A 144,179-nucleotide genomic window follows, 5' to 3' on the forward strand; every position below is an offset into this window, starting at 1 on the left:
GAGCTTGCATGATCCCAGAACAAATGATATTTTTAAATGACACTGTTCAACAAACCACCTGTCTTGGCTTAGCCAAAATCAAAGATTTAAATAATCCGTCTATTCCAAAGCCAACAATGTTTAGCAATAACTCTGATACAGATGAAGAGATAGACGTAAACCATATATTAAACCAAAACAGAACACATCCTGATTGGAAACAATGGTTGATCTGGCCCACAGATACAAATAACTGTCAAGATAGATTCCTGAATAAAACACAGGGTTTCAAAATGACCAGGCCAGACCCTAGATATCCCCAAAGACATCACCCAGGGATAATAACAACCTACAGTGTGGGCAAATTATGCCTTCAATGGCTTCAAACTTCCACACTGGCTGAAATTAAGCAACACCTAACTTTACTTACTGATGGTGCTGACTTGCGTGATTTCATTCTGGGACCACGCAAACAGCGTCAAAAGCGTTTCATAGCAGCCTCTGTATATGCAGCATACAATGAGGCCTGGAAGGTTACTCAAATTGAGACAGCAGAAAGAATACGGGAAATTGACCGTATTAATTTGGAAAAATCACTTTCTGTAGTGGACAATGGGTTAATGACTCTTTCCTCCAGAATTTTTTCATTGGACAGCATTGTGTCTTCAGCAATCGATATATTATCGCAAGACTTACTGTTATTACAACATGGTCAGTCACAATTGCGTTCTATTGTACAGCTTGGCTGGACGTTACAAAATCTGCGTTCAGGCTATGTGCCTTGGCGTTTAATCAACACAACGTCACTATTCCAAATCTTTAACCTTACTGATAGACAAATCGGTATGGCGCAAAAGGGTGCTGATTATACAATCTTGAGCATTGAAAAACTAGAAAGATTACCAATGACAATGTCAGAACGACCTGTCAGTGAATGGATAATACACGGAATCATAAATATTCCAATCTCAACCTTCAGGTTTCAATACTGCCAAAAATATATACAGGCTGGCATGTACGAGAAATTGGGAAAGGGGTACCTTAAAACAACTTGGAACCTGCCCTATTCACATGCATGTGTCAGTAATAAAGGACAGAAAGTGTTTCTTAGTGGCAACAATTGTGCTATGTCACTAAGCGGCACGCTTCTGTGTAACGGTATTAGTTTGCACGGAGCCTGTGAAGGGAATTCATACAACCTTTCATGTCACCAGCAAGGCGCACCTGCAACTGAAATAGAACCATTCTTTCAAAGACTCTATAATGGGAGTTACATTCTTATTGTAGACCGCAGATGTTGTAGTCTTAGGCCCGGGACTCCTTATCTAGTCACTACGACGGCGAAGGTCAAGTGCTGTGGACGTTCTTTGTTCCCCAGCTCCTTTCCAGACAGGGAGGCAAGGGCATGGCCCAATTTGAAAATTACTTCTATTCGAATAGATACTTTAAGCAGAATGAAAACAGTCCTTCTTCAGACGCCTACAAGGCTCTCGTCATCAAAAGAAACGTATGATCTTCAAGTCGCAAGGACGACTGCAGAGATACATACATTATTATCAACTAATTCCCCCGTACATTTCGCGGAAATCCTGAGCGAAATCTTAAATATTTCTGATACCACTGGGGTCTCAAAGGTATTTAAGACAGTATTTTCGATGGCATTAACACCATTCAAAGCCATACTGGGTATTTTTCCAGATTTCGTCCATTCGATTTTTGGCGGACTTCCCCTGATCCTGGGACTAATTGCAGGAATCCTATTCTTAGTCCTTATTTTTCGTTATGGCAACCCATGTCACAGATCAAACTCTCGCGACAATGGAAGAGACGATCCTAGCCATTGGATACCGGGACCGGATATCAAAAATCCTGGGACTCTCCCGGCTTAGAGACCTGAACATGACTTGGTTTCTATCATTTCGACCAATGTGGCAAAGGTGTGTTTTACCTGTACTAAGGTGTCTGCTATGCGGAGAAGAATGCGTGTTAGACACCTGTCTGACGCTACAATCGGATGCGCCAGTGGATGCAGATACACTGTTGGTTCCTACCAAGGTTCACGCTTTGTGCTGCCCTCAAAGGCTGCCAATCCTGATGACGGCATTCCTGGAATCTTCACCACTACGATTGAAGGGTAGTGAAGTTCAAGATGAAAGCAGCATCGAACAGGTACGACCTTCTGTCAGTGATGCAAATCAGAATGTCAATGGAGACAATCATGCGCATGAATGCATGGTTACACCTATTTCCGACTTAGTGGAACTTTCCCATGAAGCTGTTGACAGTTTTTTCGAAAGCCTGAATGATATGATGTTCTCTCCAGAACAGAAATAGAGACTTTTGAGTAAACTCGCACACGGCGCTCCCTGAATTCGGCCTTCAACTTTAAAAATAAAGTCACATGAACAATTACAATCCAGTTCACGGACAGCCATTTTCAGCAACCCCCTAAACTATTTTCCCATATTTTTTTTCCGGGACACTGATCTTCTGCTTAAAGTAAGAAACTATTCCTAGAGAACTAAGATTTCTATTTTTAGATACTTTATAAACTTTAGTTGCCCGCTGGGATGTTCACAAATATTTTATTATGTGATGAAATGGTCTCGAACTTCCTTTCTGTATAGCCATATTAAGAGCCATTTCATGTGTATTTCTCATATACCAATAAGCAATAATGCATAAAAATGCGTGTTTACTTTTGCATTTAATTCATAGTTTAAGTGCATACAATATATATGACTGCAATTTTTCAGTATATTTGAAAATTTCAAAATGCATTTATGTATTTTGGGGTGGTAAGGTATACACTATACTCTATAGTATGTTGTACTATGTTATACTATGCATAGATTAGTAAATATGACCATAGTTAGCGTGGAGTGGGTGTCATGTATTCCTATAGGTTCTGAATCGATCCCCCTATTCCTGACCCTATTCTGGTTAAACTAACTATCAAGTTAACTAACAGTCAGCCCATGAGGCAAGAACAGCCCCCATGATGCAGATACCGTTATCTGACGCAGTCACACTACGGCACAGGAACGTGTTATCTGATTAGGTCATAACGCTTGAGATCTAATTAGACAAGCGACATTCCTCCAGCCCCTGATAAGGCATACGACGTTCTCATAACAAATCAAACCTATGACAACCTGGAAAAATCCGTGCGGCCATTGTTTTGATTTCACAGAGAACTTTAGTAAAGAATGTGCTAACGAGCAAGTCGTATGACATCTTTATTGACGTATCTATGTCCATCCTTACGTCAATCTCGGCACCTTTAAGGTATAAATATTGCCGATCTTGCCCTATGCAAACACACGCGTGGTGACAAGACGGAGCAGCCATACTTGCCGAAGCCGAGAGCAGAAGCAGACCCCGCTGGCAGCAGCCCCGCCTTCCTGACGCGCTGAGAGACGCGCTGCTATCTCAAGCCGAGAGACCCAGCACCGGCGCTTCTGGGCAGCCCTCGCAGGCAGCCTGGAATATCGAGAGCAGAGAAAGAGATACCATTCCTCATTCATCCTAAATTCCAGGTACAGAACTGAATAACCCCTCACAGAGAATTCTTTAGTTATTCACTTGGCAAAAACAAACTTAACTTAAACTGTAACTTTCTATTCCCGCCCACGCATTAGACTTAGGTCAGGTACACGGGGTAGGCGTATTTAGAAACACCAGTTGAGTACGTTTAGTCAAATGTATATGTGTATGTAAATATATTTTAATCATTTTAAACATCATATGGCTCAGAAACCATATCAATGTTTTTACAGTATTATTTTATACTATTGCTTTTAATGTATGCACTTTACTTAACTATAAGTATTGCAATAATATCGATCCATTTCTCTTGTACGAGAAAAGAGACTGATCAATAAATAACACCTTTTTATTGAACACGCCCGTCTCTCTTCCTTTTCTCTACAATCTGATGAGACTAAGAATGCACGTACTGACTGAGTAAAATAATTGCCTTGTGCTCACACGACTCTTGAGATTGACTCTTGATTAGGGGAGAGCAAAGTTGTCATGTTCTATGGTTGTCAGAAACTAAATCCCTTCTTGTCTAATCAGGGAAGTTAATTCCTCCTTGAACATTCGAGAAAGTTTCTAGCGAACTCTGAGCTACGCTGGCAACACCAAAAATTAAGTCTAGTATCGACAGTAGTAGACCTAGTTAACGTCTGGTCTAGGCCTTTACTGCTGTAGGTATTATTCCAATGCGCAGAGCCTATTGGGAAAATAGGAGCTACACTACACCACATGCTCCTACTTTTGTTTTACCATGCACCCACTGACTAACCCACTCATATACTCATGCACCCACTGACAGACCCACTCACACATTCATGCATCCATTCATAGTTCCACTTAGCGACTCCCATACCCACTGACAGACACACTAAAACACTCACACACCCACTCACAGATCCATTCAAGCACTCATTTACCCACTCACAGACCCACTAAGAGACTCAAATACACACTTACAGACCCGCTCAGTGACTCACACACTCACTCACAGGCCCACTGAGACACTCCCACACCTACTCATAGAGCTACTCAAATACTCACACACCCACTCACAGACCCACTCAGAAACTATCACACACTCTTAAAGACCCACCCAGACACTCATTCACCTACTCACAGACCCACTCAGGCACTCATGCTCCCCCATTCATAGACCCACTAACAAACTCATGCTCCCATTCATAGACCTACTAAGAAACTCATGCACCCACTCACAAATCTACTCAGAGACTCAGAGGGGGCGTATTTGCTAAAGAGGGGTACCTGCATTACTCGAGACCTACTGACACAGCTTCTGCACACTCCAGGACTGGGCACTCAACCCGGGGCTTGTGGCTCCCTCCTCCCGCCGCCGCCAACCACATCTTGCGGCCGCCGGGCGGAGGTGGGGAACTACGGCACCCAGAATCCCAAGCGGGGAAAGGAGACGGACTTCCGCCCGGAGGCGGATTTAAACATCAGAGCCCTCGGCAGAGCGGGAGTATTTGCTAAAGAGGGGTACCTGCGTTACTCGAGACCTACGGACACAGCTTCTGCACACTCCAGGACTGGGCACTCAACCCGGGGCTTGTGGCTCCCTCTTCCCGCCGCCGCCAACCACATCTTGCGGCCGCCGAGTGGAGGTGGGGAACTATGGCCCCCAGAATCCCAAGCGGGGAAAGGAGACGGACTTCCGCCCGGAGTCAGATTTAAACATCAGAGCCCTCGGCAGAGCGGGCGTATTTGCTAAAGAGGGGTACCTGCGTTACTCGAGACCTACGGACACAGCTTCTGCACACTCCAGGACTGGGCACTCAACCTGGGGCTTGTAGCTCCCTCCTCCCGCCGCCGCCAACCACATCTTGCGGCCGCCGAGCGGAGGTGGGGAACTACGGCCCCCGGAATCCCAAGCGGGGAAAGGAGACGGACTTCCGCCCGGAGGCGGATTTAGTCATCAGAGCTCTCGCGTCGCGGGAGCACCGGGTGAAGCCCGGGCCAAGGGCGGTTCCTTTTAAGCCCGTTAAAGACCGGGTAAGACTGGACTGGGCCACCCTATTTATCTCTTCAATTTTCAGACCCAGCCCTTTGTAATAACATTGTCTGGCTACGTGAATAATACATTTTTCCTACTTTTTGTTGGCAAGTGTGGTGCCCTTGTTTTGAGAAGGCTTTTTTTATTGATATACACCGTTGTCACCTTATTTTAAACACAGCATCTTACTAAAACACACGCTGACTTCCATCATTAACTATGACTACGAGAGGGAGTAGGAGCAAAACGGCACAGGATGCAGCCCAGATCACAGGCCCAATAGATCAGTTCATTACGAGGGCCAATGAAGCTAAAGATCAGGGCATCATCCTGTTGGAACGTAGGGTATCACAAGACCTAGCCTTAGCAAGAAGGTCCTCAATGGGCCCCTTGGCATTAGCTAGAACCCCAACCCAGTCTGGAGCAATCGGTCCATTGCTGTTGGAAACCCGAGCAGATATTCATAGTATGCCTAATATGGTAGACCTATCTGCATCCCAACTGTCGATGGACTCACAGATAAGGGAAGACCTAGAGAAAACCCCAGACCTAACTAGGAGTCCAACTCAAGTAGAACCCTCTAAAAAGCAGGAAATGGGAAGGAGGGAGGGAGCCATACCAAAACAAAGGAGTAATAAGAAAAAGAAACAGTCTAAACAACAAACTAACAAAGCCCTCTCAAAGAGCCAAACGCATCAAATCATTCCACCTACACAAAGAGACCCAAAGACTATACATATATCTACAATCAACTTCTCTTCAACGCCTGGAAACTTAGATGCTACGGGTGGGGGTAGGGGTGCATGCAAAGTATGTGAAACAAATAAACAGTTGCTAGCTAGCTTTGGGGAGCTTCTTAAGATCCATCTGTTACCAATGGAGCGAAGCTTAATGAATATTGAAAAGCAACTAGCTAAGCTGAACACATTGCCAAATAATCTGAAAGGTCCAGGACCCACTAATTTGGGGGGTACTAAAACCAACATTACACAGAAACACTCAGGGCCATTAGTAAAAACTAAAACATTACCAAAGGCGTCCAATGTGCAAGAAAAGTCAAATGTTGCTCAAGATAATATCCAGATAATATCCGATATTCCAAAAGGCCCTATTCAGGTAGAAAAACAGAAGCCTATGTTACCCAAGTCGCTAGTACCACAACTCGATGGAGATAAAAACAAGGGCGGGAGGGTAAGGTGTACCATTGATCTCCCACCTGAAGCCAGCCCATATCCTTACCGGGGTTCCAGAGCTCCCTGAAAACATGAAAGAACCCACCTGGTCCCTAAAAAATAAAGTACAGCAGTGGCTTAGTACGAATAGACCGCCCCCCCCCCCCCAACGCAGCAGCAGAATTTCTATGGTGCGTAGGGTACCCTGGATCGGAGAAGAAAAGAAAAGAATACAGGGGGATTGTGTTATCATAAACTTTGATGACCCAGGTATAGTTGATTATATCAGCTCGTGCCCAACTTTGGCAAAAAAAGAAGGAATTGACGCAAATCGTCTATCCTTCTTTTATCCTCCGAAACATGTTTATGACCAAGGACTATTGTATAATTGGAATCAAGGCTCTGATTGGAATTGGAGCCAAGTAGACCACTGGAACAGGAGAAGGGATTGGGAGGCTCGGTCATGGAGAGATCAATTCTACATGGAGGGATGGAGGGGCATACCAACCAGCAACCGATTTAATTGCCTAGAAATGGTGGACTGACCATTACCAAGCTTAGTATTAGATGATACAGATGCCATAAACTTCAGGACGCTTGTAGTCCAAGGGGGAATCTATAGGCAAACTAATGAGAGGATCCACCACTCATCTAAACATATACTATGAAATAATATCTTTGATCCGCTTATTGATCAAGCACCCCCCAGCACACCCCCATTAGTATTAAGCAACGTACCTGGGGGGACTGATGTTCTAACTTCGGACAGGGGAGACGAGGAAGCCTTACCGGATGATAACTCTCACTATTCTGCAGTCCTAGGGGCTAGTGCAGGAAATGATGGGAGTGTAACCCTGCCAAGAATCAAGTTAATTCAAACAGATTCAAGGGCTAGTGTGGCTATTGTAACTTGGAATATCGCGGGACTTTCTAAGAAAGCTGCAGACCCAACCTTTTTGACCTTTGCTAATAATTTCGATCTAATATGCCTTCAAGAGTGTTGGGATCAGGAGGCCACCAATTTAGATGGTTTTAGTACTAACTTCACCCCGGCTTTACAGACTAGTAGAGGCAGGGGCTCAGGTGGTCTCTGCATGTATGTTTCAAATACGACAAATCTGACAGTAGAGAGATTAGATCTTGAGCGGGATAAGAATAAAAATAAAAACAATAAAATTAGGCAATCAATCCAGGTATTCACCGTGAAAGGGATAGGGACCCAGAGCTTCCTGCTGATTAATTTATATAACAATATTGTTAGGGATGATCAAATAGAATATATAGATGAGCTATCACATGCCCTGAGCTGGGGAGCTGGAAGCGACAAAGTGGAAAGATGTGCTATATTGGTGGGTGATTTTAATTGCCATCTATGCCCCCATAGCGGACTGGATGTTTTTGGCATAACAAGCCTTAAAGGCGAACCAAGCACACATTTTGAACACACTCACTTTGGAAACTTAATGAACAAATTAATGCATGATTGGGACTTAGGTTTTGTCAACGAGCTCACTGAGCCAATGGTTAATTTTCAATCCACTTATCACGGACGGGGGACAAGTTCCCTAATCGACTTTATGTTGATGTCCAACAGCCTCCACCGAAGTGCTCTGGCTTTTAAAACTGAGGACATCGCTATGAGCGATCATTACCCGATCAGTGCAAGATTTGATGCAGGCCCTAGGGTCAGTCAGACATCGAATTTGAATTTGACGGAAACTTTATACTGTCACTCTATTTCTCTGGCACGTACAAACGGATATTCTATAAAGTGGTCTAAGGTAAACCCAGAAAATTTTTTGAAAGATCTGATTATGGAGGATCTTGACCAATTTATGATATGCCTCGAAGAACCCCTCAACCCACGTATAGTAAAAACGGCCTTTGGCAAATTAGCATCCACAATTAAGAAAAATCTGACAGGAAAGCAAAGAGATGACGATAGGGATAAGACGCTGGGCTGGTTTAACTCTGAATGTTCTAAAGCTCATAATTTCCTTAAAGATATATTAAAAAGGGTACCCAAAGACTTAATAGAAATCAGAGCAGCCCGAGTGGCATATAAACATTCAATTAAGAAGCGAAAAAGGGAATTGAAAGATGCTGCCTGGGAGGCGTTATTAAAAGCCAGCACCTTGCGGGATAATACGGCCTTTTGGAGGGAAGTGAACGCTCCCTTCTTCATAGAGAGGAAGACAGACCTTCTAGAGGTTGCCATAACAGAGGATGTCTGGGTTAGTCACTTTACAGATTTATATAAAAAGACGATTTGGACGAACCAAATAATCCTGACCCTTGGCTGTTAAATGAGACTGACTTGCAGAGATCCCCGGTAGATACATTTCCGCTACAGATAGCTTTCTCACTTCTAGAAGTAGCACAAGCTATACAAGAAAGTGCAAATTGTAAAGCCCCTGGGCCGGATGGCATCCCGATTGACATATTTAAAGATAATATCTCTTTGTGGGCCCCGCTCCTTACAAATGTTCTTAATTGTTACGGCCTAGAAGGTTTTCCAACAACATGGCAAGAAGCTATTGTAATTCCTATTTTTAAAAAAGGAGATAGAACGGACCCAAAATGTTACAGGCCAATCTCCCTACTTGATTCTATGATGAAGGTAGCTGGAAGAGTTTTGTTGAACAAATTACAAACCTGGGCAAAAGAAAAGGGGGTCCTTTCTAAATTTCAATATGGATTTATAGCGGGGCTAGGTACAGTAGAGCAATGTCTTAACTTGGCCTTGATCACAAGTAAATATACGGTGGCAAAAAAAGGCAATTTATACAGGACTTTTGTTGACCTAAGCTCAGCATTTGATTGCCTAAGCCACAACGTGTTATGGAGTACCCTTAAAGACTTGGGAATTGACCCGATCATTCTTGACTTTATAAAAGAATTATATAGAGGGGCGTGGGCAATGGTCCGTCATGGGAAAAATGGAAAATGCACTAAGAAATTTCCAATAAAAAAAGGTGTTTGCCAAGGATGCATCCTTGCACCATTCCTTTTTAATTTATATATAAATGGAGGGGCAGATCACTTGATTAAGTTGGATGTAGACTATCCCAAGATCAATGGTATGGCAGTACCCATCCTACTTTATGCAGACGACGCGGTCATAATGTCAAGAACTCAGCTAGGTCTGCAGAAAGCTCTAACTGGTTTTTCCTCATTTATGGGCTCAAGAGGACTTAGGATAAATGTGGGAAAAACCTTTACTATGTGCTGTACGTCGAAAAACAAAGTAGATTGTAACACTTTTTTAAACCAAACAAAGATAAGCTTGACAAAGACCTTTACCTATTTGGGCATTATTTTTAATAGTAGGGAAACATGGAGCACAGCCATTAACATACGCAATCTGGCTTTCTCTCGAGAAATAGGCGCGGTAAAGAAATTTGCGAAGAAACTGGGCGGAAAGCCGGTCCACATTTTGCTCAACATCTATGCAGCGAAATGCGTTTCTACCGCGACCTATGGTGCAGGAATCTGGGGAATGGCAGATTGTCGAGAGATCCAAATCAACGAGAACGCTTTTCTGAGATATTTATTAGCAGTGCCTAGATCCATTTCCACCACCATCTGCCACAAGGAACTTGCTCGGGTCCATATCACTGATGTAATTTATTTATTTATTTATTTTTTATTTTTATTTTTTTGGTGTAAGACATTTATTCTGCAATAAAGAGACAGAAGATTAACACTGCGTCACGCCAACAACCCGGAGGCAGGCCGCTATCAGGTGTACAAGGCACAAAAGTCAGGAAAATAGGCCGGGGGCCAGGACCCGACCGGGTTTAACACTCCCAAAGATATACACAATACAGTAAAAACATGAATGTGAGCAGTGCAACTTCAGCTCTTAAGTGGTCTTACTTTTCTTCCAGTGATGTAGACACGCAGATGAATTAGAAAGCAACTAAGCCGCCTCGGAGCGAGCAGCGGTCTGCAACCTGCTGCAGCGGCAGGTGGAAAGGAAACGTCTAACAGCACTGTTTTCTCCCAACGCATCCCACTAACAAACAGAAAACGAAAACAACAAACTTCGGTGCAAGTACATAAAGACAACTACCCAACATACCATCCATCCATGGGGCTGCGCGGACTTGCGCTGGATCACCATGAGCACAAGACAAGCCATGGTTAGAGTGGGGGTGCGGAGGCTTCCACACTGTGACGTGTAGGCGGTGGGGGTGGGGGAAGGGGGATGGGGGGGGAGGGGGAGGATGCTGAGTGGGGCTATCCACCGAGTTCTGAAGCCGAAGTAGGGTCAGCGGGGACAGGGCCAGTGGTATAAGCAGGATCAGTGGGGCAGCAGGTGCGTAGCGTGTGTCAGTGCAGGGCAGGTCCGCATCAGCGCAGGTGCCCTGAGCAGCAATCACTCAACCTCACAAGGAATACATTCAGCCCATATCATCCGAAACACCCGCATCAGGTCACCCCCCCGAGGTGTCTGAGCCCGCCCGCTCTCTAGCCCATTGTATGAACGGGTCCCAAATATCAGTAGGTCTGGAAGCGGTGGGCATTGTCTCCCAATAGTGCGTCAGTTGAGCATGGCCATATGTTACATCCCCAATCCACCCCGCGAACGTGGGAAGAGCCCTCCTGCCCCAATGCAGTGCAATCTGTCTTTTGGCATAGAGAAGGAGTAGCGCATGCAGTTTTCTGTCGCAGGGTTCAGTATCCTTAACATAGCCCAGCAATCCCAGGAGCGGTGTCGGTGTATCATTTCTATGTATGATGTGATTAATGGCTGTAAAGACCTCCGACCAGTATGCGTCCAGTTTGGGGCAGCTCCATGCTACGTGGAGAAAGGACGCATCTTCCCCTCCACATTTCCAGCATGAGGCATCCGCGCGGATGCCCATGCGGTGTAACAGTGTCGGCGTGCGATAATATCTGTGCAGAAATTTGAAGTGGATGAGCCGCAGCCGATAGTTCGGAGACAGTGCCGTGAGTTGCCTACAGCAGTACTCCCATACGTCATCTGTTAAAGGGTCCGCCAGGTCTGCAGCCCAAGCCTGCTTGGCCGTGGCCACTGTTAGCGGGGCCTGCTCCTGCATGCAGTTATATAGTCTTGATACCAGTTTTTAGGGGGAGGGCCGCGAAAGCAAATTTTGAAGGGCGTCCAGAGTGCATGGCTCCTCCGGGAAATGGGGCCCCATCTTTTTGCAGGATTCCCGAAGGGAATGGTGTAATAGCGCGTCTGCAAAAGATTCAGGTTGGACATCATCGCTCGCGCTCATCTCGCCAAATGTACCACCAGGATATATATCAGCAAAGGTGTGCAGTCTCTTCCCTCTGATCATGAGAACGTCTCCTCTGGCGGCCAAGCAAGGCAGCATCGGGTTTTCCCGTAGGGGGATGGCCGGTGCGTAAAGCAAGGAGAGTCCCGCTCTCTTCTGAAGTTCGCGCCAGGCCCAGCGAATCATCTCCACGGTATCCACCTCCCTCGACGGGCATGAAACCTTCCCGTATAGCGCCACACGCAGCGGCAATGGGGCTACCACAGCCAGTTCCACCGCCACATGCGGCTGATAGGGAGTAGGGAAGGCCCAGAAGTGTAGAAATTGCGCTTGTGCACATAGGGAGTAAAGCTTTAAATCCGGAGCCCCGAGGCCCCCCTGACGGAGCGGTAGAGTGAGCAGGTCCCAGGACACTCTCGCCTGTCCTCCAGCCCACACCAATTTCAACAATAGCGAGTGGACCCGAGCGTGAAAGTGCGCTGTCATCGGCAGCGGAACGTTCACAAACAAATACAAGAATTTGGGGAGAACCACCATTTTCGCCAGGGCGATCCTTGCAACCAGAGATAGTGGCAGTTTGTTCCAAACCTCGATTTTCCCTTCCAGCCAGTCCACCGCCCTTCCGAAATTGAGCGACCACAGCTCCTGTACATCACGACTGACCCAAACTCCCAAATATTTAACAGCGTCCGTCTCCCACCTAAGTGGGTAGTCCATAGCCGGGCGGCAAGTCTCCTCCGTCAATGGGAAGGCAACAGACTTAGACCAGTTGATTGACACCCCTGCCAGGTCCTCAAACCTCACAAATTCCCGGAGCAGCGGATTCATGTTGTCTTTGGGATTGATGATATATAAGGTGACATCGTCCGCATACAACGAGATCAGCAAGCTCCGAGAGCTGAAACCGATGCCCCGTGCAGTGTGATGCTGCCGTATCCGAGCAGCAAGCGGCTCCATTGCAATGGCAAAAAGGAGAGGGGACAAAGGACACCCTTGTCTCGTCCCTCTGGAAATACTAAAGGGCTTGGAAACGAGTCCATTTACACTCACCCTAGCTCTAGGTTCAGTGTACAGCAGTTTTATCAAGGCCATGAAATTTTGGCTGAATCCCATCCGTTCTAAAATCCTAAACAGGTAAGGCCACTCTAAGGAGTCAAAAGCCTTGGTGGCGTCTAGAAACACCACCGCCGCCTGCACAGACGGGTGTAAGTAGTGAAGGACAGAGAAAATGGTCCGGAGGTTATGTGACGTTGCACGGCCGGGGATAAACCCCGATTGGTCAGGGAGTGCAATCATAGGTAACATTGGCTGTAATCTATCTGCAATTATCTTTGCATAAATTTTAGCATCTACATTTATCAGAGAGAGGGGCCTATAGGAATCCAGGCGCACCTCATCTTTATCGGGTTTTAAGAGTGTAATTATTAAGGCCTCATGCATGGAGTCTGGCAGGGAGTTCAATTCAAGGGCCTCGACAAACACAGAGTGTAGTTTCGGCGCCAGCTCATCAACATAAGTTTTATAGAAGGATGTTGTCAGGCCGTCAGGGCCAGGGGCTTTGTTGGCCGGCATGCTCTTAATCACCTGAGTGATATCTTGGACAGTTACAGTAAGGTCCATGTATTGTCTGTGGTTGTCATTAAACCAGACAAGGGCAATAGAATCGAGAAAGCCCTGCAAGGAGGCTGGGGCCGTGGGTTGCTTGGAGGTGTAGAGGGATGCGTAGAAGTCAGCGAAAGCGCCTAGCACTGCCTCCTGACCCACTGCCAGGGTTCCCTCCTTGTCATATATGGTGTGAATGTAGTTGGACTGTGTACGAGGAGCTATCAGTCTAGCAAGGGTCCTGCTTGGCCTGTCCCCCTCCCCATACCTGCGAGCCTCCGCCTGTTTCCCCAGGAATCGCACCTCTCATTCCGCCTCCTCAGTAAAGGCCAGCAGCTTGGTCTTTAGAGCCCCAGCCGTCTCCAATGACGGGTCAGTGCTAAAAGCAGTATCCAGGTCTCTCAACTCTCCCTCCAGTCTAGCTAACGTGTCCCTGATGGCTCGCAGGACGCCCGCCTTTCGTGCAATGCACTGGCCTCTGATCACAGCCTTAAAGGCGTCCCATTCGATGGCCTTAGAGGAGACTGACCCAGCATTTTCAGCAAAATATTTAATGATGTCCTCTCTGATCTCCTCTACAAACACTGGGTCCGTGAGCGCGTGTGGCGGAAGGCGCCATGTGAACGCCCTGTGAATAGTGTCTGGGGGGCGCAACTCCAACATACATGGGGCATGATCCGACAGAGACCTAGCCAGGATTTCAACACTCGACACCCACGTTGCAACCTCAGGAGACACTAGCCAGAAGTCCAACCTAGACCAAGCAGCTTTGTGGCAAGTATAGCAGGTCCCCACTTTGACATCCGGATGCCTAGCTCTCCACACATCCGAAAGCATTCCCTCACTCATTACATCCAAGACTGCTTGACGTGCTTTGGCATGCGGTGGTCTGCTCACACCCCTTCGATCCATGTCATCATTAAGCACAATATTGAAGTCACCACCCAACACAACCGACTGGCAATCCATCAACGCAATCTCCGCCCAAACACCACGAAAGAATTCAGGATCGTCCACATTTGGACCATAAATGGCAGCCAACACAATAGGCCGCCCCAGCAAAGAACCATGTAGGATAACATATCTCCCCTCCACATCCTGCACATGAGCGCGTTCCCGCCAATCCAGCCCTCTACGGATTAGTATAGCCACACCTCTCGCATAGTTAGAATAAATGGCAGAGTAAACATGCGCCCATCGGGAGTTTTTCAATCTGGGTGAGGGGGTCGTGTTAAGATGAGTTTCTTGCAAGAAGCAAATGTCTACATTGTGCCTTGACAGTATACCATGCATCAGGCGGGCTTTCTTGTAATCACCAAGGCCTCTAATGTTCCAAGTCCATAGCTTAATCCCCCCCATCTAGCAGGTGGTGTAGAGTCAGATCCATGCCCAATTGCCCCCATCCCACAGAACCACAAGGCCGCCCACTCATCGTGACCATCAATCCAATGCGCAAACAGGTAGTCCGAGGTAAAAGTACAGTGCACCTTATTAGAACTAGAACTTGCAACTTCATAAACACCCCCCTCCACCCCCCACCCTCAGCAACCCCCCAATCAGGTCGTGACATATCCCAAAAGCAGGCACGCAGAGCGTGCAAAAACCCCAACATCAGGAACAATGGGAAGCACCCCATGAGGCGTGGCGCGCCCAGCGTACACCCCCTTGTGACCGGGGTGGCTACACACAAAGTGGAAATCTCCTGGGTTTTAACGGTGCCCCCACCCCAGGGTCTGCAAAACCCATACGTAACCATAACCTTATAGAGAACATGGAGTCAGCAGCCTCAGCTTGGCACACATGGTTACGCCAGTGTCTCACCCCCACTTACTTAGTTCAGATGCAACAGCCATGGGCACAAGGAGAACCCAGATGCCCACTTGAGGCACGAGTGGGGTGGAGGTGCAGTTACATAGATTCACAGCGGCAGCCCCCTCAGTCATTGTCACTAAGGTGGTCCGAAGCCTCCTCCAGTCGTGGTGATTTCCTTCTGGCCCCAGCGCAGATATGCTTGGCGAACTTGAGCGCAGACTTGGCGTCAGTGAAGAAGTGCGAAGTGTTGTCATGCTGTACCTTCAATTTCGCCGGATATAGCAGAGAGTAGGGCACACCAGCCTGCAGCAGCACCCTCTTCGCCGGCAGAAACTCCTTACGGGCCGCTTGTACCAGGGGGGTAAAGTCCGGGTAGAAGGAGATGTTGTTCCCTTGATGCGTGATCCTACCCTTCTCTCTCGCCAAGCGCAGGATGAGGTCCCTATCTTGGTAATTGAGCAATTTAGCAAGGATCGGGCGGGGTGTGGCACCCGGCGGAGGTCTCTTTCCAAGGGACCTGTGCGCCCTCTCAACTGTGAAGACCGGGGACAAATTCGGGTCAAATTTTTCATGCAGGAGGTCTGCCACAAACGCCTCCATCTTACTAATGTTGGTTGTCTCCGGAATACCCGTAATGCGGATGTTGGACCTCCTGGAACGCGCTTCCAAATCATCAGCCTTGGTACGTAGGATATCGATTTCTCGCTCCAGGGATGTAATGTGTGTCTTGGCTTGCTGTTGGAATTCGCAGCATTCAGTTTGCCTATTTTCTAGGCAATCCAGTCTGGTTTCGTGGGCGTCCACTTTATTTTTCACAGATTCCAGCTGCGAGGACATGGTATCCAGTTTGGCGTCGATACTCTTTAAGCTGGACCTCACCTCCATGATAAGCGCCCCAAAGTCTATGTCTGAAGGTGTACCATGCGAGGACGACTCGCCGCCATCCATCTCCACCGCTTTGTTTTTCGGGGGCTTCTTGTTGTCAAAGCTGATTTTAGGCTGCCTGGCTTCGTTCTTCCCCATCGCTGAAGCCTGGAGTGTGCCGCTAGCGCCACGCACGAGCAGCGCCTCTGTGCGCCGCCCTGCGGTCCCGCCGTGCAATGGCTCGTGAAACGGCAAATTGAGCCGGTCTTTTCCGAGGGAGAGCTATGTATCGGTCAATTATGCAGTACTGATGGCGAGGCTGCCCAGTTACACTCAGGAGCTGCAGCGCGCAGATCAGGGCAGCACCCAGTCACAAAATGGCGGGCACCGGAATCCTTCCAGCAAGACCTCAAGGTGTCCAAGCAGTCACTGGCAACGGAGGCTCGACCTAGACCCCGGAGATCCAGCCAGCCAGGCAATTATAAATGCAAGTGGCTCTCTGTAGTCAGCTACTGACAGCAGTCGACGTGGTGTGGCATACAGGCGCAGCGGGTAGGTAATCGAACGGTCCCCGCCTCGCCGCAGCTCCGCTCTGTGCTGTCCCCAAGCCGCATGGAATTAGTGCAATTACAGACACCACCTCGCAGCCGAGTTCCGGGGGGCCTCCCACAGTCCACCGCCCCTCCGGGTGAACGGCCGAGCTATGTGCGGCGTCACGACAGGGTCCCCAGCCAGGGTAGGAGCGTTGGCCTTCCTCCGCAAGTCACAGTGCCACAGCGGCCAGATCTCCCCTTAAGCACAGCCGGGACTCACCGGTATCAGAGACGGCGGCAGCCCCCCTTGCAGGCTATGTCCCACGGTACAGCTCGCCGGACCACCCGAGGCCCCCGAAGCCGCGGTCTGCGGTGCCACGCAGTGCCCAGAGTCAGGCACTTCCGGCGAGGAGCAGAGCGGGCGCACAGGTCGGCAAATGTCCAGATGGCTGCCGTTCCGCAGGATCGTCAGCTAGGCGCCCCAAACTGAAGCCGAAGGATCTCCTGGGTTTTCGACGGCGACCCTCGGGGTATCTTGGGTCCGCAAGCACCAGGAGCAGGATAAAAGCAGGATCAATTATCGTAGCCGGCGGAGCTCACTCACAGAGCGGCCATTTCGCTGCTCGGCTAGCCACGCCCCCCATATCACTGATGTAATTAAGATAAGTCCAATAATGCTTTGGCACAAGATATGGACCTCAAGTGAAACAGTGTTTAGCAGGGACGTCATTAGAGACTGCATGAATCAGGCAGCCTCTAGAAATATTATGTGGCTTTCCTATGTTGGTAAATTCTTAATTTCTATAGGTCATCCAGAACTGTTTGATAATCCTATATCCTGTTCTTCAATCTCAAAAAAAGCTCTTAAGGAATGTTGTTTAGGTTTGCTGGAAGATAGGCGATCTTATTTAGAGGGAAATAAGATAAGTATTTCCCACCATCGCCTATTGTTGCATGGACTAGGTTTCCATCCATACCTTTCACCACTACATTCTAGTTACACGAGATTATTATTAACTAGGATGAGAACTGACTGCTTTTTCAGGTTGATATCATTTCCTACTGTAAATGATTGGTCTGCCAAATTAATCAACTGCCCTTGTGACGACATTTCAAATCAGTCAAATATTCATTGTATTCTATTTTGCAAATATTTTGAATGGGGAAGAAAGAGACACCTGGTCCCGTTGTTAAAAATGTGGGGACTGAGGCAATGCAGACCAGCCCTGATTAAATTGTACATGCTACAAGATGAAGTCACTGTGGTAGCAGTATCTAAGTTCCTGAAGTACGTAGTAAAATGTAGAGCCTCGATGGATTGAATATTTTAACTCATTATATATTATGTATCTTTTTCTGGATTTTACCTTTTTATAGTCTTTTATCAAACTATATAAGTTTAATTTTAAATGTATGCATAATGTACAAATGTAAGGAAATGTTTTGTTTTTTTAAATTGTATTTAAAATGTGCTTTTATGGTTTTTTTATATCAAAAATCGAATAAAGCTATCTTTGAATTGAATTGAATTGACTCAGAGACTCATGAACCCACTGACTAACCCACTCAGTCACTCGCTTACCCACTCACAGACTCACATAACCACCCAGAGTCACTCAGACACTCATATACCCACTCACTCACCCACTCTAAGACTCATTCATCTACTCACAGACCTTCAAAGACAGTCATGTACTCACTCACAGACCCTTGCAGGGACTCATGCATTGACTCAAAGACCTTCTCAACACTCATGCACCCACTCAATAACCCACTCAGACACTCACACATCCTGTCACGGAGCCACTCAGACACTCACGCACCCACTCACAGATCTACTCAGACACTCATAAATCTACTCACAGATCCACACAGGCACTGCTACACCAACTTACACAGCAATATACACACTCCTACAGTCACACACCAACTGAGAGACCCATACAGCCACTCACACACCAACTCACCTACCAATATAGGCATTCACACACCCACTCTTAAAGGTTACAAGTTAGGAAATACAATTATACATTTTTTTTTAAATTCACTTAAAAAACAATGGTTACAGGGACGTTATAGTTTGGAATTAGAATGCAAAAAACATGGAAATTTACTGCAAAAAACAAAGGTTACAGGGATGTCATAGTTAGGATCAGTACTTTGTTTGTATAAAACCATTGAAATGTAGCAGTTATAGTTACCTCCGCTTACTTATGCCACTGTGTAATGCACTGCTTATGGCCTCAGATGTTACATCACACATGACATGGCCAGTGACATCACTGATGAGATCTCAAATGATATCACTGATGCCATCACTTATGAAATCATTCACCAAACCACTCACACACCCACTCACACCCCATACCACCTCTCATACATCAACTTACACACCCACACAACCACTCAGATACCCATTCACAGACCCATACAACTACTGACACGCACTCACTCACTCATATAGCCACTCACACAGCCACTCACAGACCCATACAGCCACTTACACACCCAGTTTCCAGACCCAGACAAAAAAAGTGGCAGCCAGCTGTGTGGACCTGCTAAGGAGCCTCAATCCAATAATGGGATTCTTCGAATCCAAGGTTCATCAACTAATCGTCCAAGCCACAATTCTCTCCCGCCTGGACTACGCCAATGTCCTACTACTGGGTGCCAACAAAGCGGAGATAGCACGACTGCAGCGCGTGCAGAACACCGCCGCAAGAGCCTTGGTCGGCCTCCCCCGCAGGTGTTCGGCCAGAGCTACAATTCGAAAACTGCATTGGCTACCTATTGAAGCATGAATTCAGTTCAAAACACTCATCTTGACATTTAAAATCCTTAAAACTGGACGCCCAGATCTACTCTGCCCACTCCTAACGCCATATGTGCCACAACGCAACCTCCGCTCACTAGGTCAACACCTACTGACGGTACCCCGGATAAAGCTTGCCCGCACTGGTGGACGCTCCTTTAAGGTGCTGGGAGCTAAACTATGGAACTCTCTCCCACTGAACATTCGCTCACTAGAAAATTTGTCTGCCTTCCGGAAAGCCGTTAAAACCCACCTTTTCCCCACTCCCTAGGTCTCTTAGCAGGTCTCCTCTCTCCTCTGTTAGAGCTCTATGTGGTTCTCAGCGCCGGGACGCCTCTTTGCTGGGGCAGCTGTTGCGCTTTACCAATTGATAACATAGCATTAACCATCCCACACACCCACTCCCCGACCCATACAGCCGCACACACACTCACTCACACACCCATACAACCACTAACACACCCATTCACACTCCCACACAGCAATTTACTCACACATTCATCCACTCACACACCCATTCACTCATCCACAAAACCACATACATACCCATTCACACATTAATAGAATAATTACTGTGCCCACTCATTCATCTATATAGCTACTCACACAAATAACTTCTGTGTGAAACAGCCACTCACACACCGACTCACGCATCCATAAACCCAGTCAAACAACATCTCACTTACCAATACATCTACTTATACACCCAGTCACTCACCCATAGAGCCATTCACACAGCCATTAAGTACCCCATACGACCTCTTGCACACACACACCTCATCCACCCATAATGCCACTCATACATCCACCACAGTCACTGATAGAGCCACTCACTCAGTCAATCACTCACTTTCCAGCTACTCATATACCCACTCATTCATCCATACAGCCACTCACGCACCCACTCACATACCCATACACCCACTCAGACACCTACTCCCACACTGATCCAGACAATGACAATGCCACTCAGTTTACATATATTAGAAACAGTATAACTCATTAGCAGTAGAAAAAGAATAGTAATTTAATGTATGCAGTAGCTTAGTATAGATCTTCAACTCCAAAACTTTTAAGATACACTTAAACTCACTGGAGGATGTATGTAATCAGTGCTGTCATCAGTGATGTCATTTAAGATGGCATCAATGATGTCATCAGTGATGTCACTGACCATGTCATGAGTGAAGAAATATGTGAGTTCATATGCAGTGCATTGCGATGGCACACATTATATTTAGCTGTGGTAACTATAACTGCTGAATTTCAATGGTTTTGTATGAGTGAAATCTCAGTCTAACTATAACATTCCTGTAATCATTGTATTTTTCAGTTATCATTTGTTGTGTTGCTTAATATGCACAATGAGTCAAGTATATTACCTGCGGAGTTGGGGTCTTAGGTCCAACATTTATACCTGGTGCCTACTTTGAAGGGGAAGAAAATTCTATAGATTTTCACTCCACCCCCCTGAGATGTCAGGCATCCCCTTCCACCCTGTCTTGACCCTAGCTTATCTGGGGTCACAGTAGACCAGTGTCAAAACCCTTGTTAGAGTTCTCAAGAAGAGCCTTTGTGATGTGCAAGTGTGGTAGGTGACAGCTCCTCTTCCTTATTAACTCAGAGCGGCCCATCCTGTCATTAGTGATGTTATAGTTTGTTATGGTAATAACATTTTACCACATGTTATAGAAAAATTCAGATAGTCACAAAAAAACAAAGGTCAAAGCAATTTTTTAATTAGGTATGCTAATAACATTTTTGTTTATGTTAAAAAACTCAGAATTCACAAAAAACAACTAAGGTTAAAGTGATGTTATAAGTAGGTGTTGAAATAACACAAAATCCAAAGTAAAAAATAATAAATCTGAAGATCATCATTTATATTTTACTCCACTAACTACAACTTGTGACCCCACCATTCACAGCTTATAACCTCAAACATTACATCACGCATGACATGTTAAATGGCACAACTGATGATAACTGATGATTAAATGGATTTATAAGAAATGGAAAATAACAAATCAAAGATAGAGTAAGAAGTCAAGCTTGCACCATCAGATAGAAGATGCTAAAAAAAACTCACCCATCTGTAAATGCGGAAGGGAGCCTAATCTTACAGATTCATATATTCTCATCACATTTCCGAAAGAATGAGAGGTCCCTCCTTTAAAAAGTTGTCCTACCATTTGTAGTTTGGAATTTGCCTATTTGCGAGCGTACATATTGTGAACAGAGCTGGGAAGCGTAGTAGTAAGCCACAAACTTGGATATTTTTGATGTAAGGGATTTTAAATCTACTGCTTAGAACCTGCCATCACTGTCCATATAACATCAAAGTCCTGAATTTAGGTTTTTTTAAAAACATGTTGGAGTATAATTTCCTATTGGCCAAATAGTTCTGTTCATACCCAGGACCTAAGTGAGCATGGAAGCAAAGGCAGCCAAGGAATAATTTTTGAGACATGGAAAGGACAAGCCTCCTTTACTGTGAAATAACTGTAGAAGCCCTTTGTGGACTTTTGTACAGACAAATAAAACACATCTATAATAATTCATTGTGTTTACAAATTGTGGCAGGTACAATTATGGGTAGATATAGAACAATTTAGTAGCAGCACCATAAGATAGCAATATTAAACCTGTCACCAATTATGCATACATGAGATGGAAGATTGAATAAATAGTGAAGTTTGCATTTCTTCCACAATTGATGGAATAATTACTCTTAGAAGGGTAGGCTGCGAAACATAAAGAGAGTCTGAACGTTTCTATTGCCCTTGTGTAAGATTTTTCTTTTTGCTGGTTCGTGTAATATATCCAGATCTTTCCACAAATTTGATGACTTTGATGACTTCTTACTGTGGGTAGGATAGCAGTGCCATGTTTAGCTGTAAAAATGGTGACATCATCCACATGGGCTGAGATTTCCTACCTCTATAGCATTCAGGATTAAAAGGGGTATCTGGGGGAGCTTTGGTAGGCCTCAACAATAGCTACAAATAAAGAACAAATAGCTGTCCCCTTATAATTGGAACTTAGTCAGCCATATCCCCAATACAAACAATACATGTAGAGGAGAGCCCCTGATAGGGGACTTGCACCTGAGTTGTTCATTTTGTGTGAAGACCAAAGCTAGCCAGCACCAGTCACAAACATTGCCAGGATACCCTGTTGAATTCGTTTTCAGTGTCCAAAACTATTATCCCTACTGTCACCCCACTATGGACTGCCAGAATGAAATCTGCCTTTTCCGTGTCTGTATGTGTCGTCATATCTCTTCCAAGTATAAAACTATTTTGCATATTATCAATCAATATTGCTATTCCATATGTTAACATTTTGGCCAAAATGTTAGAATATCTTCGAATACTGTTGTTTATAAGTGGGATAGACCTGTAAAAGACTCAAAGTTTTGAATCACTGTCTTTAATAATATATATATATTACTGTATATGTCTCTTACTATGACTGTAGTAAACTTCCCTCATTATCAAATAAGTTGAAGATTTCGAGCAAAATTGTGGTGACGATATGTGTAAATATTTATCTGAAATTCAGATGATGTGGAATCTGGCTCAGATTTCTTACCCTGAGGTAGCCTAGAGATAACCTTTACCAATTCATCCTGCATAATTGAGGATCCTAATTGTTGGACTGGGCTTGCAAGATTTAATAGGTACATACTAGCATCTGATCTCCTCTGTGGACGCTATACAACCTTCTTTACATAAATGTGCATAATATGATTGGAAAACATCCAAAATGTGTTTGGGACCACAGCTTCCTCCGCCAATGAATCTCTTATTCCATGTATCACACTTTGCTTTGTCTTTTCCCGGACAGGTAAAGCCAATATTGGTCCCATATTCTCATTGTCTTACCTTGACACTGCTTACAAGATGCTCTGTTTTCCTTATCATACATTTTTTCTTAAGTAACATTTGAATCATTATCAATTGTTAGAATATAGACTCTTCATGATTTGGAGACCCCCCTCCTACTAAGGTGGAAGGTGCCATTTCTAAATATATTAAAGATTCACAAAGTTGTTCAGTCTCCTCCTGACTATGTTCATCACTATTTATTGTGTAGCTAAGTAAAGCACCCTCCATCACTGCCTTTGGTGAATCCCACCCAATACTAATTAATGCAGTACCCCCTTTCTCTCTAATGAAACCTGTGAGTACTTTTGTGATGTACATTACAAACTCTTCAAAATTGAGAAGTGGCCGATCATGTGTCTACCACCTTGGATCGCTTTATAGAAGAAAACATTCTTACAATATAATAGCAGGGGTTTATGGTCTGAGGCATGATGTGGCTGGGTTTTGGCAGCAATAAGAGGAGTATTTCTTGCGAAATTATAATACCATTAATTCCTAGAATGAGTATTAAGTGGGACGAGTATTATGTAAAACACAGTTACAGTATCGCCCTCCATCAATGAGCCTATGGACATTCATAATGTGCATCACAGCTTTTCTACAGTGTTTCATAAGCGTAAGTCTCGAGCCTTCCAACAGATCAATCCAGAGTACTAAGGTAATGCTAATGCCACCCAAAAAGTATAATCGGCCCTCCCCACCCAACAAGTTCAATGAAAAGCTGATCATACACTAAGGGCCTCATCACAATGTCGGTCGCGGTGTCGGAATGGTTTCCGTCCAAATCGGATTAGGGGAATACGACCAACCGATTTCAATGTTTCCAAACACTGTTCGGACAGACTCGCTTTGACTTCAATGGGAGCCTGTGTTCCGACCGACTACACAGGCTCCCATTGAAGAAAGGGGTGGGTGTGTAAACCCTTCCTCCCTTTGGCGGTCACCCCATGGTGCCTGCCACACTGTGCATGGTTGGAAAGAGGGCATCAATTGGTACCCGCACAGGACCCAATTGAAGGCCTCAGGGTGAAGGGCGGCCTGATACGGGCCCCTGAAGTCAGTTTCAAACACCCGATCAGTGTCGGAGAAGCCGATTTGGAAAGGCTGTCCGAATCAGACATTGTGTAATGAGTCGGTTGGAAACACTGTCCGTAGAGCTGAACAAGTTGGCTACGACCGACTCGGTTTCTCCAAATGCCCTTCGGTCGAGACTCGGAACTTAGTCAAAAAGACCTGAATGGTTTCGGGCCATCGTAATTGGTCAGTCGGAAATGTTTCAGAGTCGGTCTGAAACAAGGCTTCCGACATGGATTCGGACGAACCAATTTCCGTTCGGAGCCTTTCTGGCCAACATCGTAATGAGGCCCTAAGAGATAATCTTAATTAGGCCTGTATATGTTACATATAGTGATATGATGATTACAATTGTAAATCTGAAGCAAGAGCAGTCAACCCATCTTATCATTTTTAATATGTTGGCATAATCAAGATTGAGAGTTGACTTAAACAGAAACTCCTCTATCCAGCCATTCCTGTTCCATTGCCCCTAAATCTCTAAAGACCAGCCATGCAGTTTATGCAGTCTCCTTTTGTGAGATGAGTTTGTTGTAGGCAAACTATTTCAGATTCCAAGTAGTGTAGCTCTTCCCTGACATTCGGTGCTTTATTTAACTAATTTACTTTCCATGTCATAATACTAATGTCCCCTTTCTCCCTCTGTTTATCTTCCTTCACCAGCCTGATCACTATTAACCCCCCTGATACAACTTAAGCCACTCATATATGAACATCCCCTCTTCTTTCTTCTTCTCCCCTCAAAATGACATTTCCCTGCTTATTGCTCAATTTGGATGTGGTAAATCTTACGGGTAGTCCTAAAAGTAACACTGAACTTTCGGCACATTGGTTGGCCTCGGAGGACCAAGAAAATATTCAATATCCCAAATGTACTCATTTTGAAATAACTGCATCACTGCTTCCACCATGTTTCATCAGCTGCACTTGGATTACAAATTTGTTTTTGACATTTTGCAGAACACCATGTAATGTCCTGATGTTGAAATAAATGAAGTTGAAATGTTCAATTTTCCAATATCCTGTGGCTGCACTTGAATCTACCTGTGTGAGTGACTTGAACACAACGTACTGCGTCCTACCATGGAGAGACTTCACAACATAAGCACAGCTCTGTGTGAGACGAGAAATTTGTGCTGGCCCATTTGATTAGAAAAAATATATATTATTAATGTCAATCAATGGGCACCACTGAAGTCTTATAAAGAAGTATTTTGTTCAGAGAAAAGGTGTTGAGAGGTTTGAGGAAAACTGTTTCTGAATACCGAAAGGCCTTGATCAGACACAGAGTGCCAACGTAAATAAGACATGAAGGATGCACCAATGCTTATATCCCTGACTTTCCCCGAGTTTCACTTGGTGGTTTCGTACCTGCCTGTTCCAGAATGTGAAAAGACAGAATGCAAGCAGAATCCCCTGAGGCAGAAGAAAAACTCATCCTGCTAAATGAAGACTGCTGTGAATTTGGAAGTATTGGGCATATTTATGAAATATGTCGGAGCGTGGCGTTAACCAACCAATCTTAACACCAAACTTCGACAATTCTGAAACGCAGGTTTGGACCGTATTTAAAAGAATATGGTGCAGCCCTGCGTTTTCCCCTGTGCCGGCGCCAATTTAGCTGCCTAGCGCAAATTAGCCACGGCCGGCAGTGAGAGTACCTGCAGGGCGGTGACGTGGGGAGGGAGAGTGGCAGGGTGGGGGATAGCAATGTACGGATTACAGAGTTTTACAGGTAAGTAAACATTTAAATAAATAAAACGAATTTTGTTGCGCGCACTGCATCGCATTAGGGAATGCAGTGCACTCAATGAAATTAGTTTTATTTATTTAAATGTTTACTTACCTGGGAAGCTCCGTAATCCATACATTACTACCCCCCACCCTACCCCTCCCCCTCCCCTCGTCACCGCCCTGCAGGTACTCCCATTGCCGGCCGCGACTGGCGCCAATGCAGGCACCCTTGCACCATAGAGGAAGGATTGTTTATGTGCAGGAAGGTGTCACTTCTGGGACATAAACAATCAATGGCATTTTTCTGTTGCTATGTGTGCTGTACTACGCAGCACACATGAAAACAGCAAAAACAAGGAGAAATAAAGCATTTCTCCGTGTTTCACCTGTTTAAGACCAGGTTTTCCAAGGTCTTAATTATGGCGCTGCCTCCTATTTACTTCACCGTTGTAAGTAGGTGGCAGTGTCAAAATCAATGGGTGTTGCAGTGGAACGCCCACCACAAAACCCATTGCCCTCCCCTTTCACGTTAAATGTAGCATGAATGGATGCCTTATTTACAAGGAAGCATTAAGCCACGCTAAGTGGCTTAGCGCTGCCTTGCAAATACGGCAAAGCTCCTATTGCCACTTCAACATCTGAATAAGTGACGTTGTGGTGGCGATAGGGGCTGGTAAATATACCCCCTTGTGTCTTCCAGCACTATCAGGCAATGTTGAACTGGCATTTTTCTGTCTGGCAATTTGGTACTGTCTGTCGGATAGACCAGCTTGAAAGGGCCAGTGTCTGGGACATTGTTTTGGTCCACTGGGCCGTGACAGGACCCAAAAAAAACCAACAGACTACAATAGACACTGTTCTTTTCAAGCTGGAATATCTTGCAGTCCCAGATTGCCCAAAAGGCCATCCCAATACTGCTGACAGGGGCCAGATAATGCAATCAACTTAATATACTTGCATTAAGTTAATTACACTGCCCAGTCTCTGACAGTGCATGAACAAGCAAGGTTCCCATTAAGCCTGGGCGGGCAACTTTGCTACGCCCACGAAGTGGTCGTAGTGTTGCCTACTTCGCCCTTTGCAAAGTAGGCAGGCAGGCAACACTACGCCCACTCCTTGGGCGTAGCGAAGTTGCCCGCCACCCGCCTCCCTCCCGCTCTCACTAAATGCTTAAATTAGCTTAAAAATGAATTATAAAACCACTTACCTTGTCCGCTGCGTCCCCTGGGCTCCCTCTCATCATCGCGCCGCCGGTGCCGCCGTCTTGGATACTAATGCGCATGCGCGGGCGGCCGCGCATGCGCATTAGTATCCAAGACGGAGGCGCCGGCGGCGCGATGACGAGAGGCAGCCCCGGGGACGCAGCGGACAAGGTAAGGGGTTTCATATAATTCATTTTTAAGCTAATTTAAGCATTTAGGGAGGGCGGGAGGGAGGCGGGTGGCGCGTAGTGGGGCTAAGCGAAGAGCGTGGGTGGGCGTAGTTTTTTGCCCACTTCGGGTAGCTTCACGAAGCCCCACTACGCCCACTATGCCCACCCCTAGTTCCCATGAACAGAGGTATGTTTGTGGTGACTTTAAATAAGTAAGTAATGTATTGTTTCAATTCATAAAAATTGTTATAGAAGCCCGTGTGTGGTGTGTCCTTCCATACAACTTCTTCAATTGTTAATAAAAACAGCGTTGTAGCATTTCATTTAGTACATTTCGAATGGTTTCAAAGAACATAAAAGAGAGGTCTATAAATACTTGATATATGCTCACAGATTTGGGCCTGATGTCTTACTTTGGACCGAGGCTCGGTCTTTACTTATGAGATCTTTGAGTTGTCGTGCAAATCTCGGTAATCTAGCCAGTTCTATGGGAAACTCTAAGGTAAAAAGAAGCTTTATTGCATCCAGGCAGGTACGGATGCTATATTTTAAAAACAAGGGTTTTAATAAAGTGCAACAAGCAAGTCTCAGTTCAGGGCAAATACAAACTAGGTGGGCCAGGGACTCCTCAAACTGATGACAGAGTCTGCAGGACGCAACAACTTCTAGGGATTTCCTTTGAGTGTTTATGTCTTTTATTGGCATAACCATGAGTCTGACTGATAGGATTTGCTTTAATATTGATTTGTTCAGAGCTGAATCAAGGTACGGCTGCCTCACTTTGTCCTTGTAAGAATTTGCTAAAATCCCAATGTTGCTGCTAGAGTACTCTATAGTGCCCATGTCGTCCTGCTTTAATATTGTTCTTACTTGTTTCCTTAAAATTGTTTGAAGCCGACCCGGTGGTTGAATAAAGTAACCCCAGTTTGACAAATCAAGGTACAGCTCAATGAGGGCAGTTGATAGAGTGTCTGCCCAAGGATTTTCCCTTTCATGAAAGTTTCTTTCGGGGTTGCTTTCATTGTATGCGGAAGGGCAGCGCATATCCCTCAATAATAATGGATGATCGATGTCCAGTGTTCATAAGATTGTTTACTTAGTCCAAAAATCCAGCCATGCAAGAGCATTCCTGGTGTGAGCTGAAATCTGGAAAATCAGTTTAAATGCTCAGCCGTTGGCAGACTCAATGATGTTGATTAGGGCCTCCGGAAAAACTAGTTGCTCATAGGAGATTGAAGGAATTAGCTTGGCTTTTATAACCTTTCTAATAGGATCAGTTGTCAGACTACACAACTTTAAATTGAGCTTGCAGAGGGCGTATATCACCGTCTTGGCTTTGGATTCTATAGATGCAATGTGTGCTGTCGGCTTGTTGTTGCTCATGATCCATACCCTCAGTTAGTTATACTTGTTTGTTGTAGTTATTTTCCGGTTGCCCATTTCCCACAGATGTTTAATTTTATTAACATGTTTTCCAAAGATGAGTACCTTTGTTTTACTAGTGTTTGCTGTAATTTTAAATGCTTAGTGCATCCAGTGTTCTTTGCAGGCCGGTCTTTGTGTGGTCCATTAAGAACACGTCATCAGTGTATAACAAGAAACACTGTCTGGTCGTCCCAATTTTAGGTGCTAGCAGGTTGGCTTTTGATATTGTTTTGCCAATATCTTCAGTATAAAAATTAAAGAGTAATGGTGCATAGGCAGCCTTGTTTCAACTCTCGGTCCTTGTATAATTTCTTGGTGGCTCTATTCCGAGTGAGTTTGACATGGACCCAGGTTCTGGTGTGGAGGGTGATAATGGCGTTCAGAAGGCTGGTTGGGATCCCCCAGTTTTGTTTTTTTGCCAAAGTAAGTTTCTGTTGACACAGTTGAAAGCCGCAGAGTAGTCAAGAAAGCATCCAAAGAGGGGGTGCTGTTTTACCCGGGTGGACTGTTCTACCAGGTAAGTAGGGCTAGAATATTATCCAGTGTTGATGCTCCAGCCCTAAAGCCAGATTGGTAGACTGGTAGTATTCCATCTTCATTAGCCCAGTTTGGTAGATCTTGTAGAAGCAGACTTGTGCCTTTGCCTCGATAGCCAAGAGGGCTATCATCCTGTAGTTGGTTGGATCTCCGTTGTCACCATTTTTATGGATTGGTTGCAATAGGGATCCTTTCCAGGCTGCAGGGACTGTTGAGTTAGTTATACAAAACTTGTATAATGGGGTGAGTATTCTTGCTCAGAATACGCAGTACTCTTTGAAAAGTTGTCCAGGGAGGATGTTGGACCCCGGGCTCCGTTGGTTCTGATGTACTTTAATATTATTAGCATCCGGTTGTATAACTCAAGAGGTTCGCTTACTTCTTTATGTGGTTGTTTGGTTTACCAGGTTATTGTTACCAGTGACATTGTGTGGGCTGGTGGTCGTTGATGGTCTAGAGGGATGTTGTGAAAAGACTTGCAGTAGAGTGTTTTCACATGGTTAATCCATGTGTGACTTGGAACTCCATTTCGCCGGTCGTGACAGTGCCCAAACAGCCTGTTGATGTATTGCCAAAATTCTGCTTGTCTGCTTGGGATTAAAAGGCTGTAGATGTGCAGCTATTGGGAGTCTTTTTGTTGCCTTTTGAAGTTCCATATGTTTCTCCCATACGTGTCCCTGGCTGTCAGCCAATTTTGGCATCCTATTTTGTCTCTCGCTCGCTTGTAGTTGTGGTTCGCTTGTCTCAGTGCCTTCATGTTTAATTGGATTATTTTACACCATGGCTTGGGTTGGCAGCACACCTTTTCTTTGGATTCTGGCTGATGATGTGGTTTTGTGCCTAGCAGTAGGGAGTACAGCTCAGGGACCAGTTTTAACCATTTTGCGGGTGTGCTTCCTTCAGCGTAGTCGCTGTTGAGGGTAGGCCAATTGTTTTTCCAGACTGTGAGTTCAGATGTGTTGATTTTATTCCAATTTAGTCAGCTTAGTAGCCTATGTATTTCATTCCTGTTAGGTGCATTCAGGGGGGTGGTCTGCATAAGAGGAACCGTTTGCAGTGAAATAGCTGTGAACAATGGGAGGTGGTCGCTGGTCTGCTGTTCTGGTTTTTAGAAATTCCTCCACTTGTTCATGGATGCAATGGCTCATAAACATATGATCTATAGTTGATTTGGGTTTTCCCTGGCAGTCTCTAGATGTGGCATGATTTGTGACTTGTGCCTCTTGTGTGGACCTTAGACTGTAGATGTTTAGAAATGTGTTGAGCAAGTTGCCTAGATCGAGAGGCATCTGTTTCTGATCCCGACTACTATTATCCCACATTTTGGGTAATTGCTGAGCAGTTCTTGCAATGTGCCAACCAGTTCCCTCATCTTGCCATATCTCAGGCTGTCTTTGCAATTGAAGTAAATGTTCAAGAGTAGGATCATAATGGGGGACACGTTCAGTTTCAGGCATTGCAAGTGTAATGCTTGGACCATGTCCGTACATAATGGGGATTTAACTGATGTTATAGGGACTACCCAAGCTTAAATATGTAGGTAGGCCCCCTGATGGTCGTCCAAATGCATTGTGTTTTTTCTGGGTGTTGGAATTCCTTGCATCCTGGTATGGCTAGGGGGGCAAGTAGCCAGGTTTCCTAGGGACACAACAGGTCACCATTCTGTAAACATTCGAAGGCATCCCTGTTCTGTAGCGTGGTTTTCAGCCCGAAGATGATCCATGAGATTCTTTTTCTGATCTTGTTAACTCTACTTGCAGGCCAGTTGAGTCTCCTTAAGCTAGGAGCAATTTGATCTCTGAACTGGCAGGGCTGTTGCTGTTCCATTCTGATCGTAGGTGTATAACTCTGCTTTTCCAATTTCTGTGATTTTACGCCCTGTTGCAGCAAGGGTAGATGAAAAAAGTATTCTCAAGTTGGAGAATGATGTAGGATAGGCGACTTGGGTAGTGCATCTTAGAAAGGACTTTCGCTGTGGCTGTGTTTTGCTGTTGCTGAATCTGCCCCTTGGCATGTGTGGGTATTTTTCCTCTTCGGGTTCATATACGTTAATCCCCTATGTCATGAATTGAGCCTTCTCTGTCATGATCATTTGGGCTATTGTGCTGGTTTTCTAATTTGTTATTGTCGATTCTCTTGTTGTGTTGCCATTCAGAGCCTTGAATTGAACTCAGGTTAGATCTTCAGTTGTAAGAACTGTTAACTCTGGAATGTATTGAAGGATTTGTCAAATATTTGCTCTGTTTAGTGTGTGTGGGCCTCCCGGGATGTATATTCTGGTGTGAGCACTATGAGTGTGTTTTCAGATTCACTTCGAGCGAGGGCCCTTGGTCTTGTGATAGGGGGTTTTGTTTCCGGGCCGAGATTATTTGTTGTATTTGCTCTGGTGTCTATTTGATCTGCGGTGGTCTCCCATGCCCCTGTATTGTTTGTTAGGGGGAGAGGCGTTCTTGTGTTGTCCATTTTAGGTGAGGGCCCATCTTGCTCCTGTCTGTTTAGGTGTCATGCTTTATCGTTATCCCTCTGCTGTCCGTTTGTGAGGAGGGGACAATCTCCTGTGAGGTTTGCTTTCGCCCTTCATCAGCCAGGCCGAACCCACAGGGCAAATTTATGAGTGAGTGTGCTGCCGGTGCTTTGGTCAACTGAGCATTCCTTGCACTGGCATTGGACCTCCCCTTTTAGAAGATTGGATAGAGGTTCTGAAGCCTGAGTGGTTTTGCTTGTTGGTCGGTCTCTGGGTCCATTATGCAGCCTGGGTTGCCGTCTGATGCTGCCAGGCGCAATTGTAGCTCCATTCGCAGGAACGGAGTTATGTTTGTGAAGACTGTCTGCTACAGTGCAGGGGGACACTGTAAGCAGGTGCTTTACACTGGCTTTCTAGCTATGGTGGTTGATTTGAAGAACTTAGTCAAGGTCTGAGTAATGTATTTACCTTAAAGCAGGTATCATTAAGATAAAAACATTGCCCAGCTCCTCAGAATGCCCATAAGAGCAACTGTTTTGGGATTTATGGCTTTCCACTCATAGCACACCAGATCTGACCAAAAGCCACACCTTAGATGATAAAACAGGGCATGTTAGAACTGAGGTTTCTGGTTGGCAAAGGTATGTACCTTGTCCAAGCAGGAACCACCACTCTAGTTAGGGTAAACTAGACACACACTAAAATATAACCTGTGCTCACCCTCTGGTAGCTTGGCACGGATCAGGCAGGCTTATCTAAAGAGGCAATATATAAAGTATTTGTGCAACACACACAGTAACATAATGAAAACACCACAAAACAACTCCACACAGGTTTAGAAAAATGTAAAGTATTTTTATGAGAAAATCAAAACCAAAACGACAACAATCCAATAAGTAGAGCCAGAGTTATGAATTTTTGAAAAAAGAAAAATAAATTGTGCTTAGAAGTCAATAGTGTTAAAAGTTTACTTAAGGTCAGGATACACCAGGGTAAACCCCAAGTTCAGGCTGCCCACGATGAAGGGCAGGCCTGCTACAGGACTCAGACAGTTCCCACTGACAAATCACCTTGGATGAAGCAAAGTGTTGTTATTGAGGACTCAAGGTGAGGAGGCACTACGTCGTCAATTTCATGGAAGGAGGCGAGTGTCGGCATCAGTCCAAGCCATCGATAGATGCTTCGTTGATGAACCCCTGTACCATTCAGGCTCTGTGTCATCATTGAGCAGTGCTGTCTGTCATTGTCAAGCCGCTCTAGATGTGGAATAGCTGCATCGGTGTCAAAGGGCACTGTGTCAGTTCTGTTCGCCGCAAAGTCACTGCTGCATCAACATCGATGTAGAAGAAGCTGCAGAAACTTACTTCAAAGGCCCAGGACTGTCTGTTAGGCTATTGGGGAGAGGTGATCAGCCCTTTGGCGGGACACAGAACACTGCCTATTCAGATGTAAGTTTCAGCTCCCTCTCCCCTTTCCTGCCCTGGAAGGCTATCAGAATGCAGATAAATGCAGATGTGTTCTTTGTCACACCAACCCTCCCTGTGTTTGTGGCTGTCTAGAGGGACTGTACAAAGTGTAGGTGTCACCCAGCCATACGTCTACTGGAGACAGGATGCAGGGCACACAGAGCTGTAAGAACAGATAAATGTCTACTTTCTAAAAGTGCTACACAGACAAATAATGGAGGGAATATTGAATATTTCATACATTCACCCCCAGTCAAGGTATCTGGGTTAAATCCATCATTCTTTTGCTCTTCTGTGTGAGGGTGAATGTTTGACAATGTTCAGCATTCCGTCCATCATCTTTTTGTGTTGCTCTAGTCACCCTAAGTGGAATGGCTATGGGCAGACGTTGGTCCCTTGCTCACTGTGCCAATGGATTCATGCTAGCCTGGCTGATGAGGGGTAGTGCCAGAAATTGGTCCCATGATGCTTGTTTCTGGTCCAAGGAAGACCTGGCTTGGCAGTTCAGGCTGGACTGTTCCCATGAGGAGCAGGGTCAAGACTAATGTGCAAATGGTGTGGTCAATACTGGGGTGGCATGGTGAGCAAAGGAACAATGGGTTAAACCCAAATCTCTTGACTGGGAGTGAATGTATGATCTATTCAGCATTCCGCCCATCAATTGTTTGCATAGCAGTTTTTTCCCTAAGTGGAATGGGTATGCCCACATGTGGGTCCCTTGCTCACTGTGCCATTGGATTCAAGCTAGACTGACTACCCTGAAACCAGTCCCAGGTCGCTTGTTTCCGGTCCAGGGAGGACCTGGCTTGGCAGTTCATGCTGGACTGTTCCCATGAGGAGCACCAGGTAAATACTGATTTGCATATTGCTGTGTCTAAACTGAGGTGGCTTGGTGAGCAAAAGAACAATGTATTTATTAACCCAGATCTCTTAACTGGAGGTGAATGTATGATTTATTCAGCATTATTCCATCCATCATTTGTTTGCATAGCACTTTTCTCCCTAAGTGGAATGGGTATGTCCAAACATGGGTCCCTTGCTCACTGTGCCACTGGATTCAAGCTAGCCTGGCTGATGAGGGGTAATACCCCGAAACCGGTCTCAGGATGTTTGTTTCCTGTCCAGGGAAGACCTTGCTTAGTAGTTCAGGCTGGACTGTTCCCATGGCGAGCAAAGTCAAGACTGATTTGCATATGGCGGGGTCAAAACTGGGGTGGCATGGTGAGCAAAAAACAATGGATGTAACCCAGATTGGGGGTCAATGTATGATTTATTCAGCATTCCATCCATCATTTGTTTGGGTAGCACTTTCTAAAAGTGGCATTTCCAAAAAAGTAATGTTAAATCCAACTTTACCAGTAAAGAGGGTTTATCATGCCTATTCCAAAGCTATGAAACATGATGCAGCTATTACTATTTACAGGGACGGCTTTAGGGCAGTGCAATTGGTGCTGCCGCACTGGGCACTGGACTGTGGAGAGGGTGCTGATCTCAAGTGAGGGCGCTATGTTTAGCAATAACTTTTGATTTGAGAGATGAGGGGCACTTTTGCCCGGTGGAAGTGAGAGAATGCCAGGAGGGCGTCATAGGGTGTGGGGGCGCCACAAATTATAGTTGCACTGGGCGTCACCTTCTCTAAAGCCGGCCCTGACTATCTAATTAGAAATTATAGCATAAAAGTGTTTTTAGGATTTCCCATTGCTAGCCTGTAAGAGGAATAGGCCTAACAGTAGTGAAATGCAAATGTTGCTGTTTGTCACTAAAAGGACATGTAAAACTTAAAAATACATGTCCTACCTCTTACCTACCCAGCACCCTGCCCTTATGGCTACCTGGGGCCTACCTTATGGGTGACTTATGTGTAATCAAAGGGAAGTTTTAGGGCTTGGCAAATGGTTTTAAATGTCAAGTTGAAGTGGCAGTAAACTGCAGACACATGTCCTGCAATGGCAGGGCTGAGACGAATTTGAAAGGCTACTTGCGTGGATGGCACAATCAGTGCTGCTGGCCCACTAATAGCCCTAAGAATACAGGCCCTGGGTATACAGTATACCACTTTGCAAGGGACCTACAGGTAACCTAAATATGCCAAGCAGCTATGCATCAATGTTACCATGTTTAGGGGAGAAGCAAATGCACTTTAACACTGGTTAGCAGTGGACTTTGCTCCAATTCCCAAGGCCAACATGAAAGTACAGCACAAAGTGGAGGCAAGCAGGAAAAAAGTTGGGGGGAGACCACCCCTAGTAATGACATGTTTAATAGGGTGTATATTGACTATTCTAACATTCTCCTAAACATTTTGTACACCCATATACACAACCTGCTCCACCATTCACAAGATTTCCACAACCCTAAAATGTTACCAATTTCTCAAGTTCAGTAGATGGACATTTTTAGAAATTGGGTTTCTGGTGGGCAAAAGTATTCACCCTGTCCAGGCAGAAGCCACAGTCCTAGTCAGGGTAACCTAGGTAAACACAAAAAGTTAACCTGTGCTCATCCTCTGGTAGTTTGGCACAAGGCAGTCAGGCTTATCTAAAGAGACTATGTGTAAAGTAATTGTGCAACACACAAACACACAGTAACACAGTGAATTCACCACAAATAGACTTCACACAGGTTTTGAAAAATAGAGTTTTATATTATAAATAAGTAGGCCTGGGTGGAGTTTGCGGTGTGCTATATGGAACTCCCCACAGTTCCCCAAAATCTTTGCAGCACTAAACAGAGTTCAATGAGTGGGCGGAACTACTCGCCCCACTGTTTACATGGCATATTACATTTTCTTTAACACAAAGTGCATTCTCGTGCATGAATGGCACCACAGCATGGTGCGTCCATCCGGTTTTTTGCTCTGTTTATGGTACTGGGAATATTTTCTCAATCTTTATTTACTCTATTTAATCATCCCCCATCTAACTTATCTGCCTCTCTTTTTTATTATATTATGTATGTGTCTCTTTGTGTTTGTGTAATTTACATTTTTTGTAATTTTTTGGGTGTTATTGTGACTTTTGTCCTTTTCTAAATTTTCGCATTACTTCCTCTATTTTTTTCCTTCCTTTTTTCTGTTTCTATTTCCTTTCCACCCAGCACCATGGTAGAGAAGGGGAACGGCAGTGCCTGGCCACCCCAAACTACCCGCAGCACCAGCCACCTACCTTGCGGTTGGTGGTGAACTGAAGGGATGCATCCCGGTGCCATTTTGTCAGTGAAGGAGGTGGCTTTTTTTTAAAAGTGGTGTCCTGACAATTCCACCTTAATTCCTTTCAGACATAATTTGCAATTTCCTGTTAGCTTTATGTGAAGCATGTGTGGGTAATGGCTGTGACTCTAATCACATCAAATCAAATCGCCCTAGGGGACCAGCAATGTACTGCTACTGAGCTACTACATAATTCTAAACAAGTGTTTTGCACAGAGCACTGTTTACAATTTGTCTTTTTTCTTTCTTGATATAGCTACTCCTGCTGGTCATCCATCAGAGCTGAATGTAACAGTCCAGCAGTGGCAACAGAACCTGAAGGCCATGTGGCCAGAGTACCAGCAGCTGGTGGCCAAGGGGGAGGAGAAGGAGGAGGAAGAAGCTGGCCAGGTCCCCAGTTAGGTGCTAGCACCTCCAACCTCTCAGCAACAACACCGGTGCTGTAGTCCACTGGCAGCTGCCCACCATCATTCCATCACTGCTGCACCCCTTCAACTGAATATAGCAACTTCAAACATCACATCCTTCTGAGCCTGATGCTCATTGAAACCAGGAAGACACAGATAGAGGGACACCTCAGAAAAATCCTGACCCGCTTTGTCTAGTGCCCTTTTCTTTACCCCCTTTTTAGGTCGAGCCTAGAGCAGCGTGTAGGCGCTGCTCTAGACGAGCCTAGAGCAGCGTGTAGGCGCTGCTCTAGAAGATGACCTCTTGGAATCGTTCTGCACTTTTCTGAAACACGTGTGTGGCTTTTTTTTGCAGTAATTCTATTGGCCTTTGTGTTTGTCTTTCAAAAAGAAAGCACACAATTGGCCAAGGTATATGTCCCACCTTTTTCACAAAATGTTGACTCCCACTGCATCCATCTTGCGGGAGCGAGCAGCAGAGGGCAGGGGCCATCTGTTTCTAATTAGTTTGGCTGCGCTTGTGTACATTTGCATGTCTCGCAGTCGCTTTCACTTTTATGCTGTGCTTGTTTCTTTCAGTCGCTCCACTTCGAGCTCCATTTCGGTATGTTATTTGTCTTTGCGTGTTGTGCAAACTTTACCAAGCCTCGGCAATGCTTTTCTTTAAAGCCGAGTTGTAAAGGAGGTAGGTTACACTGTTGCGATGGCGCATCATTCGGCTGCCCCTTTTCTTATGCTCAAAAGAGTGAATTTGAATGGCAGAGGGCAAAAAAAAGTACAAGCCAATGCAGCCCAAAGTCCTGTCTACACCCATCAATGTACTATCATCCAGACATCTTTGCCTGCTGTGCGTGTATTCTGTGTGTCGGTTCCACAGCAGCCCTTTCTTGTTTTGCAGAAGAATAATAAATCTTTTGCAATTGACCACGCACTGTTAAAATCAGACGAGTTCTGTGTAGACTCAATCAATCAATCAATCAATCATTTGTAAAGCGCACCACATACCCGCGAGGGTCTCAAGGCGCTGGGGGGGGGGGGTGCTACTGGTCGAACAGCCAGGTCTTGAGTATCCTCCAGAAGGTTAGCAGGTCTTGGGTCTGTCGTAGGCTCAGTGGGAGAGTGTTCCATGTCTTGGCGGTGAGGTGGGAGAAGGATCTCCCACCGGTGGTTGTTCTTTGGATGCGCGGGATGGTGGCGAGTGAGAGGTCGGTGGAGCATAGCTAGCTGTTGGGGATGAAGAAGGAGAGCCGTCTGTTGAGGTAGGCTGTGCCGGTCCTGTGGAGTGCCTTGTGTGCGTGGGTGAGGAACTTTAAGAATATCCTCTTATTGACGGGGAGCCAGTGCAGGTTTCTCAGGTGGGGGGTGATGTGGCCGTGGCGTGGTACGTCGAGGATCAGTGGTGCCGAGGCATTTTGGATGTGTTGTAATCGTTTGATGAGCTTGGTCGGGCTCCCGCACAGAGGGCGTTTCCGTAGTCGAGTCTGCTACTGACTAGGGCCTGGGTGACTGTCTTTCTTGTATCTGTCGGGATCCATCTGTAGATCTTGCGGAGCATGCGGAGGGTGTTGAAGCAGGAGGAGGAGACGGCATTGACTTGCTGGGTCATTGAGAGCGTTGAGTCGAGGATGATTCCCAGGTTGCGTGCGTGGTCGCTGGGTGTCGGGGCTGCCCCCAGTGCCGTCGGCCACCAGGAGTCGTCCCATGCTGAAGGGTTGAAGCTGAGGATGAGGACCTCCATCTCGTCCGAGTTCAGCTTCAGACAGCTGGTCTTCATGCAGTCGACGACAGCCTTCATTTCTTCATGGAGGTTGGCTTTGACGCTGATGGGGTCCTTGGTTGGTGAGGGAGAGGATCAGCCGAGTGTTGTCGGCGTAGGAGATTATGTTGAGGTTGTGCTGTCGGGCTACGTGTGCGAGCGGACCATGTAAATGTTGAACAGCAACGGGCTGAGGGGGGTTCCCTGGGGTACGCCGCAGATGATCTTGGAGGCTTTGGAACGGAATGGGGGGAGGCGGGCACTCTGGGTTCTGCCAGAGAGGAAGAAGGTGGTCCAATCCAGAGCCTTGTCGCGGATCCCTGCAGCATGGAGGCGTGCCTGTAGTGTGTGGTGGCAGATGGTGTCGAAGGCGGCAGAGAGGCCTAGGAGGATGAGTGCTGCGGTCTCGCCGTTGTCCAGCAGGTTCCTGATGTCATCGGTGGCGGCGATGAGGGCAGTCTCTGTGCTGTGGTTGCTGTGGAACCCTGACTGGGAAGGGTCCATGATTGTGTTTTCTTCGAGGTATCTGGTTAGCTGTCTGTTGACAGTTTTCTCGATGACCCTGGCCAGGAAGGGTAGCAGAGAGATGGGCCGGAAGTTCTTGAGGTCTCTTGGGTCTGCCTCAGGTTTTTTGAGTAGGGCGTTGATCTCGGCGGGTTTCCAGATCTCCGGGAAGGTCGCGGTCTTGAGTGAGAGATTGATGACGTTGCGCAGGTGGGGTGCGATGGAGCTGCAAGTTCAAGTTCAGTAATTTGTATAGCGCACTACTCACCCAGAGGGTCTCAAGTTTTTAGTTGCTGTCTGAAGGAGAGGTGGTTTTGGGTAAGGCGGAGGTGGGTGGGGAGAGAGTTCCAGGTTTTAGCCGCTAAGTAAGAGAAGGATCTTTCCCCCATGGTGGATCTATGGAAGCGCGGAATTGCGGCGTAGGCTTGATTGGACGATCGAAGTTGGCGGGTGGGGGTGTAAAAGGACAGGCGCGTGTTAAGGCATTCGGGTCCTAGCTCGTAGAGGGCTTTGTGTGCGTGGCTGAGGAGACGGAACGTTATTCTCTTGTTGATGGGAAGCCAGTGGAGGTCTTTCAGGTGGTTGGAGATGTGATCTTGGCGGGGGATGTCAAGTATGATTCTGGCTGAGGCGTTTTGGATGCGTTGGAGTTTTTTCTGTAGTTTGGCTGTAGTTCCGGCGTACAGGGTGTTTCCGTAATCCAGTCGGCTTGTGATTAGTGCGTGGGTGACCGTTTTTCTTGTCTCGGTGGGGATCCAACTGAAGATTTTTTTGAGCATGCATAGGATGTTGAAGCATGATGATGAGACGGCGTTGACTTGTCTGGTCATCGAGAGGGAGGAGTCCAGGATGAATCCCAGGTTACGTGCATGGTCCATAGGTGTGGGTGCGGTTCCCAGGGCCAGGGGCCACCATGAGTCGTCCCAGGCAGAGGGGGAAGATCCTAAGATGAGGACTTCCGTTTTGTCCGAGTTTAGTTTTAAACGGCTGTTCTTTATCCACTCGGCTACTTCTTTCATTCCTTCGTGTAAGTTGGTTTTGGCGGTGTTTGGGTCTTTGGTGAGGGAGAGGATCAGCTGGGTGTCGTCTGCGTAGGAGATGATGTTGAGGTTGTGTTGGCGAGCGATGGATGCGAGGGGACTCATGTATACCTTGAAGAGGGTGGGACTGAGTGATGATCCTTGTGGTACGCCGCAGATGACTTCAGTGGCCTCTGATCTAAAAGGGGGGAGGCGAACTCTCTGGGTTCTTCCTGCGAGGAACGAGATGATCCAGTCCAGTGCTTTTCCTTGTATTCCGACGTTGTTGAGGCGTTGTATAAGGGTGCTATGACATACTGTGTCGAATGCTGCGGAGAGGTCAAGTAGGATGAGGGCAACTGTTTCTCCGTTGTCCAGTAGGGTTCGAATGTTGTCTGTTGCTGCGATGAGGGCGGTCTCGGTGCTGTGTTTGGCTCGGAAGCCGTTCTGTGAGGGGTCGAGGGATTTGTTGGATTCGAGGAAGGTGGCGAGCTGATTGTTTTTTTTTTTTTTTATTATTTTTTTTTTTAAAAACCTTTATTGATGAACAATAAATTGTACACAGCCAGTGGCCTACAACCTGTCACGCGCAGGCCGGCAGCAATACATATGCACTGTGACTCAGAAGCGAATGGGGTCATGAAAACAGAAATGACGAAGCAAGGCAGAGTATATTCACAGCAAACCCCCACCCACCCGTCATGCCGGCCTCCATGGGAGGAGCAGTCAAACCATGTCTCAGTGGGAATGCAAGTTGACACACTGGCAATGCACAAAAATCAGCAATTCGGCATGAGGTTTCATTTTGCAGATAAAGCATTCAAACTAACAACAAAAAGAACAGTCCCAACTGTGATGTTCTAATCAGTGCGAAAAGGTGCACGTGTATCGAGGTGTAGGGCCTCCGGTAAGGCGGAGCAAGGGGGGGGGGGGGAAGGGGGGGAGCAAGCCAAGCCCTGTACCGGATATATAGGTCTCGACCTTGGTGACTTCGCCCGCGTCGCGGGTAGTGCGGTATGGCAGCAGCTGTAAGAGGGGTTAACTACCGCAAGGCAGCTTTGTGGGGGATGGGGGGCACTGGGAGAGGCTGGGTGTCACTTTTGAAGTCATGACCTGTACGTGTGTGTTTAGTTCCTAAATGTCATTCCACCCCATGTGAGAAGCGCTGCTACTTGCGTGGATAAGGACAATGTCTGTAGGGCAAAGAAGGGAGGAGGAGACTAGAGGGGCCAAGGTAGCGGGGGGGGGGGGGAAGGGCTGGTCTTGAGATAGAGGTACTCCTAGTCAACAGGGTCGCCACCGGTCACTCGGGGTTCGTCCGCCTCTGGAAGTGAAAGGAGATACGAGGTCAGTGGGGCCCAGAGGTCTTTAGGGCGCGACTTCGGGGGGAGCAGTTCAGCATATGCATGCAGGTGTTCCTGCCATGTTGTCATCGTGGAAAGCCATATCTTAAATTTGGGTGCTCGGCCCCTGCCCCAACGACATGCTACATGTCTTTTAGCCAGCAGAAAGCCCAGTGCAAGGAATTTACGGTGTTTCTTAACTAAAGGGGGTAGGAGACCTAGTAATGCAATCCTAGGGCATGGCGTGAGGTCCACTCCCGCCATGTCACCCAGTGCCTTGAATATATCTGTCCAGTACGAGGCCACGGCAGGACACAACCAGGCCAGGTGGAAAAAATCCGCCCCTCCGGTGCCACAGTGCAGGCATCTATCGTTATCTCGTAACCCGAAGCGAAAGAGTTTAGCAGGGGTATGGTAGAGTCGGTGCAGAAATGTATAGTGCGCTAGTCTGAGTCGCGCATTGCCTGTGACCGCGGAAGTGTGCGAGCAACTCTCTTCCCACAACTCGTCCGACAGCGGTTCTCCGAGGTCTCTGTCCCAGCCGTCACGCGCTCTGAGCGTCGGAGGGGATGGGGGGGCCCGGGAGCTGGTATAGAGCATAGAAACCACATGTTTCGGGGGTTCGGACTGCAGGAGAGCATGTAAAGGGGCCACCGTGTCCGGCTCCGCGGGAAAGTCAGGCGTGGCCGTCCGTACATTCTGGCGTAGGCGGGTGTACAGGAAGGAGTCCATAACCGAGGGTGCTGTGTCTCCAAAAAATTGGGGCGAGGTCCGAAATTGGCCCTCGAGATACAGGTCTCCCCAGGTGTGCATCGCATATTTCTTCAAAAGCTGACGTCCAATTTCTTCGCAGGCTACGCTCAGTCTGGGATCGTGCGCTAAGAGCATGCGCGGCGAGTAGAGAAATGTGACCTCCATCCGGGCCGCAATGCGGTTCCAGGCTCGTACAGTACACTCAACCGTGGTAGGGTCGCGCTCACCAACGCGGGCGGGAGTGTAGAGGTACCCTGACGGTTTAGCTGGCCTCATATAGCCATCTTCCACCGCTAGGTGAGCCATGAAGGGAGGGGGGTGTAGCCAGTAGGTGGCGAAGTGCCCCTGGGCACAGTCGTAATAGAGTTGGAAATTCGGGACATCAAACCCGCCTTGGTGGAATGGTAACATCAGTGTCCTGAGATTGAGCCGCGCCTGCTTACCACCCCAAATTAGGCGGGTCAGCTGGGAATTCAGCATACGAAAGAAGTTGGCACCTGGGGAATACGGGATGTTGGTGAAGAGGTAAAGAAGCTTGGGGAGAACGACCATCTTTATAAGGGAGATGCGCCCCGCCATTGAAAGGGGGAGGTGAATCCACCTAGTAATGGTGTCAGTTATCTTGTCGAGTGCAGTGCCATAATTGGCTCTGATAAGGGCATCACGGTCCCTGGTCACAACGATGCCCAGGTATTTTATTTCGTCGGCCTCCCACATTAGGGGGTAATCCAACGGGAAGGGGACGGTTTTGTCAGTCAGAGGAAAGAGGGCTGATTTAGACCAGTTGATCTGAATCCCTGATATGGTTCCAAACTTGGTCACCTCTCGCAGTAAAGGGTTAAGGTTCTCCCTCGGTCTGTCAATGTAGAGGGTCATATCGTCAGCATACAAAGCGATCAGCAACTGCCGGTCCGGGTAAATCAGGGACCGATGATTATGGTGCTGCCGGAGTTTGGCCGCCAGTGGCTCAATGGCTATCGCGAAAAGGACCGGAGAGAGCGGGCAGCCCTGTCTGGTACCCCTGTGGATCTCAAATGGGGCCGAGCGAGAGCCATTCAACAACACAGAGGCCTGGGGTCTGGAATAAAGCAGTCTAACCCACCCCAGGAAGGAGAAGGGAATCCCCATCCTTTCCAGAAGGGCAAACAGGTAGTCCCACTCAAGGGAATCAAAAGCTTTCGTTGCGTCTAAGAAGACAGCCGCCGCCTCACACCTAGGGTTAATATCCTGTAGGACCGCTTGCAGAGTCCGTAAATTATGGGATGTCGCCCTGTTGGGGACGAATCCAGCCTGGTCCGGTAGGACCAGGCGTTCCATCAGTAAATTCAGACGTGTCGCAAGCACTTTAGCCAGAATTTTCACGTCCGTATTGAGCAGCGACAGAGGTCTGTAGGAATCGCAGTGCTCTGGTGGCTTCCCAGGTTTCAATAAGGAAGCTATGAGGGCCTCCCGCATCGTGAGTGGCAACTCGCCCTCTTCCAGGGCGGAATAATAGACTCGCTTCAGAATAGGGGCAAGTACGTGAATGTACGACTTATAGAAGTCTATTGGAAGCCCGTCCGAACCCGGCGATTTGCCAGATTTCATAGACATGATGGCGTCCTTGATTTCGTCAAGCTCAAGCTCGTGATGGAGAAACTTTTGCTGGGAGGTGCCAAGCCACGCGACCGCCGTGTCTTCAAGATAAGACTGCAAGTCGAGGGTCGACTGCCGGTGAGAAGCGTACAGTGCCGAGTAGTGCTGCGTGAGAATTCGCATTTGCTCCGTCGGCTCGCTTTGAGGAGTCTGCCGTTCGTCCAGAAGGGACAAGACATAGTTTCGGTACTTAATAGGTTTGACCGCAGAGGCCAACGCCCTGCCGGGCCTGTCCCCTTCTCCATAGAGGCGGGCCGTATATGGCTTACCTAGAAAGTTGCATTCTTTTTCGGCCGCTTCAGCGTAGTCGTTAAGTTTGTCCCTGAGCAGGGCCTTGGCCCGGGGGTCACGTGGGTCTCTAGTCATGTCGCGTTCGAGTAGCTGGAGTTCAGCTTCCAATTTACGCAAGTCCTCTCTTAGAGATTTCAGGACTCCCCCACCCTTCGCAATACACCAGCCTCTAATCGTGACTTTGAAGGCCTCCCACACAGTGGTGAAAGACGAAACAGATTCCGTGTTGCGTTCGAAGAAGTCTAGAATGTCCTGTTCTAATTCCATCTTGAACGCAGAGTCTGTAAGATGGGCAGGATTAAGGCGCCAACTCAGATAGGGGGAGACAGTGACAGGTATGCGCATGGTAAGGAGTACAGGCGAGTGGTCAGAGAAAGTTTTGGCCAGGTGAAGCACATCCGCCAGCCAAGGTAGAAGGCCAGCCGAGAGGAACACATAATCTAGACGGGCCCATGTAGAGTGGATCGCCGAGTGGTGGGTGCCCTGAGTGAGAGTGGGGTGGAGGTGCCTCCAGGCGTCTATATAGTGATGGTCCCGGATAAGTCCGGACAGTGTGCGTTGGGAATGGGTGTAGTGTAGAGCCTGGGGGTGGGACCTGTCGAGGTTAGGCGTCAAGGACGTGTTGAAGTCCCCTCCTAATATGACATGGTTAATACCTAGGGTTTGGATCCTGCCCCACAAGGTAAGGAGCGACGAGGTATCGTCTGTGTTAGGGCCGTAATAACATGCAAGAAGGATTGAATGGGAGTAAAGCATCCCCCACACCATGCAGTATCGCCCACCCGAGTCCGATTCGGTGCCAGCAGGTATGAAGCGAATCCCCCGCCTAACCAGGATAGTAACCCCTCTGGCATAGTTAGAGTAGGAGGAGAAAACTCTGCTGGAGGCCCACCTAGAAGCAAACAAAGGGGAGCCGTCTGGCCGTAAATGCGTTTCCTGCAGCATGGCGATGGATACCCCATGTCGATCTAGGTAACCTAATATTTGCCGCTTCTTGCGCGGGTCGTTGAGCCCCCTGACATTCCATGTCATGAGGCAAAATTGTTGCATCGAGCTCGGTTGCCTCACGTCACCCATACTGCCAAGTGTAACCGTGTACAGCTAAGTATGACACGAAGGCGGGCAGCCACAGTGTAAAAGATAGTGAGTAGGCATTCCCGCTCACCCACCCCTCCCGCCAGTCCACCCCCATTACAGCCCCAAATGTGCACATCAGTAACAGTGTAAATCAAGAGCATCATCCCACCCACAACGGCCACCCCAACTTGCCGTGTAGTACTGTCCCTCCCTCCCACCCAAAAACATACCCAACCTTTAACTAAGGCCGAACAGTCGGCTTCAGAAACCTCAGCCCGCAATAGGGGAGAGGTACCATGGGGAATACCCATTGGGGGGTCCGAGCTAGGGGCTACAGACCTGCCAACCACCTCCCTACTCTCACCCGCTTACAACCAGGTCTCCCTAGTTAGCTCAACGGGACGGAGGTGGTCTAGTGAGCACACAGAGTTCATTCAGTCCAGCCATAAATGTAGTAAAGCATAGATCTCACCACAGTTCTTTAGTGTCCAGTGCAGCGGGATCCTATCAAGGTGATACAAGCGACTTGTGGGCCACCATGCATTGTCAGTCCTGCTGTGACAGCGGGGAGGGCGATCTAGAACGCCTGCGGGTGAATTCCTCTCTGTGTTGGGTCTTCTTGCAGTGTTTAAGGTAGTCCTCGGCCTGCTGCGGGTTCTGAAAGAAGTGGTGTTTACCTTGATGAAAGATATTTAGTTTCGCCGGGTACAGCATGGCGTAAGAGATATCTTGTGACTGCAGTTTCTTCTTCACTCCCGCAAATTTGCGCCTGGCTTCCTGGACAGTCGGAGTGAAATCCGGGAAGAAGGAGAGCGTCGTGTTTTCATAAGGCACAGTTTTCATTTCCCTCGCCCGGCGCAGGACCGCATCCCGGTCTCTATAGTTGAGAAAGCGTGCTATTATGGGCCGGGGCGGGAGGCCCGGGGGAGGAGGGGCAGCCAGGGAGCGATGGGCACGCTCTACTATGAGATGAGGGGAGAAGGATTCCTTACCAAACAGGTCTGTGACGAGGTTTTCGACAAACACCTCCATCTTCCCGGTGTTGGTGGACTCCGCAAGGCCCAAAATTCGGACGTTGTTCCGGCGCGATCTCGCTTCTAAGTCCTCGTTCTTGTCCGCTATCAGTTTGAGCAGTTTGTCCATGTGTGTGAGTTGGCGATGCGAGGAAGTGGCATTGTCCTCCAAACCTGAGATCCTTTCCTCAGCCTCCTGAAGCCGTGTATCGTGGAGTTCGAGTTTCGTTACTACGCTGTCCATTCGGGCATTGATGGTATCGATCTTGGAGTCAATGGACGAGAGGCTTTGCCTCATACCCAGCAGGAGAGTCTTCCAGTCCTCCTCAGGGGGGGCCGATGCAGAGGGGCTCCCCTCCACCCCCAGCGTCGCCTTGGGAGTCTTTTTCGATTCGAATGGGATTTTCGATTGCCTGGTATCGTTGCGACCCATGGTCCGAAGAGGCGAAGAGCAGCAGAGATGGCCGCCAGCCCTCCAAGGAGAGGGGTTGCAGACGTGGCTGAGCCGAGCCCCGCAAAACCAGCACAGATAGTGACGGGTATGGACAGCAGGCGTGAGGGAGTGAAGAAGATTGCCACCCTTAGACTGCCAGGGCGAGCGTAAGAGATGGGAAGCTGGTACTTAAAGGCGCCTCTGCCCGTCTGAGAATCCGCGCCTGAAATAAGTTCACCCAAGCTGGCTGCGCTCGGCTGAAGAGGCGGGAAGATGGCAGGTGAGGAGAGAAACCCCGCAGAGCCAGCACCGGCCCGCCAGGATGAGCAGGAGACTCCCACGACGTGCAGATGAGGAACGTAGGGGACAGGCTTGGCAGCCGATGGGGCGTCTTCTCAGGGAAGCGACTCAGCAAAGCGCGTCTTGTCACCCCACGCAGGGCCGGCAGGGACCAGCAGCTGTGTCTCCCTCGCACCTCGCCTGTGGCTCCACTTGCAGGCAGCAGGACGTCAGGGGGCACGGGAGTCCGGCAGGATCCTGGACATATATGGACAGCAAGCGTCGAGGGAGTGAAGAAGAGAGCTTCCCGTTTAGTGCTAGGGCGAGCACAAGAGACGGGAATCCGGTACTGAAAGGCGTCTCTGCCCGTCAGAAAATCCGCGCCAGAAACAAGTCCGCCCCAAGATGTCTGCGCCTAGCTGAAGAGGCGGGAAGATGGCGGGTGAGGAGGGAAGCCACGCAAAGCCAGTACCGGCTCGCCAGGTTCAGCAGGGGATTCCCACGACGTGCAAAGGAGGTGCGCAGGGGACAGGCTTAGCAGCCGATAGAGCGTCTTCCCAGGCGGACGGCTCCGCAAGGCGAGTCTCGTCCCCCCACGCTGGGCCGGCAGGGATCAGCGGCTGTGTGTCCCCCGTACCTCGCTTGTGGCTCCACCTGCAGGCAGCAGGACGTCGGGAGGCACAGGAGTCCGGCAGGGTCCGGCGTACCGCCCGGGCAGTGTACGCTCGCACTGACAGCTCCGAGGCAGAAGGCTGGCTCTCAGTCCGCAGCGGGAATAGGGGGAGGGGCCCGCCCGACCAGGCCGCGAAGCCCCGGACTGCCGCAGCTGGAATACCCCGAGCAGGCACGGGGTCGGGTGAGCATGAGGAGCCGCAGACACCTTCTAGGCCGGGTAGAGCCGGCTCCGGGAGCTTGGCGCGTATGTCACAGATACCGGAGCAGTCCCCGCAATGAGGGGGTGAAGATGCCGGTGAGCAGGAGAAGCTAGGGCTGGTCAGGATGGCGTGAAGGATGGCAATGTGGCTCGACTGGGCAAGAGCCTCACGTCAGTGCGGCCATCTTGGTCCGGCGCCACCTAGCGCCCCCGGCGAGCTGATTGTTGACGGCTTTCTCAATGACTTTGGCAGGGAATGGGAGGAGCGAGATGGGGCGGTAGTTCTTAAGTTCGGTGGGGTCTGCTGTGGGTTTCTTCAGGAGGGCGCTGAGTTCGGCATGTTTCCAGCTTTCCGGGAAGGTCGCGGAGTTGAAGGAGCAGTTGATGACGTCTCGGAGATGGGGTGCGATAATGGAGTCTGCTTTGTTGAAAATGTGGTGGGGACATGGGTCGGTTGGCGATCCTGAGTGGATGGAGTTCATCAGGTGGATGGTGTCTTCGGTGGTGATTGGGTTCCAGGCGCAAAGGTTGTTAGGGGGGGTTTTGGTTCGGAGGTGAGAGGGTTGGGCTGGTCTCCGGGCTGGTTTTCAAAGCTGTAATGTATGTCGGCGATTTTCTTGTGGAAGAATGTGGCTAGTGAGTCGCAGAGGGCTTGAGATGGAGTGATTTCGTTGGTGCCGGCGGTGGGGTTGGTAAATTCTCTGACGATGTTGAATAGTTCTTTGCTGCTATGGGCGCTGTTGTCAAGTCGATCCTTGAATGCTGATTTCTTGGTGGATCGAATCAGTTGGTGGTGTTGGCGGGTGGCGTTCTTGAAGGTGGCCAGGTTATCAGTGGTTGGATTTTTTCTCCAGACTTTCTCGAGGGTGCGACAGGACTTCTTGGATTTCTTAAGGTCATCGTTAAACCAGGGGGCTTTTTTGCTACCTTGCTTGATTTGATGGATTTTCAAGGGAGCTAGTTCGTCGGCGCTGTGGGTGATCCATTGTGTGAGGTTGATGGCTGCTTGGTTTGGGTCCGATGGTTTGGCAGGAGGGTTTTTGTGAAGCAATGTGAAGAGCTGGACGGTGGTAATTTTGTTCCAGTTTCTTCAGGGAATTGGTTGAGGGACGTTGTGGGTCGTGGTCTTTTTGTAGTTGAGGTGAACACAGCTGTGGTCCGTCCAATGGAGAGTTGTGTTGTGGTTGAAGGAGATGTGTTTGCTGGAGGTGAAGATTGGGTCAAGCGTGTGTCCGGCAGAGTGGGTGGGGGTATCGACAAGTTGTTTGAGTCCAAGATTGGCGAGGTTGTCCAGAAGGGTGGTGGTGTTGCTGTTGTTGTTCTTTTCTAGGTGGAAGTTGAGGTCTCCCAGTAGAATGTAGTCCTCGGATGGGAGGGCGTGTGGGCTGATGAAGTCAGTGATGTCTTCGCTGAATTGTGTGCGGGGTCCTGGTGGTCTGTAGATCAGAGTGCCTCTGAGTGTAGTCTTGGGGTCGGTGTGGATCTGGAAGTGAAGGTGTTCGGCGGATGTGAGGTTGTCATCGGAGTTGGTTGAGATGCGGATAGTGTTCTTGTGGACGATGGCGATGCCTCCTCCAGTTTGGTTGATACGGTCTTTTCGAATGATCTTGTATCCTTCCGGGATGGCTCTGGTGATGTTGGGCGTTGAAGAGGCGTTCATCCATGTTTCGGTAAGAAAGGCGACGTCCGGTGATGTGGTGTCGAGTTGGTCCCAAAGTTCAATGGCGTGTCTGTGGACCGAGCGGGTGTTGAGCAGGATGCACTTCAGGTGGTTAGTGTTGGAGCTCTGTTTGGAATCTGTAGATTTGGTGTGGGTTTTGGTGCAATCGAATTTGCAGGCGTGTCAGGTGAATGGTCCATGGGTGTGTCCTGGAGCGGCTTGGTAGCAGTCTGGGGGACGGCCGGGGTTGAGTGCTGAGAGGGTGGCTGCGTCGTACGTTATGCGGGCGGAGTGGATTTTGCGGGGACCTGGGGGTCTGGCGCTGGGCGCGGTCCAGGCGCGGACGGGCGTAGACGGGCTTACCTTTGGCGCGCCTTCGGCGCGCATAGGGAACAATCGCTGCGCGTGATTGCTGCGCGTAAAGGCATCTGTCATATGTGGATAGTGGAGGGGGAGGGGCGTGGGAGGAGCAGCTGGGAGGCGGGAGCGGGGTGGAGAGCCGGACTGGGAGGCACACCAACAAATAACAAAATGGCAGCAAGCCAAAATCGCAACAGGACGAGATTGGGGCACGACCGCTATGAACTGGGCAGCACAGACGGGCTACAATTATCACAACAATGGCACAGTAAGTAGCAAAGCGCGGTCTGATAGTAAAGCGCTACGATGACTTGATATTCAGAAGTGCGACTAAGTCTGGCAATAAGCGCTACGATCACAAACAAAGTTTTAGCAGTTCGAGCAATGCGTGGCAGTCCAAGCGCTACCATACTAGGTGGATGAGCAAAGTGCTACGATTACTTATTATTCAGCAGTGCGAGCAAGTAATAAATTCTAGCATTGTGAGCAATGCGTGGCAAACAGAGCGCTACGATACCAGGTGGGTGAGCAGGGAGCTGTGAGGGGAGGGACCGCTTCTGAGTAGCTCAGGACGGTCACAACACTATGCTGGAAGGGGTCGAGCTTACACTCTCTGTGGGTGGGAGGAGCAGCTGGGAGGCGGGAGCGGGGTGGAGAGCCGGACTGGGAGGCACAACAACAAATAACAAAATGGCAGCAAGCCAAAATCGCAACAGGACGAGATTGGGGCACGACCGCTATGAACTGGGCAGCACAGACGGGCTACAATTATCACAACAATGGCACAGTAAATAGCAAAGCGCGGTCTGATAGTAAAGCACTACGATGACTTGATATTCAGCAGTGCGACTAAGTCTGGCAATAAGCGCTACGATCACAAACAAAGTTTTAGCACTTCGAGCAATGCGTGGCAGCCCAAGCGCTACGATACTAGGTGGATGAGCAAAGCGCTACGATGACTTATTATTCAGCAGTGCGAGCAAGTAATACATTCTAGCAGTGTGAGCAATGCGTGGCAAACAGAGCGCTACGATACCAGGTGGGTGAGCAGGGAGCTGCGAGGGGAGCGACCGCTTCTGAGTAGCTCAGGACGGTCACAACACTATGCTGGAAGGGGTCGAGCTTACACTCTCTGTGGGTGGGAGGAGCAGCTGGGAGGCGGGAGTGGGGTGGAGAGCCGGACTGGGAGGCACACCAACAAATAACAAAATGGCAGAAAGCCAAAATCGCAACAGGACGAGATTGGGGCACGACCGCTATGAACTGGGCAGCACAGACGGGCTACAATTATCACAACAATGGCACAGTAAATAGCAAAGTGCAGTCTGATAGTAAAGCGCTACGATGACTTGATATTCAGCAGTGCGACTAAGTCTGGCAATAAGCGCTACGATCACAAACAAAGTTTTAGCAGTTCGAGCAATGCGTGGCAGTCCAAGCGATACGATACTAGGTGGATGAGCAAAGCGCTACGATGACTTATTATTCAGCAGTGCGAGCAAGTAATAAATTCTAGCAGTGTGAGCAATGCGTGGCAAACAGAGCGCTCCGATACCAGGTGGGTGAGCAGGGAGCTGCGAGGGGAGTGACCGCTTCTGAGTAGCTCAGGACGGTCACAACACTATGCTGGAAGGGGTCGAGCTTACACTCTCTGTGGGTGGGAGGAGCAGCGGGGAGGCGGGAGTGGGGTGGAGAGCCGGACTGGGAGGCACACCAACAAATAACAAAATGGCAGCAAGCCAAAATCGCAAAAGAACGAGATTGGGGCACGACCGCTATGAACTGGGCAGCACAGACGGGCTACAATTATCACAACAATGGCACAGTAAATAGCAAAGCGCGGTCTGATAGTAAAGCGCTACGATGACTTGATATTCAGCAGTGCGACTAAGTCTGGCAATAAGCGCTACGATCACAAACAAAGTTTTAGCAGTTCGAGCAATGCATGGCAGTCCAAGCGCTACGATATTAGGTGGATGAGCAAAGCACTACGATGACTTATTATTCAGCAGTGCGAGCAAGTAATACATTCTAGCAGTGTGAGCAATGCGTGGCAAACAGAGCGCTACGATACCAGGTGGGTGAGCAGGGAGCTGCGAGGGGAGCGACCGCTTCTGAGTAGCTCAGGACGGTCGCTCTGTTGAAGACGCGCTGCTAAGCCCCGTGTGTTGCGGACTGCAATCACTCAGTGCCAGGTATGCAATTCCTCAGGTGCGCCAACAGTGACTGCTAAATCATTGTGCATGTAACGCAATTCTCTACATGAGTGTAGAAATGCGGGGCATCCTTGATTAAAATATGTTTTCAGCAATCATGTATTCACATGCCCTAAAAGGGATCCTGATCGATGAAAAGTTGAGTGATTGTCATGATCAAGTTCGTACTTCAGAATGTTATTTTCGGTGTCATTTGCCTCTGCTGATTATTATAAATTCTTGCAAGTTCTAGAATTCTCTATTGAAGCTAATTATAGTTTTTCACTCCCTCTCTTTCAATGGCATGTCCCTTCCTCTTTCTGCCTCTTCCTCATTCAGAAAACAAGTTCAAAATCTGGGGGGCCGTCTCCATCTTTCATATTTCTCAGGTTAATAAATTGTGTACTGTTAAACAGGGTAATAATCACACTTGTGTATTAGCGCATTATTAGCGCAAAGATGGCCGCCGGGTAGGGAGCTCCTGTGAGGAGCTCCCTGTGCTGGGGATCCCATTCGGGCGTTATCCCTGTTAGCACCTACCAGCATGATGGAACGAAAGGAGAAAGAAGAACGGAACGAAAGAGTAACTGGATCGAGTAACTGGATTGATTAATGACCCCTGAAATGCCCCGAGCGGACTCTCGATCTGACACCCTCATCGCTGACTGATCGACACCGCGGACCACCCTGCCACCAGCTCTGCACTGGACCCAAGGCGGCATAAGAGATGAGCATCAATAGGGGCGGCTGAAACTACAGGAGCCTAGTCCAGACAGCTCAATGACTTCGGAGAGTTGGAAGTGGTCCCCCGCTACAAGGTGGAGGAAGGCACTGGAGCTCAGTTGGAACTCCAGGAGCCTGTTCCAGACAGCTGACGACGTCGGAGAGTTGGAAGTGGTCCCCCGCTACAAGGCGGAGGAGGGCACTGGAGCTCGGTCGCTGACCCATCCCTAGAAGCTCAAAGGCACACACGGATGAATTGGCGGGCACCCTTGGCAGCACAGGAACGGTGACGCTGAGGAAGGGGGTCTGCGCCGGCTGACCCGGTGCGGGTGAACAAGCGCCCCCCACTCCAAGGAAGGTTTCAAAACGGAGCGGTCGGCGCCTGGAGCGGCTCCGGTGCGCCCTGTGGTGTGTCTTCAGCAGTGATCCGACGGGAGACCCCCCCCCCCCCTCCCCCGCCGTCCAGTGGTTCGGTGAGTACGGAACGTGGATGTTTGGGGCAGCTTTTTGGGCGGGAGGCTTCCCCCCCTCCCCCCTCACACTGCCGGTATGCCCTCTTTACCGGTGTGCTGGGGGCAACCTCTGCGCAACTTGGGAGAAGCCTGATGTGAGCAGCAGCGTCAGTGGTGACTTCTAAGGTAACTGCACGCAGAGCTATCCACCAAAATTCCCATGCAGATCCTTTCACTCTCTGCCTGGAATACAGCACACAAAACTATTTGAACAGCTTCAGGGGCGACCCGAAGGGCAACTACCCGCATTCCCATCATCTTAAACATTCATGTAGGCTTTTTACGCTTTGCCCGGACTTCTATACTGATTTCTTTATGTGACTGGTATTTTTCGCGGGCTTTTTCACTCTCCATTGCTAATCTGGCTGGAGCCATAAAGCTGGAACCATAAATCGCCCCCCTGCCCACCATGAAGCTACATACCAACGCGGTCAGGGAGCAGCAAAACAGAGATAAGCCACCATCTTGCAGCATAGAAGCTGAACTCTGCTCCCCCCCTCAATCAACATGGAAGATGGACTAATTCGACATCCCCAGAGTAGAAAGAGAAAGCAAACTCTGGGATCCTGCATTTTGGCTGCCATCTTAGACTGGTCTCTCTCTCTCTCTCGCTCTTTGTCGGCCATCCTGGACTAGTCTTCCTCACCACTTGAACACACCCTAGGGAAACCTTCATTAGGCTAATATTAATTAGCGAATGTCTGCCACCTTTGCAGTATCATAACTCCAATCATTTTTAATGCACCGATAGTTAGCTTATATAGCAGCCTAAGAAATGGCCTTTTTAGACTACTATTAATTAACGAGTGAATGCCTTTTATTGCAGTACTATACTTCTACTTGTTTATAATGCACCGATCGTTAGCTCATATAGCACCCTAAGAAATGGCCTATTTAGATTATTATTAACTAGCGAATGTATGCCTTTTATTGCAGTATTATACCCCTACTTGTTTTAAATGCACAGATCGTTAGATCATATTGCACCCTATGCATGATTTACCTGATTGTACTGATTGCTTCTTCTGACTTATTTGTTTGACGATGTATTGTTTTCACATCTGATTTACCCCTCTGAACTATGATCCCTCATGTACTCCTATGTAAAGCGCTCTGATATCCGCAAGGATCTTGTCCGCGCTATATAAAACTTTCAAAATAAATAAATAAATATATGTTTGAATGAGGCAGCAAGTGCACTGGCACCGGGCCAAAAAGTTGTCAGAACTCCTTTAAACACCTAATATTGCTATATTTTACTACTGAACGGGCAGTCAAATTGCAGTTACCTTGCAGTTGAAAGAGGCTTTATTTAAAGGGTGCAGCAAGTGTAGTGATACTGGGGCCCAAAGCTGTAGGAGCCCCTCTAACCACCAACTATTGCAATATTGTATTACTACACAGACAGTCACAAGTGCTATACAACATTGCTTAAACACAATAACAAAGCCTATAGCTTCTGCAAAACACTTATAAGGTCCCAAAGGCGAGACCTATTGGCTATGCCAAAGCATGTTTAACATTTGTTTTGGTGGTTGGGACTTATTGTGGGTGGAGAGGGTGGGAATTATGGGAGTTGGGCGTAGGACAGTTTTATTGTTATTAAACATTTTGGATATTGGATGGGGACGGGGAGATTTGTTTGGGGAAAGGAGTTGGTGAAAAATGGGGGAAAGTGGTGGGTTTTATCGTATTGTTCAAGTGGGTAATGTATATTAATTTTACTTTATTTATGCTCAAATCTTTTTCTGGGTGTTTTATTTGCACTGCTGACTTTTTGCCCAGACTGTTTTAAAAATCTGCTTATAGTGTACAATAATTAGTTATGCGGTATCCTTTGTAATACTGCATAGTCTCTTAGTCCATGCAGGCTGCAACTATATTGACTACTAAGGGGTAGTGGGAACTGCCATTGCCTACATTGCTTACAACAATGTTCCATAGTTCTCTTACCTGAATATATGAAGCGAGGGGTACATGGTTTCCCAAGGTGCCATCTTATGGTGTTGGTAGTAGTAGTGAGCTAGCACACTTACAGTGAAGGATCGGAAGCGAGGTTCCACTCCAACTTAGGTGAACTCCGACTACAAGATTCATCTGAAGGATTATTCTTCACAGGCAACTACATTTAAATAAAAACACTGAAATAGTGGGTTATATATTATTATACAATAGCTTTACAAACAATTTACACCAGACTACGACAAAACCGAAAATACCTGATACTGAAAATATAACAAAGAATACCAATAATAACTTCTTCTGAGCAATGGTGAGCTAGTATTTCATTAAAACTCAAATTGAGAAGTGGACTCAAAGTCTGAAGTGGACATGGTTAAGTGGTTATGCAATACAATGTCTGAGTGACAACGCCAATGATGATATTTTTCTATATGTAAAATGCCAATCACTTTTTATGCATGTGTGGGTAAATGGGGACAGTATGGGCTATTGTTTAGGGAATAGAACTGAAGATCCTGTAGTGAGTTGATGTTGCTTTCATCATATCCACCCACAATGTGTGTGATCAATTAATGGTGTAAATTAAGTCAAACCTCAATAAATCATACAGCCCGGGGGAAGAGGGTTAGGTATTTGATGAAAGAATAGGAAAGGGGATTTGGGGGAAGATGTGTTAAACACTACACAAAGACAATATTCATGCTGGCGATGAGCAGTCAACCATCATCAATCTCTTGTGGAAGGAAATGAAGGAATGAGTGTGACACAGTTCAATTAAATGCATTACGAACAGTCCCTCAGCCCCAGAGACCCATGTTAATATATTATTATATATCTAAATGTTCTGTTACCTAGGTTTCTAAAGCAAAATACACAAATTATGGAGGAGTGAAGAGGACCCATACAGTCCTTTAAAAGAAAAATGATACTGTATTGCCAAATTGGGCAGTGCATCTGCATTCTCCTTGGATTGTCTGTCAATCTTGTGTGCCTGGCAAAAATGGTTCAGGTAAGGTACGCATAAATGTTATGGTGCTTTTGCCTTTGTGCAGGAGAAAAGAAGGCCTGCGGATTGTAAAAAAAAATGATATTGTAGAGTCATGGGCAGAAGGAAAGCTTCATGAGGAGTGTGCCAAGTTCAGAGGCAAAACAAGAGCATAGTCCTTTGTAATCATTCATTTTATGATTCATGTGTGATCAATTAAGTGAGAGCAATTACAACAACCAAATATCACTGGCATGTGGCTGAATGGATTGGGCCGATCAAACACACAGCTGTCTTGATCATCATAATATCATTTACCCTAATGCGTGCATAATATGATGATGTGACATCATGTTGATCTCCAGTTACCTACAACATCAGATCCCCCACCCAACCACATAGTTTAAAAGTTGAGCCAGCCAGCACACACACTCAGGAGCATTGCATTTCCCAAATCAAGTAATCAACGCACATCTCACCAGTCCACAGAGCTGAGTAGGTCTCTTAGAGTCATCACCATGTTGGTTTCAATGAAGTTGATAACATCCTTCTTCCAGCAGTTGTTTAGGTAGTCATGCCCTGAGTCCTTCCATCCTCCTCCTGACTTAGAGTGATGAATATGATCAACTCTGTTCTGACTACCGACCTAAATGAAAAAGATAGACCTGTAGTGCAATGATGTTGATGAACAACGAGAGAAACATTGGTTACTTTTTTTGTGTATACTAGATTTGTGTTTGTTAGCTAAATGGACAAGTTGGGTCTTTGAGGAGTGTGAACCAGAAAACAAAGCAGTGTGGATCCGGGCAAAATAATCTCATCAAAGTGTCAAAGGGGAAGGAAAAAATCATCTTGGGTAAAAAAGGATCACTCATTAGGTCACCAACATTGTATACATCACAAACACAATCAAGCTTACAAATTATAGTTGAACACCCACCCTCACTCTCTGCCACTACATGAATCATCTCAACACTCACAAACTATCACTCATATATCACTGATTGGTGCATTACTTACCTGTTCCAATTCAAGCACGGTGGTACATTGTCAATCCTCATTGATTCACAAAACCCACATTGGCCAGTCATGTAAATCAAATATTCTGGGGAAGTCCTGCTGGTGGATGAAAGTAAGGATAAGCACGGGATAGAGGCAGGCACTTCCTTGAAGAGAATGGGGGGGGGGGGGGGTAGGCTTCTTAACTGCACACTGATCCAACTCGAATCCAGCCATACCTGTGTCTAAAATGGTGGGGCTGCATTAGTCAGTCAGACACAAACAAACAAAATAATATAATCTTTTCCTAGCTACATTGCTTTTTTTAATAAAACAGTTTGGCGATAGAAAATTCTGTGGTGGCCCAGACCTACTCAGTAGACAGGGAAGTAGAGTTTGTCCACAAACTCAGGTGGTTTGCCCATAAGTCGGTCAGCGTACACACTACCATGACCTGAGTCTGACCAATAACCCTCATCCTTCACCTGTCATACTTCAGATATGGTGCATTTTGGTGGTATAACGCCCTGCTTCATTTTGATCATAGTTAATCTCATCAAGTTTTGTGGCAAGAGACTGGTCCTTCTCACTATGACAACTGTACAAGCTGCACTGAACACATGCTCAGCAGACACACTGGCTACTGGACAAGCCAGATTCTTTATTGCCAGCCTTCTGAGCACTGGCCATTGGTGCCTCGTCCCATACCAATACATCCAGACAGATCTCTGTTGGGTCATAGAGATAAGACTGGACCATCCTCCTAATATTCATTGGTGCTCAGACTTGATCGATCTCTTTTGCCTTTGCCAAAGCACTGGGCTGAAACCCTGCCTTTTGAAACCAATCAAATACATATTTTGGGGCAGATGCTCCTATTCCTGTTGTTGTTCCTGGTGTTCTTGTTGTTGGCTTTGGCTGCTGTGAGAAACAGCACTGCCCTCAGGCTCAATGGAAGTTAAAGGCTGCACCCCAGAACTTCTGCAAGGGAGTGGGCCTTTAATTCCCAGCCATTCGTTTTCTAGGTTGCAGCCTTGCTCAGCAGTCCACATCTAGTTATTTGTGTCTCTTTGCAGCCTTGTATTAACAGCCAAGCGAAGGATTAAGCTCTTTACCAACTCATGCACATCTTTTTTGTGTCCACACCTGTGTATATTTCAGACACCTTTTTTAGCTATTCGTGTAGCATATGCAACAATCAGAGAGCTTGGACAACTGTACTGTCCTCCTTGCTGACCTCCCATGTCAAAACCTCAAAAGGAAGCAGTATCTCTGTCAGGCATTTGACTAGGCCCCATTGGTCCATCTCAATGATCATGCCTTTCACAGTCTTTGCGTGACATATTCTTTGAACAGTCTGTACTGCTCAAATAAACGTTGCAATGTGTAATAAGTCAAGTTCCAATGTGTTGGCACCTCCTGTATAAGTGCTTTAACTGGTCTTCTATTATATCGCCAAATAATCCTCAACTGCTTCCGGGTGTTAAAAGAATGACTGAAATGTGTGCAGATTTTTCTGCTGGTGGACAGTAAGTTGTTAACTCTGTCCTCTTTTTTGAGAAAGTCCTGTATAATGATGTTAATGTAATGTGCCAAACACAGGACCCTGAAATAGCCACCATCTGACATGGCCTCAACTACATTACTGCCATTGTCTGTGCCAACAAATCCAATGATAAGCCCTCTAGATCCTAGCTATTCAGAGACCTTGTGGCATATTAGCAAGAACCTCTTTAAAATTATCGCCGTTTTAGCGGCAGGAAACTGGTGCTAAAACTGCAATAATGTACTTGCTAATATTCCAATAGAAGCCAATGTTAGATGTCCTACACATCTAACCTGGGCTTCTATTGGAATTCCATAACGCATATTAGCAAGCCCATTATCGCCGTTTTAGCAGCAGTTTCCTGCGGCTAAAACGTCGATAATTATAGCGAGGTTCTTGCTAATATGCCCCTTGTTGTTAAAGTCAGTCAAGATGTTTGCAGCTGTATGCAATTTCTCCATGGCAAACATGGCTACTGGTGCATGCTTCTGAACTCCATTAAACATTTCAGCAATGTTAATACCTGCAGATATAATTTCTCTAACCCCCAAAAAAGAGATCCAGATGTAATAAGTGGCTTGGCAACTGATCCACATGTCTGTCATCAGGTGGATAGTGTGAACAGCAACCAATTCCAGCATATTTTGATGTAGCGCTGGAACAGCAACTCTGGCAAACTAGCTCCAGTTGAGAACCTTCCACTTTGGACAGATGGCCACCACACATTCTAGAAAACTACTGCATCCACAAAAGAAAAAGGGAGGAGGTTCAGCGCTAACATTCTAATCAGCTTTCCACTGTACAAACGTGCGACTGGGTGGTTGTATTTGTACTGCCCCTCCTGCATAAACATGGCAGAAATAGTAGCCTGGATTTATCTATTTTCTTCTGCCACTGCTGCAGGCGACTTCTTGAGAGGAGAAGGTGGTAGACTCAAAGTGCATCTCAGCACTTTCTGCTCTTGCCTCAGTGTCTCGTCCTGACTCTGAGTCTTGTGCCATTATGAAGTTGCTGATGTGGGCGACACTACTGGGATGCTGGGCACAGGGTTGATTTGTGTAATGAAAATGTGACCCTCTTCTTCACCTTCCACCATGATCTGAGCCGATTCCCGCTTTCACCATCTTCACTAATACCACTTGCAGTTTTTTTGCTAAGGTCTGCCTCTCAGCAGATTGTGTGGTGTTTTCTCAAATGGGTTGTTGGGCCTCCGGTACCGAAGTTTGTACCAGGATTAACTCGACCAACACTTGCGTGGTAAATGGAGCATATGGCAATGTTTACCTCCTGCTTGCTAACCATAAAGAAGTCCCAAACTGGGATGGTCAACTTTCTGATACTGGTGTCACTGGCCTTGTCCGAAGAAGTGGTGGCGGTATGTGGGTGCTTTGATGTTTGTTTCAAGACCGCACAAGTCTTACCTTCTGCTTGCGGAGTATTCTTGCAGGGAAGACATGAACAACCTCCACTGTCCCCCACCTTTCCCTAGATAAGGTGTGTATACTGAACAGAATGAAGATGGGGACCGGAGTAAGAAATCCAAGAGGTGTACAGTGGTGTCCTACTGAAGACCTGGTTGGCTACTCCCACCGATGATGAAGGGACCCCTCTAGGAAACACTGTCTGTAAGGATAAACCATATGGGTAAGAACATATCACCACTGGATTGCGCTCATACAATGTACGCACAGTCAATATATATGCCCTAATGAACTGTATGGTCACTTGGGATGTGGTACCCCGGCAGGCAGGAACGCGAAGTCTTCACACACCAAGATAGGATCAGAACGAAAACCATAGCATTCCTGCACGTGCCGCAAAGGAAATGAAAGAATAGTGCTCCTGCATGTGCTGTCAAACAAAAAGGGACAAGGCGCTCTTGCGTTAGCTGCCAAGGAAATTAAAGCATAGCAATCCTGTACGTGCTGTCAAAACAAAGGGGACAAGGCGCTCCTGCGCTAGCTGGCAAGGAAATTAAAGAATAGCGCTCCTGCGCGTGCTGTCAAAAGAAAGGGGACAAGACGCTCCTGCGCTAGCTGCCAAGGAAATTATAGAATAGCGCTCCTGTGCATGCTGCCAAAAGAAAGGGAACAAGGCGCTCCTGTGCGAACCCTTCCAAGCAATGTAGACTAAGCGCTTCTACACTTGACCACAAGGCACACGTTTTGTGGCTATGCGCTCCTGGTCGAGCCACAAGGTATAAATATTTCAAGCGCTTCTGCATGTGACCACAAAGCACCCGTATTGTGACTACACGCTCCGGAACGAGCCACAAGGTATAAGTAGTTCAATCGCTCCTGCGCTTGATCGCTAGGTACAAGTTTAGTGGCTACATGCTCCTGCACGAGCCGCAAAGTATCACTTGATCACAAAGATTACCTGGTCGACGATCAAGGAAAGCTGTAAGGCATGGAAAGCAACAAGGCAAACGAGGCACAATCAGGAATCTGAAGCATTGCCGGAACGAGCACCGCAGGCTATTATGCGTCTCACCCGGAAGTGCAATTCAGGCTCCTCTCGAGGTTGCTTCTGGCATTGGAGGCTGGAAGCAAACCGGTCCGCTTACTTCCTGGTTTGCTGAAAGGCTACAATGATGTAACCCATGGACACGCACAGCACACAGACCCCGCCGAACATGCAAAAAGGACCGAATACATGACAGTTTCCCTCTCTGCAGTGCCTATTTCAACTGAGGTGGTTGTGGATGTAGGCTGCCAGGGACTTGCAAATATGGAAGCTGGTGGTGGTGGTATCTGCGCCATGTCCCTCAGAGCAGATTGAGATGGAGAAACGTCAGTCTCTTCTGGGTCTGGGCTAACATCCATGATGACTGGGTCGTTGTCATCCTCCTCTTCTTCTTCCATAACTCTTAGGCTTTTAGGAAACTTCCATTTTCTTAGTCTCTCCTGGCATATCTCAGACTGAGGGGGATCCAAGTGGAATCTATATCATCAGAAGGGGGGCTTAGAGAAGAAGATGGTGGAGTACCGTTCATTTTTCTTGCTGAAGATCTGGAAGACAATGGATCTTCATAAGAGGGGCTTCTTCTACTTACCCAGCATGAAGCGCAATATACAGAAGTGCTCCTACTTAAGGAGGAACTACTATTGCTGGCTCCGGCTGTTGTTGCCCATTTAGCTGAGTATTCGGCAAAGATTGGGTACTGCTTTGCGAAAGAGATTACTCCAATTCAACATCACTGCTCATCAGCTTTTCCAAGATTACAATGGCCACCTCTTTGACAGACATGGGCTTGGGCCTAGGTTGGGTTAGGGCCGTTGATACAGGAGTGCTGCTCCCAGTGTGCTCCCTGGAGGCCGGTGCAGTAGGCACAAAAAATTGCCTGAAAAAGGTCTGGGGCAACAGACCAGTGGTGGTAAACTCCTTCTTATCACTGACCACTTTCCTGGTAGCACCTTACATTGGTGTCATCTTGAATCTGTCAGTTGGCAGTGTCACGTAGCTTCATAACATGAAGAGATGTGGGTGATGTTTCATCTCTTGTGAACCTAAAAGCAAACCAGCAGAGAGACATCAGTGAAAAGTGTCATTGTTGAAGTTTGAATTAGTAGTACACACAATATCATTTAGTGTGGTTACTTAAGTTATAAACAACTAACAACAACCCAGTGTATCCATTCAAAAGAAAAACCTCACCAACTTAAAATGTCATTTAAAATCTGGAAGGATAAGAAAGAACAACAACTTACAGATGTAACAGATTGCTTTATGTGCATCAATTTGAGATGTGGCACTAAGGGAGGTGCAGGTAAGAATGGAATAATACTTTGAAAATGAATGCTGTTGTGCGGCTGTGGGCCTAAGGCAAATGGGTTTGATGGATGTTGGGAAAATGTAAAAAAAAATTACAAAAGAAGAACATTAAAATGTGTTTTATAAAAATAATAAAAAACATAGCTACAAAATATTACATACAAAAAAGTGGAATTGTATTAGGGGACTACCATGAAAAACCCATTAGGATTTGGAAGGCAAGGAGTGGTGCAGGTGAAAAATGCTAAAATGTATATAATAATATAAAACATTGTTCATACAGTACAGTTAGTATGAACATTGAGCTACTAGGCCTCAAGCATACTATTTAACTGATATCACAGAAAAGTAAAAACGAATAAAAAGGCTTTAGCCTCTACATACAAAATGGATTTGAAAACTGAAAAACGGATGGTTGCACAAAATGGCCACATGGTCAAACAGCAAGCAAGATGGCAAGGCCACAACAAAGACCACATGCAGGTCTATGTCAAAAGTAAATGGCTGGCTGCACAAAAGGGCCGCCAGCCACATGGTCAAAGAACTAAAACCAGCAAGGAGGCATGGCCACAACAAGGAACACATGCAGGCCTATGGCAAAAGCACACTGGCTGGCTACAAAAAATAGCAGCCAGCCACGTGATCAAACAACAACAACCAGCAAGGAAGCATGGCACAACAAAGAAGAGATGCAGGCCTATGGCAAAGGCACACTTGCTGGCTACACAAAATGGCAGCCAGCCACATGGTCAAACAACAACAACCAACAAGGAGGCATGGACACAACAAGGAACACGTGAAGGCCAATGTCAGAAGTACACTGGATGGCTACACAAAATGGGTGCTAGGCACATGTTCAAACAACAACAACCAGCAAGGAGGCATGACCAAAACAAAGAACATATGCAGGCTAATAGTAAAAGAGCACACTGGTTGCCTACAAAAAATGGCCACAAGCCATATGGTTTAAAAACAAGAAGGAGGCATGGAAAATAAAGAACACATGCAGGCCTTTGGACACTGACAATACAAAATGGCCCCATGCCATATGGCATGGGGAACAAAAACAAATGGTGGCCTACCGCAAACACACTCATACACTGGCAAGACACAGGACGCATGGTAACACAGGAGAAAGCAAACTTAATTCAACAATGCCAAAAACGAAAATAAACTGGGCTTAATATTTTTACAACAACACACATCCTCCAATAGCATCAAACATATTACCCACCTATACAATGTTTGCTAAAAGTGAAATACCCTAAAAAACATATTTTGTAATGTAATCCAATGCCATCCATGGCATAAATAACGTTTCAATTCAACTTGCAGCACATGAACAGTTGTTTCAGGCACCCATGACTAGTACTGGGCCTACTGGCTGGAAAAAGAAGAAACACTACATGCAAATAAATATTAAGGCCCTTACTGATACTGCAGGCCATCCACCTCAATAAATTAAAAAAAAACTAAATGAAGTACAAATACATCCTGGTACATGCCCTCTACCAAACAAATAACACCCTCATACAACAGTTTTTGGTCTATGGTATATATATACAGCAGACAAACAGAGTGATCCTGCCAGCTCCAAATCCAAATGAAAAGTGACCAGGAGGTTGGCAAAGCACTCAGAGAAGCATGCTGCACAGGAACAGGAAGTTGGAGTCTCTAGGTCACTTCCTCTGTGCTGAAATATTTTTTTAAAGGGCTCCTCGCACAAAAAAACGTAGCGAACGGTCCATTTGAGAAGTTTGTTAACTCCAAATTGCCTTTTTGAGGAGATTTAGCTGCTTCTTGAGAAGAGAATCTTCTCAAGGTTGCAGCCACGGTCACTGGCGCTTGACTGCACTCACCTACGTCACAAATGAAGTGCTGGAAGTCGCTGGCACAGTGTCAGGATCGCCAGCAGCGCAAGAATAAGCAATCGCCACTAACCTCTTTTCTTGTGACCAGCAGAGACGATGCCTGTTGTAAGTCCCCCCAATTCCCCGTAACACAACCCCCTACAGAGGAAAGATACTCCTACTGCGTGAAATTGTGCCCCAGGGGAAAAGGGAAGTGGATAAAATAATAAACCAGCCGTAGGGTCTGTATGCCCTGTAAAGTCTGGTATGGTAGCTGCAAAGCTTCAGGAGGGATGCTCTCACACTGCAGAATAGGGAGACAAGACAATAGACTGTAATATCCTTAAGGAAATAATGTCTGTAAACATATAAATACATCCTTCTATGCACTCACCAGAAACACAGACGGCAGAGAACTGAAATCTAGTTATGCAAACTTTCTCATTCCAAGTGAAGAACCGGGTTCTAGAACCCAGCGGCGCCAGGGGCACGCCCAAAGTCTTCGGGTTCACCTGTCTTAGAATACAGAGACACGGGATACTTCTGAGTGGCGTCAAAGATCAAATTTATTGGCTGCAGCCAGTTACAGAAGTCCTAGAAATCATCACGGTATGAATTCTCAGGAGACTGCTCAATTTTACAAAGCAAGTCATCCCTTTTTATACCAAAAATCACATTCCAGACAAATACCTAACATTTACAAACTGTCCAATCACATGTATCTACACCAGAGGTATCGCATGACGGTAAAACCCACTTTTCAGTTGCCCAGCCCATGATCAATCATCGGTCAAACCCAACATTCTTCTTTAGACAGGTCAAACGAACCCATAATAAAAAAGGCCACAACCCAATCATAAATAGACCATAAAGAAAGGAGCAGAAACAGGTGAGAGTAGGATAAGGCATATTTGTGTGCAGTAAAACTTTATGATGTCCTGTGCTCTGATCCTTAATCTTTTTTTTTTTTTTTTTTATTGTGATGAAAGCAAGTTATTCTGTACAGTGGCTCATCTGAGGGATAACAAGACCAAGCATCAATTAACCAGGCAGTGCCTCACACAGCCATTCAGCCCACATCCCGGGGGCCGGGCGGCGTTTCACATCCATATCGTCGGATCACTACTGCCCGGAGAACAAATCGAGGAAAACTGCACGTACTATCAAATCAAAAATGGCCATCACTTTTACATTCCCCCCTCCCCCCTCAAAACTCTTGTTTCATGAAAATATATACATTACATTGTCTTATAGCAACTTAACTATTTGGTCATTTCTTGCAGCAACTATAATTCTATATCCCTCCCCACCTCCTTCAGTGTCCAAAGATCAATCCCTAAATGATGCATCTCACAGTCAGTGCCTCAGGGCACCCCTTACGTAGAAAACTTAGAACCCCTCGGGCCCTCCCCCTTCTCTGCCCTTAGGGAATGAAAGCACCTAGACCTCTCTTTCCTCCCCTCCCAACCCCCCGTCTACGCCATGGTAGTACCGCCATTTTGCCCAAACCCTGCGGAATTTCTTCGGGCATCCCCTGGCCTTGTAGGTCACTCTTTCAGCTGCCATATAGAGGTCTAGCCCTCTCCTCCATTCCTCTATGTCGGGCAACTCCTGTGCTCCCCAGTGTTTTGCAATGTCCCGTTTAGCAACCACCAGTGCCAGCACTAGGAATGTAATGAGTGGTCGCGGGAGGTCAACCTCAGTAGTCAGACCCAGCAACGCCAGCTTAGGCTCCTGTTGGAGTTGAATCCCCAGAACCTCCCCCAGTTCAGTGAAGATGTGTGTCCAGTAGATCTGTATCCTATTACATGCCCATATAGTGTGGAAGAAGTCTCCCTCCTGCTGCAGGCACCTGAGGCAACGGGCGTCTGCCACTCTCCCCATACGTAGGAGACGTTGTCGGTCATAGTACGTTCTGTGCAACACATTAGGCTGTATGAGGCGTAATCTCGATTTGATGGCCACCTCCCTGGGGTGCATCAGGGCCATCTCCCAATCCAGGTCTTCCATCTCTCCCACCTCTGCCTCCCATACTCCTCTAAGCTTTGCCAAATCCCCCAACATGTTGTTAGTTAGAGTCTTGTAGGTAAGGGAAACCGCCTGTCCCACCATCTGTTCTTGGAGTAGGCGCCCCTCTAGCGGCGCGTATTCCGTGATGTCCTGTAGCGGTATTTTCTGAGCCCTCCACGCATTGCGGAACTGTAGGTATTTAAAGAGCTGCGATTCGTGGAGGCCGAAGTCACCCTGGAGGGCCCCGAAGGACTTCAGTTCCCCCTTAACAATCACATCTCCCATATTGGAGATGCCTATATCGTCCCATCGTTGGAATCCGCTTAGTTTGCTGAGTTCCGTCAGCCAGTGACAGTGCCACAGCGGGGTGTGCCGTGTAAGCTTCTTCTCCCACCCCATACGTTTCGTGGCCCTGGTCCAGGCTGTGAGGGTCTGAATCGTTGCCGGGAGGAGCCGCGCCCGTCCGGTGCCACCATATAGGTAGCTTAGTAGATTCTTAGGTGACATTTTATGCCTCTCCAAGGCATACGTCGGGTGGTCCGCAGGGGTATGCAGCCAGGCATTGATCGGCGTCAGATGCTCCGCCCAGTAATAGGCCTCCAGGTTAGGCAGCGAAATGCCTCCACTGTATTGGTGCCTCTGGAGTGTAGTTAGGGCCACCCGTGGTTGCTTACCCAGCCACAGAAAAGTGGGCAAGTCCGAATGGATTCTATTGAACACCGCAACCGGTATCGGATAATACTCGTTTTGCAGCGCATAAAGAAATTTTGGCAGGATGATCATTTTGTACATGGCCGCTCTACCCAAGAGTGTGAGTAGGAGCTGTCTCCAACGGTCCGTGTCCGCCGCTGCGTTCATTATGATACGCTCCAGATTCCTCCGGAACGATAGAGCCACATTCGAGGTGATGTAGACTCCGAGGTATTGAAAGCCTTCAGTGGTAGTCAGGAGTCGCTCCGGCAGCCATCCCCATCGGTCCTGTCCCCCAGGATCGTACAGGATAGACTTGTGCCAATTTATGGTAAGGCCCGCTCTCCCGCCATATAGCGCTAATTCTCGAAATAGCACCGGGACTGTGGACTCTGGTCTTGTAATGTAGAGGAAGACATCGTCCGCATATAGCGAAATCTTTTCTTGGCCTAGATCGGTGCCTGGCTTCACAAAGCCCGTTATGTCCTCATTCTGACAGATCCTAGCTGCCAGTATCTCAATGGTGAGAGTAAAAAGCAGAGGAGAAAGGGGGCACCCCTGCCGGGTACCCCTCCGTATCGGGAATTCTCGGGACAGTCTGCCATTCACCCGCACCCTCGCTCTAGGGGTAGTATAGAGGAGCTGAACCCACCTCTGGAATTTTGGGCCGAAGCCAAACTTCTGGAGCACCGCCGTAAGAAAAGGCCAGTGTACGGCGTCAAAGGCCTTTTCCGCGTCAAGGGAGAGGAACCAGTGGGGTTCAATTCGTCCCTTCACCTCCTGTAGCCAATTGTGTGTCCTCCTCAGGTTCAATTTAGTCGCTCTATCCGTCAGGAAGCCGGACTGGTCCTGGTGTATGAGATCAGGTATGGCCAACCTCAGACGGCCTGCCAGGATTGTCGCTAGGATCTTCACCTCCATATTTAGGAGAGATATCGGGCGGTAGGATGCACAGTTCTCCCGAGGCTTACCTTCTTTATAAATCGGCACTATCGTGGCCATAGAGAGATCCGGTGGTAGCTCCCCTTCCTGATATGCGTTAAAGTAGAGACTCTTGAGGTGTCGGGACAGGAGGTCCGCCGCACGCTTAAAAAATTCTGCGGGAAAGCCATTAGGCCCCGGTGTTTTCCCCGGTTTCAATTTAGTAATTGCTTCAGTTATGTCCTCTGTCGAGATGTCCGCCTCTAGACCTACTACGGCTTCCGGAGTCAGCACCGGAATTTCTGTCCGAGACATGTAGGCCAATGCCTCGTCGCTTGTGCCCAAGTCTTGCGCGGCATAGAAGCCTTCATAGTGAGCGGCGAAAACATTGGTTTTCTCCCCGTCTGCACACACTAGTACCCCCTCCCTGTTCCTAATAGTGTCCACCGATCTAGCCGCTCTCTCCTTCTTACTGAGCCATGCCAGTAGCTTGCCGGACTTGTCTCCCACGTCATATAGGCGGTGGAGGGTGGCCAGGGATTGCGTCTTCGCCTCATTAGTTACCAACTCTCTATAGCGCCTCTGCTCGTCCAACAGCCGTCTAAGGGTGTCCGAGTTCCTCTCGCGTTGGTACTCCCTTTCCAGGTCCAGCACCGTTCGTTCCACCGCAACAACTTCGGCATGGCCCTTACGCCTTTCCTCCCTCAGCCTGCCTCCTATTCTGTCTCTCAAGACCGGTTTTAGGGCTTCCCAGAATGTGACCCCGGAGTCCACCGAGCCCTCGTTCTCGGCCACGTAGACCTTGATGTCTGCTCTAAGACCCCTGACTATAGATGCGTTTTGCAGGTCCCATGCCGCAAGGAGCCAGGAGGAATCCACCGCGCCCGACCTCCTCCCACTCTTACGAACAGAGGCGAGGGATCGGACACACCTCTGGCGTTATATTCCGCAGTATCCGTACCTCTCAAGTGTTGTCTGGACATGAAGACATAATCTAGTCTCGAGAACACCTTATGTGCCCCGGAGTAATACGAGTAAGCTGATTGGGAATGGTGGAGCCACCGCCACACATCCAACAGTCCCAAGTTGTGCATCGTGCGTGAAAGCGCTGTCTGTGCCTCCCCTCTAGCCGTACCCCCAGATCGGTCTCGTTGTATTTCCATGACGTCATTGAAGTTTCCCCCCACCACTTGGATCGTGTCCGCCGTGTCTAGCAGAATAGTGGTTATAGCCTTGAGCGTTCGTGCCTGCAGTTTGGGCGGGGCATACACTGAGATTATTGTGTATATGTTCCTATTCCATGAGCCCTGCACCCCTACATATGTTCCCAGTGGGTCCGCCCAAGTTCAAGTTATGTGAAAAGGGGAGGTCTTTTTGATGAAGACCGCAACCCCCCTAGAATCGGACGTGTACCCAGCATGAGCCAGAACTCTGTATCGACCCCTTGCAATGAAAGCACACTGTGTTCCCTTGAGGTGAGTTTCCTGTAAGAGAGTGATGTCAGGGTCTACTCTTTTGATGTAGGCATTTACTAGTCCTCTCTTGATCTTAGCTCCTAGCCCATTGGCGTTCCAAGACAGGATGCTAATCCCCCTCTCCCCCAAGCTTGCTGTTTCTAGTGTATGCGTCATTTGAGCCCCAGATATTGTCTCCAGTGCGGATACTCCATTATTTGTACGATGGCAATCCCCTTTGTACGAGGGTCATGGTAATTCTCAGCATGTTGCCCTACCACTTCCCGACTACTATGCTGCATCTGTACAGGGTTGCTCTCTGGTCTACCTTTGTGGTGAACGTGTTCAAAGTATGCTGCCGCCCCGTCCCCCCCTTTTCCCCCCTTCCCCAACAGTCCCCCCTCGAACCCCAACCTGAGTCAACTTGAAAGCCCCCCTTCCCCCCCACACCCCGCCTCCCTCCCCATCCAGTCGCACCCTGACACAGGACGAGACTATCCGCAGGAGTAGGCCTGTCGCCCACCCACACATCCCACCCTTCAAAAAAACCAAAAACAGTAAAAAATGAAAAGAACAGAAAGGGGGTGCCAATTTGCGTGCTTCCCTAAGATGTGCTGCCATCTCCACTGTCCAGGTGCACCATTCAAGAACGGGAGTCTTGCGAGTCCATTACTGAAGCGCTGATCTGCCCCGAAGAATCATGTTCCAGATGGTGGATCGCCTCCACCAGCGGGTGTACCGAGCCCGGCCCCCCTCCCTCATCTTCTCCTCCTGATGCATGGTTCCCCAAGTCTTCCTCCTCGTCCCCTTCTGAACGGACATCATTCCGGAGACAACTGAATCTGGAGCCCGGCACGGGTTCGTCTCCTGCCGACGACGCCCTCCCGCGCCGCGTATCTCCTGATCCCTGGTCCCGGTATGGAGTGGCCGGGGTCTGTTTCTTCACCCTCCGTGACTTACGCCTCTGAGGCTTTGGCAGTTCCCAATGAGATCTTTGCCTTACTGATCTGTCCAGTTCTTCTCTTCCGGCGGTCTCCCTACTGTTGAGGATGGGACGCTCTTCAAGCCACTGCCACGCATCATCCGGGTTGTGAAGAATATCGACTTGTCCATGTAGAGTACCTTAAGTTTAGCGGAGAAGAGGAGCATGTATGAGATATTCAGGGTTCTTAGTTTCGCCTTTACTGCGTCGAATGAGCGGCGTTGCTTCTGCACCTCTTGACTATAATCAGGGAAAATCATTATCGTTGTGTTTTCCAGTCGGATCTCGCCCATTTTCCTTGCCTCTCTCAGTATCAAGTCTCTGTCAGCGAAGTTTAGGAAGCGGGCGATGACCGGCCTCGGTCTTGCCCCTTCAGGCGGTTTTGCCAGGAGGGCCCTATGCGCTCGCTCGATAATAAAGCATGGGGAGAACTGCGCATCAGGGAAAGTCTCTGTCAGCCACGTGCGGAGGAACGACGTCATACTCGTCCCCTCGATTCCTTCTCTGAATCCCACGAAGCGCAGGTTGTTGCGCCTTGCCCTGTTTTCGGCGTCGTCCACCTTCCACATCAACTGACGGTGGGAGGCTTGCAATTCCGCCATGTCTCTCTTCAGGGTGGAGACCGAATCCTCGGTCTCGCCGATCCTCGTTTCAGTCGCCGTCACCCTGTCGGACAACTTGCGGAAATCTTGCTGGAGCAATGTCACTTCAGAGCCCACTTCCCCGATTTTGACCTCCAGTGCCGCTCGTGACTCCTGGATATCTGTCCTGGAAGCCTGGATGGCCTCCATCAGCATTGCCGTGTCGGACCGCGCCCCAGGCGTCGGCGGTAGCGACTCCATCTGGTGTCTCAGTGCCGCGAAGTTATCCATAGGCCCCAGTTTCTGAGTTTTGGGAAGCGTATCTCTCTTGCCCATGGCTGTCTGTGTCTTCGGGGTTATCCCCCCCTCCGCCAAGGATACCCAATGCCCTGGGGGGTCTCACGTCGCGCCTACCCTTCCTTTGATTGCCGGTATCTGAGAGTACGAAGTCCTGGGCCCCTCCAGCCTCCACAGCCCACTGCTGCCTCCGTCCAGGGACGAACACTGCTTCCCCCAGGGACGACCAGATCGAGCGGACACCAATGCCGGCCTCCCAGCCCAGGCCGATCTCCCCCAATGGGCAGGGCAGGTCTCAGATATAGCGCCAACTGCTACTTCCCAGGTCGGAGGCCCCGGAACAGGCCCCGGTGCGCCAGAGGGTCCTCCCCAGAGGGGGGAAAGTCCACCACCAGGGTGTGTGCGGCCGCGGCTGGGTGAGGCGAGCCCCCCACCAGCTCCACCCGTGTAAGTGCTTCCCGCCAGCCGTCTACTCCTCACCACCCTCGGCGCTCTGCAGCAGTCACTCTCCAATGTTCAGGGCTCGGGCTCCCGGGCCGCCATCTTGGTGAAGGGTAACCGGTCCCAAGGTGACATGAACACTCTCACCGGGTCCTCAGCCTCACTGCCTCGCCCCCTTCACCTGCGCCTCCAGTACTTCGCAGCTTCCTACCAGCCTCCGGAGCACTCCGGCGTCCTCCCGCCCGCTGATCAGGGTTCAGGCTCGGCGTCCGCCATATTTGTAAAGGGCGGCCGGTCCCGCATTGCCGCGGTCGCCTCCACCGGGTCTCTGAATTCACCTCCTCGCCCCAGTCACGGGCGCCGGCCGCCGCCTGCAGGCTCTCCTCGTCCCCCGGTGCTCATCAGCTGCCCTCCTCCCGTTGATCAGGGCTCGGTCGCCGCGGGCGCCATCTTGCCTCCGGACGAGAGCTCCACGAGCCTTCCGCCAAAGTCAGAATATCGGAGGAATTCGATCACGCCTCCGCCGGGCGAACAGTCCCGCTGGCTCCGGGGGAGTTTCTGCTCCCGATTTATGTGTTAGGTGCCCTGGGGCAGTATTGTGATGCCGGATTCTGTGACAGCACGGCGGGAGCTCCGGCGCGGCACTTCCTACCCGGCCATGCTGTTAGCCACGCCCCTCTCTGATCCTTAATCTTGATCAGCTAAAGGGCAGGAACTGGTTTTACAAGGTCAGCTTCAGGCAACAGGGTCAGTTCACTCAGGTCAAACAGGAGTCAGCACAAACTCGAGCTAAGGTCTACATGTCCTTAAAAAGACTAGTTCAGCCACAGTCATCGGCCTATGTGAGGGCAACCACAAAATGGCTACCATACACAAAATGGAACCCAAGGGTTCAGAACGAAATCCCTAAATACGTAGTGAATCCATCGGTCTAACATGATGAAAACACTCATACTTTCCGCACTAACTAGTTACGGTTCGCTAATATCAAATTCGTAACGAAACCATGACCTTTATGAAACGGGTTCAGAATTCACGGAACCTCAGACCCTCCTTTTGCCCTTACATAGGCAATAACCTAAACTCATGTCAATCTGAGTCCAGGTCTATATTCATCAGATCATCAAGATGTTGCTGGAGCATAATCCTATTACTTAGTACCTCTCTTGGGACAGGTCTCCTTGCACACGTAGTAGCACATAGGCCACATATAGCAGGAGCGCACTGCACACAAAGACAGAACAGGAAAAGAATCGCTAAAGCCATCCCAATGATCATCAGAATCTTCCATCCCCAAGTGGATAACAATCCCCAGAACCATCCAATCAACGACCAATCTCCTTCGTCCATGTGTACAGACTCGGAGATCTTATGTAGCTTGGAAATGGCCTGGTACACTATAGGAGCATTGTCTGGAATGAAAATGCAGCAGCTCGATTGAATCAATTTACATACCCCTCCTCTGTCTGCAAGTATGAAGTCTAACGCAACTCGATTCTGCAACGTCATAAGACGATCCGATTGGAGCTCAGCAGTCAAATTACTAAGGGGACCGGCAGTCTCAACTATGGTGGACTCAACCACTCTCGTCAATTGCCGTATGTTCCTACTATTAACCATAGGTCCCCAAAACGGCAGGAAACCCTTAAGAAAATCTCCCAATTCTTGTCCGGAAGTATCTTCCTTACTGAAGACACCTCTAACTACTCTAGTTCTGTGGTAATCTGCTGCTGCAGTATACGTAGGGGGCAACAGATACGAAACATGACATGTTTCCGAAAAATCAGGGGGCAACCATGTATATGCTCTATCATAGCACACAAAATACGTACCCTTAGCTGCTAAAAACGGTGGGGAAGTCTGGGACGCAAAAACATACGTCTCAGTACAAATACTCTTCCCTAACTGAGCTCTCGGATTCTTGCCATTACCTTGCAGACAAAAATGACCACGATGGGGCACGATCCAAATCGGGGATGATTTTTCCCTTCGCTGCTTTTCACTCAGACTAACACCATATCCAGTCACGTTCCAACCAATATAAGCTTGTGTCTCATCTTTAGGGATAGTCTCATAGGAATCGATTCCTCTAATCATATCTACTATTCCTTTCACTAGAGCACTATTACTTGGATTATCTTTCATAGAACGCAGGGGGTAAACATCATGGGCATAAATAAACATCGTCCTATATGCCCATACAGATCCATTATAGCTGAATGGCAGAACCAGGTAAGGAATACCCTTATCCGTGGTATGAGGCATAAGACCACACACCCAGCAATTAGTGGTGTTCACTACTAACTGATGCTGATGCAGAAGCTGCACAAAGGAATTATTAACAAATTCCAATCTTCTGATAGATTCATGTTCAGGCAAAGGATGAAAAGAATGTGAAGAAGTAGTAGTAGGAAAAGACATAGGTTGTATGGTGGGTGCAAAAGTCACTTGGAAAGAAAAAACAAGATATCCCACTAAAAACATTGTTATGCTAAGTACCATTAAAAGACATGTTATCAAAAAACATTTGCTACTCATTAGTCTACACAGTCTCGTCTTAAAGTTCATTTTTACAACAGCTCTCTCAATCTAAAAAAACTACATCCTGCTGTTCGCGGCAGGTGGTTCTCTTAGGCTCAAAGGTACGTCTGTAAGTCCAGGGAACGCCCTACAACAAACCAGAACAGTCGACCTTATGTCTACACGGCTGTACACTCCAAGGCTTCATACCGCGACCCTACAGCTGAACCCGGAAGGCGGTTTGAAAAAAGAAAAATAGATCAAAACAGCTTTTCGGATGAGAGAGCGTTTTTTTTTTAAAAGCAAAAAGGAAATAATTGTTTATTAGTCCATCAGCTCTCGGTCGTAGATTATAGCGGCCTTTACCAGGCACTGTCTGATCTCGGAACAACAACTCAGGCTCAGAAGTGTCCAATCGTGCAGGTGGAGACACAGCTTCTTGCAAAATATCGTTATCCTCGCGCTCTGAACTTGTCCCAACCAAACGTGCGTCACTGAATGGAACGTAACGTGGCACTGTATCAGTCTCTGAATCACCAACACCCTCCTGGACCCACTGGTTGTACGGCAGAGACAATGATACCCTCTTACAATGTACGCCGTGGATCCAGTTCTTCTTGCCCTGAACTCTCACTGCGGTACGCGTCGATAAAAGTATTTGAAATGGTCCAATCCAGCGGGGCTGATCATTCTTTGTCCGCTGAAAGTTGCGCACCAACACCCAGGAACCAGGGTCAATGGCGTGTCCTGAATCTTCAGATGCTTGAGGAAGTGTATCGTAAACCTGTTGGTGTAAGACACGCAATTTAGCCGTAAAATCATACAGGTAGTCAACCAGCACGGGATGTTCAATCTCGCCAAACTTTGTTGGCCTCGGCACTCCCCATACATTTGCTGGGTGGCCAAACACGATCTCATAGGGACTAAGACCAATTCGGGAATGCACTGTAGTCCTTGTTGACAAAAGTGCCAACGGCAAAGCATCGGGCCATTGAAGACCAGAGCTCGCCTGAATCTTGGCTAGTTTCAGCTTCAGAGTGCCATTATAGCACTCGACTAGGCCAGCTGATTGGGGGTGATTTGCAGCATGAAATTTTTGCCTAGTGCCCAAACCTTCACACACTCTCTTCATGACTTGACCCACAAATTCACTTCCATTATCACTCCATACCATCCTTGGCAATCCGAATCTGGGGAACAATTCCTTGAGTAGGGCTTTAGCTGTGGACAAGGCAGTATTATCTTTCAGGGCGTATGCCTCTACCCATCTCGAAAAGGCACAAACAACTACAAGGACGTATTTTAGATTATTACACCTTTCCATGTGTATGAAATCCAATTGTAGCACCTCGAACGGATACGTTGGAGGCGCAAAGTGACCAGCTGGATTTGGAGTTCCCTTGCCAGGATTTTACATCAGACAAACCATGCAGTTCTTGACCAGATTCTCCGCACACTTAGGAATTCCAGCATTCTGCTATACTGGAGCCAACAACTTACAAATCCCTTTCGCACTAATGTGAGCCATTCCATGCGCCATCGTAACCACTGCAAGCACATACACATCAGGTAACAACCATCGCTGATGTTCTGACAACTCAGTCCAACAACCAGTCGAATCCAATTTTCCCTTACTCTCTCTCCACACTCTCAATTCTTTCTCCGTAGCTTCAGCCTGAATTGACTTCACACTCTCTATCGTATCTTCACACATTCCTCTATCCAGAACCCATCTTGCTGGGCCCGCAACATACATTCGACTCGTCACATCTTTCGCCGCTTCTTTCGCAACTTCATCCGCAAACGCATTACCACGAGAAACATCATAGGTAACCTTCTTATGTGCACTGCATTTCACGATCGCAACTTGCATCGGCAACGTAAGTGACTCGAGAAGCTCATTCACCAACTGACCATGCTGAATCTTTGTACCATGCGAAGTAAGAAATCCACGTTCTTTCCACAAACGCCCAAAACTATGAGCAACACCAAACGCATACTGGCTATCGGTATACACAGTCACTCTCTTTCCTTTCGACAACACACACGCTCTCGTCAGTGCAATCAACTCTGCTGCTTGGGCTGAATTTTGTGGGATACGTGCAGCTTCAACAATCGTACACAATGTCGTCACTGCATATGCTGCAGTCGTATCACCATTCGGGAGCTTGTAGCATGACCCATCAACCCATAGCGTACCATCAGGATCCGAAAGAGAAGTGTCTTTCAGGTCGACTCTACCCTTCGTCTCCTCTTCCGTCCTCAAAAAACAATCATGCTGTTCCTGACCATCTGTATCCACAGAACTCGGCAACAATGTTGCTGGATTCAATACATTACACCGCTTGATGTGCACATGACTAGCCAAAAGCGTCAACTCATAACCTGACAACCTCGCACTAGTAAGGTGCTGAGTCTTTGTTCTATTTAACAGAGTATCCACTGCATGTGGAACCATCACGACCAATGTATTATCCATCACCAATCCAGCAGACTGTCGGATGGAAACAGCCGCTGCCGCTGTAGCTCTTAAGCAACTTGGCAACGCTCTAGCTACCGGATCTAAAGTCGATGAGAAATACGCACATGGACGTTGCTTATCACCAAATTGTTGAGTCAAAACTGACAATGCACAACCCTCTCTCTCGTGGACATAGAGTGTAAAAGGCTTACTGTAGTCAGGAGTACCCAACACTGGAGCAGAACACAACGCATCTCGCAATTCAGAAAAACTTTTCTGACAATCGTCGGACCAAGGAAGAGGGTTCGGTATATCCTTACAAGTCAATGCCAATAGAGGTTTTGCCAATAAAGAAAAGTTCGGAATCCACTGTCTACAATACGACATGATACCCAAGAAAGCACGCACTTCTCTCTATGTACTTGGCACAGTCATTCGAGCAATCGCTTGAATTCGTTCTGGGGTCAACCTTCTTCCCTCCTTCGACAAGAGATGACCTAAGTAGGTCACTTCTTGGCGACAATACTGCAACTTAGAAGGTGACACTTTATGATGCAAGTCCGACAAATGTCGCAACAAAGAAATAGTAGCTTCTTTACAAGTTTCCTCATCATCAGCAGCCACTAATCAATCGTCAACATACTGAATAAGAGCAGTACCAGCAGGCAACGCAAGAGTATCAAGCTGAGTCTTCAAAGCCTGGCTATAAATAGAAGGACTTTCGCAATAGCCTTGGGGATCTATCTTAAACCGGAAGCTTCGGCCTCCTAAAGAGAAGCCAAAAATATCTCTACTTTCCTCGGCAATTGGAATGCTGAAGAAAGCATTCTTCAGATCTATAACCGAAAACCAGGCAGCTGAAGCAGGAATCAAAGTCAACAAAGCAGTAATATCCGGAACAACTGGAAACTGTGGCACGACAATCTTGTTAACCTCTCTAAGATCGATCACAAACCTATAAACAGGTGGCTGAGTAGAGTCAGTGCGCTTCAGGACAGGCAAAACGAGACTGTTACACACATTACCTCTCGTTTCTTCAATCACATCTTTCTCAATCAAATCATAGATGATCGCTAAAAGCGCTCTTTCACCATCGCTAGAAATCCTATATTGGGGGATGCGTGGCAATTTAACATTCTCTTTAAGCGTTACAACGTAAGGTGGAATCTCCAAAAGACCCACATCATTAGGACCAGTCGCCCAAAGAGTATCAGGGAGAGAACGCAATTCCGGTGGAAGCCGATCTTTAGACAAATACATCGGAGAGATCACTTTCTTACCCAATGTAAGCTGTACTCCGGAAGGAGAACAACGTAATGTTGCATGCAACCTTTTCAACAAATCCAAACCCAACAAATTCTCACCACAACCTGTCGTTAAAATGAGAGGTTCTTCCAACTCACAAGGCCCTATAGAAAGGGACAAGGAGCTAGAAACTGGGTTACGCACTGGGGTGCCTGAGAAGCCTACCAAGACATTCGTTAAGCCAGACAAAGGTGCGCCAGGGAGTTTAGAGTGCATGATAGAACTCTTCGCTGCACCAGTATCCAAAAGAAAAGGCTCTACCACACCCGATGTGGCTACTGCAACATAAGGCCCACTCTGATCTACTGGAACCGACACTACTCGCTCTCTTTGTCCATGGCTGTCCTAGCAATCATTATAATCAGCATTCTCACTCTCAACATAATAGTCATCAGCATAGTACTGAGTCGACTGACCAGATGCAATTTTCTGTTGATCAAAGTAATTCATAGAATTCTGTGGGGGAAAGGAACGTTCGTTATGAGGAAACGCACCACGTCCTCTACCCCTAGACACTTGCTGAAAACCACCACGGCCTCTCGGGGCCAGCATACCACTCGCGTGTTGTCGTAAAACAGGGCACTCATTTTTATAATGACGTTCCTCCCTACAGTACGCACACTGATTCAAACCCAAGGGGGGTCTTGGAGGAAAATACCCAGCGTTCTGTTGTGGTCTCTGAAACTGTGGAGGTTGCTGAAACTGTGGGCGTTGCTGTGACTCTTGCTGATTCGAGCGAGGCGGATACGCCTGCTGCAAAAGAACCTTTGTCTTTAAGTCTTTTGTCTTTTTCTCTGCTTTTTCTTTCTCGTCCTTATCCCTATTCTTATAGTACTGTGCAGTCGCCAATATCTGGGCCGATGATGAAACAGCCCAAGAACTTTCAGAATCTTTCAACTTATTAGAAAGTTCAGGGAGCAAAGTAAAGACAAATTTGTCCACAAATAATCTTTGCCCACCTTCCGTACTCATGTCCTGACCACTATGATCTATAAATGTTTCTTCAAACCTAGTGAAGAAATCAGATACACTTTCATCTTTCTTCTGCTTACATGCTGTTAACTTGTCCCAATTCACTCGTAAAGCAGGCATCATCATCTTCATTAAATTAATATTTCTACCTGGCAATCCTGTAACCAAAGATTCAGGTTTAGCACCTCCCTGTTGTCTACCATCTGCAGCAATAATATTCGCCCAAGTATCTCCTAATTCTGCCGCATGATTCTCATGACGAATCTTCGCCCACAAAGGTTGTGGAACTACATTACCCATCAACATGTCGAAGCCGGCTAAATTCATAATACACGCATCGACTGTCTGAGACAATTCTTTGTAATAACCAGCAGGATTCTTACGAGGATCAGGTAAGGTCTGCTCAAGAGCCAAGACCTCTGCTCTCTTCCAAGGGACATGTACCCATACTCGCTGAAAATGAGCCGGTGCGGCAACAATACCCTGATTTACATTAGCCTGAACTGCTTCCTTCCATACAGGAGGAACTTCTCTCATGGGATACTGTCTCGCTTTTCTTCTAACAGAGGAATCAGGTTCGTATAATGTCTGAGGCGGAAGGCTAGATCTAAAAGCCAGTATCGTCTCTACGGCATCTGTAATATAAGATTCCACTATCATCCCTTTAGCAACATCCGACTGAAAATCAAGTAGTTCCTGCGGGATCAAACCCAAATCATTATCTTCCCATTCCTGACGCAGAAACATACACATTACATTAAAAACATACCTTTTCTTGGGCGGTTCCCACTGAAAGAAAACATCCATAACCGCTGGCAAACTATACCTTGAGGCATTTATAATCCATTTACAAGCCAACAAATCCAACACAGCCCGTTCCTCGGAACCAGGAAGCTGGCTACGACTCTGCTTACGTTCCGAAACAGGGATCATATTCAATGACCCAAATAATGGAGACAATAAACTAGTAACTGTCTCTGTCATTTGTTTTCGAGCAGAAGGAGAAGAAGCAGACATAAGAACAGGAGAATAAGTATTTTGAGGCAAAGAAGGTGTAGGAATAAGAACAGTAGGAGTCTCAGATGCAGAAGCGGAAGGCAAAGGAGTTTGAGGCAAAGCTGGTAGCGAAGCTTGCAACCCTAGAGCGGGTTGCGCAGGAGGAGGTAAAGCCATCTGTGGAGTACCGGGTGGCTGAGCAACAGCAGGAGGTTGAACCACAAAGGGTGGAACAACCGGAGGTAATAGAGGTGCAGTAGCACCCTGCACATAAGGAGGTGGTAATCTTAGTAAATGAGACATCAAAGGATCTTTTTCAAGATCTTCAATCGCTTTCCGAGGAGGAGACGGCAAGGCCGGATAACATTTATCTATGGCCATACAACGCAGCCTATCTGAAACTTCACTCGCTCGCTCCTCTCCATCATCCCTGTACTGCCTAGCAGCTTGTAGTACTGACATATTCTTATCTTTCCTATCTCATTTAGCTTGTTTAATTTCTTTCTGTTTGGCTTCTTTACGCCAAAGGCGAAAGGAGTCAAACATTGCCGGCCGGGCTTTCTTCCTAAATAATTTCGTTTCTAAATTATCTAAAATCTTGGTATCAAAACTACCATATTGGGGCCATCGTAAAACCCCATCTTTCCTAGTATAGTGGACCCATACTTCATTAAACGTAATGGGGCCCACGCCATGTTTAGAATAGAGCTCATAAGTCGGAGTTCCAACTGGAGGTATCGGACATGAATCCTCCAATCGGGAATCCCTGTTACAACCACAACAAAATATCCTCCTAATTTTGCTAAGACTAGGCATCTTCGCTCACTAATCTAGCTTCAAACTTCAAGGGATTATCTACAACGATAGTCTCGCAAATATACGAGTCCCTCGGCTTTGGAAATTGCAATTTTTAAATCAAAACTAAGGACCAAACAAACTAAGAACCAAAGAACCAAAAACTAAGGACTGGGAGTGACCCACTTATACTTAACTGAGGTATCAGTCACGCCACCAGAAGACCCGTCTATCGTCTCGCCTTACAAAGCATCACAAATGGGTCCAAGACAGGGCGACAGTCAGGGCAGCAGTCCTTAGTAGCCGTCAGGAAAGTGGGAAGCCTCGCAGAAAAGACCTTCAGTCAACGTTCGACATGCCGGGGTCGATGTAGTGGTGGCCGTCTCCTGAATTTCCTCACGAAGCTCCTCACGATCTTCAGGCTTGGACCGGTACCGCTGAAGTCGCCCCACGTTGGGCGCCAACGGAAGAACCGGGTTCTAGAACCCAGCGGCGCCAGGGGCACGCCCAAAGTCTTCGTGTTCACCTGTCTTAGAATACAGAGACACGGGATACTTCTGAGTGGCGTCAAAGATCAAATTTATTGGCTGCAGCCAGTAACAGAAGTCCTAGCAATAATCACGGTATGAGTTCTCAGGAGACTGCTCAATTTTACAAAGCAAGTCATCCCTTTTTATGCCAAAAATCACATTCCAGGCAAATACCTAACATTTACAAACTGTCCAATCACATGTATCAACACCAGAGGTATCGCATGACGGTAAAACCCACTTTTCAGTTGCCCAGCCCATGATCAATCATCGGTCAAACCCAACATTCTTCTTTAGACAGGTCGAACGAACCCATAATAAAAAAGGCCACAACCCAATCATAAATAGACCATAAAGAAAGGAGCAGAAACAGGTGAGAGTAGGATAAGGCATATTTGTGTGCAGTTAAACTTTATGATGTCCTATGCTCTGATCCTTAATCTTGATCAGCTAAAGGGCAGGAACTGGTTTTACAAGGTCAGCTTCAGGCAACAGGGTCAGTTCAGTCAGGTCAAACAGGAGTCAGCACAAACTCGAGCTAAGGTGTACATGTCCTTAAAAAGACTAGTTCAGCCACAGTCATCGGCCTATGTGAGGGCAACCACAAAATGGCTGCCATACACAAAATGGAACCCAAGGGTTCAGAACAAAATCCCTAAATACGTAGTGAATCCATCAGTCTAACATGATGAAAACACTCATACTTGCCGCACTAACTAGTTACGGTTCGCTAATATCAAATTCGTAACAAAACCATGACCTTTATGAAACGGGTTCAGAATTCATGGAACCTCACAAGGTATAATGTTTCCCGAAATTGTAGGCACAATAAGACCAGAACTGGTGCGAAAACAATAGTACCCACTCTCCTATATTATTTACAAAATCCAGCAATGAGAGTTGTTAGCGTCATAACTCCGTACTAGCAATGTTATTGTAAAGTCACAAAACAATGCACAGCAATCCTACTCTCCTTCGTACTTCGGAATGCAATTCACGGTGAATGTCTTGAACTTCTCAACAAGAAGTTGACTTACGCACTGAGTCTGAGTACTAGAAAAGGTCAAGGCAAACAGAAATACTTTCGAGTCTTCCAGGATTAACCCTAAAACACGGGGCGTAGTGTGTCTTAAAAGAGCAGACACAGAGACGCTACTTTCTCCTGCCTGCAGAGCGCGTAATAATTAAACGCGCAACGTGCGTTTAGTATTACCGCATCTCACTAAAAATCCCTACGGAGTCCAACATTATAGTCATTACGGAGGAGGCGGTCCCGCACTCCTCCCGATACCTGGCAAAGCGGGAACACTTTTCCGACAGGCCGAAGTGTAACAGGAAACGGTTCCGGGAAAGAACACTTCTGGAAGACACGGCTGCTTTCTTCACGCTGGAATCCGGCGGGGAACACCATCCGCCATTCCTCTCACTGGTGAAAATTGTCAAGCACCTTCACATGGAGTAGGAGGTGCTTATATCCAGACCGCCCCGTTCCTCCTTCTGATTCGCCCATTGGCCTTCTGGTAGTTGAAGTTCATCAGGCCATTCCGTTTTCCTAATCGGGTAGTACTTGCAGAAAAGGCATGACAGCTGGACGAGGTTTTCACCCCATAATAGGAAAACGCTACACACAGCCTAATGCCAATGTAGCGGCTGCAAAATCTCACAAGAGTTTGCGGGCAGCTAGTAAATCTCATGTGCGTTCGCTCCTCGCACTCCTTGCGCAGGAGAAATGATGAGAAAAGGGTGCCAATGGAAAAAAAATTCTGCTCTGGTGCACACTGCAGATTTTAGCGGTATGTCTGATCTCTCTTCATAATGTAGAGTTGCGGAATTCAGCAAACTCCACAAGCGGTGCTGAGTTTTATGCCCAGGTCTAAAAACAAAAACAAAATGACAAAAATTCAATTTATTGAAGCTGAGATATTGAATTTTAAAGGAATAAATGCAGTGAAGTTCATAGAAACTAGTAGCGCTAAAAGGGTTACTGTAGGTTACGCTGGACCTGGGCAAAGTCGAAATTCAGGTTGACCAGGGTGGAGCGCTGGCCTGCTACAGGACCCACGCAGGCCCCAGTGAACAAAGTACCTTTCTTAATCACAAACAGCTAGATCAGGTGTCTCCAACAAGTAGCTTGTGAGCTTCCGGTAGCTCTCCAGCTACCTGTGAGTAGCTCCCCTGTGTTCAGCCCAGCCATCTAATATAGAAGATTTTGTTTGGTTGAAATATTATATGTATACTAAAATTTAAAATAATGCTCTCAATATGTAAATGTGTCTATTTTCAGAATTCATAACTTTGAGGATTGATAAAAAAATAGTTGCATTTTCAAATTGTTTTTAAAGCTATTATTGAGTTAGGTCGGTTCATTACTCATATTATTACCTTGGTGCCAGGTGAGTTGCAGCTCTAGCTTTTATGTATTACCCATGTACAGTCATTTTAAAATTCTCAAAGGATTTATTTTTACATTAGTGCTGAAAACCCTCCCTCATACACTGATGTGATCACTCCTAACAATCTTGGATGTGTTGGTCACTACTACATCTCTAATTGGGATTCATTTAATTAAACATAAGTTTATTAAGTATTAGAGAAAGGGTTGGAGACCCCAGTGTAAAACAAAGATATTATTGTATCTAAGAGAGAGCTTCTTAACATGCAGCACAAAATGTGAGAAATAATAGATTCCACAACCCACATAAAATGCAACTGTTAATTTTAAAGTGAGAGTTTTCAGGGACTTGCATTCAAGCCTAAAAATTTTTGGTAACATAAGAAACACATCATATAAGTTCACAAATTCACATAACATTAATGCAATTTCAACTAATGTCTTTACCTATAAATGAAATAACGTAATTAATAACCACATTTAATATGTGAATAAGTGTCAGTTGCACAACACGAATTCTTCATGATAATAACTCCCACTAATTACAATCATTTTCCATGTCTATTCTTCATGTTACTTGTCAGTGGTCTAAAATATACCACGTATTCATGTTAATTCATTTTAAATTCTAACACTTCATGCAAATACAACAATTTATTATGTGCAGGTGTGCTCTAATCGTGATTATGATGCACCCCTACAAATGAAAGGAATTTTCCACTTCATCAGTTCCCCCGTCTGATGACGTTGAGACGTCACAAAACACTCCAAAGTCCATGCAGAGTAGACCAATCCACAGATGTCATAGCTAGTCTTCTCTGCCTGAACTCCTCTAGTTGCTTAAAATTCTGATAATGACTTTCCCTTAAGGAGTTCTCAACTTGCCTCACCTTGTACCACTTGTATGCCCTTAGCATCCCTACCAAGATAATAACACAGATCACAACAATTATTATTGACTTTAAAATGTTTCCAAAGAGTCCAATTCCTAGGTTCGCAAACCACTTTCAGACTTCATCAATCAGTTTACAACCTTATCCCAAATTCCTTCAGCTACCAAATTTTGTATCTAATGATCAGTAATGTTATTAATATATCCCTCAGGTCTTTACTCCTATCAGGAATATAAGTGCAACCCTGTAGGACCTTCAATATTCGACAGATGTTGCCTTCTTTTAAAAATAATAAAGCAAGACAGTTCTGCATCACCATCGCCCTTATTGAGACCATAGCTCCGTCTATGAGTAGCAAAGACTGAACTGTGCTAACAGACAACTTATCCATGATGGTAGACAGCCATCTTGAACATCATTAAATGCCAATCCTAAGATAGGTATCAGAGCTCCAAATATATCTCCCACAACCTCACGAGCACTCAGTCCACATTTTTCCCTACTGTTCGACTTTTCTTCCAAATTCCCTCTATGGGATATCTTTGGAATCACGACTGTCACATAACAAGTGCCATCCCATTTCTAGGTAATCAAACATACACATTCTTTCTACACACAAAATATACTCCTGGTATCATTCGAACTGACTCCTGCAGAAATGTTTTCGATGGATCATTCACTAGAAAGATATGGTCAAACACTCTCCGTCCCACAAATACAGTATCGTAACTGCTCTGAGCCTTATGTATGCAAAGCTTGCCTCATTGTTCCCAAGCTAGAGCGATAGGACCAAAACTTCCCTTAGCCTTGTGAGCTAACTCTTCCTTGGTCCATTCAGAATTCTTGTCCTTGTTGTCCGGTTTAACAACTAATCCCCTATGTCTATCCTCTACTTGATCTATGAATTTCTTTTCTATGTCCGTTTAATATGCAAGTTAGGTTATGTCTATGTGCAAAAGCAGTGTCTAATGTTACTGTTAATGCAAAATAATTCTCATCCTCTTGATTTACTTATATTAATCATATTTGTTCAGGTTTTTTATGGACTGATATCTCTGAGAGTACCACATGATAATTTGAGAAGTAGTACTCACAATGGCCTTTTCCATAGAACATACTAAGAAGTAAACTGCAACTAATACCATATGTCAGGGGTAAGTGGTGATAGCAGATATCCTCCTCAACTGAAGCAGGTAATTGCATATACACATAACATTCTCTCACTTCCATTATATTCATACAACAACTTAGCATAAGCATTCAGTGTGTAATCACCTTTGGACACATCAACATGCAGAAACTGACTAGCTCGTACTATTAAGCCTTTTTCAGATCCTAATGTACCCTACTTGGAGGTAGCACTCCCTGCTCCTCATCCTTGTGTGCACTTAATATTGATTCAGTGGTGACTACAGCTATGACTATGATTACTGGTCACCAGCAGGCTCGACTACGGCGACACACTCTATGCCAGAATAAACAAAAACCTCATCCGCAAGCTACAGAACATCCAAAAAGCCGCCGCAAGACTGGTCCTCAACCAGCCAAGCCACTGCCACATCTCCCAGCACCTGCGCACACTCCACTGGCTCCCCAACAAAGCTAGAGTCATCTTCAAGATGCTAACCCACGCTCACAAAGCCCTCCACGACACCGGACGAGCATACCTGAACAGCAGACTCAAATTCCACGCACCCCAAAGGACCCTACGATCAGCCCAGCTCTCCTACGCCATGGTCCCCTGCACCAGAAAGACCAGATCGGGAGGCCGCTCCTTCTCCTTCCTTGCGGCCAGTGCCTGGAACGACCTTCCACTCCACCTCAGACAGATAACATCGCTCCCCATCTTCGCAAGAAACCTCAAAACATGGCTCTTCGACAGACCCCCTTCTTGATGGACTGGAACCTGCGAACCCCCCCACGCCCCCAGCGCCTTGTGACCCTTAAGGGTGAGTAGTCTCGCTTAACAAACACCTGATTTGATTTGATTTGATTTGATATGTTCTAGACTGCTCTAGAGTCCAACTCTGATGGTTCTTTTTCACAGCATGGAAGTGTAAAGGGGAGAATGATCACTAAAAAGTCTATCAATCATCCAATTTATCTTCTGGATACATACTAACCCACTGGCAACTACTTAAGGTTAATTAGTTTATTATAATGCCAAAAATAACTGAACCTAGAGACACCCCAACACAAAAATATAGAAATACAGAGGAATCAGCTTGAAGCCAAATCAGTGCATCCAGTTTAGATGGTGTAGCATGAGCAACACAATTAATTCAAGAAGTAGAATACAGAAAATCAGGAAGCATGAGTCCAAATTTCCTTGCATTGAGGGTTGGTGAGTGAAAAGGATTAAAGCTATCCCTACTCTAACACTAAGGTGACATACCTAAAAATGCATTTTCAGAAGGAAGGTTAAAAGGTGTCAGCACGTGGAGTTTCACTAAGACGTTTCTCCGTAATCAATGGGTCAAGTATCATAAAGCTACCAAAGGCAGAGCTTGTTCTTGGATTCTCTGTCTCTGAAGGCAAGAAAGAAGTGGCACACTATCCCTACTTCCACCAACCAGTTATCCCCAGGTAGCAATCCCAGGGTGCACTTCATATCACGACATCCACCCTGGGTACAGTCCTGAAGGCAGTTTTCCACAATGTCGAAGGCGTACCTTCCATCCTACAATTCGTCCTTGGCTCCCAGGCCTTCTCCTGTATGAAGCACAATGACCTTCTATTTTCGAGTCTGTTACTTCTTCTCTCTTTGCCTGACTAGTAAAGCAAGGATATTATTCCATCTAAGAGAAGGCTTCTTCACCTGCAATACAAAACGTGAGAAAGAACAGATTCCACAGCAAACATAACATTTAACCATTAATTCTAAAGAGAGAGTTTTCAGGGACTTGCATTTCAATTCTACGAACTTTAGCTAACATAAGAAAAACATCATATAAGCTTTATGAATTCACATAACATTAATGTATTTTCAACTAATGCCTGTACCTATTTATGAAATAACGTAGTTAATAAAGTCATTTAATATGTGAATAGCTGTCAGTTGCACAACTCAAGTTCTTCATGTTAATATTTCCGACTAGTTACATTCATTTTCTACGTTGATTCTTCATGTTACTTGTCAATGGCCTAAACTACACCACGTATTCATGTTAATACCTTTCAAATTCTAAAACTTCATGGTAATACAACAAATGATTATGTGCGAGTGAGCTGTACACATGATTATGACGTACGCCTGCAAGTGGAATTAAATGTCCGCTTCATAAAGTGTGAAGTGGTCAAAAGTAATGCATTTTTAAAGGAGTTTCCAGGAGTGTTTTCTGATGCCTTTGATAGTTTGAAGCGGTATGTTCATAAAATCAAGCTGATACAAGATTACATACCTGTAGTGAGCAAAGTACGGAAGGTGCCTTTTGAGGTCAGGGAAGCTGTGGTTGGAGAGTTGAAAAGGTTGGAGTAAGCTGATGTTATTGAGAAGGTGAGGGTACAGAATGGGTTAGTGTGGTTGTTGTGGTGAAAAAACAAAATGGTGATAATTGTTTGTGCTTTGATGTCAGTGGTCTGAACAGAGCTGTTGTGGTGGACAGATTTCCTTCTTGCAGGAAATCACAAGTTGGTGTTTATGTTGGGAAATGCAAAGTGGTTCTCCACTTTGAATTTAGCCTCAGTGTACCGCCGGATAAGACTGCATGAGGATTCAATAGATATCGCAGTGTTCATCACATTTAATGGGACATACAGATTTAGGAGGATGCTGTTCAGGTTAGTGTCAGCGTCATCTGTTTTCCAAAGAACCATGTGGTGTGAGGGTATATCAAGATGATATCCTTATTTTTGGAGAAACTCGTGAAAACATGATGATAGAGGTAGGGTAGTGTTGCAGAGCTTGCAGGAAAATGGCTTGATGTTTAAGGTTGAGAAATGCAAATTTCACAGAAAGTAGCTAAAGATTTTGGGTCATACTTTGACTGCAGATGGTTTGAAAAGTAAACCAGAGTTGGTAAAAGCAATCATGGAGATGGCGGTGCTGTAAAGCAAGGAAGAGTTAGCTTAATTTTTAGGACTGGTAGACCTTTACAGCAAGTTTATGTGTTATATTGAAAAAATCTGGGGGCATATTATCAAGGACGGGCGATACATTATCGCCGCTTTTATTGGCAGGAAACTACCGATAAAGCGGCGATAATGGGCTTGATAATATGCTCTATGAATTCCTATCGAAGCCCATGTTAGATGTCTTCACATCTAACATGGGCTTCGATAGGACTTCATAGAGCATATTATCAAGCCCATTATCGCCGCTTTATCGGCAGTTTCCTGCCGATAAAAGTGGCGATAATGTATCGCCCATCCTTGATAATATGCCCCCTGATGTTTTCGTTGGAAGAGGCCATTAATACAGATGTTACTTAAGAAGTTACTTAAGAAGAATGTGGAGTTCAAGTGGTGTAGCGAGTGTGGTGAAGAAATCTTTGCCCTGAGAGAGTTGCAGAATGTTCAGTGTCTAAAAAAGTTTTTGCCCTGATCAAGAGAGTATAGTTTGCACTGATGCGATTGCAAAAGGATTAGGGGCAACTTTTATCCAAAGAAATTAGGGTTTCGAAAGTATGGTGACATTTTTCTCTCGTGTGTTAAGGCCTACGCTGTGTAGGAATTTGGTGATTGAGCGTGAGGCTCTTGTCATATGTTGGATGATAAAAAAAGTTTAAAAATGTCTTGTGGGGTAGAAAGTTTACTATCAGAACAGATCATACGCCTCTTAACGAGGTTTTTACACAGGAAACTGTAGATAATGTTTCCAGTAGGATTGCCAGATGGAAAATAGCGTTACAGGAATTTAAGTTCCAAGTTCTTCACATCCCTGGCAAAAGTAACATGGCTGCTTATTGTTTGTCCAGGATGGTTTGGATAAAAGATACTGGAATGGATGAGGAATTCGTGGATGATGAAAAGGTGTGTATTGTAACTGATGGTGTGATTGGCAGAGAAGACTGGGGAAGAGAAATTTAAAGGACAACATTTTGCAAAGTGTGGTGCATAACTTAGAGAATGGTTGGGGTGACAAGAGACTGTTAGATGATGAAGTAATCATGTACGGGAGTGTCAGGGAATAGTTATCTATTGACAAAGGAAGAGGAACTAGATTAGTGCATCCTGCAGTGGTGAGAGTGGGGTTGATACAAATGGTGCATGAGGGTCAGCAAAGCATTTTTAAGTCTAAAGAGCATTTGCAAACAGATTATTGGTGGCAGGGATAGATAGAGAAATAGAGAGAGAGGTGAGGGAATGCTTAGAGTGATGTATTAGTAACAAGGGATGTAAAACCAGGGACAACCCATGATGGTGAGGAATGTACCTAAGAAAGCGTGGGGTGAAGTATCCGTGGATATTTTGGGTCCACTTAATATTAATTAGCACAATAAATACATAATTGTATTGGTGGACCTCTTTTCCAACTGACAAGAGATATTGATTGTTAATAAAGTCACTGCTCAGAAGGTAACTGATGTTCTAACACAGGTATTTGCAAGGGAAGGTTTGCCTGAGTCAGTGATGACTGACAACGGTGTGCAGTTCACATCAGCTGCGATGGAAGAGTTTATGTGCAGAAGAGGAATTGTCCATAGAAATCTGCATTGTACCACCCATAAACCAATGGCACTGTGAAGAGAATGATTTGGACTATTGAAGATGTTATATAATTGGAGAGGAGTGCAGGGAACAATTGGATGTCTGAATTATGAAAGTGGTCGGAGATGCACAGATTGACACTGCATGGAACCACGGGAAATCTCCTTTTGAGTTTCTTAGAGGCAGAAAAGCCAATTCTGTTTACCTCTGGCTTGGACAAATCAATGCAGGGGCTTGGATGGATGTGTTGAAGATGATGGATAGAGAGAAAGAGTAACAGAAAAGCTTGTGGCTAGGCAAATGTACACTGACAAAAGGAAAGCTGCCAACAAGGTAAATGTGAAAGTGGGAGATATGGTCAATCTGAAAGCTTCTGTCACACATGGGTCTGTTTTCAAAATAAAGTTGGCCACTGAAGATTATGAAGAAATTTGAGAATGCCAGGCAATTGGATAATGAACGGATCTGGAATCTCAACAGAGTGCTCAAGATCACCAGGGAAGGCTAATCCGGCCAAGTACACTGTCAAAATGAAGGGAAGTGTTGAATTACAATGATGGAGTAGGGAGTACAGGTCACAGTGCTGATAAACATGAAAAAGGTCTCCCAGGAGATTTTATGACTATGAAGTGTACAGATAAGTGTCAAGTGTACCCAGGAGTTTATGGATTTTGTTTTGTATCGAGATGTGTAGCATCCTGGCTGTTGCACTGGAATGTAGAATGTGTGATAGGTAGTGTTAGGGGAACATTTGAGGCCTGTATCTTGTGAGGTTCCGTGATTTTGAACCAGACTCCATTTTGTTTGCGTTGTTCAAGATGCCATTTTTTGTTGCCCTCACGTAGGCCCGTGGAGATAACTGAACGAATAAAGTTGCGTTGGCTTCGTTGTTCATATACATATTAACTAGGCCTTTTCTGACTTGTGAGTGAACTGCAAAGATGCTGATCCCGTCACCTGAAACTGACCCTTCGCGAGGCCAATTTCCCTGGCTGATCGTTGTCTGAGATTGCCAATCAATGTTCAGGATATCGTTAAATTTTAGTTCTCTTGCACATATCTTATCCTACTCAACATCTGAATTACTTCTTTCCTTATGTCTTTTCATTACATGGGTACTGCTTTCAATTATGGGTTTGTCCGGCTCGTGGAAATTAAATTTGGGACATTCCTAATAATTAACTTTAGGGTTGGTACAATGTAAAGTGAGCTTTTTATGATGTGATAATGCGTGGGAAAATATATTCTATTTGTCAGTGTTTGTCGCAGTGGGTGTGCATTAATAATGAGCAAAATTGGGATAAAAGGTGATGTCTTGCTCTACGAAAATTGAGCAGTTTCCTGAGTTGTACACCGTGTTGCATTGCTGGGATTACTGTTACTAGCGGCAGCTAATAAATTTGATCTCTGTCGCCAATTAGAAGTATTCCGTGTCTCTGTTTGCCAAGACAGGAGAACCCGAAGACTTTGGGCGTATCCCTGGCGCCGCTGGGTTCTAAAACCCGGTTCTTCAGTTGGCGCCCAACGGTGGGGCGACTTCAGCGGTACCGGTCGAAGCCCGAGGATCGTGAGGAGCCACGTGAGAACATTCTGGAGGAAGGCCAACCACTTCATCGACCCCTGTATGTCGACGTGGACCGAAGGTTTTTGTTGCGAGGCTTCCCGCTTTCCGACGGCTACGAAGGACTGCTGCCCTGACTGTCGCCCTGTCTTGGACCGTTGATTGATCCTTTGTAGAGCGAGACGATAGATGGTCTTCTGGTGGCGTGACAGATACTTTGGTTAAGTATAAGTGGGTCGCTCCCACGATCTTTGTTTTGGTCCTTGCTTTTGATTCGGTTATTGCAATATTCGAAGCCGAGGGGCTCGTACATTTACGAGTGTATCGATAGTTGATAACCCCTTGAAGTTTGAAGCTAGACTAGTGAGCTATAAGATGCCTGGTTTTAGTAAATTTGGGAAATGGTTTAGTTGTGGTTGCAACAGGGATTCCCGATTGGAGGATTCATGTCCGATACCTCCGGTTGGAACTTCAACTTATGAGCTCTATTCAAAACACGGAGTGGGTCCCATTGCTTATAATGAAGTGTGGGTTCGCTATACAAAGAAAGATGGTGCTTTACGATGGCCCCAATATGGTAGTTTTGAATTAAATATTTTAGATAATCTGGAAGTTGCGCTATTTAAGAAGAAAGCCCGGCCGGCGATGTTTGACTCTTTCCGCCTTTGGCGTAAGGAAGCCAAACAGCGAGAAATTAAGCAAGCAAAGAGAGATAGGAAAGATAAGAATATGTCAGTACTACAAGCTGCTAGGCAGTTTAAGGAAGATGGAGAAGAGCGTGCGAGTGAAGTCTTAGATAGACAGCGTTGCATGGCTATCGATAAATGTTGCCGCCTTCCTTTCCAAAAGTGAATGAAGACCCTGAAAAGGATCCTTTGATCTCTCATTTACTGAGTTTACCACCTCCTTATGTGCAGGGTGCTACTGCACCTCCATTACCCCGGTTGTTGCACCCCTTGTTGTTCAGCCTCCTGCTGTTGTTCAGCCACCCGTTGTTTTACAGATGGTTCTCCCTCCTATGGTGCAGCCTTCTCTAGGGCCGCCAGCTTTGTCATCAGCTTTGCCTCAAACTGCTTTGTCTTCTACTTCTGTATCTCCGACTCCTGCTACTCTTGTCCCTATGCCTCTTTTGCCTCAAAATACTCTTTCTCCTGTTCTTATGGCTACTTCTTCTCCTTCTGCTCGAAAACGAATGACTGAGACTGTTGCTAATCTTTTGTCTCCACTCTTTGGGTCATTGAATATGACCCATGTTTCGGAACGTAGGCAGAGTCGTAGTCAGTTTCCTAGTCCCGAAGAGCGGGCAGTGTTGGATCTTTTGGCTCGAAGATGGGTTTTAAATGCTTTGAGGTATAATTTACAAGCGATTATGGATGTTTTCTTTCAGTGGAAACCGCCGAAGCAAAGGTATGTGTTTGATGTGATGTGTACCTTTCTTCGTCAGGAATGGGAAAATAATGAGTTGGGTCCCATTCCGCAGGAAGTGCTTGATGTCCAGTTAGAATTTGCTCAAGGGACGATAGTGGAGTCCGATGTTACAGATGCCGTAGAGACGATACTTGTTTACAGATCTAGGCTACCGCCTCAGACATTGTACGAACCTGATTCCTTCGTTAGGAGGAAAGTGAAGCAGTATCCCATGAGAGAAGTTCCCCCTGTATGGAGAGAGGCAGTTGCTGCTAATGTAAATTTGGGTATTCAAGCTGAGCCAGCTCTTTTCCAGCGCGTATGGGTACATGTCCCTTGGAAAAGAGCAGAGGTCTTGGCCCTTAAGCAGTCCTTACCTGACCCCCGTAAAAATCCTGCTGGTTATTACAAAGAGTTGTCTCAGACAGTTGATGCGTGTATTATGAATTTAGCTGACATAGATATGTTGATGGGTAATGTAGTCCCTCAACCTTTGTGGGTGAAGATTCGTCATGAGAATCATGCGCAAGAATTAGGAGATACGTGGGCTAATATTGTTGCTGCAGATGGTCGGCAAGTAGGAGGTGCCAAACCTGAACCTTTATTTGCAGAATTACCTGGTAGAATTATTAATTTGATGAAAACTATGATGCCTCCTTTACGAGTGAATTGGGATAAATTAGCAGCATGCAAACAAAATAAAGACGAAAGTGTGTCTGATTTCTTCACTAGGTTTGAGGAAACATTTATCGATCATAGCGTTCAGGATATGAGCACTGAAGGTGGTCAAAAGTTGTTTGTGGACAAATTTGTCTTTAATTTGCTTCCCGAACTTTGTAATAAATTAAAGGATTCTGAGAGTTCATGGGCGGTTTCTTCGTCGGCCCAGATATTGGCTACTGCACAATATTATGAGAATAGGGATAAAGATGAGAAGGATAAAGTAGAGAAGAAGACTAAAGAATTAAAAACAAAAGTTCTTTTGCAGCAAGCTTATCCTCCTCGTACGAATCAGCCTCAGTTTCAGCAACCTCCACAGTTTCAGAGATTGTTACAGAAGCCCGAGTATTTTGCTCCGCGATTTCTGCCAGGACCTAATCAGTGTGCTTATTGCAGAGAAGAAGGTCACTTTAAGCATAGTTGTCCGGTTCTGTTACAGCGTGCGAATGGTGTATCTGATCAGAGAGGTCGTGGTGGTTTCCAGCAAGCTCCTAGGGGTAGGGGACGTTGTGTGTTTCCTCGGAATGAGCGTTCCTTTCCCCCTCAGAATTCTGCGAATTGTTTTGATAGACAGAATGTTCCGACTGTTCAGTCTGCCCAGTATTATGCTGATGACTACTGTGTCGAGAGTGAGAGTGCTGGTTACAATGATTGCTAGCACAGCCATGGGCAAAGAGAGGGACAAGTGTCAGTTCCAGTAGACCAGAGTGGACCTTATGTTGAAGTGATTACATTAGGTGTGGCAGAACCTTTTCTTTTGGATACTGGTGCGACGAAGAGTTCTATTATGCACTCTAAACTTCCTGGCGCACCTTTGCCTGGCTTGACCAACGTTTCAGTGGGATTTTCTGGCGCCCCAGTTCGTAATCCGGTTTCTAGTCCTTTGCCTCTTTCTATTGGTCCTTGTGAATTGGAAGCTCCTCTTATTTTAACGACTGGTTGTGGTGAGAATCTGTTGGGTTTGGATTTGCTGAAAAGATTGCATGCGACATTACATTGCTCTCCTTCGGGAGTACATCTTACGATGGGTAAGAAAGTCATTTCCCCGATATATTTGTCTAAAGATTGTCTTCCACTGGAATTGCGTTCTCTTCCTGATACACTTTGGGCTACAGGTCCCAATGATGTTGGTCTCTTGCAGATTCAACCCTACGTCATTACTCTCAAGTCGAATGCTAGGCTACCTCGTATTCCGCAATATAGAATCTCGAGTGATGGTGAGAGAGCTCTTTTGGCGATCATCTATGATTTAGTTGAGAAGGGTGTAGTTGAAGAAACGAGAGGTAATGTGTGTAACAGTCCCGTTTTGCCTGTCCTTAAGCGTACTGATGCTTCTCAGCCACCTGTGTATCGGTTTGTGATCGACCTTCGAGAAGTGATTAAGATTGTCGTGCCACAGTTTCCTGTTGTCCCGGATATCACTGCTTTGTTGACTATGATTCCTGCTTCAGCTTCTTGGTTTTCGGTTCTCGACTTGAAGAACGCTTTCTTCAGTATTCCGATTGCTGAGGAGAGTAGAGATATTTTTGGCTTCTCTTTAGGAGGCCGAAGCTTCCGGTTTAAGCGTGCTCCTCAAGGTTATTGTGAAAGTCCCTCAATCTATAGTCAGGTGTTGAAAACTCAGCTTGATAATTTTGTGTTGCCTTCTGGTGCTACTCTTATCCAGTATGTTGATGATCTGCTGATTGCTGCTGATGATGAAGAGATGTGTAAAGAAGCTACTCTTTCTTTGTTACGATATTTGTCTGACCTACATCATAAAGTGTCGCCTTCAAAGTTACAGTATTGCAGCCAAGAAGTGACCTACGTAGGTCATCTCTTGTCGAAGGAGGGACGACGATTGACCCCAGAACGAATTCAAGCGATTGCCCAAATGACTGTGCCATCCACGCAGCGAGAAGTGCGTGCCTTTTTAGGTATCACTTCGTATTGTAGACAGTGGATCCCGAATTTTTCCCTCTTAGCAAAACCTCTGTTGGCACTGACTCTGAAAGATACTCCGCATCCTCTTCCTTGGTCTGATGAATGTCAGAAAAGTTTTTCTGAATTACGTGATGCATTGTGTTCTGCTCCGGCGTTGGGTACCCCGGACTACAGTAAACTTTTTACATTGTATGTCCATGAGAGAGAAGGTTGTGCGTTGTCAGTGTTGACGCAACAATTTGGAGACAAGCAGCGCCCATGTGCGTATTTTTCAGCTACGTTAGATCCGGTAGCTAAAGCGTTGCCGAGTTGTCTGAGAGCTAGAGCGGCAGCGGCTGTTTCTATCCGACAGTCTGCTGGTTTGGTATTGGATAATACGTTGATTGTGATGGTCCCACATGCAGGGGATACCTTATTAAATAGGACTAAGACACAGCACCTTACTAGTGCACGTTTGTCAGGTTATGAGTTGACGCTTTTGGCTAGCCATGTGTACATCAAAAGATGTAATGTGTTGAATCCAGCTCGTTGTTGCCGATTTCTGTAGAGACAGATGTTCAGGAGCAGCATGATTGTTTTCTTCGGACAGAGGAAGAAACAAAGGCTAGAGTTGATTTAAAGGATACTCCTCTTTCGGATGCTGATGGTACCCTATGGGTAGATGGTTCATGTTTTAAGCTTTCGAATGGAGAAACGACTGCAGCAGATGCTGTCACAACTTTACATACAGTTGTTGAAACAGCACGTATTGCACAGAACTCAGCGCAAGCAGCCGAGTTAATAGCATTGACGAGAGCGTGTGTGTTGTCAGAGGGAAAGCGAGTGAATGTTTATACTGACAGCCAGTATGCGTTTGGTGTGGCCCATAGTTTCGGACGCTTGTGGCGAGAGAGAGGATTTCTGACTTCTCATGGTACGAAAATTCAGCATGTGCAATCGGTGAATGAACTTCTTGAATCACTTACTTTGCCGAAGCAGATTGCGATTGTGAAGTGTAGTGCGCATAGAAAGATTGTGGATGATGTGGGTCGAGGAAATGCGTTTGCAGATGAAGTTGCGACAGAAACGGCTAGAGACATGGCGAGTCGAATGTATGTTGCGGACCCTGCAAGATGGGTTATGGCAAGTGAAATGTGTGAAGACACAATAGAAAGTGTGAAGTTGATTCAGGCTGAAGCTACTGAGAAAGAAGTGAGTACGTGGAGAGAAAGTACGGGTATGTTGGATTCGACAGGTTGTTGAGTTGAGTTGTCGGAGCACCAGCGATGGTTGTTGCCTGATGCGTATGTGCTCCCAGTGGTTACTATGGCTCATGGAATGGCTCACATAAGTTCGAAAGGCATATGTAAGTTGTTGGCTCCAGTATGGCAGAATGCTGGAATCCCTAAATGTGCTGAGAATGTGGTGAAGCATTGTATGATTTGTTTGATGTATAATCCTGGAAAGGGAACTCCAACTCCAGCTGGTCATTTTGCTCCTCCAACGTATCCGTTTTAAGTGATACAGCTAGATTACATTCACATGGAGAGATCCAATAATTTGAAGCATGCCCTTGTGGTTGTTTGCGCCTTTTCCAGATGGATAGAGGCTTATCCCCTAAAGGATAATACTGCCTTGTCTACAGCCAAGGTTTTGCTCAAAGAGTACTTCCCTAGGTACGGTTTGCCGAGAATTGTATGGAGCGACAATGGGAGTGAATTTGTGGGCCAGATCATGAAGAAAGTGTGTGCGGGTTTGGGTATTAATCAGAAATTCCATGCTGCGAATCAACCCCAGTCTGCTGGACTTGTCGAGTGCTATAATGGCACTCTGAAATTGAAGTTGGCTAAAATACAAGCGAGCTCTGGTCTTACATGGCCAGATGCCTTGCCGTTGGCCCTTTTGTCAACGAGGACGACAGTACATTCTCATGTGGGACTTAGCCCATATGAAATTGTGTTTGGTCGTCCGGACAATGTTTGGGGTGTCCCAAGGCCCAAGAAATACAGCGACATCGAGTACCCTATGTTGGTGGATTACTTACATGACTTGAATGCTAAATTATGTGTTCTCCACCTACAGGTCTATGACAGTTTGCCGACAGCGACTGCGGATCCAGGCCACACGATTCAACCTGGTGAATACATCTTAACGAAGAATTTTCAACGAACTAAGAACTTGGAGCCAAGGTGGACGGGACCGCATTTAGTTTTGTTGTCGACTCGGACTGCAGTTAGAGTAGCTGGCAAGAAGAATTGGGTGCATGCCACCCATTGTAAAAAGGTTCCGTTGCCCTTACCGTAGGATAAGTGGGTAAGGGGAGGTATAGCCGATTCCGAGTGTGAAAGAATTCCTAGATTCGTACCTTTTAGTGATGCACATTTGGAATGGACTCAGTCAGAACGTGCGGATGATGAAATCCTACAAGCTGGTGTGCCTCTGCATCTGAGACTTGACACGACGGATCCAGAAGTGCTTTTTCAGGAACAGACCATGTCTGGTAAAGAACTCTACAATCTGAGACCGAGAAAGGACAAATAAAGTTTGAGAAAGGATGAATAAAAGGACAAATAAAACTTGAATTTTTTTGTTGTTGTGAGTTACACCTTTTCAGATCAAGAGACTATTTTTTTCTTCTTCTTTTTTTCGAGTCACCATCCGGACTCAGCTGCAGGGTCGCGGTACAGCCTTAAGGGGTGAGCCACAAATTGACGAAAGGTCTGTGGTTCATGGTCGTTAGTACGATCTTGATGCACACTTAAGTGAAGAAGGTAATAGCCGTGAGCAGCACGTTAGAGGATGGAGTCTTTTGGATCTGATAAGAGTGGTGAGAGAATTGATGCTAAAAAGAAAATGTGTACATTGGTCCGTAGCAAATGTTTTTTGATATTGTGTTTCTTGATGCTTTTGAATATTATATTGGGATGTGTGGGTTGGATTGTTTATGCCATACAACATACGCTTACATCTACGTCCCAACCTACTCTTTCTTTTTCTACTGTTTCTCCACATGAGTTTCATACGTTGCCTGAACATGAACAGACACGAAGATCAGAATTTGTTAACAATTCGTTTATACAGTTGTTGCATCAGCATCAGCTAGTCGTAAATACTACGAACTGCTGGGTATGTGGTCTTATGCCGCATACGACAGATAAGGGAATGCCATATTTGGTTTTACCTTTTTTGCCTAATGGGTCAGTGTGGGCACTCCAGTCAATGTTTATCTATGCGAATGAAGCATCTCCTGTACGTTCCGTTAAAGATAATGCGAGTAATAATGCCTTGATACAGGGAATAGTAGATATGATCTGAGATATCGATGCGTATAATGCTGTCCCTAAAGATGAGGTATGAGTATATATTGGTTGGAACAAGACTGAATATAGCATTACCCTGACAGAGAAGGAGAGACGAAAGAGGTCTCCCCCTATTTGGATTGTACCCCACCGAGGTCATTTTTGTGTGCAAGGTAATGGTCATAATCCGAGAGCTCAGGTTGGTAAGAGTGTGTGTGTTCACACCTATGTTTATACGTCCCAGAAATCTCCACCGTTCGTGCCAGCTAAAGGCACGTATTTTGTTTGTCACGACAGAGCATATACATGGTTGCCATCTGACTTTTCAGGTACATGTTATGTGGCATTTTTGCTTCCCCCTACATACACTGCTCTTTTCAATTACCATAAGACAAGATATGGTAGAGGTGTTATCGATGCGGAAGATACTGTCGCACAAGAAGCTGGAGACTTCTTTAAGGGTTTTGTGCCCTTTTGGGGTCCTATGGCCAATAGCAGGAATATTCGACAGCTTACGAGAGTGGTCGAGGCCACTATAAATGAAACTGCTGGTGCCCGTAGCAATATTACAGCTGAGCTTCAAGCGGATCGTCTTATGACGTTACAAAACCGTATGGTTTTAGATATCATACTTGCAGATAGAGGTGGGGTATGTACATTGATCGGGTCTAGTTGCTGCGTTTTCATACCTGATAATGCCCCAACAGTGTACCAAGCCATCTTGAAGTTACATAAGTCCGCCGAGTCTATACATGTAGACGAAGGGAACTGGTCATTAACAGGATGGATTTGGGAATTGTTGTCCAAATGGGGATGGAAGGTTCTGATGTTCCTTGGTATGGCGTTAGCTATCCTTTTCTCGTGTTGTTTGTGCATCCAGTGTGGTCCCGCCATTTGTAGTCTTTGTGCTACAATCTGTTTGAGAAGACCTGTCCCGAGAGAAGTGAAGGATAATAAGATGATGTTACAGCAACACCTTGATGACCTGATGAGAATAGATATAGACCTAGATTCAGATTGACGTGAGTTTAGGTAATTGCCTACGTAATGGCAAAAGGAGGGTCTGAGGTTCCGTGTTTCGAACCAGACTCCATTTTGTTTGCGTTGTTCAAGACACCATTTTTTGTTGCCCTCACAGAGGCCCATGGAGGTAACCGAACGAATAAAGTTGCGTGGGCTTCGTTGTTCATATACATATTAACTAGGCCTTTTCTGACTTGTGAGTGAACTGCAAAGACGCTGACCCCGTCACCTGAAACTGACCCTTCGCGAGGCCAATTTCCCTGGCTGATCGTTGTCTGTGATTGCCAATCAATGTTCAGGATATCGTTAACTTTTAGTTCTCTTGCACATATCTTATCCTACTCAACATCTGAATTACTTCTTTCCTTATGTCTTTTCATTACATGGGTAGTGCTTTCAATTATGGGTTTGTCCGGCTCGTGGAAATTGAATTTGGGACATTCCTAATAATTACCTTGTGGGTTGGTACAATGTAAAGTGAGCTTTTTATGATGTGATAATGCGTGGGAAAATGTATTCTATTCGTCAGTGTTTGTCGCAGTGGGTGTGCATTAATAATGAGCAAAATTGGGATAAAAGGTGATGTCTTGCTCTACGAAAATTGAGCAGTTGAATGAGTTGTACACCGTGTTGTATTGTAGGGATTACTGTTACTAGCTGCAGCTAATAAATTTGATCTCTGACGCCACCTAGAAGTATTCCGTGTCTCTGTTTGCCAAGACAGGAGAACCCGAAGACTTTGGGCGTATCCCTGGCGCCGCTGGGTTCTAAAACCCTGTTCTTCACTTGGAAGAGATAGATCCACAGATGTGGGTGAAGTCTGCATCCTGGAATTAACCTACTCATTCACCGTTCACTCTTGTTTCATGCCTTACTGGAACACCTCACGCTCTGCACTAGTCTAAACCATCTCCACCAATTTACCTGACGGACAGGAATACGTGGCTGTGAAGGGCAAGCTGCCTCAGAAAGACACCAGCACTGCACTTCCGTATGTAATAAAAGTGAACATGTATTCTTCACAACTCAGAAAACTAGACCGCTACCCTAGTATGGAATCGGTAGAGCAAATGGAAATAGAAGCAATGGAGAGACTCTACCGCTACAGGTGATGCAGCGGTTGTCCGGAAATAATTCCTAACACCATGACACCCCTCCCTGAAGTACAAATTCATACATATACTCGACAGTGGGGCCCATGACACCGCGAGTCACTCACAAAATACTTACACCCTACTTCATGGATCGGTGAGATTCAAAGAAGAGCTGCTGTATCAGAGCGGGATGTCTAAAACTATAACTGAATATTTATACTATTTACACCTGCAGTTTAAATGAGTTTCCCATGGTTTTCATTAACAAAGCATTTATTTAGACACGCCACCACTGTGGTCGACGGATCTGCTCGTAAAAAATTAGGCGTAGGAAAACTCAAGACCAGCTTAATTCTGCATTCATCTAATTTTTATTTAAAGCAAATTTAACATGTCTAAAGTTTATTCACTTTATTAATTTCTGTATTCAAAAACGACATTAAAAGGAAAATAAGGATTTGATTTCAAAACAGTTAATTTAATTTATTTTAGAAAATTCAGAAATAGACATTTATTTAGATTTCAGAAATGGAAGTATATTAGCAAAAGACAGATAGTTCCCAAAATTCATCCTTTCTCCTAACTTCCATAACTAATAACCTCACCTAAAGTTCAGATCTCATTCTAAAGAAATAAGAAAATTATTCAAAGTCTTACATCTCAGGAAAAATCAGCATATGGACAGCATCTCTGGAGGAAATGGAAAAGGAGTTTTTTCTTCACTAAAACCAGCACTTTTTATACCTTTTTCACTAGCTCTATCTATCTAAAAAAAAGTAACTTTCAGCATAAATTTGAGTTCTGATTGGACAATTTGGGGTGGATGAGCATCACCTCATCATTCCAATATTTGTTCCTCTTCCGTCAGCTAGATTTTTAAATGGGTCATTGTTTTGGGCCATGTCCGGCCTAGTCCTGTTCTCAACTAGCAACTTCTCAAGATTTTCACACGTTCAGAACCATTGTGCTCATCCTTTTGGCAGCCATCTAGACTTCCAGGCTACATCGTCCTTGAACTTGCATTCACTCCAGGCACAAGCAGCTCGCATTCGAACTCGGACTTGGGCTTGTGCATGCTAAGTTCATTTTCTATTCGTAGTTCAATAAGTCAGCCATCTTTTTCTAGGCCTCACAGGCCAGAATGGGAACTATCATAGAAAAAAACACACACGAGTGTTAATTTTAGAATTTTAACCCTTCTGTTTACCTCCCCCTTACTAATGTTTTCCCTATTAGTAGTTACCTAGCAGATAAGCAACATTTAGGCGTAATATACTCACCTATTTCAACGTTTTGCCACAAAATACGTAAACAAAAGCACATTTATGCCGCATTCCGTTATCTCAAAAGCTGCTTATTAGTTTATGACATGACAGAATCACATAATTAGTTAATCATAATTACAACATTAGCAAAACTAATTCCCACGTGTATTCGTGTAGGTGCATTTCTTATTCTAAGTTGATTAATTAGACATATCACTCCATTAGTTCAAGTTATGGTTATGGAAGTGTGATTTTGCAAGGGGTACACAAAATTTTGTTTCTCCACCTTGCTCCATCACAGGGACCTAAATACAATTAAAGTTGGCACATGGCTTACAAAGCTCAGCTATTAGCCAAGCCAAATATCAAGAAGGATGCCATACCTAAATCTAAAGACATAAAAAAAAAAATAATAAAGCCATGAAAGTTATCAAAAATGCAGGTGACGTCCGTGCAGATAAGAGCGGTGGCACGGGGTTGGGGGGGATTTCTATGAACGATGATGGGGGGAAATTAAATAAATCCTTAATTTTCCCTTGTCATCGTCTGTCGAAATCCTCCCCAAAGCAGGCCCCATCGCCCCACTGCTCTTACCCACACGGCCTGCGACTGCAAAAATGAGGTCAAATCACGAGGCGAACTACTCAGAGATTGTACCGCTGGATTTTTTCATTCAAACCAAGCCAATGGTCTTTAAATTCAAAATTCAGAAATTCTCTCTAGCCAATCTCTTTTTCATAAAGTCACCACCCATTCCATCGACCTTTGATTTTCTCAATAATTACCAATTTAAGCTCAGTGTCTTTGTGTCCCATATCAATACAATGGCTCATCAGTGGTGCAGATTCTTTCTCTTCCAAACAGCTGATTTATGTTCACTAACTCGATCTCGAAACTCTCTGCACGATGCAACAATATAACCTTTCTAACATGGACACAAGATCAAATAGACAAAACTAGAGACAATTCATAGACTTATTAAGATGAATTTTCCTATTTTGCTAAGTACGATAGATAGTTTCCACTGCAGCTGTGTAAGCATGACAATTACCAAACGTATAGTTACCTTTGAGGCGAGTACTCTTTTTTAAAGGCATTTGTTTAGAGGGTCTTACTGATGGGACCACCAGTGAAAGTGTATCCCTGATGTTTTTGTTCATGCAGAAATCAAAAATAGGTTTCTCTAAAAAAAAGAATCAGCATCAACATTCAAAATATGCCAGTTGGATAGAATAAGATTCTTGATTCTTTTCGTTGTATTATTAAACTTGGTCAAAGAAACAACCTTGCTTCTTCGGCTTAGCTGAAAACATGCTCTCTCGGTCGTAAAATATTGCACGCTTATTTGATTGGCTAATCGTCCTCTTAGGATAACCCCTGCCACAAAATATCCGGTTCAATACCTGAGAATGCTTTGTAAAGTCTGTAACAGCCTGAGAAGCTGACTAAAGGGTAGTGATTCAGATGACTCTCAGAATAGAAATTACAGAAACATATACAGCCTGATTCATGTACATGCCGTTTTGCGTGTCCCTAATAGCGAATCATAGCGACTCGCTATTGAGGACACGCAAAACGGCATTCATGTAGGAATTGCTAATAAAATAGCGATTCCTACATGTTCTTTATTTGCGAGTAGCAATTTGCTACTCGCAAATACTCCCCATTCATTCCTATGGGCCAAGAGGCCCATAGGAATGAATGGGGAGTATCCCTTATTTGCGAGTAGCAATTTGATACTCGCAAATAAGATAGCGATTTTAAGGGTGCCAGGGGTGTCCAAAGGACACCCTGTAGCACCCCTAAAATGCACATTTGAACAGGTGTTGCGCACACACATGTCCAAAGGACATGTGTGTGTGCAACATGCAACTTAGAAAAATGCTTTTAAAAGCATTTTTCTGAGTTTTTGCTATTTACCGACAGGTCTGACCTCTCGGTAAATAGCGAAATCGCTATTTCTTGATGTGTCATGAATAGCATTTGAGGAATCTCTATTAGAGATTCCTTAAATGCCATTCCTCGCAAATATGCGAATTCTTAAATAGCGATTTTTGCATTTGGTATCATGAATACCAAATGCAAAAATCGCACTCGCAAAGGGCCAGATTCTCAGAATCTGGCCCTTTTGCGAGCGCTAATGGCTACATGAATCAGGCTGATAGTGCTTGCTTCTATGCCGTTGTCATTTCATTGTGCTATGTCAAACCTGTTCTGGTGGCTAAAGGGCAGATAAGGGCTCCTGTGCACAGAGGTGCTGAAATAATTTTCAGAGTAGGGGTGGTGCCCTGAATGTTACATCACTGATGCATATCTGGCCACAATGTTCCTCACAGATAAGTGGATGGCGCCAGCTAAACTTCTGCGCTATAATGTGCTCTGGGAAACCCGTGGCAGAGACGCGTTTCTGGCTTCATTGTTGCTGCTTCACCCACCAACAGTTCAGAGACTGGAAGAGGCGCGCCATCTAACATTCGCTCTATCAAGCCTTCTGGGACACCTGCCACGAGGGTCGCACGCCAGATACGCCCGGGCAAAGACTGGACCAAAAGCAGGCCCATCTACCCCTGTCAGAGCCCAGAATAGACTACGCTGGGCCACCCACCCCTCTTGGCTTCCAGCTTTGTTTGTTGTGCCCAAAATACCTAAAAATGGGGTATAAGGAAAATGGTTGTTCAGAGTGCAAGCTTCCCGGGTAAAGCATCGGACTCTACCACTATTTAGTTAACTAACAAGGATGCGTGTTGGCCCCCCTGCTTTTTATCATATTCATCAACGGGCTCAATACCTCACTGAAACCGGCGACTCAAGATGTCCCATATATTAATAAAGAGCCCATCCCTGTGCTGCTTTACGCAGGCGATGCGGTTCTTATAGGCCGTACTCCAAATTCATTGCGTCTTCTTGTTCAAAATTTTAATAATTATATGAAAAAGTTACACCTGCGGGTACATTTTAAGAAATCTTTTTTGATGAGTAGTGGCCCGGGGGAAGCGTGATATAGGCCCGATTACAATAGATGGCCAAAAATGGACTTTGGTAAGATCTTTTGTTTATTTAGGACTGGCCTTTGCTGCGAACGGCTCCTGGAGTGAGCATTTAGCTCACACCAGGAGCAAGTTCTCAAAGGCCATCAATTCAATTTTAAGCTTACCTCGTCCTAAGACCACGGGCGCTCTTTTAGCTGTACAGAAAATATATAAACTTCCGTGCACCCCGTTGGCCACAAATGGCACCGAGATCTGGGGAATGGTCAACTGCTCACCAATTCAACAGGAAGAAAATAGGTTTTGCAGAAAATTACTGAGCATCCCAATTTCTATCCCCCAATATATATGCCACAAAGAGCTCAATATTATTTATATAACTGATTTTATCCAGGCACGTCCGGAACTTATGTGGGTATCAGTGTGGAAGAACAAAACGGCATCCTTGACAAAGCTGATTATTAAGGACTGTTTACATTGTGACAAGGGCCTAGAAATCCCATGGCTAAGCGGTGTGCTGAGTAGCTTGCGCAGTATAAATAGAGAAAACGTCTTCTGGGATCCCATATTAGCAGCCTCAGTTGCAAAAAAGGAATTGCAGAATGCTTTGTACTCCCTATGTAATAATGAGCGGGAGTTGGTAGAGTCCAGGAAATCAACTGTGTGTAACTACATGGCTATTGAACAGTATTGTTATACGCTTCACATGTATTTAACTTTACGGATGAGCCACTGGGAAACGAGCCTATTGTTTTGACTAAGAGCTGGTACAATTCGATTTGCACTCTGCTTTCCACTTGGTTATACCCCAAATCTCAATTTTAACTTGTGTTCTTGTGACGGGAGGAGTGAGCAAACTATTATGCACTTTATATTTTTTCTGTAAACATTACATCCAATACTCTAAGCAGTTTTTATATCCATATTTTAACAAAAGAAGACCAATAACACTGGAGGCAGCATACCGATTAATATTAGATTTAGATGATGTTGAACGAATCTTCCGCACTGGCACATTTCTCAAAACCGCAATAAGGGCGCGGAGATCTATGATGGATCCCTGACACTGTATGACATAATTTGTGAATTGTTTTTAGTAATTGTTTATATTAACATAATAGTCAGTTTTGCACAAGGCACTTTGGATATCTGTATACTGAATTTTAATCTTTTATATCAACTATTGTGATGAATTTGTGTTTTGTGTGCTTTTATGGGTACTACTGTATCCGAATAAAGTTGAACTGAACTTGACTAAGTTAACTAATGTTATGGGAGTGATTGAAAGAGAAATTAGCAGTACGGAAGAGCACTTACCTATAGTGCAAAATGCAAAACTCATCAAAAGAAATGTTGAAAACTCCTTCAATAAGCTCTATTCTAAACCTACCTGGTAGTGAGAAGGCTGTGACTGAGAAAGTACCAAAAAACTTACGTGTGTCCTATGAGCCTTTGACAATTGACAGTCCAACTCTAAATGCTTCTGAAACAACCCCCACCAAAAAGGAAAAGGAAAGCATCAGTTGCGGCAGGCATGACTTGCGGTTGGGGGGGGGGGGCGGCGGGCAAGCAGGGAGTGGTGGTTAAATTAATTTAAAACATTTTTTTTTAAACGTACCTTCGCCCCCAATCTTGGACTCCCACGTCGCGTCTCCTGATCTCTCTTTGCTCACAGGAAGCAGAAGCAGGCAGCCTCCATCTCCTCCCTTAAGCCAATCACAACGCTGCAATGGTAGCGTTGTGATTGGTTAGGATGTCGTCCTTACAGGCGTCTATGGGGAGGTTGTTTTTCTCCATGCAGGCTGCATGCAGCCTACATGGAGAAAACGGGAGAGTGCTCATTACTGGTTTGGTCGGCCCCAGGGCCGACCAATCAGTCAGTGGCCCATAACATTGAGATAGCCACTCCTCCCCGACTCACTCACCCGCCAGCCCCCAACCAGGCATACCCTTCTGCTTTCACGCTGTGAGAGAAACAGAAACGTAAAATTGTATTTATGCCATTTTACATTTTTGCTTTTTGCACTACGAGAAAGCAGTGGGGCGATGATCCAATGCCCACGTGGAGGAGCCACCCCTGCGAAACAGTGGCACATATGCCCAATAAAGAGCCTAATATACCGGTTGAGGTTTGCAACAACAAACAGGCTTGAAGCCTGAGGGGCTGTAGTAACAAGAAAATGTTAAGCAGAAACATGACAATTCAAAGGATGACACACAATTCTATGAGGTCAATGAGAGTCTGAAACTGTTGGTTAAAAACTCACTGGTGCTAATTTTGTCCAGGCTATTGACAGTTGAAAACCCTGCTAGTCCCACCGTGATCCAGGAAATTAACTCTATACTAGGTTCTCAGTAAGATGTCAACAGAATTCTGTCGGGCCCGAAGGCGAGTATTATGCTTTTTCTTCCTTTGCTTTTTTTATTACTGTAGCCATTTTTTCATATTTTAACATTTTAAACAGTAAAAACAAAAGGCTACCAGTATTTCAAAACAGAAAAAGCAAAAACTACCTGCCCCATGATCCGTTGGGACCAGCTCAGCACTAACAGTCTAATTCTAGTCCATAATAACTGTCACAATGTCCAATGCCGCACACTTTCAGTTAATTATAACATTTTTTCCTTTCATTATTGTTTGGATCAATATTTCATTGTGTATGACTTGTAGAATTCAAGTGGGAATATCAGTCTGGTTGGATGTCCTGACCGGCTAAGTGTTATATGAAATATGTCAGAACCACACTTGGTAAGCTATACAGAAGAAGAGATTAATAGGTTGAAACAAACACCCTCTTTGTTAGGAGCAGACTTAAGTGGGAATAGACCACCAAGTTCCGACAAGGGAGAAAGATTAACCCAACTAAAAAAGAAAAACACACGGACACAGCTACACGCTGAAGTCCTACTAGGGTACTTAAAAACAAATACTATCCCTGTCGGATTACAGGTTAAAAATATTCCCGTTATCTTTCTCCAAGACAAACCGTATCTGTTGGACTTTAGTGGGGTGGGAACAAAGTGTTCCCAGGATTGGATTGTTTTATCAATCAATACTGCATTACGAATCAGTGAAGACGAGTTAAAAGAAATAAAAAGGTTAGAGGAAGAAATACTAGGAGATTCCACCATAGCGGATGCGAAAGGCCTACTGGAGAGTATTGGTAAAACATTAGCTGATTTTAAAACCAATACCTTTAATTTAAAAACCACTAAACTGAGTAGAGATATAAAAAACTTCACAGTAGAGCAAGTGTATCCCTACTTGAAAGAGGACTTCTTTAAAAATACTACCCCAGGGGCACTGAATCCTCAATACAAGGGAAGATCAAGGACAAGGTTTCTCACATTTTCTGACTCCTCGTCAGATTCAGACCAAAGCGGAGGAGCATATTATCAACCATACCAACAATATCCACCCTTTTTGCAATACCCCCAAGGCCCGCCACCTTTTTTAGGCAGAGGGGGACGCCGAGGCAGGGGGCTCAGAAGAAGATGGGGGCCACCCCAGTTCCAACAATTTCAGCCCTTCCCACAGCCCCCACCGACACAGGACCAGAACCTGTTTCGAACGAGACAACGGGTCTATATGCGGTAGAAAGAACAAATAACCTGGGGAACGAGCCATTGATGTCTCACACAATGAGTGATACAGAGATTATTCCAATTTATAACCTCTCTAAAGAGCCTCTATCACCTATAGAATTGAAGGTCCTACAGAAAGGTCTTTCATTTGTGCCATTACTAGTTCAAGACCCGGTTGATACTAAGACTGAAGTCTTACAGTTTCTAAGAAAGATCAGATTGAAAGTATTTTTTTCTGAACAAGAGGAGAATGTTGAGTACAATGTAAGTGGCTTGAGAGTCAAATTGACCTTTTGTCCTGATAGTGCAAGTATGCCTGACGAAATTGTGTTGTTTGAGAATCAGGTCCTCAAAGAAATAGATAATTTGAATGCTAAGAAACTTTCCTTTAAGTCTAACTTCAGTAAGGAAGAACGGTTAGCTTTGGACCAACTAGCTAACAACCCCCTAACAGTAATAAAACCAGCTGATAAAGGTGGGGGGATCGTTGTATGGGACTGTAACGATTATGACAAAGAGGTACTAAGACAGTTGGGTAATTGTGCACACTATCGCCAAATAACAGACAGCCCAGCAAGTAACTTAAGGGCCAGGATTTTACATCTCACCACGCAAGCCCTAGATGCCGGATTCTTGAGTAAAAAGGAATATGAATACCTAAATACCTCCATGCTGAAAACTCCCAATTTGTATGTATTACCTAAAATACATAAGGATGTCGTCAACCCCCCTGGTCGGCCGATTATTGCGGCATGTGGATCAATGCTTGAGCCTCTAGCTAAGTACATTGATACGTTTCTTAAACCCTTTGTTTGCCAAACACAGGCCTACATCAGAGATACCATGGATTTTATCCACAAGGTGGAGGGCTCGGTGTTCGATAGAGACCAACAGTTGTTGGTCTCTTTCGACATCGAAAGCCTCTACACTAACATCCCCCAGGATGAAGCACTCCTTGTGATGGAACTGGTACTCGATAAAAGGAATAGACCCCATCAGGTGCCAACCAAATTCATTATTGAGTTGGCTAAAATTTGTTTAAAAAACAGTTTCTTCACTTTCAAGGGGGTCCTTTATTTACAATTGAAAGGAGTGGCAATGGGGTGTTGCTTTGCCCCAGAAATTGCCAACCTTGTGATGGACCAATTCGAGACTAGATATGTCCTTGGTGAAGCGAACCCATTTCTACATTGTCTGTCGAGGTGGGTTCGCTTCATCGATGATATCTTCTTGATATGGAATGGGAATAAAGAAGATCTAGACCGATTCCATGAATGGCTAAACGTCTGCACCCCTGACCTTAAATTCACAATGAATTGCAGCAATGAAAAAATTAACTTTCTGGATGTATGGATCTTGGAGACCGGTGGTATATTAGAAGTGAGCCTTTTTACCAAGCCCACAGACAGAAACACTTTACTAGAATTCTCCAGTGGACACCCGAGGAGTGTTAAAGAGAATTTGCCATATGGGCAATTTTTGCGTATCATGCGCAATTGCACCAACAAGAAGGATTATTTTGACAATGCAGAAATCCTTGTGAATAAATTATGCTCTAGAGGGTACCCGAGGAAACTAGTGAAAGCCGCCCTTAAAAGGGCGTGTTTACACCTCGGGAGACTTTATTGACCCCTAAAGAAGGTAAAAGTGAGAAAACTGCCATGACCTGTGTTCTAACATTTAATGTTAAGGCAAATAAAATCAAGCAAATCATTACAAGAAACTGGCGAATCATTGACCATCTTGAGATTCCTCTACCACTGTTCTCTTTCCGTAAAGGACAGAACATTAAACAACACCTTGTCAGAGCTAGTAGAGAGCCCAAGATCAAAAAAGACACCAGGAATTTGCTAGGCCTGCCGGCCGTAATAGGACATTTTCGTTGTATGAACTGTACTGTGTGCCCTAATTCTAAAGATTTAAAAAGCATTGATGTGAATGGCCAGAACCACATCATGCGTTCATTTTCCAACTGTAACACAAAGAACGTCGTGTATGTGGTTCTTTGTCCTTGTAATTTAGCCTACATAGGACAAACAACGCAGGCCATCAAAATGCGAATAGGCCAACATAAATCGAGAATTAGATGCAAGACTAGTGGGGCTCCGCTAGTGCAACACTACATAGATTGTGGACACGATGAAGAGGACCTAACTTGGGCAGTACTTGTAGTGGTGACAGCTAAAAACAAAGTAGAACTAGAACGTAAGCTAAACTGTACAGAAGCTAGACTAATCGAAAGATACCACACTGCGACCAGGGGCCTTAATGACCGTGACGAATTGTGGGCATTAATTTAATGATGTTCATTAACGTTGCCTGGATCCGGAGATGAGTACCCCTGATGATAGCCCTTTTGTCGGGGGAGCTCTCTTAGGACCCAGTCTGTTTAGAGTAGTACAGGAATGGAATAGCATATGCAATGAGTATTTTTATACGTAATTTAGATCCATACTTGACCATGATCGTCTATATTTATTGTGTTGAGTTGTTTGTTAATTCACGGTGTCATTTGCAATTCTTAATAATTTGTGTTTGATGTATTGTGATTAGATTGTTAGCCCATATGCGTCGGTGCAATGCCCACCTCCTTTGAAATAATGCACAACTTCAGGTGGTGATGTTAGTGTTATTTTTATTTTTATTTTTATTTTAATTATTTCTGGTTTCTCCTTCTTATTTATTTTTTTCGAATGGATGTGTGGATATATATATGTTAGAGGAGAATACCCAGATAGACACGACGCTTGCCCGTAGTCCGTTGTCTCTTCCTTAAAGACTACCCCCTGTCCTGTTTCTATGCTTGTGAATTCAGCGCGCAGATTAGAACGTCCCCCGAGACGCCCTTTTTAATGACGCTGCGCGCCCTGACCGCGAGATTGTCTCCTGACAAACGGACGGCGGAGCTTTTGAAACTAAGATTGAAGGTCTCCTTTAATCGCGTGTGACCTGGGGGAATTTTAGCACCAGAGGTAGGCTTGTTTGACCGTCACCTCGCATGTAGATCCGCAGTATAGACCTGAGCTATGTTCGTGCACACGCGGGTAGTAACTGCGATTGTGTTTTGTTTTGTGTTTCTTTTTACCTTGACTGCAGGTATCCCTGGTTATTCCTTTTTGAGGGCGTGTAAGTAGTCGAGGTGTACTTACACCGACGAAATAATCTATCCCCTCCGTTGAGATTGGATATTTGTGAAGGTAGGCTACAATCTCATTTGTGGTATGACTCGCCGTTATCAATGACGGTACTGAGTAACCGATAAGTTAATAGATCCGGTTCTTTGGCTCTCTCCCCCTATATACCTTTTAGGAAAGCGTGAACCGATTATCCTTTGGAAAGAAGTTGTTTGTACCCCTCAGGGTGGTGCCTTGGCACCCCTTGCTGGGGGGGTCACGTATACTACAGTTTGCAGGTATTTGGAACCTTGTGGCAGCTGCCATTGTTCGTTTGTAGTGGTCTATTGATTTTTAAGTGCATGCCCCTCGATATCTATCTGTAGACACATGGTGGATAGAAGAATGTGTCCGTGGTGACTGGGTTTCTATAATCTGTGTATTCTTTATCACTTGTGTGAAGATTTGACTTTTTTGGAGCTTATTTTCTGTCTCCTGTAAAATGAGGCGTGGTTTTGACTCCATTATTTCACGTTTTCAACTTTCTGGTGGTCATTGCATCGGTGTAAATGGGTGAGTTTTTCCTTGCGGCATAGTGTGTTTTTAGGAATTATATTGCATTTGTATATATATTTTTCAGTACCCTTGTCCTGATGAAGCCAGAAGAAACCACTGGCGGAAACGCGACCGCGAATGCGTCGACAGATAACTAATAGTGTTTGCTTTACTCCCCTGTTTTCCGTTTTGTTTAGGGTACATAGTTGTATATTTGTATATATTGTAATTACCTTATTTTGATTACTGTATATAGTCTGGTCACCTCCCCCCCTGTTTTGTGACTCAATATTTTGTCCTTTGCAAAAATTATATCATTTATTGTTAAAAAAAAGAGCGTAGAAAACAGGTTAATAAATTGTTTCCTGTTTTGAAGTAGCGTTTGCTTAATTTATCCCTCAGTACCTTTTTGTTCTATTTTCTCATCCATGTGATGTTCCTTGCCCAGGTATGGGAGGGTAATATGGGCAGAACCCCTGTTCATTACGCAACAATGTCCAATCAGGCTTGTCCAGGTGGTTCATAGTCCCATCTCCATGCCATGACCTCCTTTTTCTTCGCTGCTCACAGTCACAGATAAGTCACGTTTAGTGTTTGGTTTAAACTGCAAGGTTATCGTATCGTAAAGGCATTTGTGTACTCTTACTGCCGTCTGACTATGAGTATGGTGTGTATGTGATCAGCTATGGGAGCGCATATTGTTCTGCTCTGCTGCTGCAGTTTTGCTACAGCTCCACGCCATGGTGAAGTCCTCTTCCTGTTAGATGGTGCTGTCACCTGCTCGGCTACCGACTCCTGTCAATTTCCAGCCATAATTCCAAGCAGGAATCGCACGTCGATAATGACCCTAGCTGGGCCTTGCCTGGAGAGAGACACCCCTGCTGGTTGCAGGGGTCTGTAAATTGCTTTATTCTTACACGTTGCCACCTTTCAAAGGGTTGGTATTGTGTGCTTGCCTAAGACGCCCTCCGGGGTCTGTATGACTTGGTGTGGCCATGCATGGCCTATCATAGGGACCCCATCCCAGGCACATACAGTCCCCATTGACTTCTTGCACCGGGGGTATTTGTTCCTGGGCTCTAGACACATAATCTGTTCGGCTTGGCACACGTAAATCCATTGACTGGTCCCTCCAGTATCCAAATTGCAGCCTCTGACTGCCCAGATTTTCCCTAATAAGGGCCCTGTGGTGCTATCTGACTTACCTGAGGCACAGTAACCTTCCTATTTACTTACCTGCGCTACGCCCTATCCTTTCTTACATGGAAGGATCAGGTAACATATATGAAGACCCCATGGCTTACCTGTCCTGGGACGATGACTTCTTTGAGGCTGTGGACGCCTCCATTTATGAGGCAGTTGACAAGGTCATGGGTCCCATGGAACAATGCCCTGCACAACTGATAGCGCGCGAATGTGTCAAGCAACTCCAAGCAGCACAGGCCCAGGACCCTCCACAACACCCCCAGCCCTGCTGGACTGGGACCTTGCACCGGTGAAGAGGCCCCATTATGAGGGCATCGATCATGATGAACATATCTGCCTGAAACATGCCTTTACGGCCCAGAACCGTCCAGTCTTACCTCTTACGGATCCAGTAGAGCCACTGGAATCCCCAACGTTCTTTTTGCCATTTCAGCAAGACGATGACTTGCACTGGACGAGGAAGCTGGATCTTCCAGGCCATGGAGTCCTGTCTCCCTCCTAGTGAAGCACCCGCTGTGGTGGCAGGGTCTGATTAGATCCCGATGAAATTCTCCATCCTCGTTCATTGCAGTGGGTTCCCAGCTATAAAGTGCCACATTACGTGGCAAGCACACAACACACATGCCAGTACTGATATCAGTTACTCATCATTTCATTTGATCACACATGTAACTTGATGTGACCAAAAAACATAGTTTTTATTTCTTTTCAATCAATTTGAGAATTCATTTCTCATTAAAAAAATCACGTTTTTAGAAGTCTATCATCAGTTTTCACAAGGACAACATATAGAAACAAATTTTCAACAAACCGCAAACTTGATTTTACACATAATACATGTTTTTAACACCACAAATTATATCATTAGACTTAACAAAGACATGACATAGACAACAAATTCCACATAACAAATGCAATGAGCTCGAGTTCAGTACTTCAGAAAAAATGAAAACAATAAAAGAACAGAAAATATAAATGAAATGAAAGAATGCAGCCCAAAAGGTTGAGGGGCAAATTTACAAGCCCCCTGCGCCACCAGTACGTGACTTTTCGTGACGTACTGGTGGTGCAGGGGGCTCCTCCATATTTACAAGGAGAGGAAAAGCCACCCTGCGTGACTTTTCCTCACCTTGTAAATACGGCCCCTTTACACGCAGCACTTTGCGTGAAAGGGGCATTCCATGGGTGTTGCTGTGGGTGTTCCCACGCAACACCCATGGAACAAGACACATCTCCTGATCTACAAGAAATCGTAAATCTGGAGATGAGTCTGAATGCTACGCCACCCTCGTTTTTTCCTCTTTCAACGCATGCTGCATTCTACAGCACACATTGAAAGAGGACAAAGCCTTTAGTGATTGTTTTTTTGCAGGAAGGTGCCCCTTCCTGCACAAAAACAATCTCCCCATGGCGCAGGCATCCTTGCACCATGGTGCAAGGGTGTCTGCGCCGGCGCTTGGCAGCTGTTTGTGCACCAGCATGGGGGAGAGCACAGGAATGCGACATATTCTTGTAAATATGTTGCATTCCTGTGCTCTGAAAGTGCCGCAGTGTGGCGCAGCCAAAGGGCTTGTGGTGCCACGCTCTGTCGCTTTCTTGTAGATCTGCCCCTGAGTGTTTAGTTATGTTACAACCTTATTCAGGGGAGTGACAAGACAGTGTACTATTCAGGCACCCAAAGTAATTTTTGTGGCTTTATAACAAACGTTAACAAAGTTTCAAAGGAGGGTAAGCTGGATAGCTTATTTTTACACACTTGTTTTGTCACATAGTGGTTGCCGCGTTTCAAACCCAAAAATAGGTTAGTAGGGTTCTCCTCAGGACCTAGAACTCCTAGAGAGCTGTGAAAAAATATAAAGGAAAGGTACTCGTATTACCACTTGTGTCAGACCATTTTTACTCGAGCCACACCTTCCATACTGACCAAACATTAAAAAAATGATTACCTCTTTTTGAGATCAACCGTTCTCTTCCGTTAAATGTCTCTTAAGTCACCCATGTTATTCAAACTCAGACACTACAATGAAAAGGAAAAAGAAAAAGAAGAAACAAACTGAGTCATAAGTCCAGTCTCAAAAAAAGGGTGGCTATTCAGATCCAAAATTGCACTTTGTTTGGAGCACTATCTTTTCAACAGCATTGTTAAGCCAGACGGTAGTACTGTCCACATAAACTATTGATGCAAACATTCACTTGCATATGAATAACGCCCTTGTGTAGTCTCTTGCTGAAAAAGTAAGGCCTTTTTCCTGTGCAATCTGGGTAATTGACAAAAGAAAGCATTTGGTGTTTTTTTGTGGCAAGTCGCATTTCGATAATTCATAAATTGGTGGGTGCGAAAGCAAAAAAACACTCACTAAGTCATACGTTCATGCACTGTGTTCTGTCGGAGTAGGGGGGCGCTTATTTCTTGATCTTGCAGTAGATGGTGAAAAAAGAGAGAGGCATAGAAGAATTTGATGACCTCATGATGTATAATTTACAACGCGAGGGTCACCAAAAATACATTCATAGCATACCTCTTTGTTTGAATTCTTTTTGAAAGTGGGCGCAACTTTGCAATGTTGCGTCATCCCTGCAAAGGAGGGAAAATACTTGGACATATACTTATAGTACACTCTTGTTTGCATCGCAGGTTGAGGTGACTTCGAATTTATTAGTTTGACATGGAGCGCGAAGGTTGCGTACAAAACACTCATGGCCTCCTTCGTTACTTGTACTTTAGTTTGAACGTGAACGCGACTTTATAATCGTTAGTGTCCCTTTACCAACGGAGAACACACTGAGTCATGCAATAGCCTACTTCGTTACTTGTACTTTAGTTTAGACTTGGGTGCGACTTAATGACCATTAGCATCCAACTGTAGATGGAAACAACACTGACTCATACACTGACTCATACAATCAAACCGGGGTTGGCGTCAAACCAAGTTTTTCGTAATACATTCTCACATGCCATACCTGAAGCTTTTTCTTAGTTAGCTGCGGTGCCTGCAACCATTGCTCATAGTGCCAATATCGGCCCAAACCCAGAAATTCCAAAATACAACACACCCCTCCACCAATAACCGACACAACACAAGTTCATAGAGAAAGTTGTTGCAGTTTTATTAGCATACACATCATGCCAACATGTTGGGTTATCTTACGGGTGATCCAGAGCAGGCCGCCTCTCGCAACCCGCCCACCTGATGAGCCATAACCCCCGCGGTGTTAACCGTAGGGGCGTTGTCAGTTTTGGAGGGAAGGTCTAACCCCTCCCCCGGCGAACCTCTCGTCCGCCCATTACTCACACCCCTCCCCCTCGGGGGGGGGGCGGAGCGTTGGCAACCCCCGGTTGCTCAGGTACACAAACGCCCGAAGGACTAACGGGGCGCCGTCGGTCCTCCAGGATCCACCGTGGATCTCCCTGGGGGATAATTCGCTCACGCACCCTTCCGGTGCTCCTGTAGAGGGTACCCTTCTGTACCTTCCTGTATTGGATCGCCCTGTAACTCCGCCTGCAACACAAAGACAAGTCATTAGTAGCAACAAACACCCCCCGAACTGCCCAAGAGCAGGGTAAGTGGATGGGAGGGAAAACACCGGGCAGTCACTAGTCCAGCGATGCGGATCAGCCTGGGGGTGGGGGCGAGGGTCAATTCTCCGCTGCGTCAGGAACAAAGAGGGCGCTTGACCCTCGCCCCCTAGGCTATATAGTCCTTCATCCCCTCCCCCAAGAACAGGAAGTGACATCACGGGGGACCACTGATCCCCCCAACCACTAGACCGCTCAGGGTCTGTGCCATCCTATGGCACTAAGGGTGGCCGCCCTCGTAGGTGGCTACCTTTGGTGTCCCGGGGCAGCCTATCATAGTGCCAATATCGGCCCAAACCCAGACCTTCCTTCATACAACACACCCCTCCACCAATAACCGACACAACACAAGTTGATGGAGAAAGTTGTTGCAGTTTTATTAGCATACACATCATGCCAACATGTTGGGTTATCTTACGGGTGATCCAGAGGAGGCCGCCTCTCACGACCCGCCCACCTGATGAGCCATAACCCCCGTGGTGTTAACCGTAGGGGCGTTGTCAGTTTTGGGGGGAAGGTCTAACCCCTCCCCCGGCGAATATCTCGTCCGCCCATTTCTCACGCCCCTCCCCCTCGGGGGGCGGAGCGTTGGCAACCCCCGGTTGCTAAGGTACACAACCGCCCGAAGGACTATCGGGGTGCCGTCGGTCCTCCAGGATCCACCGTGGATCTCCCTGGGGGATAATTCGCTCACGCACCCTTCCGGTGCTCCTGTAGAGGGTACCCTTCTGTACCTTCCTGTATTGGATCGCCCTGTAACTCCGCCAAGGCTCTGTGTGCGGCAGCCGCTGTCCCAGAGCCCCCCCACACCTCTTCTCTCCTCTATTTACAACCCGCTGCTCCCATAGCTTCTGATAGGTCAATCAGGAAAATGGCCATCCCCACTTCTGATAGATGAATGCCGTCCTCATCAAAGCAGCCCATACATTTGGTATGTAACAGACTGTGCCTTATGAAGCCAAATCCCCTTTGCTCAGTGAATTTGCGCATGGCACTGTTCACACGTCTGCGGGAAGTCTCAACGGCCACCCCTGATCTAGCGTTTTTCCAATGCAGTCTTGAAGTGATTTCAGACCACCATAATTCATAAGGCCCCAAAAGGTTGCTCAAATCGCACAGCGTGCCCCTCATTGTCTGTAGCAGGACCCTGCGCTCCAGGTGGACCAACTCCTCGCCCCCAGATGTAAAATTAACAAGTCTGGTGGAGATTCACCCCGTCCAATAACTGCTGAAATACACGCTTCACGCTACTCCAGTGTAAGTCGGCCGACACTATCCACCTGATCTTTGTTGGTGAGAAACCATGCTTCCATTTTCCGCTCTCAGCCCACCGGGCTACGCTTAGGATTCTCACATTTCCTGCCACCCAAACAGATTTACCTACCAAATAAAAGATGCAGATGCTTAAAAAACATATTTATTAACAACACTCCAAGTTATACACTGCAATCAATAACACTGACTGAAAGTCACACGCATAATATTCAAAATAAAACACAAACTTCCAGAAAAGCCACTCCTGTTCCAACCCACTCAAGAGCGAATGTATTGTTTGTAACATTTAGACTCCCAGCGCCCCACCTGTTTTATATTTTTCACTGGCAAACCTGCCTGAAATGCAGTGGTCGCCGCTCCTATCCTAAATGAATGGGGACACAACCTTTTTCCCTGTCTTTTGCTGCCAGATAAGTCTAAACAAGTGTCCATGATGCGCTGCAGTTGGTACTTGGGCAGGGGGGTTTCGTCTGCATGGATCAGCAGGTAACCTTCCACAGGGGCGCGCTGTGCAAGGTAAGTCTCAACCAGCCGTACAGGGCAGTACCTGGCAATTTCCAATTTGTTTAGCACTATTACCCTGCCCGCACCTCCTTGGTCTGTTTTGGATTGTCTCAACCTTATTGACAAGCAGTCCCCAACCAATGAAGCATCCTGCCTACACAAGGCTATGCCTGATTTGTCATTCTTCGAGGTGGCCACAATCTCCCCTATTCTGAACGCACCAAAGAAGGCTAGTGCAAAGGTTGCGGAAAAAAGAGCTGCCTCGAACGCTGAACTGGTGGCCCTTTCTGTGTTGTCCAGCATCCCTTTCAAAGTCGCAAAGTCAATCGCTGCCCTATTGTCAGGAGCACGGGGCTCGCTTCTAGACCAACCCTTCAGTGCTGACCTTATTAAAAAGGAGTTGGTTGGGTCAGGCTGTCCCCTCAGTCTCGCGCGGTGACTAATAGCTGACAAATGCCCCGCCACCCAAGATTGTGACTTGCCCTCATCTTTCGCCCACATGATAAAATCCTGAGTCCTGGACTCCAAAGTAGGCATCTCTTGTTCCCAGTCCCCGGTGACAGCACAGAATTTCTCCACTCCTGCCCGGTAACGCTTGACTGTTCGCGGAGCCAAAGCCAGCTCGCTTAGACCTCTCAGTCGCTTTTCAGATTCAGAATGAACCACATGTGCTCTGGGAATCTTGTCATCTCTTCCTTTGCTCTCGGCCACGCCTCCCGAAACCTTCTTCTACTGGAAGCGAGAAAGAGCGTCAGCAGCTGTGTTCTGGACCCCTTGGATATGTCGCGCTCTCGCTCTACATTCTACATTGCAAACCAGACAAAGCCTCATCAACTCTCTGAGTAAGCATAAAACTAAAGGGCAAGATGCAGACTGAGAATTGATGGCCTGTACCGCAGCTAGATTATCTGACCACATCAAGACTCTACGTGCAGCTAGCTTCGCTGGCCAAAGATGAAAAGCTACCACAATAGGAAACAATTCTAGCACAGTGATGTTGGAAGTCACTCTCTTCTTCCGCCACACGTTAGGCCATCTTTGGGCGCAACAGTCAGTGTCAAGAATAACACCAAATCCTTCCCTACCAGATGCATCTGTGAACATAGCCAGTTCAGGAGATCCCGCCCAAGGTGCCCTCCAAACTACAGAGCCGTTGAAATCAGCAAGGAATGTAGCCTACATCTTCAGATCCTCTTTCATGCCTTTACTAAGTCTCACCAAATGATAACTCTTACTGACTTTAGCGGACGCCCTTGCCAACCTGCGCGCAAAGACCCTTCCTGCCGGAATGATTCTGGCGGCAAAGTTGAGTTTCCCCAGCAGACCTTGCAAGAAACCTAGCGTCACCTTGTCCTGACCAAGAGCCAAAACAATGGACTGCGCCAGATCCCGAACCTTGTCTGCTGGTAACCTACACTCCCCCTTCACCGTGTCAATCTCAATCCCTAGAAAGGTCAAAACCTGCGCAGGCCCAACGGTTTTACCGGGCTCTAAGGGGACCCCTAAAGTAGTAGTGAGTTCTTCAAACTTCTGTAATGTCTCGCTACACTCCCTAGACCCCTGTCTCCCTACAAAAAGGAAGTCGTCAAGGTATTGGGACACCCCACTGATCCCGTAGCGGGATTGCAATGCCCACTGCAGGAAGCTGCTAAATGCTTCAAAGTATGCGCAAGACACTGAGCAACCCATCGGCATGCAACAATCGTAGTAATACTTTCCATCCAATTTGAAACCTAGCAGGTGTTGACTACTGGGATGCACCGGCAACAACCTAAAGGCTGATTCTATGTCTGCTTTGGCCAACCACGCCCCTACACCTGCTTTTCTTACCAGATCCAAAGCTTAATCCAGCGTGCAGTAGGAGACGGAACAAGACCCCTCCTCTAACCCATCGTTAACTGACGCTCCTTCAGGGTGAGAGAGATTGTGAATAAGCCTGAAAGCTCCTGGCTCCTTCTTAGGAACAACCCCCAGCGGTGACACCACAAAGTTTTTTAAAGGTGGGCTGGAAAAGAGGCCAGCTACTCCACCTAGCAATCTCTCCTTCTCTACTTTGGATTTGACCACAAGAGGCAACTCCCTAGCTGATCTTAAATTTTCAGCCTCTCTGGGGGCCTCACTGCCCACGTAGGGTATCTTAAAACCTTCGCTAAAACCAGCAAGCAGCAGGAGCCTGTCGCGTGAGCGCGGATACTTTTGTAAGAGGGGTAACATATTACTCAAGATCACAGGCGAGGGCCCCCTACTAACGCCTGCTGTAAGGCCTGCAAGTTCGCCAGGGAGCAAATCAGGGGGGGGGTGGTTGAAGGGAGGAGGAATGGCGCTGAAGCTATTGCTTGCTACCTGAATCTTTTGTGGGCTTGGAGGCTCCCCCATGCTGAATGGTGCAAGATCCTGCTGAATGGGAGCCCCCACATTTGTTGCAGGAATGGGCAAATTTACAAGACTTCCCCCAGGCGCAATGACCGGTGTTGAAAGAGCGACAAATGGCTGGGGACGACCTCCTGAAGGACCCTCTGTTGCCCCCTCTATTCCTGTAGCCACCCCGAAAGGACTGTCTATCCTGCTGCTGTTCGCTACGCTGCGTGGAGTTGCTAGAGTCCTTACCTCCCTGCTTCTTGTCCAAGGCCCCCCCATTGCGAAGCAGATTAGAGCCCATGTGGTCTAGCCACAGCTGAACCTCTTTCTGGTCCCATCTCATCTCAGGACACAAGGAGATCCTTCTCCGAAATTCTAAGTCGTAAGTCACCCAACCTTGACCGCCCAACGAGCGGCTTCTTTTCCTATCAGGGTTCTGTACTGGACAAGCGCCTGCGCCTGTTCTGGGTGTTTCTCTAATATCGCCCCCTGTAAAATAGCAAAAGCATCTAGCCAATTTTCAATGGTCTTTTCCGGCCACTGTTGGTATTTGGTCTTTTTATCCTCCTCTTTCACCCCGGCCTTCCTGGCATCAGTCCCTCCCTGACCCAACAACAGTAGCGAGAATATATCAATCAATTCCCGCCTCCATATCAATTCCTTGGCCGCTAAAGGGACTTGCCATGCCAGGTGACAGTGACCTGACAATAGGGGTGCGGCCGCCACTTTGGGCTCAGGGTTAGGAGTGGAAGGTGATGCTGCCAAGGGGACTAAGCCAGCAGCGCTTCCTGCAGACAAAATGGTATTAGATGACAAAGGTGATACCCCAGCACCACTGCCCAAAGTAGGAGCCACAGACGTACCGGAGTTTTGAGTGGGAGTGACCACCCCCGTGGCCACGGGGATCACAGTATCGCTGACGATGGCATGCGCCGGTAACGCCGGAAGAGCGGGCGCCTGAAGAGGGGTAGGCGACACAATGCTTCCGCTCGTCAGCGGCGTAGAAGGACTCGCCAAAACGGCAGGGGTGTTGGGCACTTGCGGGAGAGACGAAGTGGAAGGCAAAGCAGCCGCCGGCGGAGCGCCCCACACAGAAGCCGCCGCCTTTGCTCCCCCACCATTGTCCTCAAGTCTACACATAGTCATGGCGGTCGGGCGGGAGGGACCATGGCTCCAATGAGCTCTCTCATAAAGTCTTTAAGGGAATCAGACAATAGACCAAGGTCCTCCCGAGTGGCATAAACGGGCGGGACCGGGCCAGGGTCCATGGGAGTGACTGTTGATACACAAGGCAAAGCGTGTCTTGGCGGGGGCTCGATTTGTGCGATCACAGTTCTGCTTTTGCCTGCTGGAGCGACTGTTGACACACAATGCAAAGCGTGTCTTGGCGGGGGCTCGATTTGTGCGATCGCCGTTTTCCTCTTGTCTGCTGGAGGGTCTGGAGGGAACTCTTTGGATGTTTGCTTCTTCGCCCTTTTGGACGATCTAGTCGAACAAACCTCCTGCATTTCGGAATCGGACAGGGGTGCTTTGCAGATGACCCCAGAGTCAACCCCTTCAGCCTCCTTCAAAAGCCCATTAGCCCAGGATAGACCCTTCCCCTTGGCCATACGAATAAAGGCCGCCCACTGTGCTGCTTGGCTCGCATCCGGCAGCGAGTCTTCCACCTGCGACATCTGGGAGAAAAGCGATGGGGATCCCTGGCTTTCCATAATCGACGGAGGATCGGTTCAAAATCTGAGGCTAAGAGGATAAGAGAAAATTAGAAAACGACCAAGCGAACCTCCATGGGCCCATTAACGACCCAGTCCCTGAACCCCCACCTACTTACTCCATTCGAGGAAACTAGGCGTTAGCTAACTCCGGACCTGACCAAAACTTCACTCTCGCACTGCTGATTGTAGAGAAAGAGAGGTTTAGCAACGTATTCATACTGAGTTGTCCATTAGTTCATGCCATCCTATACTTGGCACCTCCCTGCCCCGATCCCACAATGCGTTACGCCCTATGCCCCTTATTATACCTGCTCCCAATCCTGTTCGCACGTCCTCCAGAGAATGTATTCTTTGGGCACTTCCCTCTAAAATTAGAAAATGAAATTAGACTCGCACCACCATATTTCACCTCATAGGCAGCCTACTGCCCACAGAAAGCCAAGCCTGCTTACTCATGCTCCGTTCATACTGTCCAATCCAGCAACCTTCTCTTGGTGGTGGCCTGCAGCAAAAGTAACAAGACCATTAGTTCTTCAACCGCCCCCTCCCCCCATACACCCGGCCCTAGTAAGCATACCAATTATAACATCTTAAAATTACTTGGCTTATACTCTTCCTAAATTCGTTCCCCATGTGAGGAAAAGCAGACAAGAATAACCATAATTGCCCCTTATACCTGCAACACCTCGTGTGTGACCAATCCGGGCCGAACAACTTCGTGGTGTCTGCCCTGCAGAAAGAGAAATGAACACATACATCTCCCCCCCCTATCCCCCCACTGAAAAGCCCACCAGCTGCTCCCCTCCCTATAAACCATCTTAGTTATGCACAGGGTGTTTTTAATTTCGGAAGAACCGCAGAACTCTCTAAAATTATCATGGATGTATAAATGCATTATTACCAAAAGAAACCATACAAGTGCACTCGTTCAAGAGAAAGGGAATCATTGACGGCAGCAAACCCCCCTGGGAAACGAACGCGTGAAACTAAAACATCAAGGCCGAGGAGTGCGAGGGAGAGGGGGGGGCGCGAAGAGTGCATGCACCCGCGCGACTCGCCTGCACTGGACACGCCACATACCCAGCGGCCCAGCAGGGGCTCCGACGGCGGGCGGAACTGCCGGGGGTGCGAATAAGGAACAACAACCCTCACAGAAATGGGCCGTTGTCGCAACAAGTCCCCGCAGTGAGTCTGTCCATCATGGGCCCCACCACCACGAGAACAGCCACCACGCTGGACAGACCCAACGGACAGCGGGAAAACCGGAAGGTGCTCGCTGGCCACTAGACCCCGGAGCACCGCCCGCAACGCCCGCCCAGGGCCCGGTGAAGGGGGTTGAGAGCAGGCTTCCAAAACGTGCCCCGCAAAGGCCCACAAGGAGCCACTACGTGGGGGGGGCAAGGCGGTGGGCCAAGGCTGGCCCCACAACCGCTGAAGGCCAGGCAGGACCCCGGAGAAAATGGCGGCGCAACAGGCAACACGGCCCGCCCGCGTAGGCCCACCCACACGGCACCAGGCCAGGGGCAGCCCCACTGGGCGAGCGGTCAAAAGCATGACCGCCGCTGCCTAACAGTCCCCGTCAGCAAACCGAGGGGGAGGACGAGAGCCACCCGACGAGGCGACCCAGGCCAGGAGACCCAGCGCAGGCCACGATGAGAGCGGAACCCCCACCAGGACGCCGCATCCCCTGCTACCCCGCAACCCTCCCTAAAGAGGCCCCTACCCAACCACGCACCCGTGTCGGGAGGGCCAGACCCAGCGAAACGGGACCAACGCAGCAGCTGCAAACCCCGGGAGAGTGCACCCAGACCCCAGACCAGCACCGGAGGAGGCTCGCAGACGGAACCACGGGCCCCTACCGAGCACCCCCCCAACCATGGGCCCTGGCCAGCCTTGGAAACCCCTAGCGCACCACCCTCCAACGCTACCCCGGAATCCCAGACCTCACCTGAACACCAAGAGAAAACGCCGGGCAGTCACTAGTCCCGCGATGCGGATCAGCCTGGGGGTGGGGGCGAGGGTCAACTCGCCGCTGCGTCAGGAACAAAGAAGGCACTTGACCCTCGCCCCCTAGGCTATATATCCCTTTATCCCCTCCCCCAAGAACAGGAGGTGACATCACGGGGGGACAACTGGTCCCCCCAACCACTAGGCCGCTCAGGGTCTGTGCCATCCTATGGCACTAAGGGTGGCCGCCCTCGTAGGTGGCCACCTTTGGTGTCCCAGGGCAGCCTATCATTGTCTTCACAAGTGATCTGACCTCTGCCGGTTTCATTTTGTTCAATTTCCTGATTGACAACGTCATGCGTGGAGGGCATGGTTGCCCAGTGACTTCTGGATGACGCAGTTATGTTCGATAAGGGAATCCCATCGATATTTGATGAAGCATATTTTCTGTATTTAAAAATCCAGGCTTCATACCTTCTATGAAGTTGTGTTGCACTCACTATCTTTGTATTAATCGCACAAACATAGTCACGCCATATCTTTCCGAGGATTCTGGGAGATGTAGTTGTTTTTTCAAGGGATCACAAAATGCTCATGTGGGAACAACTTAATATGTTGCCCACGAAAAACAGGCATGGTACCTTCTGGGAAGATATGTTTGCGCTCGTTTTCCTTCTATTATTTGCCCATACATGGTCAAGCCAAATGTTTTGGAGGGTTCTGGAAGACGTAGTTGCTTTTCAAGGACTCACAAATTATTAATGTGGGAACTACTTAATGTGTTAACAATGGTTGCCATGGTTTCCAAAATCTAAAGTTCAGTGGCAATAGTGTGTTGCATCCTTTTATGATCCTTAAAAGGAGGCTTCTTGTGGACAGAAGTCGTCTGTATGGCATGCAAGGTTCTTTCGCCACCTACAAACAGGGCTTGTTTGGTGAGGAATCTGAGTGTCTTAAAGAAGGTCTACAGGTTGTATATTTACAACATCTCATTTAGTCCATCAACTGCTGTGTTAAATTTGACAATTGACATTGCCTCTCTTTGAGTTAGTTTCCTGTCCAAATCACCACCTTGGGGATATTTTTCATCTTTAGATATGGCAGTCCACATTATTTCATTTTCAGTGTGATTATGGTTGATCCAATGGTTAACTAGTGGGGCTGTGTGGATTTTTTGGTGAATCCTAGATTTGTGTTGCGTTATCCACTGTCTCACCTCCTGGTTTGTTTTGCCAATATATACGTTCTTTGTTTTGCAGCTGGAGGATCAATCATGTTTCCAATTGATGTTCTTTTGTGTGAATAGCGATCCTTCAATGGTTTGATTACAGCAAACACATGTTCTACATTTGTGATGACCAACAATGGGTGGTAGACATAGTTGTTCACGGAGTGTGTTTTTGGTCAATGTTTTTGGCAGTGCTGCACGTATTACCTGATTACCAATACTGCTTTCTTTTTTAAGGGCAAAGAGTGGTCTGGTGAAAGATGTATCGAGGTTCTGAACCAGATGCCAGTTTTGGTTAATCACTTTCTTTAGTTGGTTCGTCCGAGGACAGAATGAGGCGATCCATTTTGGGTTCCTCTTTTTTCTGTAAAAGTTCCTCTCTAGCTGTCCACCATGCTCTTATCATGGCATTTTTGAGGAATTTTTTCAGGTATCCCCTTGCATTTAATTTCTTAAGCAGATCGTTGGTATGAAATTTATATTCGGTTTTGTATGAAAAGTTCTGCTTAATCCTCAAGAACTGTCCGAATAGTATATTGTCGCGAAGACTTCGCGGATGGTGGCTAGTGGAGTGCAGTGCTTTATTTCTCTGTCAGTAGGTTTTTGGTGGAGTGTTGTCGTTAGAATCCCTTCTGAAACATAGACCAACATCCAGAAATGTCTTCCTTCGGGCATTATGGTTTAGACTAAATTTGATATCTGCTGTTCGGGCAAAATGCTCTGACACAAGCGGTAAAACAAGTACATTTCCTTTTTATTTTTTCACAGCTCTCTAGGAGTTCTAGGTCCTGAGGAGAACCCTACTAACTTATATTTGGGTTCAAAACGGGTCGACCACTATGTGACCAAACATGTATGTAAAAATATACTATCTGGCTTACCCCCCCTTGAAACTTTGTTAAGGACTGTTAAGCAGCCACAAAAAATTACATTGGGTGCCGGAATAGTACACTGTCTGGTCGCTGCCCGGGATAAGATTGTAACAAAACTCAGCACTAAAACCTCAACCTTTGGGGCTGCATTCTTTCATTTCATTTATTTTTTCTCTTCTTTTATTGTTTCTATGGGGCATATTACCAACAACTAGCGATAATTATCGCTATGTTGGCTTAGCGGCAATAGTTTTTTAGCCGAGCTGCGGCGATTTTCATCGCTTAGGAACCCTGCTATTATCAAGGTTTATCTCCTAAGCGATAAAAATCGGCCGAAATGCATGAATATCGCTGAAAAGTCAGCGATATTCATGCATTAGCGAGCTAATGCTCTTAGCCATGTTATCCACCTACCATTGGATAACATGGCTAAGAACTGCTCAGGGGCAGGTGTTAGCTTTTGGAGATATTCGCGCTTAGCGCGAATATCTCCAAAAGTTGGTAATAGGAGATAGCGATGTTAGCGACTGTTTCCAGTCGCTAACATCTTGGCACGCCCACTTTGCATGTCATTAGTGATAAATTTCACTGACATGCAAAGCGGGGCCCAAGATGGTCGCTATCTCCTACTAGCTGTCTCTAACTGGTGTTAGCGACAGCTAGGTAATAGGGAGATGATTTTATCTCCGCTTTCTTGGCTTTTAAAGCCAAAAAAGCGGAGATAAACCCCCTTGATAATATGCCCCTATGTTTTCTGAAGTACTGAACTCAAGCTCATTGCATTTGTTATGTTGAATTTGTTGTCTATGTCATGTCTTTATTATGTCTAATGATATAATTTGTGGTGTTAAAAACATGTATTATCTGTAAAATCAAGTTTGTGGGTTGTTGAAAATTTGTTTCTATGTGTTGTCCTTGTGAAAACCGAAGATAAACTTCTAAAGAAATTACATTTTTTATGAGAAATGAATTCTCAAATTGATTGAAAATAAATAAAAACTATGTTTTTTGGTCACATCAAGTGTCATATGTGATCAAACGAAATGGTAAGTAACTGATATCAGTACTGTCATGCGTGTTGTGTGCGTATAAGATTGGCCTAGCCTTACTGATTATGGGCCAAAACCCTCTTTAGTTGATTTACATTACATGGCAAGCTGCCTCCCCATGTCACTGGAGTAGGTGGTACATAGCCACCTTAGGGTGCACTGCCCTTGACCAATCTCGGATGGCAAGGTAGCCTTAACAGCAGACAAAGATCCTACTTTGGCCACATTCCTAGCAAAATGAATCAACGCTCTCAAGAAAGGTATAGACCAGTATGGCAGAGCTTGCCGGGACAGGCTTCAAGACACAATTGGCCCGCTCACTAAGATCCTCGACATGGCAGAGAATGTCAAGTCTTTGAGTACTCTAATCTCTCCAGAGATGCTTTTGGGGTGGGTGTGGAGGGCGATTATTTTCCTCAGTGACGCCAACTGTGCGCTCTCCCCTGAGTGACGGTGCTCCCTTTTAACCAAAGTGTACTTGAAGCTTGGGGACCCCGCCTCCTCGGAGGCAGGTGTGGTGGCCCAAGAGTTACTTATTGGGGATCGGTTTGTTAAAGAATAAAAGCAAATTGATAAATAATTCAAGTCATTTGACAAGACCGAATACCTCCAGGCAAGGCTATCAAGAGAACCAAGCACACTTTGACAATTTTACCTCACCAGGGGTCAACGGTTCAGAGGCAGAGGCTTCAAGGGGCAATTCAACTCCACCAATTCTGGTGAGTGTTCATTTTTAGGTCTCACCTAGTGCAGCGGGCATGTGCTGCTCTAGGATGAGGGCTTCTTGTAATCACTTCAGACTTATGTGGTATATAAATAAATAATACCGGATCTAGGTTTTACTGGACATAGCAATAACAGATAGCTCAATAAATAAGAGTCAAGATTCGAGGTAGTAGGAGTTTGCAGGTTTTAATACAGCATAAAGGACAGGAACAGGACAACCTGCACGGGAACGGGATGGCAGCGCTGCCGGGGGCAGGATCAGAATCGGCGTAAGGGAATGGGGGGGGGTAACATTTAATAACAGTGCACCAATATATATATACTAACACAGTTACATTACAATGAATTACAGTAGGCGGAGCAGTGGGTGTGGTCAATAGCAGTCGCGAAAGATAAGGGTGAAAATGGGTGTAACAGGGGCGTATACATAGACATGTGATGTAAACGTAACAGAATATGTCATAAATGGGGCGGAAACATGGAGGGGGCTACCTAAGGAGCCGGGACCTCTAACCTAATGGTGCGCGCAAACTAACAATGACGTGTTACTAGGAGAAGCTGGGGGCTATGAACTCTGTGCTAGGAGCAGAGACTTAAGTCTGGAGAGTCAGGGCGACATGTACCTAAACAGTATCTAGTATCTGATGTTTAGAGAACATGTTGATAGAATCCAAAAGTTATCGGGGTAAAGGCTAACGGACTCTAAGACTGGAGCATGCATTATTCTACATGTAGTGCGTGATGAAGAATATTAAATGACCATTAAATGCAGTATTTCTCTTACATGGAGACGTAAAGGCTAGACAATGACGGAAACTATTGATGCGATTCAGTAGCTTAGGAATGCAGAGAAGGAGGGCTGGACTGATAACTAGAATCATAACATACTCTTGGCAGACTCAGAGGCAAAGCCAGGCTGAGCCGGGCACTGTGAGGCAGGAAGTAAGTGAAGGGTCGAGGATACAGGTGGGGGCTGTATCGCTCCTCAGCGAGGACTCAGGAGACAGGAGCTGAATCTGGTGTCCGGGCCCTTTTGAGGCCTAGAAACGGGGACTTTACAATAAAATAACGTGCACACTGAGAAACGTGGCAACGTAACTTTACATAGGCCTGATACTCGTAGCTTTCACGAGAACTGGAAACTGGCATACTAGTGATGGACACAACTGTAATTGCGTCTTTAATCAAACATGGGGATACATATGCATATTTAATCATGCACACATAACATAAGATGGAGGACACGTAGGGACACAGAACATGGCAAAATTTACTTTTCCACATTCCCTCCTTGTCACTACGTTTCCATCAGGAAACATCAATATTCATGATACCATCTATCATTTCATACAGTATCATTTGCTCGTCTCGAAGTTTCTTGGAACGGGATTTAGGACGGGACTTGGGACTAGGAATACAAGATGTAGCACAAATGCCGCAAATCGCAGGGCCACATTGTAAACAGAGGCAGCAACTGAATATGATCGCTACTGCAATACCCAGAAATGACAATACTTTCCATCCCCAGGCGGAAATTATATTCCAGAACCAACCGGACCATGTCCAGGTGCCTGGATCTTGGTGTAACATATGGGCAATTTTATGGAGTCTGGTAATAGCTGAATAAACAGACGGTGCGTTATTAGGAATGAAAATGCAGCAACTAGATCCGATGACTCTACATGCCCCGCCCCTATCGGCCAGTATGACGTCAAGGACGAGACGATTCTGGAGCACGACAATTCTCATAAAGGATTGTTCTTCGGTTAAGTTACCTAGAGCAGAAGTAGTCTCAATCACTACTGCTTCAAGTGTTCTGGTTAATCTACGTATCAGTTTACTATTTACAACAGTACCTAAGTAGGGGAAGACACCTTTATTGATATCTATGTATTGTTCTAGAGCAGTTTCAGTATAATCGACAATCGGGAGATTTCTTTTGTGTCTAGTATGTACTAGGTGGGAATTCCTATGATAGTCAGGTGGGGCTAGGAAAACTGGTGGCAGTAGGAAGGCAATGTAACATGTACCATCCCAATCAAGGGGCAGACGAACATATGCGGTCTGACCACAAACAAAATAAGAATGACGTGAAGCTTTGAAAATAGATTTCCCACTGTCACTATACTTGACGATAGTAGTACAATCACTATGGCCTACATGTACGGAACCATTATTTCGGACACATAATTCACCTTTGACTGGTAGTACTGACATAGCAGGTAAGTCTGGAGTAGAATCAGACTGAACATTCAGGACCATAAAACTCGAAGAATAATTACCCAGATTATAAACTTCATTTTCTAGATCTAACCCTGTTCTGTGGGGAAGACCTTGCTTGTCTGGGAAACATGTGCTGTTCAGAAAATACATATCTGTTAAGGATGACGTTAACGTGGACCATGCTCCACACGAACCATTATGTGAAAATGGATAAGGAAAGAGTGGCAGAACTCCCTTCGGTGTCTGGAAAGGGGGGAGTCGACCACACACCCAACAATTAGTGGCATTGCTGGTCTGGTGTGAATAATGTAACATGCGGATAAAAGAATTATTACGCATAGCAAGACGATATGAGAGTTCATGAGGAGGCAGATCACTAAACGTGTGCTCTACTGTAACATTAGCAAACTTATTTACATGAGAAACTGAAAAATACAAATAAAAAGCATAACTGGTGCAGGAAATCATAATGCTAAAATATAGCAGAAAACATAAAATAATAGTGCAACTTCTAGAGTTCTCACTAACTCTCTCTCTGTGGGGGTCTATTATATACATGTCAGAAACCGGTCTAACCGTTTCACCTAGGGGAGGACTTAGACAATCAAACTGGCTGACTTATTTTACTAGACCTTAGTTTAAGCTTATACTCCTGCTGCGGAGTTTTCTCTAACAGGGAAGGGTTCGTAGCAATGTCTTTTGCGGGACAGTCCTTAAGAATAGTACTTTGGCAGTCTTTAAGATCCTCGGAAATGTTCTTTGAAACAGGTTTCAATCCAAAAAATCTTTTCACATGTGACAAATGGACCCAGCCCTTCCTGCCTTCCAACTTGACGGCAGTACGGGTGGCCAGGAGGACCTGTCGGGGTTCCTTCCAGCGAGGCTCCAGTGGACTTGAACGATCAAAGTTCCTGACCAAAACCATGGATCCGGGAACGATTTCATGCGGTGCCACCTCGGTATTGTCTGGAAATGCGGCAGCAACCTGTGAACGACAAGAGTTGAGGGCAGACATCAAGGAAGCTAGGTAATCTGTCAGCATATTACTTGAAACATCGGTAATACTTCGAGGTCTAGGTGTACCCCACATATTAGGGGGGTGGCCGAATACGACCTCGTACGGGGACAGACCTGATCTGGAATGTGCGACCATGCGCATATAAAACAAAGCGACTGGCAGAGCTACTAGCCAGTCCACACCTTTCTCTTTACATACTTTTGCAATTCGGATTTTCAGGGTCTGATTATGTCTCTCTACGAGACCGGCTGCTTCTGGATGGCGTACACAATGGAACTTCCACTGGTACCCTAACAACAGGGAAATATGTTTCATGAGCTCAGATGAGAATGGTTGGCCGTTGTCAGAATATACGACCCTAGGGAGTCCATAACGGGGGAAGAATTCACTAACCAACTGCTTGGCAGTGGTCGCGGCTGTGTAATCTGGGACTGGATATGCTTCTGTCCACCTGGACAAAGCGCATACAACTACAAGGACATACTTGAAACCTCGACATCTCTCCATCTGAATATAATCCATCTGGAGGACTTCAAAAGGGTGGTCAGGGGGCTGGAATCCACCTTGTTCCACTGGAACACTTTTACCTGGATTAAACTGCCAACATATCATACAGGTACGGACTTTCTGCTTGGCTGCAGCTCGTAAATGCTTGTTGAACCAAATGTTCTGGATACTATCTAACATAGCTTTTTCTCCTAAATGTGCTGGACTATGTGCGGTATTGATAATGACTTGAACCATAGAATCGGGGAGAAACCATGTGGCTTTACCCTTCGTTACCCATCCCTGGTCTGTCTGGACCCCTCCTTGTTCGGACCATTTCTTGATTTCCTCGGGAGTAGCATGTAACTGGATATCTATGACATCTTGAGTAGGGTCCTTAACTGTCATGCATGCAGTCGGATCTGGAGTGTATGTCGGTGTCTTGTTTACTGGAACGTCTGGTGTCTGTGCTGTAAGCTTGGCTGTGCGATCTGCTAGATCATTACCTTGAGAAATAGTGTCAGTAACTTTCGTATGTGCTTTGCACTTCATGATAGCAATAGATGTCGGTAAATGTATGGCATCTAACAGAGCCTGAATAAGGAGACCATGCTGAATCTTGGTTCCATGAGAAGTCATGAAACCTCTCTCCTGCCAGAGCACTCCAAAGTCGTGTACGACTCCAAATGCGTAACGTGAATCTGTGTAAACATTAACTTTCAGGTTCTTAGCGTGTATGCAGGCTTGTGTCAGAGCAACTAGCTCTGCTGCTTGAGCAGACAGGGTGTCAATACGGTGTGTTTCTATAACTTCAGTGTCAGTAGTCACTGCATACGCGGCTACTAGTTCTCCTGTACTTGTTCTCATACATGAACCATCCACATAAAGTGTCAGGTCGGGATCTGGTAATGGAATATCTGTCAGATCTTGTCTTGGCTTAGTCATAATGTTAACTACTTCCACACAGTCGTGTGTGGCAGGATTTGAATTAACTGACGGTAACAGTGTAGCAGGATTTAGAACGTTGCAGCGTCTGATTTCTATGTGTGGCTGGAACAGTGTCAATTCATAACCTGTTAAACGTGCAATTGTCAAGTGCTGAGTCTGTGTTCGGTTTAAAAGAACTTCCACGGAGTGTGGAACTTGTACTGTCAAGGAATGTCCTAATACTATGGAATCACTTTGTCTGATAGCTAGTGCTGTGGCTGCAACTGACTTGAGGCACGCAGGCAGAGCCTGGGCTACAGGATCTAATGTGCTCGAAAAATAAGCACAGGGCTTGTATTGTCCTGCTTGATCTTGTGTGAGAACAGATAATGCTGTACCTTCGCGTTCAGTGACAAAAAGTGTAAAAGGCTTACTGTAGTTCGGTGTAGCTAGAACTGGAGCTTGGCATAGAGCTTTCTTTAACTCATTAAAACTAAGTGTATGTTCAGATGTCCAAGGGAGGACAGTCGATACGGCTGCCTCCTGTGTCGTTAACTGTATCAGTGGTTTAGCTAGAAATGCATACTGAGGAATCCATTGTCTGCAGTAAGAAGTGAGGCCGATAAAAGCACGTACCTCCTTCTGGGTCTTGGGCTGAGGAAGACTCGCTATTAACTGGATACGGTCAGGTGTCAACTGCCTACCCCTCTTGGACAGTAAGTGGCCTAAATAGATCACTTGCTGGACACAGAATTGAAGCTTAGAAGGGGACACCTTGTGCCCCATCTCGGCAAGGAAATACAAGACTGTAAGGGATGCTCGCTCGCAAGCACGTTCAGAACGGGCTGTGATCAGTAGATCATCGACATACTGGAGCAGGGCAGTGTCAGTTGGCATGTGAATGTTGTCTAGTTGTCTCTTAAGTGCTTGACTGTAAATACTAGGACTTTCTGTGAAACCTTGAGGAGCTCGTGTGAACATATAGCTCCTACCATTTAAACAAAATCCGAAAAGAAACTGGCTGTCTGGATGAATGGGAACACTAAAAAATGCGTTCTTGAGGTCTATGACTGAAAAAAATGAGGCTTCAGAATCAATGGCTGTCAATAGGGAAGAGATATCTGGGACAACTGGGTACTGGGGAATAATACATTTGTTAAGCTCTCGGAGGTCAATCACTAATCGATATACTGGGGGTGCATTTGGATCAGTACGTTTCATGACTGGAATGATCGGAGAATTACATACATTGGAGTCAGTTTCTACAACTACTCCTTGAGCGATGAGCTCGTCAATAATTTTGGATAAGGCTGCTACAGCCTCAGGTGGCAATCTGTACTGTCTGATTCGTGGTAACACTACACCTGGCTTGAGAGTCACACGATGGGGTGTGATTTGCATGAAGCCAACATCAGTTGGACCTTGTGCCCATAGATGCTGCGGAACATTGGACAATCTCGGATCAAAATCTCGTAATACATAGTGACCCTTGAAGTCACGTAGGAACAATCGTATTCCCTCGGGGGAGCAGCAAATAACTGCACCTAATTCTTTCAGTGTTTTAATGCCTAATAAATTTTCTGGACATGACTTCGTAAGTAACAGATCAGTAGTGCGGGACAATGGACCTACTTCTAGAGTAACTGGCTTAGATATCTCGTTTACAATAGGCTTTCCTGAAAATCCAAGGGAAACATTTCTAGAGCCTGAGAGCGGAGCCCCTGGAACTTCGGCGTGACTAATGGTGGTCCTACTTGCCCCTGTATCAATCAAAAACTTTCTGTCTTTCCCTAATACTTGACTATGAACATAGGGACCCTCTTGATCTACAGGTATCTCGATGAGAGGCAAGCCTACCTCCCTCTCTAGGCTGTTTCATGAATATGGCTGATACTCTGGATACTCGGACTGCGCATACTGGTACATCTGCTGTGTAACATGCTGTGTTGCAGCGATAGGCTGCGGTGCTGGAACTGTCTGTTGTGCATTCTGTGGCTGAGAAGTCTGTGAAACTTGTTCTTGTCTAGGCGGACGTGGTCTTTCTTTAGTCTTACCGGTAGCTATATTGTGTTTCAGAACTGCACACTCGTTTATGAAATGACCTGGCTGTTTACAATAATTGCATGTCCCTTTAACGGGAACTGCAGGATGACTGGCTTGATTCGTACCCCTCTTCTGACTGTCTTGTGGAACAGATTGTGCAACTAGTACTTTCATTTTCGTGTCTTTCATACGTTTTCTTTCATGATCTTGCTCTTCTCTGATTCTATTCTGGTGGTACTGAAGCATCTGTAACATCTGGGACGGGGTATTAGCTTGCCAGGTACTTTCGACTTTCAAAACTTGATTCTTAACTTGTGGACTTGAATTCTCGACTAATTTAGTAACAAAAAGATGAGGGTATGACTCACTACTTGTCTTGAGGCCACTGTTTATACTAAAACATTTCTCGAATCTAGAATAAAAATCACTAGTGTCTTCGTCTTGTTTCTGTTTACAGGCTGAGATTGCATCCCAGTCTTCCTTTTTAGTGGCTAATAATCTGGGCAAAACTTGTATTAACAATTCTGGTAATTCTTTACATTTCTCTCCTAGACCGGTACCTGGTACTCGTGCCTTATCTTCAGCTTCTAGAACTGCCCAATCGATCTTTTTCTCTCCCACCTCCCAATCTTTTTCCTTGAGTTTCTCGTATACCCCTGCGGGCAACAGGACTTTTAACATTTTAATTATATCTGGATACGTGTATTCTCCCATACGGAGCATGTCCTTTAATTCTCGGTGGAACCCTGCTGGATCTTTGTCATGACAGGGAATTAATTTCTTCATCTCTAAGAGTTCCATCTTTGTAATCGGAGTGTAAACAAACACTCGTTGCATTTCACCATCTGTTGTCCTGACTGGGTGTACTTCTCGTAACGGATTCTGTCTGTCTATGTAAAAGGGTTTACTTTCTGGGGGTGAGACATGAACAAAATGCGGGTTCAGAAACGTTCTATATTTGTGGGGCTGTTCTAGAATGACACTAATTAAATCGGTACCTAAACCTTTCCATCTATACTGGAGTAACTCGTTCAGGACATCGTGTAACGGACCTGGATCAGAATGTTGACCCTCATACAGAGTAATGAGGTGCTGGATCATATACATACCCACCAGTCGTTGCTCGGCTGGAGGCAGTTTCAGAAACATTTGTGCCACTATTTCGTCTGGAAAAGTGGTAGAATCAGTAATCCATCGGACTGCTGATCGGACTAGTTCTTGTTCATGCATAGTACTTAACTCACTGTAACCGATTCGTGATTTCAGAATGTGATCGGTAGCTTGAAATACTTGTTCTAGAGAACCTTGTTCTGGTGCTGGATGAGGAACAGTTTTCTTGTAGTCTAGACGTGAATGTCGGTCTGGAAATCTAGATTTTCCTACATACGCTATTCTAGTGGGATTCTCGTCCTCTACCTCTTCAGTAGAGTCATTTTCTTTCTCGCTTACTTGTGCTGCTTTACGTTGTTCATGTAACTTTATTATTTCTTTACGGATTTTCTTGTACATACTCTCTATACTACTGATAGTCTTGTGTTTACCCTCGGCTATATTATCACTCCACCTTGTCAGGATTTTCATTTCGGCCTGATCTTTAGTCGGGGAATCTTGTTCTCTTATTAGACAATTAATCAGGAACTTTAGTATCATGAGCTGGATCTCAGCTTTCCTTTGAGACATGGCTTCGCCAATACTTTCTGGATCATCCCCTGTACGGATGAAACGATATATTCTGTCTAGATCTCCTTTCATATCTGGTAGGGTGTCTAAATACCCGGTCACCCGTCTTACACGGATGGAATATATTACTGTACTATCATCACCTGCAACTGGATCATAGCGGCATTCAGTGAGAGCTCGTCGGATGTCTGCAACGGACTTAAATTTGGGCGTACGCTGTAACGCACATTCATGTAACTCGGCCAACGTTCTACGTTGGTGCGGTGGCGGGGTACCAGGAGGACCTCCTCCTGCGGCCCCTAAACTGGAATCGTCGACTGATACTCTTCGTACCAGCGCGGCGGGAAATTGTAATGTAGGCTGGACCGGGGGTACCGTAGCGGGTACTCCGGTGACTGGAGGAGCAGGATTTACATTATTTACAGGAGCTGGCGGAACAGGATTTGCATATTCTGGGACTGTGTCGTCCAAATAGGACGAAATGAAAATATCAGCTGCGGTCGGTTTGTGACGTAGCTTAGTCGGAACTAGTGGTGGCGGAAAATTACTGGATGCCTCCGGGGTCGCTTTCGGCAAGCCCTCGGCAAGAAGAGGATACATACCCTTAATGAGGGCATTCCTCTGTCTGTCTGACTGTTCTGTTTTAACTCGTTCACCTATCTCGATTAGTTCCCTTTCTTGGGCTCGTTCTAAGGATTCTCTACTTAGTTCTGACCTTCTGATTTCTTTTTCGGTTCTTTTATGAGATTCTTTGCGCCATAACTCGATGGCATCTTTCTGTGACTGTCTGGCTTTCTTCTTCCATAATGCTTCTTCTACTCGCATGATGCACTCGGCATCCCATGTGCCTGATACGGGCCATCTATACTTTTCTTCTAACTGTTTGGTATACTCTACCCATAAATCTAGATATAATATGGCACTTATGCCATGCTTCTGATACATAAAATGACCTGGACTGTCCCTAGGCGGGACAGGAACTGCTGCTTCTAGCAGACCTTTTCTGGTTTTTAACTGACGTAATTTCGAGAATAAAGGCATGACTGAACTGTAATCTAGACACAATACAATACACAACGAACACGATAACTACACCACTTTCATACCACGACATTAAAAATACATGAAGAACATTTAAAATAACAGTTCGAACAGAATACTACCTGGAATACTGAAAACAGAATACATGAATTTTCTCGAGAACAGAACTGACTAGAACAGAAACTAGATGCACTGCTGAAACAGTACGAAACTTACCGGTCTCATAAAGAGACACGTCAGGACCCGCATCCACTGAAGTGGACACTTCGTTTTGGGTCTGTGTACCACCAACCCACGGACCAGAGCCAATTAGATTGACCCTGTCTAGATACTACCCCAGCAATGGTACTCACCGGGCAGCAAGAACGGAAGGCCTCGGACTGGACTGGACTGCTTCGACGCCGGACGGACGAACTTCGGACTTCAGTTACGGGTGGGCCTCCGGATACCTCGGACCTTGGACTCTCGGCTTGGGCTCTGGTCGGGACTCGCCGCGTTCCTCCACCGCCTCGTCTGGATGCTGGACCGCCACCTCCGTCTCCTCCGTGGGCCTGAGGGATACTTGAAGCAGAAATATCTGCACGTGCACGGTATGGTTCCGTCACGGCTGCAGAGGGTCAGGGGACCGGCGTGGCTTCACCGGCGCGTGGGGAAAGGGCAAGTCCCTGTTCGGGCGCCATTATGTGGTATATAAATAAATAATACCGGATCTAGGTTTTACTGGACATAGCAATAACAGATAGCTCAATAAATAAGAGTCAAGATTCGAGGTAGTAGGAGTTTGCAGGTTTTAATACAGCATAAAGGACAGGAACAGGACAACCTGCACGGGAACGGGATGGCAGCGCTGCCGGGGGCAGGATCAGAATCGGCGTAAGGGAATGGGGGGGGGTAACATTTAATAACAGTGCACCAATATATATATACTAAAACAGTTACATTACAATGAATTACAGTAGGCGGAGCAGTGGGTGTGGTCAATAGCAGTCGCGAAAGATAAGGGTGAAAATGGGTGTAACAGGGGCGTATACATAGACATGTGATGTAAACGTAACAGAATATGTCATAAATGGGGCGGAAACATGGAGGGGGCTACCTAAGGAGCCGGGACCTCTAACCTAATGGTGCGCGCAAACTAACAATGACGTGTTACTAGAAGAAGCTGGGGGCTATGAACTCTGTGCTAGGAGCAGAGACTGAAGTCTGGAGAGTCAGGGCGACATGTACCTAAACAGTATCTAGTATCTGATGTTTAGAGAACATGTTGATAGAATCCAAAAGTTATCGGGGTAAAGGCTAACGGACTCTAAGACTGGAGCATGCATTATTCTACATGTAGTGCGTGATGAAGAATATTAAATGACCATTAAATGCAGTATTTCTCTTACATGGAGACGTAAAGGCTAGACAATGACGGAAACTATTGATGCGATTCAGTAGCTTAGGAATGCAGAGAAGGAGGGCTGGACTGATAACTAGAATCATAACATACTCTTGGCAGACTCAGAGGCAAAGCCAGGCTGAGCCGGGCACTGTGAGGCAGGAAGTAAGTGAAGGGTCGAGGATACAGGTGGGGGCTGTATCGCTCCTCAGCGAGGACTCAGGAGACAGGAGCTGAATCTGGTGTCCGGGCCCTTTTGAGGCCTAGAAACGGGGACTTTACAATAAAATAACGTGCACACTGAGAAACGTGGCAACGTAACTTTACATAGGCCTGATACTCGTAGCTTTCACGAGAACTGGAAACTGGCATACTAGTGATGGACACAACTGTAATTGCGTCTTTAATCAAACATGGGGATACATATGCATATTTAATCATGCACACATAACATAAGATGGAGGACACGTAGGGACACAGAACATGGCAAAATTTACTTTTCCACACTTACAAAAGACTTCCATGGCCTAGGGGTCTCGGGACCGAGCAGCAGCATGTGCAGGGAGGATTCTGCATTCCTGTGCCTGCCCCCACCATTTGTCTTGAGCGCATCGCGGCCGCTCTTCATTTGACGTACATAAACAAATGCTCCATGTTTGCACCTCTTCCCATCTGAGCTCTCCCACACAGCAGGTTCGTCTCCTTGCTTTAATTAGCAGCTTGTTCTCTCATGCACCCGAGCACTCGATTTCCTGGAGCCTGGTACCCGTCTCATATTGTCCCTTCTTCCATTTGCTCTTTACCTCTTCCTTCGTCTCTGTACTACCCCTGTCTCCTTCTGGCCATCCCATCTTGCCTTTCCTGGTTTCTATCTCCGTGCCGGGGTTGTTGTGCGGATTCTTTTCTCATGACTCCCAGGTCACATGATCATGAAAGGGCCCGGAGTCCCCTAGGTCTGCCGGAGTTAGTCACGCTGCAGGTGAAGGGCTGAGTCACTGCAGCTCGATGTGCTTGGTGATAATATTTACCAACACAGCTCAGCGAGGCTCTATTTCTAGTGCAGGGAGCGGAATGGGAAGAGACGCGAGGCGTTGTTTCCTGAAACTTACAACTTTCAGGCTCATGACCGGCGACCACCTTTCTCTATCGCTTCTCCAGACCACCCTGTGGTGCGTTTCTGTGCTGTGTCTTACCCCAGAGCCTCGCGCCATCAGGGTCTCAAAGGCTGTAATGTAATCACTGAAAATGCGCCCTTACGCACTCTGAGCTGAGGTTAAAATACGAGTTAATTTGGGGGCAGTGAATCCCGCACAACCATGGATACCAGGGTATGGATATGATCTGTTATTTGTAAAATGATTCAATATGGTGGAGAACTTCAAAACAGACACATGCAAAAGGACCATGTTCATACACATTATTCATAGCAAACTGATTCAGAGAATAAAAACACACAACAGTGCAAAATCACGTTTACATTCAGGTGTTGCAGTACGTTACATTTGTCAAATAGCACCTTCCTGTGAGCACTGTTATATGTTTGTTAAAAAAAATAAAGTTAAAACACTCGTTTTAAATGGTGTGCATCTTGAAGGATGTTAGGTTTTTATCTGTCAAACTGGTACAGAAACAAACCTCTATGTCAACTGAAAAACGATAACAGAATGCTGTCTGGGGAATAAGGTTGGCATTATTTAACCCTGCTGAAGTTGATGTAAATAATGTGCTATAGTTAGTTTTTTCTGTACTAAGTTTGGAGTAATTTCGAGGGCAAGGCAGTACCGGAAGTTCACAAGGTGGTTGGTGTATAGCCCACAATGGATTTGAGTCTCATCAAAAAGGAAAAAGGATTTGATTGTTGCTATGGTGCCACCTGCTGCATGGATCTTTTAGGGTGGCTTCCTTTACTGTCTATTGGATTGACTGAGAACAGCCAATGGCCCACGACTCCCACTATTGCAGAATCTTTACATATTCAGGAATCCTGAGAGTTCACTTGGTAGAAGTAAGCTCGGGCTTTAAGTGGGCCGTGTCTTGTTGGTGCTCAGCACCGGCAGTTCTATAAAGCAGGTGCCGAACCGAGTCTCTATCGGGCTCTCCATTTTTGCCCTATGAAATAAAATCTTACCTCTGCAGCAGTATCACCCTTCACTGCCTTTGATGTAACTACAAAGAGACTCGCTATAGTACTTCCAGAGTCTCATCATTTCAGAACTGAAGCATTTTCAATATTCTGTAGAACGAAGCCATGGTTGTTTCTGATTTATTTTACACAAACAACAACCATTGGCAAAGCCAATAGCCGTAGCTTGTTGTAGGTGTAATATTACATTTTGTATTAGTATTATATATCTGTATGCAAAGACAGACGCAGCAAAATACACGTTGGGCGGCACACTATGCAAAGTACTGATTTTTAGCCTGCGTATATTTAAGCCATGCCCTTAATTATATCTTCTCCCCACTCGCCCTTTTGCTTCTCCCCTGCAATATTGCCAAAATGTTGAGTGTGTGGGCATGCCAATAGGGGATAATCTGCTGTATGGCTAAACTTATAAGATTCCAAAGGCAAAACCTATTAGCTATGCCATTGCTTGTTCTTCTTTGGTAGAACAAGCACATATGGATAGCTATCTCAAAAGATACATGGGTTCTCCAAACTGTACAGGGTTTCCAGGTAGAGCTTTACGGTACCTCATTTCAGGCCACCAGCCCTCGTCCAATCCACTTCTCCTCTCAAGATGCCGAGCTTATAGACATAGAGGTCCAGTCACTCTTGGAAAAAGTTGCTATCCAGCCTACAGGGATTCATCAACCGTGGGTTTGTCAGCAATCTTTTTCTAGTGGACAAGAAAGACAGAGGCAAGTATCCTGTGATCAACCTAAAAGAGTTCAACAAATGGCTGTTGTGCTGCCATTTCAAAATGGAGGGCAGACACCTCTTGCAGGACATGCTGCTGCCATCCAACTGGATAGTCTGCTTGGATCTGAAGGACGCCTATCCGTCTATCCCGATTTTTCCCCCTCACCGAAGATTCCTCCAGTTTTTTTGGTGCCAGCAGGCATTCAAATTTTCCAGTCTTACATCCGGGCTCACCACTGCCCTTTACCAAGGTTCTTAAACCTGCGCAGGGGATGCGCCTCATGATATACTTGGATGACATGCTCATCATGGTCCAATGCCCTTGTCAGCTGTTAATCCAACTTCCGACTGAGATAGATCTTCTGGAAAGTTTGGGGTATGTGGTCAATTTGTCCAAGCCCCTCTGGTTCCCATAATATCGACTAGACATAATATAGACAACAAAAATATCGACTAGAGAAAATTAATATCGAATAGAATGGACATAATATCGAATCAAAAATATAGAATGGACATAATATCGACTAGACATAATATAGACAACAAAAATATCGAATTTAAGGTAAGTTAATAATAATTTTTATTTTTTGTGTAATATAAGTCTGTAGCGGGTTGTGGGTTTATAGGGGAATAGGGTGGGAAGTAATTTAATTTTAATTAATTAAATATGTTAATTTATTTATTGATATATATGTAGAATTAATTGTTAATTAATTATTAATTGGTAATTAATTAAAATATAATTGGTAATTAATTATAATTGATTAATTGATACATATTTTAATTTTAGTAATTTATTTTCTGTAGCGGGTTGTGGGTTTATAGGGGAATAGGGTGGGAAGTAATTTAATTATAATTAATTAAATATGTTAATTTATTTATTGATATTTATTTAGAATTAATTGTTAATTAATTATTAATTGGTAATTAATTAAAATATAATTGGTAATTAATTATAATTGATTA

This window comes from Lissotriton helveticus, chromosome 11 (assembly GCF_964261635.1).
Source record: "Lissotriton helveticus chromosome 11, aLisHel1.1, whole genome shotgun sequence".
NCBI classification, from domain to species: Eukaryota; Metazoa; Chordata; class Amphibia; order Caudata; family Salamandridae; genus Lissotriton; species Lissotriton helveticus.